The 124,060-nt window shown below is 43.6% G+C and overlaps 2 protein-coding genes across 6 annotated transcripts; one reads left to right on the top strand and one right to left on the bottom strand.

Moving 5' to 3' along the window:
- The first annotated feature begins 27,320 nt into the window (after positions 1–27,320).
- Positions 27,321–51,278, top strand: ATIC (5-aminoimidazole-4-carboxamide ribonucleotide formyltransferase/IMP cyclohydrolase). Its single transcript, XM_062002362.1, has 16 exons — positions 27,321–27,450; positions 28,108–28,234; positions 29,926–30,002; positions 31,099–31,165; positions 33,393–33,481; positions 34,815–34,966; positions 35,070–35,226; positions 36,920–37,045; positions 37,205–37,312; positions 38,485–38,570; positions 39,807–39,896; positions 41,498–41,626; positions 42,584–42,676; positions 49,143–49,325; positions 50,248–50,403; positions 50,893–51,278. Exons 1-16 carry the CDS (start codon positions 27,429–27,431, stop codon positions 51,010–51,012), a joined length of 1,782 nt encoding a protein of 593 aa, XP_061858346.1. The 5' UTR covers positions 27,321–27,428; the 3' UTR covers positions 51,013–51,278.
- A 3,294-nt stretch (positions 51,279–54,572) lies between these two features.
- On the bottom strand, positions 54,573–113,047 carry FN1 (fibronectin 1). Of its 5 annotated transcripts, XM_062003003.1 has the most exons (46): positions 112,790–113,047; positions 112,333–112,461; positions 110,720–110,857; positions 108,789–108,920; positions 108,541–108,678; positions 105,861–106,019; positions 104,316–104,516; positions 103,649–103,828; positions 101,999–102,175; positions 100,918–101,070; positions 98,907–99,035; positions 97,212–97,355; positions 93,990–94,111; positions 92,575–92,752; positions 92,282–92,458; positions 89,728–89,856; positions 89,524–89,613; positions 88,804–88,998; positions 87,305–87,577; positions 83,878–84,144; positions 80,202–80,296; positions 79,708–79,876; positions 79,300–79,386; positions 78,348–78,539; positions 75,760–76,032; positions 74,539–74,721; positions 73,468–73,557; positions 72,668–72,937; positions 72,164–72,280; positions 71,569–71,733; positions 70,734–70,889; positions 69,832–69,945; positions 67,895–68,164; positions 66,022–66,209; positions 65,012–65,099; positions 64,667–64,843; positions 64,339–64,428; positions 63,942–64,121; positions 63,327–63,416; positions 62,063–62,529; positions 61,370–61,508; positions 59,744–59,908; positions 58,418–58,543; positions 57,184–57,290; positions 56,794–56,904; positions 55,558–56,406 (listed from the first exon to the last, which is right to left on the bottom strand). In XM_062003003.1, exons 1-46 carry the CDS (start codon positions 112,944–112,946, stop codon positions 56,332–56,334), a joined length of 7,452 nt encoding a protein of 2,483 aa, XP_061858987.1. In that variant the 5' UTR covers positions 112,947–113,047; the 3' UTR covers positions 55,558–56,331. The 5 variants fall into 5 exon arrangements, with proteins under 5 accessions (XP_061858983.1, XP_061858987.1, XP_061858984.1 ...); XM_062002999.1 differs by lacking the exons at positions 55,558–56,406; positions 75,760–76,032 and adding an exon at positions 54,573–55,516 and having other exon boundaries at positions 112,790–113,046; XM_062003000.1 differs by lacking the exon at positions 75,760–76,032 and having other exon boundaries at positions 62,063–62,397; positions 112,790–113,045.
- Between the last annotated feature and the right edge of the window lie 11,013 nt (positions 113,048–124,060).

The following is a 124,060-nucleotide window of genomic DNA, read 5'->3' as shown; positions in this document are numbered from 1 at the left end:
AGCATAGCTTGAACACTGTTATTATTCAATTGATCATTTAATTTTTCAAGCTAGTGCTAAGATATCCTGAAAAAAACCAAACATCTAGAGAGGAAAGGAAAGAGTAAACTGCAGCTACAGAGGGAAGCGATGTCAGCAAAGGGGTCTACTCCTTCCCATAAGGGCTATAACAAATTTGAGATGTGGCCCTGTGTGATGAACTCTGGTCATGCATCCGAGCTCTGGTCCCCCTCAAGAGAGGTACTTGTACATTGAGATCATCCTCAAAGTACCTAGGCAAGCCATGAAGACTTCACTGCTCTCAGCATATTTCATAAGAGATCCAAAAAGATTCTCCTACATGGCCATTTTTTCCAGCCACAAACTAACATTGTGCCTCAGAAATTAAAAATGTCCTGAATGAATCCATGCCAAACTTCATCCAGGGACACAAGTGGAGGTGGCAGCCTTACCATCCAGAATGATCTTGGATGCTTTGATCTAAGGGTTGGTAGAACCACTGACAGTAAGAAAGAGAGAGGAGGAGAGCTGTGGTACTCAGTGAAGAGAAAGTGCTACTCTGGATTGGTCAGGAAATATTTCAAAGGTGGGAACAGCCACAGACATGTAGCAGTCCTGCCCCATGCACCTTCAGTCTATATACTTTTGACATTCCAATGATGGAAGTGGAACTGGAGCTAAAAGAAACCTAAAAGTCTTCCCTGGTGTAGTTTTGAAAGCGATGGGAAAAAAACTCCTCAAATGTCTAAACTCCTAGCTCTACATTCACATTTTTTTCTACCAAATGTCCTTAGGAGAGAGAGGGCTCTTGTTTGGGTCCGTGAGAGCAAGCACTGCTCCTCAGGACCCTTCCAGTTCACCTACGTGTAAGAGGCACAGCTGGATTCATTGCATTTGGTCCAAATACCATTTGCAAATTTGATTCGTTTATTCTCCAGGGCTGAAATAGAAATCCAAATATAGATAATTCTGCTCAGAGGGGGTAAGGGAGAAGAAATTAATAATTTTGCTATTCACTGCTCTGCCAAGGTCTTTTAAGGCAAGTGTCTGATTGCTTTTTTTTTGGTGTTCAGTCAAACTGTTTCAAAAGAACACTGTGATTTGGATAATAATTTTCCCAAGCAAAGGCACATCCTTACTTCCTTTGTGAAATGAGTCAACAAACATTGGGAAGTACCCAAAGGGTAATTTGTTCGAGTTCACCACTGTAAAACCAGAATAACTCAGTGTCAGTTGGCTCTCAGTGCACCTGCACTCAACTCTCCAAACGACATATTGTTCCAGTTTTGAGAACACATGATAATAACTTTATTAAGTCATTATGCCTTTTTGAGTTTTAATTTCTTTACTTAAAAATTCCTGCAGATGGCATGGGAGGCTGTGCAACTACATGGCCACTCCTGGATGAAGTGACCCGAGCAGACAGATGTTCCAGTGACAATGCAATTGTGCATATAAGGCAGAGGAAGAGAGGAGGAAAAGGCCAAATTCTTCCTTCTTCCCATAAATTCTCGGTTAGTTTAATACTCTGGTTATACAAGTAGGGCTCTTCTGGGCTGAAGGCCAAACTGTTGGTTCAGATCCCAGCAGAGAGAAGCAGAATCTGCTTCTGTGACAGTGAAGCTGAGGAAACTCTTAGGAGAGGTCTGAACTATGATTCAGTGCAAGTCTTTAGAGACGTGACCCATCATATGTACTGCAGTGGTGTTTGTAGCTCACAAAAACACCAAGCAGAGGCTGTAGCTTCCAAGGCAAAATTCTCTCCCCATACCCAAAGAACTCATGAACTGACACCTTTCCTTGTGACATTCTTTCAAATGGAAGAGTTTTCAGTACACATGAATGCACTCATGCTTCCCAGGTGTGCCAAGTTACCTCTATGAGAATTGAAAGCTTAGGGAAGTGCTGAAAGACAGAACTGGTAAGAGAGGAGGATGAAATCCATGAGAATAATCTGCAAGAGTGCTGGAAACGTGCTTCCAGGAGTACACACCCTTATAGGTCCTGCAGTATCAGAGACAGCCACTGTGTGTGCCACAGGCAGCAGCGCTGGGCAATGCCAGAGAGGGATCCATGAGCAGAGACAGCTGAAGCACAGGGCCACACCAGAGGCATGGTGGCTCCCTCAGGATCTGGCACATGGGGAGGAAGAGGGGAAATGACCAGCCTTATAGGTAACATTTCACTAGTTGCTTGGTCAAAACAACAGTTCCATACACCAGAAAGCTAACAGCACCATAAAATGCAAACAGCTGCTAGCTCATTAACACTCTTGGCTTGGCTTTTATCACAGATAGCTGGAGCAAATCTGACAGGGCAGAATATTTACCCCCTCAAAGTCAGTGCCAGATAAGAAAGAAAAAAATCTATTCTGCTGGCTGTCAGAAAAAAACCCAAAACAAAACAGTGACTGTGCATGCTAGAACTAACCCACAGCAAAGCCTTCCAGAGGCACACAGGCCCAGAGTGGTTAGGTGCCCTCAAGGGCCTGGAGGCTGAGAGGTGTCATGGGTGAGTGAAGCAGCAAAACAAGATTAACTCCGTGCCAGAGAAATACACACAAAGCAGAATGAACTGAAGGAGATCTGCAAGGGGAACAATGGGTTAATACAGTGACTCATGAAGAGGCAGGACTCTGAATTTGGTACTTTCCTCTTACAGAGTTTGGCATGTTGTTAGTTACTTAACTCAGCCCTAGAGCAAGCAACAGCTGGGCTTTCCTCATGGCTGGTGCAAGCTAATATTGACCAAATGTTTGACAGACTCTCCTTAGAGATCTCAAAGATGCTATGCACACTTTAGCTGTGATCTCTTATCCACAAATCCAGCCATGCCACGGACTGGTAAGTGAGCAGGCTTCAGCCCCACCACTCCTACCCGCGAGCTGTGGTACACTCAGACCAGTGCTGAGCATACTTGTCTGTTGAAAGCTAAGTGCACACATTCATGTCCTTATATACACACACATGACGTTTTCCTAAAGTCGCAGCCACTAGCAAGATGCTACGAAATACACGTGTCACCATTTCCACTGAAACAGAGATAGGTACACAAAAGAGCAAGAAAAGCCTTCATGCAATGTGTATAAGTAATTTTCAGCTCAAAGCCCTTGGTTGCTCACTTTCACAGTGTAGCCCTCTGTCAAAGGGCAGGTCTTCAAACCAAGTCCAAATTTTAGGGTGCTCTGAAACCAGAATAAGTAGGAATCAAAGAACATCACATGCCCTTGCAGCACCAAGGAAAGTAAAAGTCTACGGCCAACTTAAGACACTGACTTCTTCACAGGTAGAGAAGCAGTTGCCAACAGGAGTTGTCAGCATTTGGTAACAGAGTACACGGTGCTGGATGATGCTGAAATGGTGAAGGCTTGATCTAACTGGAACACTATTTACGAAATCATATGCTTTTGTTGAGCATGGCATTCCCCTGGGAAAGATTGCACAAAACTCTCTGGATTGCTCCAAATTCCTTCTGAAAGCATGGCAGGAGCCTAGAAATGTAAATTCCTGTGTTTCCTGGGTGCCTAATTTCAGGCACCTGAACAAGTTTAGTTTTTAGATGGATGCTTACTCAGCATTTTTGGGGAAAAAAAATCAGAGCTCTTAGAAAAACTAAAATGGACGGCAATACTTTAGCCACTATGAAACTGCAGGTGGTGTGGCATCACCACAGTACCACTCTGCCACTAGCAAAGATATTTCCACAATTTATTGGTGATATTTTGTTCCCTCCATTAAAATGCATTTGTAAAACATCTTCTCCTAGAAGCGGTTTTCCTTCCAGTGGTCCACAATCATCAATTAGCATAGAAATACAAAGATGTTGTCACATAGGACCCACTCCAAAGACTTCAGATAGATCTGTGCTGCTGATTTTTGGCTTAAGGTGAATTAGAGGCATCACAGACTGCAAACATTTCAGAAAGGATTTTCAGAAGAGCTCATCATTGTTTTTTCCCTCTCATGTCAACACAGTTCTGCAGGAGTAGGTTTAGGGAAGGGTAGGGAAATGCAACTTTTGTCTTTAAAGCCTTGGTGTCTCTGTTCAGAACTGCAGTGTTAGCAGCCAGCCCTTTCCTCTATTCATTTGCTCCTAAGGTCATGTTCATCTACATCTAGTCCAAACAAACCTACATGTCCATGAATTATGGCCCACCAAGCCCAGCAGCTGAGGGCTTTATTTGCAAGACTCTCCCATGCACACCTACCTTGCCACAGGCTGCTCACAGGCTTCATGCTTCTTCTTTCCCATCAGTTACAAAATCCTATGATACCATTCACTCACAATGCTAAATCGGGATTAAAAGTTAGTCTAAAATGGTTGTAGGCACCAGTAATGGGCAGTGAAAGGTAGCAATTCGTGATAGATCCTGGCAGTCACCGATAACCCCAGTTTAGTCTCTCCCTGGTACAATAAAATTTCACCAGCTGAGCCACGTACCCCTTCTATTCCACCTTCTTTTTCATCAATGTACAAAGTCCACCAATGTACACCTCTTCAGAATGTGCATTCAAGCTCATTAACTTGGGGCCCATTGTGCTCAATTCTGTGTAGTGTCTACTTAATTAAATCTCTTTCTCCCCTTTCTTATTCTCAGGGCCAGGGTCTAACTTTCAATCTACCCAAACCCCTTGAATCCCAAGACTTCAAGTGGGCATTACCTGAAACATGAGCTGGCATGCCTGTTTCAATGCAAACTTTGCTCAAGAACCTTCTTTTGTAAGAGGAAGCAGGTGATATCATTGCAAGTTTAATTATTATCTCCTATAACTCTTCCTCCAGATTATTAGCAATGTTAAGATCAGATCTAATGCTAAGGCTTGAAAGAAGACATTAGACAGCTACCAGCATCCAAATTTTCTGACATTTCTTATTTATCACTCTTTGTGCTAGTTTCCAATCTGCGTGGCAACACTCATGTCCTGTCCTGTGAATTTGGACAGCTGACAGATGGCACTAATTAGAGATTACACTATTTATGGTAAGACTGATAACAAGGTCAAAGCAAGGTCACTGAAAAATTGATTTGACTTTGCCAAGAACAATGAGTATTTCCAAGGCTGGGGACAACCGTGCTTTCCAAATGAAAGTGTCAGCAAAGCTGCCAAAGAACTCCAACAAACCAGCTTCCACACTAAAAGGCCTAAAGATAGACTGCAAGGATAAGGAAACAGCACAGGCAAGATGTGCTTGTGACAAAAGCTGTATCATGAGTTTGCTGTTCTGTATGCAAATGAAACATAACATTTCCTGAGAGATTCAAAGTTTACTAAGTTAAAAATCAACTACAGTCACCTGCATATGATGGGAAGATAAACCCTTAGTCATGTGGATTTAGAAAATAAATTCTTTCCTTTATTCTATAATAAATGCAAGACTGGCTTCATAGCTGGTCATTTTGGAAAAGTAGAAATAACACCAAGAATGTATATCCTGATAGATACTGCAACACAGAACATGAAGACAGTGTTGACAAAGCAGCAAGCATCAACACTAAAAAAGAATGCTCATATTGCTTCTCCCATATAAAAATGGGACCAGTTGGAAGTACGCTTATTTAGAGACTCTTCAGAGGGATCAAGGCTCTTCAGAGGGACATGGACAGGCTGGATCAATGGGCCGAGGCCAATTGCATGAGGTTCAACAAGGCCAAGTGATGAGTCCTGCACTTGGGCCACAACAACCCCATGCAGTGCTTGGGCCAGAGTGGTTGGAAAGCTGCCAGGGGAAAAAGGACCTGGGGGTGTTAACTAACAGCTCACTGAACATGAGCCAGCAGTGTGCCCAGGTGGCCAAGAAGGTCAATGGCATCCTGGCTTGTATCAGAAACAGTGTGACCAGCAGGACCAGGGCAGTGATTGTCCCTCTGTACTCAGTGCTGGTGAGGCTGTGTTGTTTTGGGCTGCTCATTGCAAGCACATTAAGGTGCTGGAGCATGTCCAGAGATAGTCAGTGAAGCTGGTGTAGGTTCTAGAGAACAAGTCTGATAAGGAGTGGCTGAGGGAACTAGGGATGTTTAGCCTAGAGAAGAGGAGGCTGAGAGGAGATATGATCACTCTCTATAACTACCTGAAGAGGAGTTGTAGTGGGGTGGGGGTCAATCTCTACAATAATGAATGACAGAACACAAGGAAATGGATTTAAGCTGTGCCAAGGAGGTTTAGGTTGGACATTAGGAGGAACTTTTTTCACCAAAATCGTTATTAAGCATTGGAAGGGGCTGCCCAAGGAGGTGATGGAGTCATCACCCCTAGAGATATTCAAAAGATGTGTAGATTAAGTACTAAGGGATATGGTTTAGTTTCGTGACAGGCCTGGCAGTGTGAGGTTAGTGGTTGGGTGACGATCTTAAAGGTCTTTTCCAACTGTAATGATTCTATGATTCTTATGCAGACACCCTGCCACTGAGCCTGAAATAGTGGGCTAAAAGACCCAAAAGTATATGAGTATATGAGTCAAGTATAGATGAGTGTAGATGACCAAACAGCTGTCTAGCTTGAAGAACATGGGGCAAGACATTCTTAGGAAGATATTTAATTGTTTTGACTGCCTAAGATGAAAAAAGAACTTGTTATTTCAGATCTAAGAAAGACACTGAAAAAAAAAGTCCAATGAAACCCCATAAAACAAGCAAAGCAAGAGTTCAACTTGGCTTTATTGACCTATTCAAAAGGCAACCAACTAGACAAAAAACCTACTTGGTGTCATAAAGACAACTAAAACAAAGCTTTGTATAGCTCCAAACAATACAGAGACTTTGGATACACATGGCTGACTGTATCTCATATCAAACACTAACAAGTCCTTAGCCAAACACATATCTTGATAGCAGACCATTTCAAAGCCTCAAGTAGCTTCAGCAAAAGTGAGACTTGGTTGACACATGCTGAAGACCACAGAAGCCTAGCAAAATGGAAGGTATCAGTAAGCTGCTGAGAAAAAGAAAAATTAAAAGCAGTAACAGGAAAAAACATAAAAGTTATTATAGGATAGTAAAACACTGACTTATAGTCTAGACAACATGGAGTTCATAACTAAGATGTAAGCAACATTTTTTCCCCCCATAGTGAGGGCCTTCATAGATGCTCCTTCCCACATAGATTTTCTGTTACCTAAACAAGCACAAGATTCTTAATCCAGGCATGTAATGTGTTCTCTCTCCTCTACATGTTTTCATATTCCTGTGAAATACCTACAGTTTTGATCATTTCTGTAGGATTTATCCACCACCATAACCTGGCATTCAACTGGCTTGGAAGCTATGGGGAAGGAGCGACAAATGATCCTACAGACTCTAATTCTAGAAACAAGCAACAATCTGTGAGAGTACTCCATAGACATGGAGTCACTACACTCCTATAGAATAGGTTTCTATGGTGACTATCCATCACCAAGTCACCTGGGTGTTATTACAAAATCAGCTAATTAAAACCACACCCTGAGATCTAAATGAGTATAGGGAGTGTTGATGAGTAATGACAAGTTACACAAGGCCTGTCAGCTTCCTATAGCTGGGAATTTGCTTGCTGTAGAAGAAAAATATGTGTTGTAATAATTTCATACAAGTGCTACAGTGATGGAGGAGCACAGACAGCAGCAGAGAAGGGCTTTCTCTACCCAAAGACTTTTTGAAAGCTTATGAATTTATAGCAAAGGAAAGATTAAAGAACCCCTTTCCCTCTTCAGGTCATTGAGAGAAGACAGATGTCCTGAAAGAGGTTTGGATTCTCTGACTCATATAATGGAGACAGACAATCTTCATTGAATGTCAGAGGGTGGGTGGCTCAACTGAGGCTCAGTAACCAGCCTGGGAGAGAGTTTTCACCCCTCCTTTCACTAACAACTAGCACCCCAGCAGCGTTCCCGAGAGAAAACAGTCTGGTCCATCAGGAAGGCTTCTGATCTGATTCACTGAGCTGAAGGCGGCATAGCACACGTGAGAAGGGCTTATTATAAGGCCTACTCTGACTTTATGGCTTGTGTTTCACAACCTATATATGCCCCAGCACAAGGCACATAGTGTGTACCTTGGAGACCTGGGGAGCTGATGTGGTACACGTGCTGGGGAAGACAGCAGCTCCCATGGGAGCTGCTGAAAGATATGCTGCTGTGTACCTGGGCCTCAGTTGCAGACTGAAAGTTGCCACCAGTACACCCTCACTAACAGCTGCATGATGTGTGCCTTTCTCTTGGGAGTTGTCCCCGATCCACAGAGATCTCCAGCTATGATATGCCTATTCCTGGCAAGACTTGACTCTACATTTATACCTTGGCCAGAATTCTAGTCACTTCCAGTCTGATGGCTGGAAATCTCAAGCAAATGACCTTGCTTGTTGCTTTTATTTTTTTTCTTGTCCAAACAAAATTTCTGCCTGAAGGAAATTTTAAATTATAAAAAAACCCCACCCAAAACCAACCAAACTCAACATCTATATGTATGCAATTTTGGACGCCATTACAACTAAAATAAGAAATATGTCCTGTAAGAAATTTGTAGCCACAAAATGCAGCTGAGCCAGTGGTTACAGAGGAGCACAGTGCAGACACTGTGCCTGTGCATGAAGATGAATACCTTTCAGCAGGAAGTTACAGTCTGCCTAGAAAAGGCCCTGAAGAGCTTTATTATTTGTGGATAGTATCATTATTTAGAGTCCAAAGGTCTGCCCTTTTTCTTCAGCTTGTTTCAACAGACATCAAAGGAGGATTCACCAGTGTTTTCCTCTCCATTGCCAGAAGGTAGCAGTAATAATAGTAATTGGGGCTCTTTACAGTCAAAATGCTTATAAAAAACATTCTCTAATTACTTAACAATGAGGCATTTGATGATGCACTGGAAGCAACATTCATTGCCTCCAAGAAAACAGAACATCAGATTTCTGCTTGAGGAAAAAATACCAGGAAAGAGTGCACTCTTCGTGAACAGTAATCTATGTCACCCCTTGAACGGAGCTACCAGTTACCTTGTTTTCCAAAACTAGTTTAAAGACATACTACAATATACATACATGTATACAAGTATCTCACTAGAAATGGATAACAAACCTCAGTTTGTGCCATTCTGATAATTCAAAAACAGCAGTCAGGACTTCTGAAGACAGATGGGATTGTGATATTTACTTGGGATATAACTTCTTCCTACAGAGGATAAATGTGGAAATAATATCCAGCGTCAGTCAGATGACATACCAAGGCATTAACCTTCTCACCAGTGTAGGCTGCTTAACTTGTATGAAGAAACCTAGAGTGCGCAAATAACATAACATGTAACAGCAGAAATCATCGACCAACAGATCAACCGTCTCCCATAGGAAAAATACCTCCTCTCAGCACAAGAACAGCAATATTGAGGAGTCTATCATATCTAGACAATGGCTTGCATGACTGCTCCAGCTGTTGTAGAAGAACATTTTGTCTCCTACGTTTACACGGAGTTAGGCATAGATTAATTTGGAAAAGGGTTAGCCTAGAAATGGAATAAAATACTTCAAGCAATTCTGAGCTGTATGACTATTTTCACATTGCTTTGGACACAAAGATTGCCCAAGAATGTATCATTTTGAGAAAGATAAGAGCCTCAGGATCCAATGATATAAAACAATGTGTTCCTATACCACTGGTATTTACAGAGACTTGCTCAGTCCCATATGTTAATGCCACTTCGAAGCAATTTCTTACAGTTGATAACATTGATGGGTTTTTGACACTAAAGTATCTCAAAATTAATGGAACTCTTGATGAAAACCTTAATTTCAAAAAATCCTTATCAAACATTAGTGAAACAATGTTTTTGGGCAGGGAAACAGATTTACAAAACAACTCTCATGAATGTGAGAAGGTGCAATAATACCCCACCCCACCCCCGTCACTGTAGGGTGAGAGCATAGGTAGTTTCAGTAGCACCTTTCCTTGATATTGAAGAGACCCTGTAATTCCCTTGATTTTTAGAAGCATGCATAGCTGTGGCTGCAATGCTTGGGCTCAAGTATGTTCGGTCTCCTGAAAATAAGGTAATTTGGGGGGTTCTGCCTTCACTTGGTAGTAAGGTGGTTTGTTAAAACTACATTCTGGAGCTTTCTCATGGCAGAGGGCTTCATAGATATCTGCATGCTTGCACCCAACCTAGATGCATTGAGTCATTCTCCCATCACCCTCCTCCCTGCTGCTGAAGAGAGACCCTAGCTGGGTCTCCCACCACAGGATGAGTAGTCCAGCCATGATCAATAACAGATATGACCTCTTAGGTGAGCTGCTCTTCAATGAGCAGGAGCAATGCAAATGCAGCCACGGTGAGAGGCATGGTGAATCAGATAACTACAGACACACTTCCACAGTTTAGGTTTTCCTTGGAATATAGGCAGGGCAAACCCACATTTGCCTGCAAAACTCCCAGAAAAAAACATCTTAAAATACATAGTCATTAAATATCCCAAAGCCCCGCTTCTACAAACATTTATACACATGCTTAACCCACAGACAACTTGAATGTGGAACAGCTACCGACATATAGGAAGAAAAGCCTGTGATGGCATCTTTGCAGGACTAGCACTTCAGATTCTGGGAGCCAGAGGCCTCTCCTTGATGGCAGGAAGGCACTTTGCATGCTGTGGATGGAATGCAAAGAATCCCAGAAGTCAAATTTTAATATAAACATTAGTTAGAATATTTCATTACTCAAATCTCTGGAAAGTTGTGAAGTCAGGCATCTTCTTTTTACATGAGAAAACGTGAAAACCCTGCACTGCCATCTGCCTTTGCCCTGGACTTGAAGCTGGGGACTTTCAAACAAAACTCTGCTGCACTCATTGGCTTTGAGCCTTTTTTTTCTCATTTTTGGGATGCACAACAAGTGTCACTTGTAGATATTTTTTTCTACAGGCCACAATCAACAGCTATAAAACTGACTCTAAATGCAGCTCGAATCAAGTTTCAAAAAGCCTTCATGTTCTGTGTGTGTGTTTGCAATTTAATTTACTGTGGCTACAGAACTGCACTGGTAGGACCACATTTAATTTTTCCTTTTTTAATCTCCAAGGCTGTTATCTATGACAGTGAGTGTGTCACAGGACAACATCACTTGCAGCAATTGCACAAGTAAGCCTCCAGCCTCTTGCCTTAACAAGCTATGCAACACAGTGATCTTCAGCATGACACTCCTTGCGTTTTATTGCTGGCTGGAAAGATTTGTTTTGAGTCTCTTTCAGTGCCAGAGGTCTGTATTGCTAAACAGCCCGGCTGTTGAGTAATATGTGAGTTTAATGTACTTGTACTGGAATGCCTGCTTGGAAGGTAATGGAAATTGAACCTAAAACTGCAATCAGGTCTTCTTTTCTTTTCTTTTCTTTTCTTTTCTTTTCTTTTCTTTTCTTTTCTTTTCTTTTCTTTTCTTTTCTTTTCTTTTCTTTTCTTTTCTTTTCTTTTCTTTTCTTTTCTTTTCTTTTCTTTTCTTTTCTTTTCTCTTTTTCATTCTGTCTCCAAGTTTTCTCTTTGCTGTTCATAAACTATTTCCTGAGCTGTTTTCTATGCTGTCACAATTCTTTATTCAGCAGACTATTACTTTGGTCCTGCTCAGGCACATGAAAGAGGTGATCTAGAGGAGGGAGGAGCAGTGGCATGTCTCATAAAAGCAGCATCCTACTTGTGCTGTTTTGACAAGACATGAAATAGTCCCATTCTTCCTGACCATCTTATTAATAATCAAAATCCATCCACAGAACAAAGCATTGCTGGTAACATTTCAGCTGTCTGTTTGGCAAGATGCATGGGGATGGGAATGTGGAAGAATCTTATGAAGAGTACCAAAGCCCATGTGGGACTGTTTCATACCTGGAAGAGGTCAAGGAAGGTTTCCAAGGGGCAGGCTTTGGAGAGGGAATAGAAATCATGCTTTTGAACATTCTATATCAAAGCTCTTTTGAATGTACCACTGTTGCCTCTGGTACTTTTTGCTAGGAAACAAAAAGCTTATGTGACAGCTACCAGCAGTTACAAGAGTGGAGCTATGTTACTACTGGGGAAAAAGTTCTCAGTCTGTAAATGTGTATCTGAATTTTTAAACAAGTCTGCTTGGCGCTTTTCACAGAGCTTTTCAGCAAGCACTTTACACTTCCAGCAGGAGTACTGACAATTTACTGGAAGCAAATCCTGTGTTTTATTCTGAAAGAACATTTGCAGTTTGGTGCTCTCAGGTATTTATTTTTTTTCCCTACTGTTCCTGATGCTGGGATCTGGGGTATAAATGAGCGAATCACCTTTCCTTAAAGCAAAAGAACCATTTTCAGCCTTCAAAACTGAGAAGAAACAATGAAAAATATAAACTCTAAAAAGACAGAGACATCAGAAAGACCCCCTAATGCAAAGATGTCACAATTCCTGAATAGATTAGGGCATAGAAACTCAACTTGTGGTTGTCCATCTGACCATTACACATGAGAAATTAGGTTCTAAGAGTTATGCTCCCATGATCAGTGGAGAGAAACACAGTCAGTAGCTATCCGTCCACTTAATGCTCCAAATCTGACCACCAAATACTGCAATAACTTAGTCTCAAACAAGTTACAGATTCAGTATTATTTGCAGGAATAGTAACAACCAGCAATTGGCATCCTCTGTTATTTTCTAATGGGCTGTTCATGGTGGTCCCAAATAGATAAAATTAACCTAATAAAGTATTCATTATGTGACATTTATCAGCTTGTGCAGTGTCAGTCCAGTATGCAAGACCACACCTGACCTTTTAATAGGCATATTTTTCTAACAGTCAGTTTCTGCAGCTTAGCTTTTATCCTAGTGGATAATCAAAATATCCTTCTCCCCCTCTAGCACTGAGCACACAGCTCTGTTAATGCTCCACAACTTTTATCACACTTCTTAAGTCCTGTTCCTGAGATGAAGAGCAGCGGGAGCATTGTCTTCTGAGGCCTCTCAGAACATCTCTGTTGCAGGTGCAGGCTACCAGAAAAGAGGAAAAAGAAAGAAAGAAGGAAAGAAAGAAGGAAAGAAAGAAAGAAAGAAAGAAAGAAAGAAAGAAAGAAAGAAAGAAGGAAAGAAAGAAAGAAAGAAAGAAAGAAAGAAAGAAAGAAAGAAAGAAAGAAAGAAAGAGAGAAAGAAAGAGAGAAAGAAAGAGAGAAAGAAAGAAAGAGAGAAAGAAAGAAAGAGAGAAAGACAGAAAGAAAGGAAGGAAGGAAGGAAGGAAGGAAGGAAGGAAGGAAGGAAGGAAGGAAGGAAGGAAGGAAGGAAAAGAAAGAAAGAAAGAAAGAAAGAAAGAAAGAAAGAAAGAAAGAAAGAAAGAAAGAGAGAAAGAAAGAAGGAAAGAAAGAAAGAAAGAAGGAAAGAAAGAAGGAAAGAATCAAACATAGACGCAGTCAGCCTACTGTTGCAAGGTGATGAGAGGAGATGGTCATATTTCGCAGGTCAGAGTGTATTGGGATGTCCCATATCCCTTATCAAGATGAGTCTGGTCTACGTCAAAGTCCATAGATCAATGTGAAAGCACAACATCCCCCAGGTCAGTGCCCTGACTCCTGTGCACTGATGCAAACAGCAGTAGTTGTTAAAATGTCATTGCCTGTCCAGTCCCCACACTCCAATTCACTGTCCCTAGCAGGGAACAGCAGAAGAAGCTGTGCCTCTGTGCCAGTGCTGCAGCATACCCATGGTACTCACCTCCACTGGCAGCCCATATACATGAGCTAGCCTGAAAATTAGGAGCTGGGAACACTGGGATATGTTCCCTGCTGCAAAGCAAGGTACCCTTGGTGGCTGTGGTCATGTCAGCAACTGGGACCCCTGTAGTCTGATCTGCCAGGACTTCTGCAGTGCAGTGAGTTAGATGTAGTTCAAGTTCTAGCCATATGCATAAGGACCATTAAAGCTAATATCAACAAGCAAAGGTATTTTACAAATCATAGAATCACAGAATCATTACAGTTGGAAAAGATCTTTAAGATCATCAAGTCCAACCATTAACCTAACACTGCCAGGCCCATCACTAAACTAAACCATATCCCTCAGCATAGATGCATCTTTCAAATATCTCCAGGGTTGGTGACTACAGTACCTCCCTTGGACAGCTTATGCCAGTGTCTAACAACCCTCTTGGTGGAAAAGCTATTCCCAATGTCCAATCTAAACCTCCCCGGCACAATCTGAGGCCATTTTGTCTTGTCCTATCATTCATTAGTGTAGAGAAGAGATTGACCCGCACCTCACAACCTCTTTTCAATTAGTCGTAGAGAGTGATCATGTCTCCTCTCAGCATCCTCTTCTCCAGACTAAACACCCTTAGCTCTCTCAGCCACTCTTCATTAGACTGGTTCTCCAGACCCTTCACCAGCTCTGTTGCCCATCTCTGAACATGCTCCAGCACCTCAATGTCCTCCTTGTAGTGAGAGGCCCAAAAGTGAACACAGTATTCAAGATGCAGTCTCACCAAGCCCTGACTACAGGAAAATGGATAATGGCAAACCTATGAAAGAAATGTTATCAGGCACTGACTCCCAAGTCAGTGCAGCAAAACATGAAGCTATAACCTAAATTTGCAACTATTCAGCAACCTTGAAAATTCAGGGCCCATTCTCAGCTAACTCATGTACTTTGAGAAGATCCTTTTTTATGGCTTTGGTGGAAGACTCAAAGCATCTTCCCTGCTGTGGGAAAAGAGACAACTGTCTTGAACCCAGGGGAAAACTAGTGCCATTCATTCAAAGAGATGCTGTGAGGTGCTTGCTCACATTGCCTGTTTTGAACATTATAGGCTCCTGCCCTCCCCTTTCTGTGGTCTTCCCTTTTCCTGTGTGTCTACCTCAGCTGCTCTGCGAGATGAGGAGGACCCAGTCAACTAACTCCTCAGTCCTGCTACACAATGCAGATCCATACTGCAAAAAGCAGAATTAAGTCACAATCAGCTTTGTCCTGGGACAAACATGTCCCAGTGCCTGCTCCCATTAGCAGCTGTAGAGATGCAGATACAGTATTTGATTTCTATGTCCATGAGAAAACAGGAACTGCATAAGGAGGAAAGACAGAGAAGATGCAGAGATTCTTTTTCAGTTCAATTTTTGAAGTGGCTGAAACAATCTACAGGCTGGTGCCGTTGTGCCTGAGGGAAACCCTTTTGCAGCTGCTGGAGAATTAAAGGAAGAAAAGCACAAACATGAAGCCTGGTTTTATTTTACAATAAACATCAGGCCCAGACAGCTCATCTGTGCCAGGTGTAGTCAAGCGTGGCTCTAAGCTGCCTTTTGGTCTACAGGTACTTAAAAGTCTCAGTCCAAAAGTGTGACTCTCCATAGGAAGGCTGGCTTATAGGTCAGTGTTTCAGATCAATCCATGGCTGTTGAGGCAGAATCCAAGGATGCTCTACAACAGAGTAACAAGTTATGTAGGGAAATGCAGGCAAAGGGTTCCATGTGAATGGTAACTATCTCTATCTGTGGCACATTAAAGACCAACTCACATAGGCTGAGGGATTTTTTTAATATGGAAAATCCTTTTCATTGGGGTACAGTTTCCTGTCACTTGAATCAATGATCATTTGTTACAATAATTCAGAGACAGAAATCAGATACACTGCATTTATGCTCTTTAATTGTCCAGCTGGATAAATCAATGCTTTTATTGAATTAGCCAGTTGCCACAGCAAGTTTTCTTTGATTTCTAAGGCTCTCATGAATCAATAGGAGTCTGTCATTGCCTCCAAGTGGAGCAAAGTCAGACCCCAATTCACGCGGGAGGATGAAAACACAAACCTTTCTGCAGAATTATCTGGATTAGGTGGATATGAGACTACTTGGCAATTTGCCGAAAAACTGCCACAAATCACCTCCTCCCCTGCCTCACCAACTGCCCTCAGCTCATAAAGCCACCCCTCCCTTATCAATTTTCATCTCTCACACTTACTGTTTTCTGTTTTCCTGCTTCCTTATCAGCTTTTCTGTGCCAAAGGCAAGGTCTGCTGTTGCTGTCACCATACCGTCTTAGGTACAGGTGTCTATACTAGAATATCTTCCTCTAAAAAGTCCTTTGCTGTCAAAAAGAAGTCATCTTTAAGCAAAGTGCTGGTCCAAATATTTTGAGGTTTGGTTGTTTGGGTTTTTTTAACGAAGGTAATGTTTTCAGCCTTCCCATAAAACTGGCCATTATTTATCAGCACAGCTGGTTGGAAGCATGACTCATACATAAATTACCACTTTTACTGTATTCCTCCCCTTTGTCAGCTCTTCTGCTGTCAGCTACATGGGACAGGACGATTATTCTTCAGTGTGTAGCAAATACTCTTCACATAATGGGTGATATTGAAAACAAATGAAAACAAGACCTGAAATCAAATGAAAGTTGACTGACAGGACTTTTGTGAAACCATCTGAGCTTTGCAGGTTTTTACTCGCCTATGCTGCACTGTTACATGGCCTTTAAAATGGCTCTACCTTACTTCCTTAGTGTTAGATGGGATTGCAAGGGGATGGCAATGGAAATCAGGTCTTTAGCTCTGTTAGCCCACCGCCCACTTCAGTTGATTAAGAACAATCTGTGCCTTATAGGCTAAAAAGTGCTACGTAACTTGTGACTGGCATCAAATGATAGATACCCAGCATTTATTGCCTAACCAGAATTTCTTCCTGGCTAGGATTGCAAAGACAAGTAAATGCTAGTCTGAGCATAACCGAAAATTAGGGGAAAACAGTAAAACAAGCTCAGAGGGCTGTAGTATTTCAGCTACCAGGTGGAAGTAAAAGAAATGAGTAGTAAGATGAAAACAAAGCTGGTACATTGCATGAGACAGCTTCAACTGAGACATCCAACTAATATGAATAATATTATGTGGCATTATTTGTAGGAGAAACAGCAATGTTTTCATGGCGTCAAACAATGTTTGTGGCTCCATATGTGCTAGAAATGAGTATTGTTTGTGTAGTACTAACTACCCCAAACACTCAAAACTTTCAAGTTAGGCCTTGAAACTTTAAAACAGGCTTGAAAATTAACAAGTTTACAGAAACACTCGATCTATTTGGAATGTCTGCCTTATAGTTTTCAAGCTGCATCTAATTTTTAGTTGTAATTTTGTTTTCTGCAGTAACAGAGAACATTTTTTAAAGAAAAAAAACAACAAAGCCAACAAACCCCAAATCACTAAAAAACTAAACCACCAGAGTCTTACCATCCTCAGAAAGAAAAAAAAAATCAAACCATTAATTATTACAAAACGTGAAATGAAATCATGCAGGGAGCAAAAGCAAGCTACAGACCAAGTAACAACATGTCTTTGGACAGAGGAGAACATAAACTGCTAGCAATGAAAAGGTGGAATCAGAAGAAAGGACTGGAAGGGATTAATCTAGTGGTGGCTGGTTCAGATGAGTAGAGATCAGTGGCTTGAAGGCACTCTGTTAAGCAGAGTCCTTTCTGCCCAACTCAGAATGTGGATTGGCCTCCAGGAAAAAAAAAAAACAAACATATATTCTGTTGAACATCTTTCAGGACGGACTGATTTACAAGGGAAATATATATATAGCTCCTACTGATGGAGAGAATCCACTTAGAAAGAACCTCCTCTGCTTAGAAGAGAATCTCTTTAGCCTGAAGTGTCCCTATATAAAAGAGCTGCCATCTTTTCAACTGGGCTAATGCTGATGAACCAGTAAAATTAAAAACAGTGGATCAATTAAGAAGGATCGTGGCAGAGAAATGTCAAAACTGAATAAAAAGACAGAACGGGAAGACATAACTATCCTTTCTCCAGACCCATTAGATTAGACTTGAGTCTCTAATCCAAAAGTAAAAAAGTTTCATGTGATTCAATCCCATGTCCTCTTAACTCCTAGTCTCACTGTGCTCCTTGCTATGGTTTATGGCAACAGCTGGATTTGATGCTGTCTAACACTGGGATTTCAGCCCCTTGCCAGAGTTAATCTATAAAGGAAGAACTCCCCATGTTCTACTTAAAGCAGTTTTATCTGACCCATCATGATTAAACTGCCTCTTGTCTGGAGAAATTGTTTTTCCCCTGTGGGTTTGTTATAATGCTAATGTGTGCTTGTGAGATGAGTCAAATGGACATGATCATACCCAAGCAACTATTTTTTCAGCTTTTGACAATGTGTGTATTTGTGTATTGTGTGTATTTATTTACTCTCCGTCTCTCCAGAAATAGCTAAATGTTGTATATATTGTCAGCAAAATTTTATGTATGGGGATTTCTATCCCTAGCACGTTTGAATCTTTTCAACTGCATTAGTCAAAAAACTACATCAAAATAAACTGAAGTGTTACCCTGTACTTACTAGTCACTCGAGTCTTATGACAGGAGGCCATAATTACGTGATTAATGATATTATCAGTAATTAAAAACTGGGGTTAGAGAAAATATTAGGTAAACTGAAGAACACAGTTGAAAGTCTGTTTTGCAGGAAGTCCCATTAAGTTCCCTTGAGCCCTGCTGCCTTGGCCGGTGTCCCAGGCTCAGTTTTTACTACTGAACTGATATGGGCACAAAACTGTCACCCACAAGAATCTGTTAATTTAGCCCAGAAAACTGGCTCCACAACATTAAAGTGTGACTGATAGCTCCAGTGACTATAGAACGAGAGCCTCTAGGCAGAGACAGTTTCAATATTTGTAATGCATGGAGACAAGCGAAAACTAGTGGGGAGAAGTGCACAGATGCAGAGCCAGTGCTAATCCTGCCCTTGCCCAAAGAGTCAGACCCAGCCACCTTCTTTGCTGCTGATCTGCAGGAAGCAACAAGCAAGTCAGGCCACAGTTCGCATGCTAGCAGGAACCACAAACATCATGATGGCAGCTCCAGGGTAATTAGTAACTGCCTCAGCTCTGCTTAATGAGCAGTGGTACTTGTCATCTTTGAAGGCTCCTTGCCCCTTACAGGTGGATTTGCCACATGAATGCAGGCAGCCTGTGCCTATGATTAGAGTAACTCAGTCCTGCTTGGGGCTTTTCATCAGTAGATTTCAACTGCAGTACAAATGCTGCCTCGTTGTTGTCCCATCATTTGCATGAAGGGAAACACAAACACCCCTCAATTTACGTAGGATGATTGTGCAGGAAGCAGAACCTGCATTTCCCAAGTCTGGAGCTATGCAAAGCCTGCTCAAGCTTTTCAAGTGTACAGAAAATCCCATGGCCAGATGTCCATGTTCACAAAGGAGACTGAGGACTCCTGTAAACGTTTATTAAAATAAAGGTTATTCCCCCGTGGGGTCTCTCAATCTGCTGGAGGGTGGAGCCTCCTTTTACCCTAACTTCCCCATCAGTTGTGACCCTCCTCCTTTCCCCATTGGCTGAGGCATTCAGAGGGTACAGACTTCCTGATTTGCCTACTACATGTTTGCTCTAATATGTACCCCCCTCACATCATGCACTGTAGGTCTCATTAACTCCAACTTTATGCTGCCCAGGGCAGAGGAGTTAATATGCATGAACCTATTAAGCATGCGTACTAAACTCAACTTCAAGAACACACAGAGGTCAAAAGAATCTACATTGTTGTTTTCTTTCTTCAGTTAGCCCTTGTTGGTGATTGGGCTTTCAAACCACTTTGCTATATTATATTTGTTTTACAAATCTCTGCTTAATTGGTCTTGTTAAGCCACATCACTATCTCTTTGCTTGCAAAGACACCCCTGTCTATTTTCTTGGTTAATGGAACAGTAGCTACATGATTAAATCTTATTTGCCTGAAAAATATTATTTGGAAAATTACTGTGTTTGTATCCTAGAACCCGGAAATGTTCATTTTAAGGCCTCTTGATTAATTTCAAATATTGTTTTGTTTGTTGTGGGTTTTTTTAATGAAAAGCTGAAAAACATGGCTTTGATTGGGGTGAAAAATAAAAGAGTTTGGATTAACGATGTTTTCCACGGAATAAACATCTCCTTTTCTGGTCATTCCTAGCCACAAAGCTAATGTGAGATATTTCGAAAAGGCAGAATTTGTCTTATTGCGACTGGAGACTCTGAGCAAGGAAGGTCAGAATGGAAAACAGCAGTCACTACTGATTATGGACGCAGGCCATACAGGATAACAGCCTTTCAGAAAGCACAATAAATTCCTGGGGAGTCCAAAGACATCAAGTTTTGAACACAGAAAAGAAACAACATTTATTTTCTGGGTTTTTTTCCCCACAACTGTTCATTAAAATGTCATCTGTGTTTCTAAGGCCAAAATGCAGTGACCTAGTGCAATTTCTTGGGGGGAAAAAAAGTGATCTATGAAAAAAGGTTTCACTCTTTTGTTCTATTTTGGGGTTTTTTTTATTTGTTAAAATTAGACCATGTGTAAAATCAGCAAAATCTGAAAATGGATGATTTACTGCAACTAAGAAGACCTTCTATTACAAAAAATACATTTGTCACCTAAAGTCTGCCCAAGCCTTTGTTGGCAGTGGCACTGACTGCTGTATGATGCTGGACATGTCTCTCCATACAAGTGTTTCTTTTTCCATCCACCTACTTAGCCATGATTTCTATTCCAATCACGAGGTCTTGCAGCAAGACCTGTTTTTATCCTATATCCTAGCTCTCGGGGGTCCGGATCACAGTCAGCTCTAATGTAACACACGTAAATAACCACCTATGACTGTCTTTCCAGGAGAGCCTCCTTGGGCTATCTTTGGCAAGCTGCCGTTTTTGTCAGGCATGCTGCAAACTGGCAGCTCCGTCTGCATTTGCTGTCAGGTCTCCTCTGAGCCTGTTAGCAATTGGACCCAGTCCCCCAATGAGCTGGAAATTAATACAGGCTCACAGTATTTGCCCTTCTCTGTAAGCCAGCTCCTGGATATTAAACAGAAAGGTGAGTGGAAAGTTTGATGGAACTGAGTAATGGGGTTTGTGCCTAAACCCTTCAAAGCCAACATGGGCTAATCTTTCACTCAGAGAATTTACTTTTTCCTCCCTGTCTCCAGAGCCTCTCTGTTCCCTAGACAAGTATCTCAGAGACTTCATGAATCAAAGATGACCGAGGCTGGATTGCTGTATAATAATGCCTGTGTTTCTTCTTAATCTGTTGCAGACTCTCTCGCTGGGCTTCACTGATTTCCAGATGCTTCTTGACTTTTTACAATCAGCCTTGACTTTACTTGCATTCTGCATTAAGAATAACTCCTCGAGGACAATTTTTGCTTTGCCTTTTGTTGTAGGTTCCCCATGCTCTACAACACACGTTGCTTGGTAGACAGTAGAACTATGTCACTTACCCCTCCAGGCTCCTGCTGGGAGACAGAACACCCCACCCACGGAGCATTTCATCATCTTCTAGATCCTGTCAGAGCAAATTCCAAATATCTGGGGAACCACAGTTAATTAACATGCAAATTGAATCCTAAGCCAAGATTCATGTCACTGTCATCTTTATGTATTAGACTGTAGATCATGAAAGGAACTACAGTTCAGCTGGATAATTAAGTAAACATGAAGCAAAAGAGGGTAGCAGAGGCTAGGGTCTAGGAGCCTTGGTTGAGATACTGAACAGGCAGAAAAATCTTGTGTGATGATAGGCAACTTTATTAGCAGTGGTTCTGAAATGCACAGAAGACAGTAGAAGGCCATTAATGAGACCTTGAGATTAACTCCTGTCCTTGTTGAAGTACAACACAGGGCTTTGCCCCTGTCATCCAGAGCAATAAGCTAAAACAGGACTATGAAATTAGAATAAGTTAAATAAAAGGCTTAAGAATGAAGCTTCTTCCTGCTGTATACAGGCTGGAGTCTTTCAAAAAGTCTTTCCTAGCACTTAACTCAGCCCAAACCTCAGCATGCTCTGTGTAAAGTATAGCCGAAAGATGAGGAAAGCAGCTGGATTCCTTGTTTTAAAATTAAAGGTGCCATGTCTTACACAGGCATCTTTGACCGTTCCACTCTGACGCCAGATGAAAACCCTCAGTATTTTCACGGTCCTAGCGCACCCTAGTGGAAGCTGCTTCCTGCGGAGCCTCCCCACCCAAGCACACCAAGTTACCCAAGGAGCTGGGGGCAAAGGCAGACAGCGATCAAACCAGCTCCACTAGAAAAGGGACTGAGATTTCAGTGCTCTAATTAGAGAAAAGAGAAACCAGGCTGCTCTTTGAAAATAATGACATTTCCTCACAATTACAGGAAAAAAAATCCCCAAGCCCCAAAATATTTTCTGTGCTTTTCTTTCAATGAGAATTCTTCTTTTCACATGAATGGCTCAAGGAAACACATAAAGAGATCAAGTGGATGACATTTTTATTTTTTACATGGAAGCCTCATAGTTGCAATCACACAGAGATCTGCTTAGTCACACCCTTCAAGCATCTTCTTCCTCTCACATGGACATCCAGTATGTCAGTGACATACCACGACCGCCGCCTTCATCTTGTTTATCTGAGGCTACTGTGAGGGTACATGACCTTTCTGTAAAACACCACTTTGTCCCTTTGTTTACACATCACCAGCTGCTTCCTCACCCACCAATTCCGTGTTTCATCCTCTGCAATTCACTGTCTCACTGCACAGTGGTTTGAGACAGTAGAGTAGGCACCAATTCACCAACAGGAGAAACTATTTCTTGCCTTTTTATTACTATTATTATTCTTTCTATGCTTGGTTAGGAACAAGTCTCTGTGAGGAAAGAAACGGGGACATTCAGGAAATAAATCGTTGTTTGGTTTATGCACCTTTGGGTCTCATTCATAATCCTGAGCATTACAATAATAACTCAGGTTGAAATCTGCACTATTTATTCTATTACAAGCAAATAGTTTCTTTCACAGGAAAAACTATTAGACAGGGATATCAAAGGTTTTTGAAAACTGACCACTTATGTTGGTGCTTGAACAGGGGACGTAACCTTCAAACCCCAGGCCAAATTGTACAGACAAAGCTCTTTGGTGTCTCTGAAATTTAGCTGACAGACTAGTCATCATCTCTGCAGCTACGTGGGTCCCTGATCATGAATTTACGAGGATAGCTGACAGACAGTATGCCAGCTCTATGTATGTGATTTAAGTAGGACCTCCAAGGACCACAGTGAAAACAAAAGCTGCTCCAAGCTGATAAGGGTTGAAAAAGAAACTCAAAATGCATCAGAGCTCTTGAGTCTCGGTTATTGCAGAGTATTCCCGCTCAGCTGCTGAAGCTGCCTCAGAGATTTGGTAACTGGTGGCTTGGCCAGCATATTGCAGTTTTTGAACGAGATTCAACAGAGCAATACTTAGCAGCTCCTCTTCTCCTAGAATACACCAAAAAGGCTTCACTGTGCAGTTTTCAGGAAACTCTAATGCAAAAGGCAGTTAAAGCAAAAGACTGGTTATAGCAGTAAACACTGAGAAGTAGCCCATATTAAATTCTACTTTCAGTAGTGTAGTGGGTCTGGGATGGTAGTGATTTTCCACAGCAGCTCTTGCAGTGCTGTGCTTACTGTTGGTATCAATATTATGACTACTGCTCACACAGCATCAGGGCTGTCCCTCCAGCATTCTTTCCCCCACCTTCACCAATAGCTGTGGGTGGGCACCATCTTGGGAGGGACCACAGCCAGAACAGCTGACCCAGGCTGACCAAGGAGATATTCCATACCATATGACGTCAGCTCAGTAATATAAACTGGCAGAGAGGGGCAGGAAGGGGAGGCGAGATTCATTTCTGGCCTTCCAAAAGCAACTGCTGCGCGTAGTGAAGCCCTGCTTCTCGGGAGGTGGCCGAACATCGCTGCTGATGGGAAGTAGAGAGTAACAGCTTTATCTGCTTTTGCTTTGCTTCCCGCGCGCGCGGCTTTGCTGTTTCTTTATTAAACTGCTTTTATCTCAACCCACGAGACTCCCATCTTATTTCCTCCCCTTCCCTGGCTTGCTGAGGAGGTGGGGGATAAAGCGGTGTGGTGGGCACCTGGCATCCAGCCACGCTCAAACTACCACAAGTAGAGTACTGTTTTGTAACACTGGAGACAAAGCATCTAAAGCCTGCTTGAGCATGCACCTTCATGAGTACTTACCTTTGCAGTAAGTAATCCCATAATACTAAGCATAGGGGTATATGTAAGTGTCTGCAAGACTGTTGTCTCTGTAAGACTGGAGGAACTGAGGCCCAGTGCCCAGCAAACAGAATTCTGATGGAAGACACCAGATACCAGAACAATGCAGAAGATAGCAGTCTCCCTTGTGAATGTAACATCTTTCTCACTTCCTTGCTTCGCATTTAAATTACTGTCAGTAAAGAAAACAGAAGCTTGGATAGGAGAGAGATGTACGTATTTGTCTTACGCCATGCTAAATACCACCATGCTGAGACCATGCAACTTTGGCTTGAAGGCAGCTCAGAAAGAGCATAGAAGAGGCAAAGGGGTTGTTTGCATGTGACTAAGGCATGGGGAAGTATATGAATGAAAACAAGGTCTGGTTAAAGGAAATAAACTCAATACGATGAAAGATTTTTATGTTGAAAATTGTTTGTGTACAGGCAGAGATGCCCACAATATCATGCTTTTCCAAAGCAGCCTCATGGCAATGAGAGGCATGTACTGCGGTAGGGCAGATCCAGATCAGACCACTGCTGGGACACTCACCAGCAACAACACTTAATTTCTGAAGCTGGGGTTGCCCCAAACCAGACCAACCACAGACTTTCCCTTTAGTTTCCTACATTTTCCTGGGTCCAGCCCACTGCTCTGCTAGCCTCCAGGCAGCTGAAATATTAGCTGGAGAAATCTAGCTTGTTGGCTTCCTACCCTAACAAATTAATGCCCAGCCAAATTAAGCTGTTTCCTCTCTCCTCCTCTTTGTGTACTACACAGAATAAAACCAATAGAGAACAGGCTTACAATAGAGACCCAGAGCCAAGCTAAAAAGCATAGCTATTACTCCCTACAGTCTCAAGAGGAGTCTAGGGTATTGTCCTAACAACAGCAAAATCAGAAATGACATCTCTTTTTTATGTTTCTATTTGGATTCATCCTCTTTTTACTTCTTATTAACACAGCAGAGTACATTGCTAATTAAGCCTGATTTGTCTTTCTTGGAAGTAGGCCCTAGTATGATTTAGAAATAACCTTGATCTGGTATTTGTAATTTTAGTATTTAGCTATTCTCATGATTTCCAGTATGATGGTGCTGCAATCCTGGCTCAAGACTGGCTTCTGCAATGCTTTAAAACACCAGGAAAAACCTCCAGTGAGGCCTCATTCCTACTGAATAAATGATGGAACACAGCAGAGCACAGGATATTTGAATATGCTCTACCAAACCCTGTCAATTAGTTAAGCTCTATAAAAACAAAATGAAACCTTTGGAGAGGCAGGCTGTTTGTTTTGCTCACACGGCAATCCCAAAACCAGAACATACTTGTCACATCCAAATCCACACGCCCCTCTAGCATGCAGCCCTAACGCCCCTTCTCGCGCGTCAATCCAAGAGAGCACATAGGGTAAACCCAAACCTCCCTCCTGCCACACAAACCCCTGTGCAAATAGACACTTCATCTCTCTGCCAAGGGACAAAACACTGCTAAAAAAGCAAACGGCACTGTTTACACAGATAACATTGCTCTGTCTCAAAGCAGCAGTAGTCTTGTCCCCTTGTGCATAGGCTGAAATGGCCACCTACTTGCATGAGGCTTCTGCAATATCACAAGACACTCTGATCCACAACCAGCACGCGCACTGCTCCCTGGCTGCTCAGGCGCTGCACAGGAATATGCAATTGCTCTCCAACATTGCATAAATATGCAGAAGTCTGTAGAATTTTTCATTTTCACACACATTAATCATCCCCAAAGCCCACCTCAGCTGAACAAATCTGTACTCTTTGTACACCTTTTATTCTCTCAAAGGTGTGTATTCTCATAATGATAGTGCTCATGTACCACTTAACAGTATATTTTCATTTGGCCCAAGCCACACTTCTGAGCAGTAATTTATTACTGCTTGTCACTAGCTGCTACTAAGAGTAATACATATAGTGGGTTTATTTAGTATGTTTAGTATTTCTTGCTTGACTCTTTCTTACACAGACAATACTGCCCAAGCCCAGAGATTCACAAATCAAACCAGCCCAGTTTCTAGGCCTTCCAGTTGTGCTTGTTTTGCATTTCCGAGCTTTTTGTCAGCAAGACCCAGAAACTTCCATTAAAAGAACAAATAAATGAAAGTGGAGAACCTAATGCAGTCTGCTTGCTCAGAGAGATCCAAGTGCACACCAAGTGAACACCTACGTGGACCATGAACACACGAGGGAAGTATGCAGGGATGTCTCAGGGATCTGCTCACGCTGACTTTGTTGCTTAAGGACCTGATTCAAAACCCACACACCCAGGCCCCCACCACTCCAGAAGTAACACAAGTCAGGATTGTGCACGTTATATGACGATAACTATGTCCCAGCTTGCTGGGCCTGATACCTGCAAAATGTTTGACATTTTGCTGGGCCATGCTACCTGCTGGGAATGGCAGCAGTAACTGCATGCTGCTGCAGTGTCAAGACAGCCATGGAGTGGCCTCATGGAAATGCTGGCAGGGTGATGGACAGGGGCTACACTGCAAACTCACTGCAGAACTCTTCACTTGCAGAGCAGCATGGGTTACTGCTGTCCCACTGCTGCATGTTGTCTCTGATAGGGTGTACCAGGGCACAGTGGAGATTTTAATACGCTATGTTAAAACCAACACGTTCTATCAGTGCTGTCAATCACAAGCTAGAATGAAAACAAAAACTGCTCTTTTGAAAAGAGTTCCAGGAAATCTGGAGGTCTGTAGAGGAGAATAAGCTTCTCCCTCTTAATTTCCCTTACAGAGAAAAATATAAAAATAATCATGGGAAGGAAACCATCATTTTACTACTTACAAGCTTAATTTTTTTACCTCAGACTCGGTAAACAAGTGTTTTGTCTTTGTCCCTGCTCGTCACTAGGCGGTAAGCCCTGAAAGAGGATCTTCCACAGACGAAATTCCAGTGAGAATTTCTGCGAAAGTATTAATTGTCCTTATTGCACTGCCTTTCACTGCAATGAACCACTGCCTCATCCACATCTCATTTTTCACCTGCCTAGCAAGCTGACTTTCCAGTCATTGAAGAAGTACGAGAAAAAACCACAAAACTGTCCTGCCTGAAGTTGCTTGGCTCCCATGTCCTGCACCTGTGGCCACTCATCCCACCCATCCCCATAGGGACCCGGCGAACGCGGGGCTGGTCCCGCCGCCACCCAGACGGGGGTAAGTGAAGTCTGCCCTCCTTCCCGCTCTTTCCTCCCCTTTCTGCCACTGGCACGCAGACACACACACACCCCCGTTACCACCCTACCACCACCCCTCCGTTCCCCGCCCCGTCCGGGCCGGCCCTTCAGGCTCCCGCCTCCCGTGCAGCGGGCACCCAAATCCCGCCGGGCCGCCGGCGCTCGCTCCTTTCCTCCCCGCCCTCCTGCCCTCACGCCGCCAGCGCGCGCTCCCACCCACCGACGGCGCCATGGCCGCCCGGCAGCAGCTCGGTAACGTGGGGGCGGCAAGGCTCGGCCGACGACCGGTGTCGGCCGTTAGGGCCGCCGAGGGGGATGGGAGGGTGCCTGCCCGCCGGGCTCCCAAATGGCGGGTGGGCCGGAGCCGGCGGGCCTAGGCGTATTTCCCGGCTGCCGGGTTCTGCTCAAACAGGGCGGCCCCGGAAGGCGAGGGGCGGCCGGGTGCCTCCCGCCTGAGAGCAGCACCGCCGCTTCCAACCCGGTGCTTCCAGCGCCCTGAGGGTGCGCGTGTTTGTGTGGATGCTTCCTTCTCGTAGGGCTGGTTCTACCTTGGCTTCGATCCGAGCTGGTCCGCCGCTGTGTAAAATAGGGGTTTGAACTCCTAGGGGAGAGGGGAGGAGGAGCGGAAAGACGGTGGGGGCACGTCCCGCCGTCGGAACCCTGAAACAGCAGCGGCAGCGCGGCCTTCTCCCGCCGCTCCCTCTCCTGGGGCTGTCGGGGCGTGGGGGATTTCTCCGATGTGGAAGCCTGAGGCACTCGTTAGCTCCTCCCTCCCTTGCCCGGTCACCTCACATCAGAGAAGATTCTTACGTTACATATATCTTATAAAGGCTTTAGTCTCTTAATCCTGTTGGGTTTTTTGTGTCCTGTTTTAAAACCAAAATGTTTTGTGCTCTTGCCCATTGTTAGCCTTACTCAGTGTCTCTGACAAGACCAGCCTGGTGGAATTTGCAAAGAGTCTTAATGCCCTTGGCCTGGGTTTAATTGCCTCTGGAGGAACAGCCAAATCCCTGAGAGATGCTGGTTTGCCTGTCAGGTACTGATGCTTTCCTCTACATCTCCACCAAAGTGCTTGCTTACTTGGGTCCTGGGGTTGCTTAAAATGTTTTTGCCATGTGTGAGCAGATCTGAAAGCAAGTCTTCCCTTCAAAAAAATCTAAAAACCACCCCAAAAGCCTCAGAGCAAATTTCAGAACCTTCTTGGACCAAAGTCTGTTGACTGGGACTAGAGAGTGTAACTGTGCAGGTCAGCACACAGAAATGTCAGGAGCATTATGATGGTGCCTTGTCTGTCTTGAGCCTTTTTTTTTTTTTTTCTCCCATGGGACAATTGGTTGTGTTGAAATTCATAATCTGACCTTAGTGCTGCTTTTCGTAGCCAGGTGAAAGCTGATCTTTGCCTGCTGCTGAGACAGGACTGATAAGTGGCAGCAGTGTATTGAAGCTCCCTGGAGATCACTTTTCACTGATAATTTTCTGAGCATGATGGCCCACTTTTTCAAACAGTATCCACTATTTGAGATGGGGCACCTATAGGCACCAGCTTGCCCACTATTTTGTGGCATTTGTTTTAGTTTCTTCCATTCTGTGACTACAAAACAACTCTGGCCACGTAATACTTGTTTCAAGTGCAGTAATTGAAAAATTTGGCAATTATGTGGCAGGACAGGTGATGGTGACTCCTTTTTTGCTTCCAGTGCATGCAATGGTAGGCCACTGGGACACATCACTATGAATATACTTGCCTCCAAAACTCTCTCCTCACCATTATCCAGCATGGATGACCAGACTTGGTCATGTCTCTTCAGTTTCTTTGCTTGACTACACAGAAGTCTGAAGCAATGGATGGTCACATTTCCCATTCCTTCTTCAATTTATTTTCACACTTACAGCCATTAGTGAAAATTAATGTTTTGGTTAGGCTGAGAAGAAGAGTACTAAAGTATTGCTTTTTTTGAGGATGGTCTTCTACTCTGTGAATAATACTGTTGTGGGATTTGCTTGTCTTCGTTATTTTGGTATATTTGAGAAACAACCATGCTGGTTAGCTGTGAACTTTGTTTCCATTCACGGGAAAAGCAGCTGTTGCTTCTTTGGCCTGAGGGGTGGGTTGTTGTCAAATTTGTACTTTTTATTTGGTGATCAGTTACTAGAAAGCAGTGTCCTTTCTGTCTTCTGTTGTTTTGCACAAGATGCAGATCAACGTCTTGTGAAGAGTCAAAAAAACATTAAACCAACATTTTGGCTGTTTCTGCTAACCTTACTCTACCTGTCAGTATTTTGCTAGCTTGTTGACAGATGCCAACCATAACAAAAAAAGTCAGATCTGTCTTAATGTAGAATGCCTCAGCTCAGAACCACTTCCCAGCCTTCTGTAAGAAGGATGCATCAAAGTCTGTTGCTCAGCATAGGTTTTCCCTCACAATTCAGTAATATACCTTTGATGTGTTGTGTTCTTACTAGGATACAAGGTTCTGCAGTTTAGAGGAATCGTGCATGTAGTTTTCTTCCCTAATCTCCTCATGTCATTGATGAACCAAAAGAAAGCCAAGTTTAATTCCCCTTCCTTGCTGCCTTCAAAGCTCTTAGGATTTAAATTTCCTTCCAGTAAAACAGGCATTGCCAGTAGATGTGAATTACTGCCCTGATGGGAATAATAAACATTCAACCTATAGATTAAGTCAGTATGGTGTATCTGTAATCATGCTGTGTTTTGTTGTTGAGCAGAGATGTTTCAGACCTGACAGGGTTCCCAGAGATGTTAGGTGGACGTGTGAAAACACTTCATCCTGCTGTCCATGCTGGTATGTTTCTTCTAATATATTTTCCAGTCTGAAAGTGTTATCCCTGGGCAGTGAGGGTGGGAAGAAGGGGTTGACAGATGTCTTTTTCAAGGGTTGTGTGGAAGAGCTGTGTAATGAGAACAAATTGGCTCTAGTAGCATAAAGGGATAGGTGAAAAGCAGAGGGGGGAGAAGTGCATTGTGGCTGAGTTACTTCCTCTGTTGCTAGGCTGGCATCTAGGCATCAGAGCTTTTCCTCCCCAGGGCTACAATTAACAGGGATTCTCTGTGAATGCCCTTGCACATTCTTTGCAGAGCCAATTTCAGACCTATTCAGGCAGAGAGCTCCTCTGAGTTTAGCCCATAGATGAATCTGGTATGCAGCATAAGGAACACAATAGCATAGTCTTTACTGGGAAATTTCTGCATGCTCCAATATTCCCTGGCTCTTCTTCCCTAAGGAAGATGTCTGATAATCAGTCAGTTTGCTCATTAACCCGTCTGCTTTTTCATCTCCTGCTACAGTGCTGGAGATTCCTCAAATTGAATCTCTTGCCCACCATGCTTGAGGGCTGGAGACAATCTCTGACAACCCTGAACCTTCCTCTGTGCCAGCCAGTCACCTGTGTGTTTCTCTGTGTTCTGGGACTCAAACTAGCCACCCATGCTGCTCAGCTAGAGGCACAGCCTCTCTCACTTCTGTTGTTTCATAGGCTTTGTGTGATGTTGACTGATGAGTAACAGATGTCCTTTTCCTTGCCATGAGCTCATTTTCCTTGCCATGAACTCCTTAATGACAGTTTTAGTGTTTTAAGGGTAGCAACAGAGTGCTTCTAAAGAATATTTTTGAGATTGCTGTTCATTGTGTGGAATATGCTAAGAGTTAGCCTTGGGGTACAAAAGTGTTAATATGGAATATGAATGGACAGAGTTAGTAAAAAGGAAGAGGACAGAGTAGCAGCTAAGGACTGTTATCTGAACTAGAATTGGAAGGTTTATAGCAGAAAGTCTTGGAGGAAAGCACAGTCTGAAGGAAGGTGTTGAATTTAAAAAGTTTGTTGATCTCTTTTTTTTTTTTTTTTTTTAATAAAGATGTACTGATTTTTTTTTGTGACTAGGCATCTTAGCTCGCAATATTCCAGAAGATAATGCTGATATGAAGAAGCAGGACTTCAGCCTTGTAAGGTAAATGTTGAGAGACATTATGCAATTCATCAATCATCAAAAGTGAACATTAGGGATCAGTCAACACCAGTGAATAAGAGCAGTAGGGATTATAACATCAGAAGATCTGCAATTCCCATGTTTTTCCCAGTCAGGAGATACTATGGCTTTGAAAATAGTTTTCTATAGATGCATCTTCATCACTTATATGAAAAGAAAACTAAACCAAGAACACAGAGAATAGAGATTTCAATTTCTTCTACTTATCTGGGAATTTTGGCACTTTAGGTAATGTTGGGCCATATCTTGCAAAATTGAATTCAGTGCTTTTGGAGCCAGTGCATCTCCCCTCAACTTGGCTCTGAGTGTCTGACCAGATAACAATTCCTGATTTTGAAATGCTTGTTTAGTAAATATACCTTTTGGTATTTGCATAATACTTACTGAGTTTCAACACAGAAAGAGTAGATGTGACAAGCAGGTCAGGAACATGCACAGAAAACACAGATAATAGAAATCTTAGCAAATATGCTGCAGTCAGAGACTGGAGTAATACAGTTTGTGCACTGACATACCAAAGGTCTTTTTTCTCTTTGTTAGAATGTGTTTACTTGGTACACACACACAGGGCAGTCCGTGACCATGTTTAGTTGGTTTTAACATCTGACTGGTGATTGTGAGTAACCAGTTCTATGTTGGTGGGTAGCTCCTGGTTTAGAAATGAATGGCTGAATTGAACATAGTGAATTGTAGGTATAACCAGGATGGGAGGTATAGTTTGTCTGTGATGATTGGTCCAGAATGCATCTTAGCTTTTAAAATTACTTTAAAAAATGATGTACCTAGGATGGGTGGATTTCCAGGCTGAATTTGAAAACCTGAAATTATAAACATAGGAATCCTCATAGAAGGCTCAGCAATGGTGGCTCTTCAGAGTATGCTGCATATAAAAGCAGGCTCTGCTGAATGGAGTGGGGAGAAACGTGTGTTTATGTAAGTGACTTACAGTGCACTTTCATCTGGAGGAATAGTTGGGATTTGAGTTGTCTTGCATAAAGCAGAAGGAGCTGATCCTCATCAAGAATGTCTTTGTATAATTGCATAAAATTTACATATCCAGCTCAAGATAGGAGGCCTTGATATTGATTATCTTGATCTCTGCAGATAAAAGCATTAGCAGTGTAAAAGTCCACAGATTCCTGATGGTTTGCAACAAGTTAGGAGCATGAATGAATTGGTGGGAAGAGATATTAGAAATAGAACAGATAGTAAAAGTCATTGTAGGAAATTCAGAGACGTAGAGGGTTCTGAAAACCATACTGGAATCCAATCATCACTTCTGCTTGAGTTTATCACGCAGTGTGGAAACAAGGGATATTAAAAGGTGGACACAAGTATATGCATCACAGCAATTTACTGACAGTACTAGGCATGCGTTACAGTTTGGTATCTTTATATATTCTGATCAAGAGAGTAGCTTAATTCTCTTGGATTTAAAACATTGTTTGTGAAGGTCAAAACAGATACTTAATTTCCTTACAGTTCAGGTAGCACCGCTAGGATGGGACAGGGCAGGTTACTACTTTATGCTTTATGGAATACAGACTGCAGCTTCTTTCAGATCATATTAAAAAAACTAATTCCAGTAAGGTCCAACCTTACCTGATAAGGGGAAAGTCACTTCTTCCTCCTGCTTTTGTGTGCTACAGAGGTTTTATGGGCTCCAGGCTGTGCACACAAGTTTGCTGTGCTTTAAAAATCCTGAAGGTGATACATAGGTTATTTTCTGCACTTGGAAAACTTGTGGAAAATGGAGTTGATTGTCATATGTTTCCCATGGACCTTGCCCTGGGTGCTTACTGTCTTACAGTTGGTAACTGCTTGTGTTCACTACTGCTGAGAGCCCACTTTGAAGTCCTTAGATGTGGCTCAAGTGCACCAAAACTGCTAAGCACTTCAATACAGGCCCATGTATTTAAAGAAACTCTATCTTTGGTAAATTGTGGTTCTGTCTGCTGTAGCAGTGTTTAATGCCCACAGTTAAGTTAAATTTCATAATGCATTTTACTGTCACTTGGCCTTTGGCTGAACACCACTGTCTCTTAAGACTTTTGTAGAAAGAAGCCTTGGCTAAAGGATTTTGTTTGTCCCTGATCTGAGAGACTAGACTTGTATCTTGTGCTGGCCAAGCCCAATGTGGCATTTTTATTTCTTACTGAATAACCCTGCTTTTCCTCTCAATTCTTAGAGTTGTCGTGTGTAATCTCTACCCCTTTGTGAAGACTGTATCATCTCCCGATGTAACTGTGCAAGAAGCAGTGGAAAAGATTGATATTGGTAAGTTAAAGGGAGAGCAGATATGTTCTCTGGGCAGACTTGATGGTTCTGGTCTCTAAGGGTTCTCAGTTCTTTTCTTTTTGTTTGGTAAGGGATCTTGGTTATTTTCTTTTTGTTTAGTGGCCTCACCCATAAAGGAAGTCTCCTAAAAAGCTCAGGAGTTGCAAGGAGCAGACTGAAAGTATAGTTGGGTAAAGATCATTACTTTTAAGCAGATCTTCAACTAAAATGGCAAGTGACTGATGTAACAGGCTGGCAGATGATGCTGCATCAGGTAGGCATGTCATGCACCACCCAAAAGCAGGAACCTAATGTACTGTAGAAGGGTGTGCTAGAAAAGGCCAGGTGGAACATACTTTCTACCAAAACACAGGGAGCAGATGATACCTTTTTGCAGCCTCTGTCACTAATAAAAATAAAACCTGTGAGCTTTGGAGAGAAAAAAACAAACCACTGCAAGTGCTCTGGGGATTGCTGAAAACTTCACTGCAGGTAGCCATTACGAGGAAAGGAGTTGGTCTGCATATGTGGGAGGGTAGTTGGAACCTGAGTTCAGAAGCATGGCCACCAGTATTAGTAGCAGTTTTGCTCTTCCTGCTAGTTATTAACGCCAAAAGGCTTGCTGTTCTTTCACTGCAGCATCTCTGCTTGGCAGCTTGTGAACAGTACAGGCACAGTTTTGTGCCATGGGGTTAGATTAGGATTGACTTTTCTTGCAGTAGTTTAGTTGAAATGGTGCCCAGCAGAGTGCTCTATTAAATGTTTTATGGAGTAGTGCTCCGTCTGCATGTAGCAGTGCCAGCCTCTACTTTTCCTTTGCCACAGCCTAGTATTGTGTGTGATTTAAGGTGTTGTAATAGCTGTGCAGAGTTAGATGTGAGGGAGAAGCATGGCATTTTATCTTACACAGAGGACCTGGGCAAGATTCATTAATATTTGCAGAGAGATTTGGGAGCCTGTGTTGCTTGGCAGTGTAGAAGTAAATCTTCCTATAGACCCCTGCCCAGCCTAGTGTTGCAGAGGACGATGCTCAAGCAATATGTGGCCACAACCATTCTCTGCAGGATCTGGCTGTGCTGTCTGAAGACATTCCCTGCAGTTGCTTGTCTGCAAAGGCCAACCAGTATGCACCTTCACCAGCTGATTGAGTCAAACTCACTGGCCTTGTGCATTTTGAAGAGTCCTCTTACAGTCCCATCTTGCTGAAGAAAGAGGGGGCACATTCATCTGGCACAAATTATTTATTGGTGCACATACCTCCTTGGCCTCAGATCTGGCTCTTGGTTATGCTGTGTCTGGAAGGAAGGCGCTTTATGCCTCTGTTCTCCTGCAGGAGGAGTTGCCTTGCTGCGGGCAGCTGCCAAGAACCACTCTCGTGTGACAGTTGTGTGTGACCCTGCAGACTACTCTGCAGTGGCTAAAGAGATGGCAACATCAAGGGACAAAGACACTTCCATGGAAACCAGGCGTCACCTTGCACTGAAGGTCAGTTGTGTGTGGTTGCAGCCAAGACTTATTTGCCATTCATTCATTCCTTCACTTCTTTAAACCTTTGTAAGTTATCTGGTGTCCCTCTTTCTGTCCCCAGGCTTTTACCCACACTGCTCAGTATGATGCAGCCATCTCTGACTACTTTAGGAAGGAGTACAGCAAGGGGGTGTCCCAGCTGCCCCTGAGGTACGGCATGAATCCTCACCAGAGTCCTGCGCAGCTCTACACGATGAGACCCAAACTTCCTCTGACAGGTGAGACCTAGGACATGTTGGCCAAAGGGGAGCTCTGGGAGAGCTAGAAAAGGGAGGTGCTTGGGCCTGTCTCAGAGTTATCTTTTAAAACCAAAGTACCATCTTGTACCATGGTCCAATGGATGGCCATCAGTACCTCAACCATGGCTTTATTACCGAGTTGTGTTAGCTTTGCAATTAAAAGGTGCAGCATCATGAGATAGAAAGGCTTGGCTGCCGACTCCCCACAAGACTTAAACAGTAGCGCCATGTTTTCTATTGATGTAGGATTGTGTGTCCACATTAAAGATACTTCGAGCAGATTTACATAGCACACCTTCTACTTGACATCAGATCTGGATTTTGCAAAGGCAAAAAAATCCTCATCCTTTTAAGATGCTTTACTCCTTCTAATTTTCCAGTTTTATTATCTTCCCAGTCTTTGTGTCACATTTACTGCCTAGAAACCAAGCTGTTCTTCTCTAGGTTTTAATAGATCTTGTTCTGTCTTTTTCTTTCTTCTATCATTTTGAGCAGAGGTTTATTACCTTAGTTTTCTAGAATGCTGCTTGTGCTAATGGTGACAGAGGGAAGGGATACTAGTCTCTCACTTGCATGAGTTTGGGACAGATCTGGTGTCTCTGCCATTTTACAGAGCGTGCCACTAATCACAGCACTGCTGCAGTGAGGGGAAACCCTTGTTTTGAAGAAAAAGTCTGGATACTCTTACTCTTGAGGTTCCTTTTAATGTTGGTGAAAACCAGGCATGCCTTGTATGCAGACATGGTCCTCTAAACAGACAGTGAAGCTTTGTGGTGCAGAATGTCCTTATTTCAGTTCCAGGATCTCATAGAAAGCTTTCCCACATCTGCACTAGAAATAGACTTGCTTGCAAATCTGCCTTCCAGTGTGGCAGCAAAACAGCACTGTGTTCACTTGTCCCGGCCCTGGACTATTGCTAAAATGTTTCTTCCTGTCTCCTGAAATGCTCCCAGTCCTGCCACATCAGTATGGGCAATTCTTCTGGCAGGACAAGAGCAGACTTTTGAATGGCCTTTACTCTTGGCCGTTCTGGATTTCTGATGGGAGGACCAGATTAAGCATTTTAATTAAAACATGCCCTAAATTTTGTGGCTGAGTGGTTTCGTTGACATCAGTTAGATACAACGTATGCTTAAAGTTTGTCTAGTGCAGGAGTACTTTGTTGAATCAGAGCCATAGTCACTATGTGAAATTTATTTACTGGATTTTTTTTTTTTAAATCTACCTGAGTTGTGCCTTTTATTCTTTTGACATCTTTGCCTGTGCACCATTGGCAAACTCATGCTCTGGTAGACTCCCTCAGAAAAGGATACCCCTTGTTCTAAATGGCTGCCAGTTGAAGAACTCCACATGAAAGGGGAATACTATTTTTTGTCCCATTTTCACAGAAGGTGAGGTGCATGGAGACAGTGTATGTCTTGCTCCAAGGTCATATGAGCAGCTTCTGGTAGGGAAGAGAATTGTCTTTGCATCCCCTGAGTCTCAAGCCTGTTCATTCCTCACAAGTCACTGAAGCTTTTCAAGGCACTTAACCAGTTGCTGAGGAGTCAGTGTCATTTAACAAGAACAATTTGTAGTGCTTTGAATTCTTGGTGGGAGAAATCCCAGAGCCTGCAGAAGAAGAGAGGGCTCTGCTCACTGTAACGTGTCTGTTTGTGTGGTGTGTTTGCAGTGGTGAATGGCTCTCCGGGGTTCATCAACCTCTGTGATGCTCTCAATGCCTGGCAGCTGGTGAAGGAACTCAAGCATGCGTTAGGCATCCCTGCTGCAGCCTCCTTCAAACATGTCAGCCCTGCAGGTAGGGTGGCTCCTCCTTGCAGTCCTTTCCATGTCAAACAGACTATGACTGCTATCAGGCCCTGTCTGTGTCCCTTTCCCTGGTAGTTTTGAGAGAGGTTCCAGGGGCAGGGACCAGCAAGTTTGTGGTTTGAGTGCCCTGGCTTGTGTTTCCCACTAGGCGCTGCTGTTGGAACACCGCTCAGTGAAGAGGAGGCACAAGTCTGCATGGTGCATGACCTCCACAAGACCTTAACACCCTTAGCGTCTGCTTATGCACGCAGCAGAGGTGAGAAGCCCAGGAATGAAATGGCACATCCAAAAAACTGAGTTCAGTTCTCAGCCCTCAGGCAGCAGGTTTAGCACTTCGCAAGCTCTTCACCTTGCACTGTACTCTTCCTCCGTAGCGTTTTTCTCCATAAGGATCTGACTGAATAATGAACTGACTGCCTATCAAAAATTGTTCTGAGTGAGCAGACCTTGTATATTGTTTCAAAGAGGCTTGATGTATACAGAAAACCTGTAGAGATTTTGTTAAAAAATTTTTTAAATATGTGCATACAAAAAAAAATGTATGGGATTTTGGCTAAAGGATGGATAAAAAATTGTGCTGATAGCACACTCAGCCCTCTGCTTGCAGATTGGGACGTTCAGGAATACTGAACTTGAGTAGAAATGTTTCTGCCTGCTATTTAGTGGGTTTTTTTTAATGCTTTTGTACTACTGAACTCTCAAAAGCTAGAAATAAGTAAATAAAAATAGCTTCCTCTGCTTATTGCTTTTCTAATTCTCTCGTTTTCCATGGTGTTCCTAGAAGATCCGCTCAGATTACAGAAAACAAAGCAAACTTGCTTGATAAAGGACATATTGACTGAGGTTCATCTTTCACCACCTTAAAGACCACCTTTGAACCTTGCCCTCAGAAAACCATTGTATGACTAACAGAAAAATAAACCTTTAAATCAGCAAGGACAGAACTGACCTTGCTGAGTAGTAGAACATTGGTGATAGGAGCTGAGTTCACCTTAGCTATGCATTAGAGAATATATTTTAAACAAAATTAGCTCCATTTCTGAGCTTGATTTCTTGCAGGAAAAGCCTGATGGGAACATAGGCATCTAAAAAGCTTTGCTCTTTTCCATCCATGTCCCATCTGAAATCTTTTTGTATCATCCTTGCCTCTCTTTATCCTCTTGCCACCATGGGTACAGCAGAACTGCTTGTGGTAATGAAGGCAGACATTAGAGTTAGAGCTTTGAGAAATGCAGTGAAGAAGGAAGAATATCTGAACTATGGGAATATTGAAAAGGTGCATGTCTTGAGGTGGGATTTTTCACCCATGACCTAGTGGGAGTTTTTTGGTGTGGATTTAAATAATTAGCTCTGCTGGACTTGTGAGAGCAAAGGCTTTTCTTTGTATGTTCTTTAGTTTGATAAGTAACTAAAATCACAATTTTGCAGGTGCTGATCGGATGTCTTCTTTTGGTGACTTCATTGCCCTGTCTGATATCTGTGATGTGGCTACTGCCAAGATTATTTCCAGAGAGGTTAGTGAAACAGCAGCAAGTCTTTTCTGGTGTGAAAAGAGAGAATCACATGAGATGGAGTCATTAGTTTGTAACAGCCATTCTGTGTAGATTCGCCCATTTTACTGAAGATTATTTATCGGTCCATTTGTGTAATCTGGTATCTGGAGTACAGAATTTACACCTGTCTTTTGACGCATTTTTCTTCCTATCAGTTAAAACCTGTCTGTGTGGGAGAACCTGTAAAATAGTGCTTTCAAGGCTGCTTTCTGAGATATGATTGCAAACCTCTGCCTCAGAGCAGGCCTCTGGAAATGAACCCTGATGAGACTGTCACAAGTATCTTGTTGAAGGGCAGTAATCAGAACAACAGAGGACAAGAGCTGATGGACAGCCTCTTGCCCAAGGCAGGGATGTGGATGTAGATTGGTACCTGCCAACTGATGCAAGTTACATGTAAGGCTCAGCCACTCTCCAGGCTGCACTTTTCACTTCTCTGGATTTGATGTTAACTCCACAGCTAACTCCATTGCAGAAGCCACTAGTTTAAATACAAAGTTAGACAATTGGGAGTTAATGTTTTACCAATTGTGTTCATCTCATTATGTGTTGCTTGCAATTTTTTTGAGAGGAGGAAGGTGCAAGGCAAAAGGCTGCCTTGTATGCTGGAGACTTCCCTTCAAACAAATGAAAGGACATGTTTGACTGGTTTATGGGGGTAATGTTTGGTACACTGTTATTTAAAATCAAAAGAAAACCCACCTGGATTGTAGAATAAGAATATAGAAGGTATATATCACTTCATGACACAGATGAATGTAAACTCAGTTTCAGTGCTCTTAACAGCTTTTTTTGCCAATATTTTTGCCTCCTCAGGAGTGTCACTGTTGAAATATGGGTATCTTTTTTTTTTGAAGCCATGTTTACTGTTAGGGCTGAGAAGTGAGGATGCCGTGCATGAGCTTTTTCACCTTGGAGAGGGATGTTAGGTATTAGTTCCATTCTGATTAATGTGATGGTGGGGTATTGATTACTAACTCCTGACAAGAGCTTATACTGCTCTGCTGTTTCAGGACTGAAACCAATATTGCAATAGTGCCTTTTGTGTTCTGTGGTACATGTAGACCTTGAGAGATGTGTGTCTTCGATACCCTTCTGGAAATGGCAAGCAGGGTTTTCAGTATTAGCTCCTCTTTTTGTGGTTTTTTTTTTTTTTTGTCTTTTTTTTATCTGGAAGCTGAAATTTTTGTGTTGCAGGTATCTGATGGTGTAGTTGCTCCTGGCTATGAGGAAGAAGCTCTCAAAATCCTTGCCAAAAAGAAGAATGGTGGTTACTGTGTCCTCCAGGTTTGTACTCCTGTTCCACTATGAACCCTCTGCTTGTTTTTCCTGTACCTGCCTTTCACAGATGTCAAATAACTGGGAGGCTGATACAGCCCCCCATACAGTGCATGAAAATGTTTCCTTGGGGTCTTTGGCAATTCTGGGATGACCTGAAATTCCATCAGCAGTATTGTGGTCTCATTCAGCCTATAGTGTTAGAGTGGAGTAGTTTTATAATGCCTTCCTTGGCTTTCAAACTGATGTGGTTTTGAAGTAATTAAATCTGTGAACCAGCAAGGGTACTTGGCAGAGAAATTCTGTTTCTTCGTTCCTGCTCTTTGCCAGTTTTCCTCTTGCTTTTGCTGAATTTGTTTCTTCCTCAATTTTCTTTGTCTAAGATACAGATGTGATGTGAGTCCTGGCAGTGAGAAGCATGTGCACTATGTCACCAGGGGAAGCCTTGTCTGGGCATGTGCTATTTGTAGAGCAGTCTTTAGTGCAGTCATTGATGAAGGCAGCATCACAGGCAGAGTTTGGACCTGGGATGATGCACCTTTATGTGCTACAAGTAGGATGCTTGTCAAGGAATATTGTTAGTGTGGTTAAGTCAGTGTCAGGTTGCCTTCCTTGTTCCCACAGTGATTTTTGGGACTTCAGAATCACTAGTTTTGGTGAACGTGACTACCAGATTACAGAATGCTGCCAGAGCAGCATTCCAAGCAGATCCTATTTCTGCCTGACTTGGAGAAACAAATGAGTAGAGAACTTCACTATAACATTACAAAAAGACAATCTAAGGCTTAGCTGAAGTTGAAGTTGTATTGTTGTTACCAGGGGAGCTATAGAAGATGGCTGAGGAGCTTCAGGCAAGAAGGAATGAAATTGCAGACAATCTTGGCAGCTGATTACCTTCTGAATTCAATTAGCTTTGCAAGGATGAGGTCATATTGGTTAAGCCTGTATCTTCGGGGCCTGTCTGCAGAGACATGCTAAGGATAGTTGATCTGAACAAATTTAAATGGGTTAGGGAAGCCACATAAAGCATGTGCATGCTCCTATTTAGAGCTGGTAGCATTAATCTGGTTTATTTCCTGTCTGTAACCTGAACTGAGTCTGCCAAAATTCTAAATAAACCCACGTATGGGTTGAAGAGGGTTGGGAGCTGTGCCTTAAGGCACATATGAAGCAGCTTGAAATATTTCCACCTTCCTGTGGAAGGCTGTGAAACTCTGTGTGAATGTTTTCCACTTTCCGTGAAAGACTCAAACTGGGTAGATTTTTGTGGCTTTCAACACAGATGTTTCGCCATAAACATCTCCACTGCATTGCCTCTCTTCAACCTGGAAACATCAGTTCCTGCCATTGAGACCTTGCTGCTCCAGTTGATACTAATTACCTCTGATGATCTGACTTTGGTTTCTTTAAACATTTTGCTCCCTTTGGATTCTTTAGGTAATAGAATAGGTGTTAATAGATAACAGAATAGAGAGCATCTATTTATATATATTTATACCTTTAAATAATGGAATAGGTGTTAGTAGGTGTTAATAGCTTAGGTGTTTTAACCTAAGCTGTTCCTGGATATTGGCTTTGAATTGCTCCAAGAGTGTTTCGTTGGCTTTTAGATGGATCCCCTTTATGAGCCGGATGACAATGAGATCCGAACCCTCTACGGATTGCATCTCATGCAGAAGAGGAACAATGCAGTCATTGACCGGTCATTGTTCAAGAACATTGTTACGAAGAATAAAAATGTAAGTGTTGGAAAATAAATGAGCTTAAAGTCTGATGGAATGAACTGGTGTGCTTGGAAGTCACCATGGTTCTATTTTGAGAGTTCTTAGAATATTTGAATGAGTTTTAACTGGCTTAATAGAATGAAGCAGCAAACTTTCTGGACCAAATAATTGGGTAAATTGGAGTCGTTTGCCTTTGTTTTGATTCCTTGCCTAAATAAGAAGAGCTGGTCTTGCCCTTTATCTCCAACTACCAAAGTATTTGTATTTCTTATTTATAAGAAGCTACTGTATGTAATTTCTTAAGGTGAGACAGCTGTGGGCTAAGGATCCATTGTGATCTCATTTTGACTCACTGTTTACTTTTCCTCTTTGTGGACAGTGTATTGTATAAACTCTGGCCTTGCTGATACTGCTCATCATTTAGGGTTCACATCATCAGAAAGTTATCTGATATTTCTTTGTCTCTGATCTTGTTGCAATTAAAAACATGTTAAACGTTAATGAACACATGATTAGTCGTGGTCTCAGAAGCAAGCTCAGGCATTGAGGTAAGAAAAATAATGTTAATAAGTTAGTAATGGAGTAGACTTAAAAATAATGCTTAATGCAGGTTTTGAGAGTTGTTGCAGTTCTGAGCACACTTACACATACACTTAGTTTTTTGCCTACAAGCACGTTTGCTGCCAGTGAGCAAATAAATTAGACATTGCAGACTGAGGGCTTAGTTATAGACCCCTCGTCATCAAGCAAGACTGAGTCTTGTCCCTAGGAGCTGGGAGAGAGTTGCCAAATCAATCATTTACAGTTCCTAATCTAAACAAGATTTGCTGGTAATTGAACAAACCAGGATAGTTACCTTGCCTTATTCTCTCTGATAGAGTACTTGGGACAGCTTTGGGGGTCTGCAGGTCACTAGCCAGCTGGCTAGTTGTGGTTGTTAGGTGGGCTGTTGACAATGGTGTTTTGTTTCAGCTGCCTGAGGCTGCTATCCGAGACCTGATTGTTGCCAGCATCGCTGTGAAGTACACCCAGTCCAATTCGGTTTGCTACGCCAAGGATGGGCAGGTAACAGAACAGCCATCTCTGAGGAACATGCTGTCACGGCCCGGCCGCCGCACACAGTGCCGCTTCTAAAGCCATTTGTTGACAGGAAGCTATTAAACAAGTACAGATGAGCTGTCCTAGACAGTTCTGCCATGCAGAACAGCAGCTACACCTGTGTTTCTCAAAAGGCTCCTTAAATCCTCAGGGTAACATTTTCATGGTAATAACAGGGCTGGCTGTTTCAATGATAGGGTTGGAAATGCTTATGGGCTTCTGCAAGTTTGAACTTGAGTCGTTTCTTCCTGACTACTGTGCGCTTTTGTATCAGTTTTTGAGGGTGTGTATGTAGAGCCTTAGGAAATCATAGTATGATAATGTGATAGTAGGACAGTATGGTATAAATCACAGCTGGATTCTAAATGTCCAAGTGGTTCTTAGCTTTATTTCCATTTTTTATATAAGAAGGATGGAATGTGTTTTCTTTTTTTCCCCTTTGGGGCATTAGTAATCTTCTATGGTGCTTGATTTTTTAAAAACTTATCATGGATGTTGGAATTTACAAGGACATTATCAAATGTGTAGTTGATATAAGAATCTTACATTTAAAAAAAAAAATCCCATATTTCCCAGTTATCACTAGGTGTTCAGCTTCAGCTAGTTATCCAGAAATTGCAGATGTATTTGAAAACTGTCTTTTTGCTCAATGGCTCAATCTCATAATGCTGCTGTTCAGCTGTTTCTCTGCTGTCCATGGTAAGTTTTCATTAGGCTTGGATTATTTAAAAAAAATGCAGAAGGAAAAGACAAAGAAGTTTTTTGATCTTGAGCTTTGATACGTCATAAATGAGAAAAAAGGAGCAACCAGTGTATTGTACAAGTACAGTCTATATGAACTGCCCCACTGGCCTTTTTGCACTTCTACTCACCTGCATTTGTCAGATTGTTGCTACAGCCTGAAAACATCACAGTGTTGTCTCACAGTGCTTCCTGAGGTCATGTGCTGTGTGGCTCTTGGAAACAGGTCTCTGGAGGTCTGGCATTTGTCTTTTATTCAACTTTGGGGTTGTTTTTTTTCTTGCTTTTAAATAGTTCTCTGTACTCAAGAGTGTCAGTTCTTGGAGCCCCAAAACAAAGGTGTCACTGTCTTTGCTCCTTTTCCCTTATTACAGCAGCATTTTTCCCAGTGCTCTTGCAAGTCTGGATTTAACGTGGTGCTGCAGATGTTTCTGAAATGCCTATGATAATGCATGTACCATATGGAAGGGAAGAGTGAAAACCAGTGGAGGCAGGCAGAGATTTAACTAGCTGGGCTTCAGTGGTGCTTTGCATATTTGCAGGCATATAAGTTATGAACGTGTGTTGTCTTGGATTGTCGTAGGTGTGGCAGAGTTTGCCAGGATCACAGGCTTGTGTGCTACACTGAGAAACAAGTGACCTTTTTAACAGTAAGGGTCAGCAGCCATTACAGTCAGTTACTCCCTTCTGGTTTTAAAGTCACAGAGTCACATAGTGGTGGGGATTGGAAGGAGCCTCTAGAGGTCATCCAGTTCAGTCCCTTGATAAAGCAGGTTCACCTTGATCAGGCTGCCCAGGAATGTGTCTAGGCAGATTTGGAAACCTCCAGAGAAGGAGACTCCATAAGCTCCCTGAGCAGCCCCCTCACATGAATAGAAAAGTGAAACTGTTAAAGTGGAACTTCCTGTGTTCCAGCTTGTGCCTGTTACCTTTTTCTCCTGTCAGTAGATACAATAGAGAAAAGTGATGCCCTAACCTCCTGACACCCACCATTTAGATATTTGTAAATATCATGAGATTCCCCCTCATTCTCCTCCTCCAGGCTAAGCAGCCCCAGTTTCCACAGCCTTTCCTCTTATGAAAGATGCTCCAGTCCTCTGATCATGTTGGGTTGGTGGCCCAGTGCTGGACTCTCTCCAGAAGTTCCCTGTCTCTCTTCAGTTGAGGAGCCCAGAACTGGCCACAGGACTCCAGATGAGGCCTCACTGGCTGGTGAATCAGTCAGTCCTCCCAGTTTTGTCTCTAAAAGCTTCTTGAGACTGGGAAGTACCAGTGTTGTTCTTAAGGTGCAGATAGGGAAAGAAGTGAAGCCTGCTGAAAACTAGTCTCACAAAGGTTGTGGTTAGCTTAGATTCTTTGTGGGGATGCTGTGCAGAGCTAACTACAGGGCACATCACTTGCTGAGACCTACTGTCGGATCCATACGGGAACGATTGACTGCAAACAAAAAAATACCACAAATGAAAACCAGGGATGGAAAGTAGCTTCTGGAGTGTTAAACTTAAATGGTGTGGGACATATGAGCCAAGCCTGGCAAGTCCAGCTTGCTTTCAGTTCCACTGCTTTGGGTTTTCCGGGGGTTACTTCAGCCTCCAGAATCCCCATTGTCTGGCAAAACTCTTGTGCATCAGACATCCAGAATGTTTTTGGCATCCCAGCTTTGTTGGCTTCAGATGTGCATTGGACACTCCAGCAAGGCAGTCCTTACTGAACTTAGGTTTGTGTTCATGAGTTAGAGGAAAGCATGGAGTGGGAAGGAGCATTGATGGACTTGAGTGGCACTTAATTTGCAGGAAGCCAGCTGACACTAATTGCAATAAACATTTGCATTTATTATGTCTGACTTTCAGCACTGCAAAGCCAGTCACTAATGATACCATCATGTTTTAAATGAGAAAGTCAAAATTATTTACTTTCTTTATTCTCTGCACAGTGGGATAAACTAAACTGTTAATCTGCCTGCTGGTGCAGACTTTTGTTAACTTTTTTGTCTTCCCAATTGTGAAGTCCTATATTTGATTTTTGGAATTCCAAATGTATTTAGGGTTTCTGTTTTCACTCATTATTTGGGGTAAATCTGAGTAAATCCAGGCCAATCTGGGTCATTTTAGAGAGATCCTTTGGGCATTATCCATCTTGTCCACTCTGTGCTTTTGCACAGTATTGCTGCTGTTAGGCATGTTTGGCTCTCCTGCCAGCCAAAGTGTTGTTGTCAAGTAGTTCTCAATTTTCACCCCAACTTTTTTTATTAAGTGATTTTTCTGCTCAGCCCATATTAGTCTCCTTTCACTCCTCTACTTAAGTACTTTTTGATTCCCAGGAGATTAAACTCTGAAAGAAGCTTGATTCATTTTTACGTAGAAAATACGCAGAAAATGGAGGAAGGATTCCTTTGTGGAGGATTCCTTTGTGGAGGAAGCCAATGTTTGGGAAAGGGAGAGAAGAGGTAGGAAGAAAGAAAACATGAAGCAATGTGAAGGGGGAGAATGGGTACATTCAGAAGAGATTCAGGTACAAGTCTGTACTTTGCATCAAGGAGTAGCTCAGCCTTCTGATTTCTCGTCTTTTGACCAGAAACTACAGACTGGATTGAAAAAGTCTTCCCTAGCAGTGTTGCATCAAAACACTTTTTTTTCTAAATAAATTTTTTTTTAAAAGTATTTTTCATTCCCTGGATCACCATTTTCCAGTGAAGTGCTTCTTACCAGGCCAGAGCTGTGAACTTCCTTCTAAAAAAACGTGGGCTTGCCCAAAGAAGACACAAAGAAGCAGTTTTTCTATTCCCTGGTTCCTTTAAGCCAGCCCAAAAGCTTCCATGTGTTGCAGATAGCATCTCTATAGGTTTGGAGGTGCCTGTGTGGAGTTGACAGGACACATTGCTGTAACTCCAGTACAAAGTTTCTGCCATTCTGGAGTTGTTGAATATGAGCCAAAGCTCGGTTGTGCACCTTCTGACACAAGTTAAGACACAAAAACAGTAAAAATATTTTGAGTAGCTCCTAGAGAAAAGGAAAACTCTCTTTGGGAAGGATGCTTGGGTGCTGATGGGTAGAGCATGATTTCTCGTATGTGCCCACGGAGGAGCTGTGTTGGGGCTGCACTGGCCTGGAAACGGCTCGTGCAGTGCCACTGCCAGGGCTGGCGGCAAGCGAGCGGGTCCACCACAGCAGCACGAGCCCACAGCTCACAAGTAGGTGGCGAAGATGAGGCACCAATCTCGCTGGGAAGTTGTGCATTTTTTAGGAAGTTGGGAATGTTTCATAGTATTTTGGCCCCTGCTAGCAGCAGTCTGACCAGTACTCTCTACCATCTGCATCCTCCACTAAAAATCCCTGCCCTAGCTTAGCCTGGCTTGCCAGGCCCACTCCTGAGTTGACGGTTAATGGTGTGTAGTGTTTGCCAATTTTAAGCCCCCTCCTTTGGCCAGAGAGGATGAGCCTCTGTGGAGGAGATGATACACCTCTGCAGATTGGCAATGAACGCCCTTGAGATGCAGGGCACCCTGCAAGTTTGAAGGCTTAACAGGGTGGACTTGAGAGCCCAGACTGGACATCAGGAGTGTTGGGGGTGAGGTAAGGTGTCACTAAGCCATGAGAAACTTTGCATCTTTTTATGATAATACTAATATCCTTGTGGGTTTATAGAGCACTAATGACTTCAGTTAGAGTTGAGCAGATGATATTAGATAGCAGCCTAAATCTTTCATTTGCTCTTTGTGGGGGACTAGTATCCAGCAGTATGTTTTATGGTTCTGGTAAGAGATGAAGTCACTGCATCTTGATGACTGAGAAGAGAAATGATTCATTGCTATGAGGGCAGCTGTTGACTTACAGCTTTACCATCTGTTTAAGTCTGAGCTGGAAATTCTTGAGGCAGTGGCCAGAACTGTTAGCCTTAACAGTGTCCCTGGAGCAGTCCCCATGCAAGCAGGCTGGTGAACAGTTCAACTGTGGTTTTGTATGAGGACGAAAAGAAGGGAGAGACTTATTTTCCGTCAGACTTATGGTTTGAAGGGGCAGGAGCTCTCTGGAAAGCAGGACCCATAGCTCTGACAGCATAAACAGAAGTTACCAGGCCAAGTCATAGAATCACAGAATGGTAGGGGTTGGAAGGGACCTTAAGAGATCATCCAGTCCAACCCCCTGCCAAAGCAGGTCCACCTAGATCAGGTCACACAGGAACGTGTCCAGGTGGGTTTTGAAAACTTGCAAAGAAGAAGCCTCCCCATCCTCGCTGGGCAGCCTGTGCCAGGGCTCCCTCACATTCACAGCAAAGTTTTTCCTTAAGTTTGAGCAGAACTTTTTGTGTTCCAGCTTTTGTCCCTTACCCCTTGTCCTGTCACTGGACACTACAGAAAAAAGTGTTGCCCCATCCTCTTGACATGAACTTTTCAAATACTAGTATTAATGAGGTCCCCCCTCGGTCTCCTCTTCTCTAGACTAAACAGCCCCAGTTCCCACAGCCTTTCCTCATAAGGAAGATATTCCAGTCCCCTGGAGGAACATCATGGTGGCCCTGCGCAGAACTCTCTCCAGAACTTCCCTGTCCCTCTTGAGCTGGGGAGCCCAGCTAGCCATGGGAAGTCTGCTAGCCATGGTGTTTTAAGTCTGCCAAAGCCGAGTCTCTTATAACCAAGATGTCTCAGGACACATTCCCTTTTCAGTACTGTCAGCACTGAAGAGTTGCCTTTGTCTCCAGCACTAGCCCAGAGGGAATGCAGAGCTTGTTTGCATGGTTCACTGAACTGTGCAGATGGCTTACAGTTACCTGATCACCAGACTCCAAAGGATCTCTACATATTCTAACCTGTAGTGAAGAAATTGGCAGAAATTGAATGTGTTTGGTGAGAACTCCAAAGGAAGTGGCCTGAAAAAAGCAAGCAGGAACTGAGCAAATACTATATTTTCATAGAAAAATGTGGGGAAAAAACCCCCACAACCTTTTATATTTTACCTCTGGAAGCACTAGGTCTGTTTGATATGGAGCACAAGTGCTATTAAATAAGATCATAGCAGCTATTGCAAGAATTCTGGACTCTCTGGCAAATGGCAGAGCAGGAAATGTGTTGGTAGCTCCAGGGCCTTGACAGTTCACGTGGTGTAATGGTCCTACTGACTAGTCTTCTTGATAGAGCTGTGGATTTACTTTCTCATCAGCCTTGATGGACATACTGTCCTGTGATCCACCACATGCTGATCAGGCTGTGTATTCTGGCACCTCCAGGATAGACTTGGTTACCTGGGCACAGATTGGTATTCACTAACTGAAGTGCACTTTCTGAGAACAGGCGGGCAGCCTACCATCTCTTGGCAGTCACTTGAGTTTCTACAACCAACAGGATTTTATTTCACCTTTAACAAAAGCCATAATTGTGTCATTCTCCTGAGGCTGACAGTTTTGCTCTGCTGGCTGGGGCTGTGATGGTCAGAAGGAAGAAGCATAGTATCCTCAGAGTGTTAGCTTTGTAGAGCTGTAGAAGCATTGCAGGGAGCTAACCTTGTAACCAGTGTACAGGGTGGGGGATGCACGTATTTCCAAAGCTTTCCTCATTAATTACCTTCAGTCTTTCTCTGCTTCAGTGAGGTGCAGCTGATTTGTGGGAGGTCTTTCCTAATTGCCTGTCTAGAATGCAGCTCTAATTGCGATCTCTCTGCAGCAAGGAGTGATGGTGCTCTGTATCTGTGTGCTCCAGGTGATAGGCATTGGAGCAGGGCAGCAGTCCCGGATCCACTGCACACGTCTGGCTGGGGACAAGGCAAACAACTGGTGGCTCCGCCACCACCCACGCGTCCTCGCCATGAAGTTCAAAGCGGGTGTGAAGAGAGCAGAGATCTCCAACGCCATTGATCAATATGTCACTGGGACCATTGGTGAGGTAAGGGCTGACTGAGGGGCTTCCCTGCTGGATCCAGCTTCTGCCAGAGTCTTTACATAGTACCCAAGCCTGGATTGAGTTTTGCATGTGAGTATCACTAAGAAATGATCCCAAAGAGCTAGGGGATCGAGCAGCCAGGGCCCAGGATGGTAACTTCCCCAAGGGCATTTAAAGGCCCAGTGGCAAAGTTTTTGCTCCTCCAGTACTGCAGCTGCCACTGTGGGGGATGACACCTGCCCCGTGCTAGGGCATGCACTCACTTTCATCTGGTAGTGCCCCATCAGCACAGAAGGGTTAAAGCAACATGGGATGTCTCAGCCCTGTCTGGGCAGCCGGCCTTCCCTTCCCACACAGTGCTGCTCACTCCTCTGGCCTTGTGGATTCTCAGAATCTCTCTGCCTTCCTTCTTACAAGCAGTTAAGTAAGGCAAGAAAACTATATGTCCTGTTTAAGTATCGAAAGCCAAGAGCTGGATTGGAGGCCTGATGAGTCATCTGTGTGAGCAGTCACTTGTTTAAGGTGGGTAAGAACTGGAGCAGTTGCTGTTTCAGAAGGTGAATCATAAACAGAGCTGCTCTTCATCATGTGTTGTCTACCAGACCCTGTTTGTGTGTGCTGGCACCGACACAGAGCAGTCAGGCCAGGCAGAGCATCTCGGAATCAAAGCTGGGGAGAAGGAGTCCCTCAGGCCTTGGCGTGGGGAGGGGGAAGGAAAGGAGTTAACAGGATGTGAAAAGAGCTGATGGTAGTCATGTCTTCCCACCACCCCTTGGGATTTTAAAATCTCTGGTCTGAAGCTGCCAGCAGCAGAGCTGTAGGAGCAGAAAGCAGAGCTGGGTGTTGAAGGGAGGCCACAGTCACTCACTCATCCTTAGGTGCTGCCCATGCTTCAGGGCTGAGCTGGCATGCTCTGTTCTTGCAGGATGAAGACCTGCTGAAATGGCAGGCGATGTTTGAAGAGGTGCCCGCGCAGTTAACGGAGGCAGAGAAGAAGCAGTGGATTGCCAAGCTGACGTCTGTCTCTCTCAGCTCTGATGCCTTCTTCCCTTTTAGAGACAACGTTGACAGAGCTAAACGGGTAAGGTCATGGTGAGGCCAGGGTGTCAGGCTCCAAGAAAACACCTGACTCCAGGAAACAGCCTGGGCTTCTCATTTGGAAGTGTGTGGACAGCGGAGGAATGTCTCTGTCCTGCACTGCTGGCAAGGAGAGTACAGCCTGGGAGAGATGTTTCTCATGGTTACTGGTCTCACATGAATAGTAATCATCCAGACAGTGCTCAGTTTGTTGATTTGTGATGAATAGAGGTATGCAGTTTATTAAACTGCTTAAGAACATCAAGACAAGGCCTCTTGCTTCCAGCGGAAGCATTTTACACTTATTTGTGAGTTGTGGGGAGAGCTGCCTGCTCACATGAGGAGTCCCTGGTGCGTGGGTTGGCTCAGCAAAAGCCTTTGTTCAATGTTGGGTACAGTGGGATGTGGATGAAGGGCTGGGACTACTGGCCTCTCTTCAGGGGCATTTTGGGTCTGTCCTCTAACCCTGACACATATCTCTGTCTTTGATCAGAGCGGAGTACAGTTCATCGCTGCCCCTTCGGGCTCGGCTGCCGACGAGGTTGTGATCGAAGCTTGCAACGAGCTGGGGATAACTCTCATTCACACCAATCTTCGGCTGTTTCATCACTGAGGTTGCCATGGGCTGTTGTGATCTCTCTCTGGTCACAGCCTCACCAGCAGCAGTGACTGGAATGTCACCAGTTTAATTGGGAGGCACTGCAGTCTGTGCTTATCGAGAGTTTGTGAGAGCTGTAAATTAAAGCTTTCCTTCTGTTAACAGAAAAGGGAGGTGCAAGGAGTTTGCTTCCAATGTAGAAAATTAGTCTCTTTTGCAAATAAACACACGGTTCTTAGCAATATGGGGTCTGTAGTCTTATGTCATCCAAACACTATGTCCTTGGGATAAAGGTTTCTTTCTGAGGTGAATTTTATGGTTGAGGCTTTGCCAATTCCTTAGAAGGCCTGTGGAATGGTGAAAAAGTCAGGCTTCTGCCCAGCTGCCTAATGAACTGGTGAAATCTGTGGTGTAAGCTGGATGGAGCTGCTTGAGTTTGGACTCAAGCAGCTCCCCTCTTGCCCCAGGAGGAGAGCGGAAAAGGTCCTTTGTGGCGCAGTGGGGTTGGGTGTCCTGCCGCAGAGCTGTGCTTTGGGCAGTGGCAGGTTGCTGGGTCCAAGGTGAAAAATTCCTTTCCCTCAGCACAACCTGACCTCATACCATTCCCTGTGGAGCTGGGAGGCAGGGAACTGGGAAGCATCTTGCCCGAAATCACTTCCCTTCTCCCAGTTTGCATTAAGCAGACTTGAACTCTCATTAGGAAAAACAAAGTGAAAGTCTGGCCCCAGAGTAACACATAACAGCCCAGACACATTTCTGCGGGCAATCACTGAACATTTCTAAAGAATCTTTTTTTGGTTCCATTTTATAAAATCTGTACAGTTGGGACAAGGAAGCATCCCCAGTGCTGCAATAAAGACTTGTCAGCTAGTGCAGAGCAGCCCCTCTGCTTGTGTTCCCCTTGCTGAAGCAGCAGCGGGGGGAGCAGGTAGGTGATGGTGCTGGAAGAGGGGTGATGCAGGTTGGGCTACTGTCTGCTGCCAACTTGCACTGACCATGGGCAGGTCTGTTACTTTACCTGACAGTCCATTCCATCCAGACTGGTTCAAACTGAGCAAAGGTACTGCCTGGAGTGCAAAAGTTATTTAAGATCTTGTTATACATGTGCTGGTTTCCCTTCAATGCTGTCATTCCATGTGCTCCCTTTGTTCTTGTGTCCTGGGCACTGCCCAGGAATCGTGTCCAGCATTGTCCTTGCTCTGGCCTGAAAGGGAGCAGTTTCTCTTCTGAACTCTACAGTGGATTATCTCTAATTTGCTGAGCTCTACAGTGCATTATCTCCAAATGGCTGAATGAGGCAGGACAGGGTAGTGAGGGTTCTACTTTTTGGGCCCAGCTGAAGACAGCAGGGCAAATAAAAATGGTCAATGACTGTCCTGTTGGCCCTACTACCCCAAAGCCTGGCCCCAGACTGCTTGTTGTGCCATTGCCTCCTATGGACTGTCAGTGTTTGGAGTCTTCCCTCGGTTTATTAGTTCATGCTTCAGAATTTGGGTTTTGGATTTGTCTTTCTTCCACTGTTCTGTTCCTTCCATGTCTTGTTTGGACCAGAGCTGGTATATACTATGCTGTGATATTCTCTCAAGAATCTCTTAAACTGTTCTTTACTTGCATCATCTGAAGTGTTGGCGGAAGAGGCTGTTCACAAGCACCTGGCACGTCCTATTCTTTTGTATTCCTGCATATTGTTTACCCTCCATTTGCTGTCCTGGGGGCACAGCTTAATCCACTGCTAACCTTCCAGGTGAGATCTCTGCAAGTAAATGTATAACTAAGGTGATGTCTTGTGGTTTGTTGTGATTCTCTTCTATGTCTCGCAGCACTCATAGAGGGATATTGTTGCCTGCTGCTGTGCCTATGGCCAGGCTAAAGGATGTACAGGAGTCATACCAAACTGGGGGAAAGGCACCCAACTGTCCAAAGTCCCAAGCAAGTGTCCTTGGCTACCCTGCCTCATTTCACAGAATCACAGAATGGTAGGGGTTGGAGGGGACCTTTAAAGATCATCTAGTCCAACTTCCCTGCTAAAGCAAGTCCACTTAGATCAGGTCACACAGGCACATACCCAGGTGGATTTGAAAACCTCCAGAGAAGGAGACTCCACACCCTTCCTGGGCAGCCTGTGCCAGGGCTCCCTCATGCTCACAATGAAGTGATTTTCCTTATGTTTAAATGGAACTTTTTGTCCAACTAATGGCTGATAAAAATCTCTGGTCTATTCCAGATGCAAGGTGACGTTACAGGAATGCCCTTTGGGGTGGTTTGTCACCTGGGCTACCATGACAATTTTGACTAGCCTGAAGCCTTCTCTGTGAAGGAAATGGGCACTGTGAGGAGCCCAGTAAAGGGGCCTGGAGCTGTGTCTGCCTGGACTGAGTATAGAGGGTGGCAGCCAAGGCTCCAGCTGCTGCTCTTCTCAGCTGCATAGGGATGCCTGTGAGGCAGACATCCAGTCCTGGCAGCAAGTCTCTGCTGCTAGCTGGGCTGGGGAGTTGTGAGCCTGGCAGAAGGGGAGTAGCTCCTGATGGGGTGGGCCAGGAGAGATCATCCTCAGCCTTTGCTGGAGGCCACAGAAGATTTTATTTTTGGTCCTATTTCTTTCTATCACTGATTCATGCTGATGTAGAGCCCTGCCTCTGCTTGCTGCCATGCTCAAACTGAAATTTGGTGTGAGCTGAGAAGACGAACCATGTGGTGATGGGCTTCCTCTCCTGGAAAACAACAGCCAAGTGCTTGACTGCCACGGGGCTTGGCGCAGCCCTGAGCGCCTGTCCAGCAGCCTGGAAGCCCCCTGCAGCTGGGCAGAGGCCACCTTTGCCCCAGGCAGCTGCCTCTGCCTTGGCAGGAACATGGATGAGCGTAACTTGATCTGGATGCTGAACAGCACCGTGGCCACCGACTACTCCAGTAGTTTATGGTGCAGCCACCGTTCTGTTGGCAGTTCATGCCCTACGGCCAGGGCAAAGCATGGGAACCTGCAAAAACCTCGGTGCCTTTTGTTGCCGCTTGTTTCTAAAATGAAAGGTTTGTGGTGGATACTTTGGCTCTCACCGCTTTCCCTTGCCTCTGTGCTGCGCTCTGGTAGGGGTTTTCAGATGTAACTGAGAACAAAAGCTGTAGTGGAGTGACCAAATCCTCAGCATTGTGCTGGCAGGTATTACACAGGATGTGTTGGCAACGCAAACCTCAGGCTTCACAGCAAATGCCTTCTTTCGATCATTTTATCCCGTCCTGCTGTGCTGTGAGAGGGGGACGGTGCTCTGACATGGGCTGTGACACAGGAGTGAGGAGAGCAGAGGGATGGTGACGCTGGCGCAGGGGAGTGAGGGACTGAGCGGCAAAGTGGAAACCAAGATATAACCTTCTCTTGGGAAGGTCAAAGCATTAGAACTCCACTTTATCAGGGAAGTAGTATTCTGGTTTTAGTTCTCATGTGTTTTAGATGCACATTTGGAGGGATGACCTGATCCCTGCAATCATTTTACTATTTGTAAATGCTTGGTTGCTCTCTAGACAGTGAAAGCAGCAGCCACAGGTGTTTCTCATGTCACAAAGCCAAACTCTTACTCATGCTCTGCTTTATTTAGTCCAGAGACAGACGGTGAGTGGAGGAACGCAGCACTTGTGTAGCCAACAGTGGAACGTGGCCCAAGGAGCTGGGACAGAGCCTTTCATCTTCTGTACAGGCAAATGCTGTGCAGGTTATTGCAGCGGTAGCAGCGCAAGCGGAAGGGCCTTACTGCCAACTTGAGCCATTGAAATGGAGACAGGCTTGGTTGGAAAAAGGCTCCTCAAGCCCAGACGCAGAAGCACAGCAGAGGTGAAGCAGCCTGTATAGAGCCACAGCCCCCAGCGCTGCCCGGGCCCCTCGAGGCTAGTGCACTGCAGTGGGAAGTGAGAGTGTTGCAGCAGTGCCTGAGCAGTGCACTTCAGACCTAAAGCACCTCAGTTCTGGATTTTGAATTTACCACGTTGCAAATGGAGCTGGACTAGCTGAGAAGTGGAAGAAGGGTGTGACAACCCCTCCACCCATCCCTGAGGTGGTCACAGGTAAGCTTCCCTCCTGGGGGGAGGGGGAGGCAAGGTGCAGGGCCTTCAACCCCACATCCCTTTGAAGCTGCAGGAGAGGCATGGGGCTGAGCTATGAACACACCCAGCCCCAGGCATGGGGATTGCCCTGCTCCTTTGGGCAACTCAGACACTGAAAGCAGATTTGAGTCTAGATATCTAAGGGTCTGGTGCCATCAATGACCAGCTCCATCCAAAGCAAGGAATATTTTCCTGTCCCTCCCCCCTTTCTCTCCTCCACCTCTTCCCACAAAGCAAGCCTCTGCCTCCAGCAGCGTGCCATACATACTTTGTCTCTGCGCTCTGCTGGGGCAGGGGTGCAGCTGGAAGGCTTTAATTAACAAACTGCTCTACAAAGATTCTCTTGAGGTTTACTTCACGCTTCATTGAGATGTTTGTTCCATCTTGTTTCAAGGCAATGTTACTCCAGCTCAGAATAATAATCTTCATCCTAGATTCCATGGCAGCAAAGAGAATCACTTAAACTACATGTCTGGTTTGTAAATCTTTTAATAAAAAGAGTTGGGTTTTTTTCTCTTCCACAGTAGTAAAGCTTTGGCACTTACAGTATAAAAATAATCACCGATCATAATTACACCAAATTCCTCTTTGTCAACTGCATACTAAGTGTCTTCAATACATTTTATTCCCATATAAAAACACTTGAAGGTCAAGGGAACAAAACTGATAAATAACAGTATGAGATACAAAGATACAGCTAGAAAAATACTAGGATCGTTGAGAAAGAATTAGAACTGTGCATATTTTAAATATCACAGTGATTGGATTTACTGTTCCTATCTTATTGCTGGCTGCACGCTTATGTGAAAGCAGAAGTGTTTGGTGGACTTTCCTGTCGCTAAACTTCAGTAATGTCATACTCAAATGTTCTTTGCAGAGCATGGGAGCCTTGAATTCCTACACCCACCCCCCCTCCTTGATATTTTGATCCCACTCAATTTTGTGATTCAGCATCTCCCCCCTGCTTTTCTCGTTAAATTTGAAAATACTGACTGGTATTCAACACACTTTGAGCAAAACCAAGACAATCACTATCAATCATGAGAAAAGTCTGAAACACTCCAAGAGTGGCGCTTGGAGAAGCTGTGAGTTGAGCTTAAGCTGGACAATGGCTCCAGAGCAGAGGGCCATTCTCCAAAGCTGCGGTTTTGCTAGCATCACTCCAGTTTGGATGGTAACCGTGGCAGATGGGTATCTATGCTTTGGTTTGTCTGTTGCCATTGCCGCAAGAAGTCTTGCTGGATGTTACTTTCCCCGTGGATGTTGTGTGTCTGCCTGTACATCTAGGGGCATGAAACACTCAATGGGGCAGTTGACGTTCTGTGGGGAGGGAAGGACATGGGTTAGCGCGCTGTCCTGCCAGGACGGGCACGGCTGCAGGGAGTTGGGGCTGAGAATCCTTGCCAGCCTGCTCAGCCCTTCAGCCTTCTCAGCACGAAAGCACGGGCCTGATTTGCAGCGGCAAGTGAAGGCCAGACCACGCCTGCAGAAGCAGCCCCGCAGCTCAGGGCACTGAGGGGAGGGTGAGCTCACACACGTGGTGTGCTGCATGGAGCAGGGGTTGCCAGATCAGGGGCCATCATGCACTTCCAACCCCGCAGAAAGCTGCACCCTGCTCTTGGCCCTCGGGCCCTGAACAGACACCCACATGCTGTGCCACAGACCAGACTCACAGTGAGGGAGGGCAGAGGAGGAAAGGGTACTCACGGTGTTTGTGGCCTGGTGGTATCTCTGTGTGAACTGAGTGTAGGTGTGGCCAGCAGAGCCTTCGGGTGCCACCTCCACGCTGGGCCTGCGGCAGTTGTCACAACGCCAGCCCTAGAGAGCAGAACAGGCCGGAGTGGGTCAGGCCGGGGGGCCAAGGAGCTGCTGCCACTCACCCATGTGGCTGCAGCCCACCCGTGCCAGTGAGTGCTCCCGTTCACACAGGCACTGACACAAGGACTTCAGCTCTCCTACTAATTGTTTTTCTTATGTGGGCTGGCTGGGCATCAGACACCACCCAGCCTGAACCCCAGCAGCCTCAGGACTGTACTCCAGCCCAACCTCTTCCCCTCATCAGCCCCTGGGTTCAGTGTGCCACATCCTATCATTTACCTGCTGTCCTCCATAACATGTGCAGGAGCAGATGGCCCCAAAGTACTCCTTCTGCCATTGCTCTCCAACTTGGTACATCTTCCCATCATCATAGCACGTAGTCTCATCTGTGGAGGAGCAGGCAGAGCTCAGTTGCAGGGCCTGTGCTTGGCTTTAAGTATTCTCAGAGTAGCCTGGCAATCAGAACAGGAGTCCCTGGCCTCCCGTTTGACCAGAAGCTCACTGACTGGCAAGGAAAACATCAGTCATAGCTCTCCAGCTTTAAACTAGAACATAGGGGCATCTGCCTGACAAGAGCAACACGGTTTAATTCACAGTGTGAAGTCTGGAGGATCTTCAGATGACAGGCCCTGCAGAAAAGTCCCCTGTTACTGATTAGGGTCATCTTAGTGCAGTGACATGTCCCTCTCGTGTGGCTCCAGGGCCGGAAGCAGACAGATGCTGAGCGTGCTGCCACCTTAGCTAACAAGAGAGGCTTCTCTTCTTTTCAATTCTGTGTATATGAGTTTTATGCCTTTAGATTTAATCTGATACTGCCTCAGCCTCCAAAGCCTGAATCAGACATACAGATACTCTGCTTGCCTCCACGACAGGACCAAAAGTATCCTGGCTTGTATGAGAAAGTGTGTGACCAGCAGGATCAGGGCAGTGATTGTCATCCTGTACTCAGCACAGGTGAGGCCACACCTCAAATACTCTATTCAGTTTTGGGCCATGCAAGAAAAAAAAAAAACAACATTAAGCTGGGGAAGGGCTCTGGAGCATGTGTCTGATTAGGAGTGGCTGAGGGAACCAGGGGTGTTTAGTCTGGAGGAGGCTGAGAGGAGATATCACTCTCTACCACACCCTGAAAAGAAGTTGTCGTGAAGTGGAAGTCAGTCTCTTTTCCCAAGTAACAAGTGAGAGGACAAGAAGAAACAGCCTCAAGTTGCAGCAGGGGACATTTATGTTGGACATTAGGAAGAAGTTTTTTTCACCGAGAGGATTATTAAGCATTGGAAGGGGCTGCCCAGGGAGGTGGTGGAGTCGCCATCCCTGGAGATATTCAGCAGACACATAGATAAGGTGCTGAGAGACGCAGTTTAGTTTAGCGATGAACTTGGTAGTATTAGGACTTGATGATCCTAAAGGTCTTCTCTAACCAAAATGATTCTATGAAAAGTTAATGGGAACAGCCCTGAGATGTTTAAATTTCCTGAATGGGATCTCAAACTGACATCAGAAGGAGACTTACGAGGTTCACACTTGAATTCACCCTTTCCATTTCCAAGGCAGGTGCAGCTCATCATCTGGCCATTCTCGCCCTGCCGGTCCCACTTCTCCCCAATCTTGTAGTTCACACCATTATCGTGGCACCACTCTAGAGAAGGCAGAGGAAGGAGAAGCAGGCATTAGCCCCCACGCTGCAGTGACACGGTGAGAGGAACCAACAGAGAGGCAGAAGAAAGAATCCTCAGAGCTCATAGAAGTACCAAGGAGGAAATGAGTTCAGCTCTTGCAGCTTTGAACTGCTGTGGACTGAACTGTCACAGCTCTAGGAAAAGGCTCTTAGGAAAACAGTAGGACGTGACAAGAAGTGGAGAGGAGGAGAGGAAGACAAATTAAAGGGCATTTAATAGACACAGGGCAGGGAAGGGAGAGAAAAATATTTTAAACGCTCTTTTTTTTTTTAGCAAATACCCAGTAAAACTTTATCACAGAGACTGCAGAACACAATGGGTAAGCCAAATAATGAAAATGTAAGTATTAATCCTGTAAAAGAAGTGTTTTCCCCGCAGCCACTCCTTTGAGTCTCTGCAAATTGCAGAAATACCCTCTTTGCTCAGCTTACTCCCCAATTTAAAAGCAGAGTTTAAATTAGTTGGATACGTGTGGTGTTAAACCATTCCATCACAGACTTTTGTTCCATTCACTTACATGAAGTTTGATATTTTTCCATTGTAAGCCACAGTCCTGCAAAGAATAAGACTTTCAGGGCCCCAGCAAAGGAGGCTGCCTGCTTGACAGAGCTTCAAAAAGCAGCTGACAGAATTAGAAAACTGGTTCTGCAAGATGCTTTGTCAAGGCTGGCTGAAACAGACAACAGACTTGGTTCTTGCTGTAATACTCCCTGGACTCCACACAAGTTCTGTCTGGCCTGCTGCAACAAGGTGTATAATGAGGAGTTGAAGATTCAATCATCATTTAATACTCAAAGCTTTTGTCCTAAATGGCTACTCGGATACTATCATTTAAGCACCTTGTCTATCTCGCTGTTACAGGTTACCTAGATGTGCCTGGCAGGGGTAGGGAAAAGAGAACAACCATTTAGCTGTGAACAAGTCATCACATATCAATACAACACTGACTGATGCTGATGCAGTGAACAGCCATACTAGATAAGCTGCAGGAAGAAACCAAAGTTTTCCATCACTTCTTATGATGCAAAAAAATTATTTGGTTTAAAAACTTCAGAGCTCGCGTTTGTCTGCGTCACGTTTGGATCAGGTGGGCTCTGTCAGTCATGCTATCAGTGCTCAGGGGGTTTAGAGAGGGAGATGGTCAAAAGCAAGCTACTCACTAGAAGAATCGCATCTGAAGTGACCACTGCCAAAGCCCAAGCACTGGCACCAGAGCTTAAAGCCAGTTTCAGACAATCGCTCCCATTCCTCGCCAATGGAATAGAAGGAGCCAGTGTAAGTGTCAAAGCAGGTGTCATCTGCTGGCTGGTTCAGTCCCTCAGACACTGTAAGGGAAAAAAAAGAAACAGGTGTCACATGCTGCAGTAGCAGCTCCTGGAGGACAGGAGGATTTCCACAGAGTAACTGCTTTTTCAGTTCTTACAATATCCTGTCAGTAACGGAGCGACCCCACGGGCATGTATTTGATGGCTCTGTCAGCAATCCAGACTCCCTGTGACTTGTTTTCCATTTGCATGTGTCAGAGCAGTTGAATGATTAAAAAAAACACCCCAACTTGACATGAAGGCTATTTTCATTGTGATCTGCCAAGTTTCAAGCAAGTGTGAGTTTTTGCATTTGCTGCTCGAGACCAGCAACCTGACTTAGCCTGTTTCTAAAAGAAACATGCTGTGTGGTGCTGGGGAACAGCAGGAGGCTGGTAGCTGCACATGCAGCTTTTTGGGACACTTTAGATTGAAGCTGGATGGCAGGGAAGTGGGGAAAAGGAAACCAGACCATGCTGTTGCACAGATTTGATTTCCACCTTAGGCATGTGCCTTGATTGGAAGGTTTGTGTTTTACAATCCCCTGGTTCAGCATGTGATGATCAGGGCCATGAGTTAATGCTCTTCATTCAGCCTGTGAGAGACAAAAGGCAATTGGGGTGCTGGAAGGGGACAAAGGACCTTGTTTCCTGGGGTGAGGGGGCAGTAGGAGGCTGCCCAGAGAGGCTTAACAGGTGGCTAAAATAAATCCTTTACTCTTAATTTCCTCTTCTCCCACCTTCTCGCCTGCTTTTTGACCTCAAAATACACATAGGAAGAGATGAAGGGAGAGAAAGAATTGTTGACCAGCCCTCTGCACTGGCAAAAGCAGAGCCTGGGCTATACAAGGTGGATGTGGGCTCTGGGCCCTCCAGCAGTAGCAAGTGCTGCCTGACCACCAGTGCTTGTGGCTGCTCACAAGGCTTCCAAGTGCTGCTTGTTTGTGCTTAATCAGCACCTCTGCAGACAGCCTGGCCTGCTGCTGCACCTTCCAGAGGGCCCCAGGGTGCTGCTGTATAAGCCAGCATGGCAGCAGAGGCCAGTGACAGAGCAGTGAAGCTGGCTCCTGGCCCCCGGCTCCCTCCCGTAAGCACGATCTGCTACTGTGACAGCAGATTTTTGCTGCTAGGCAGGAATCTGGGATGCCAGCGTGATCCTCAACTTCTTTCAAGAGCTGCAAATACCTCTTGATCTTTCCCTGGGCACTGACCCTGGAAGAGTGTGTGGAGCCGTGAAGCACGTTCTTCATCATTAGGCAAAACATCAGAACAGCTCTAGTCACACCACCAGCATGCTAGTTATCCAAAGCCAGTGGACTTCACAAAGCATTTGTCCCAGTGCCCTGCTATGAACTCTTCATGGCTGGAGGAGTTTCCTTCCTAAACTGTTCTCGTGCCCAGGTACCAGGTAGGTGGCCTTGCGTATTGGAAACGAGGCAGTGAGAGCACAGGTTCACCCAGACTCTGTAAAGCTGTTTCTTACCAGTATTGCCAACTGTGACCACCTCCTCCAGCACTTTTTGTCTCCGGTGATCTTTCAGGGCTTCCACTATGATGTTGTAGGTTGCCCCTCTCGTAAGGCCAGTGAGCGTAGCACTGGAAGAAGTCCCAGGCACCCTGAACTGCAACAAGAGGCAACGCCAAGTCACGGGAAAGGGGTCAGGTCACCCCACTCTCAGGAAAGACAGGATGTTTCAGTTTACTGCTCTATACCACAATGGAGCTAGCCCATTCCCCTTAGACACCCTGAGAACTTCAAACATTATCAAGTTAAACTGACTGCTCTGGCCTATGGTTCATGAACAACATGCTATTACCACCATTTCAAGGAGACAGAAACCAAGGGAGACAAAAGGGCAAAGGGAGTCTTTGGCTTGGAGAAGAAACACCTCAGCCTTTGAAACTCCCAGTCGCTTCCCGTTACTGCCCTCCTCCCTGGCAAAATGTCAACACCAATAGCATTTTAAGAGCTCTCTCTTTGAGCAGTTCTATCCCATAGCCTTCTACACAAAAGAGACGAGGGAGGCATTTAGCCTGCTCTCAGCTACATGTTAGTAAGGCTCTGAGCCAACTCCAACTGTCAGCCCCTTAACACAGGGAAGGGCTGGGCTCCTGAGAAACATGTGCCCCCACAGGTGAGGCTGATGCCATTCCTGTGCTAAGACCATTCAGTTACCTGCAGAGTATCCTCATCCTGGCTGACTGGCTGGCAGGAGATAATGTATTCAGAGCTCTCCAACAATGGCCTCCAAGAGATGGTTGTCTGAGACAGAGCTTCTTGGCCCATGGTGTCATTGCGCCGGGGCCCACGAGAGTGGGGGTATGAAGGTTCCACAATGATGGGCACCTGGTACCCAGGGATTTCAATCGCTTCATCAACGTTGGGTGGCTGCCGCCTCGACCCTGGCCTCAGGGGAGTTGCTGTAGTGGGTGCAGGCCGTCGGTAGCCGTGCTCCTCAAAGAAGACTTGCTGACCCTGGTGTCCTATTGTCTGCGGGTGCCCAGAGGTGCCTGGAAGTTGGATACCGTTTCCATTGTCATACCTATTGTTGGTGAGGTAAGGGGTCCTCTCGTCAATGGAAGGCACATCAAGAATGTCGGGTTGGTTGGGGTGTGGTCTGGTAATCAGTGTGGGAAGCTCATCTGGCCAAAGAAAGGGCAGAAGCCATAAAGCAAAGCATGGAAAATTAACAATTCTATATTAAACAGTTAGAGTGGATGCTGTACACCGCTTCAAGCACCAAAGATTAGTAATCATCCCAAAATGCAATACAGTTTTTATGACCTCATTGAAGGTAATTTCTATCAATATATTTATACACCAAATAAATATATGTGTATCTTTCATAGACAGGCATAAGAAGTGTGTTGGTGTGAAATTTTCACACAGCTGAGCAACAGTTTTGAACACTGCAACCCAAAGAAGCCACCACTGCTCAAACTGAGAAGCAATGATTACAAGAGATATTCACAGGTAAGGAAAAATCACTGGCATGCAGCAAGAAACTAGGTTCCCGATCACATTTGGGTATGCAGCTGGTATTCTGCTTGCTAGGAGTATCTCAGTCTCACACTGTGGAGGGCGTAAAGCAACAGAAATGCAATGGGCAACGAACAGATTCTGCCTTTGATGCCACCACATGCTGTATAGAAATGTGTTAACCCTGATTTAATTATCAATTAGGTACCCAGGCAAGAATCAAGCACCAAGTATGTTGTTTTGTTCTTGCCTTCAAATGCAGCTAAATGTGAATCTTACCTCCTGTATCCTAGAAAGGAGAACCTCCATACAAAGCCTATTTGACTTATAAAAAAGGTGTGGCTGAACAATGTGAACAGGATATTTTAAGTAACGTTATTATTTCAGGCCCAAGATTGTACTCTCCAAGCAGAAGACATCACCTCCTGCTGGCACAGAACAATTCAGAGCTTTGTTTTACCTGTCCTTTTTCTGCCAATCAGTGGTTCACTCTTTTGATTGTTCTTCACAGCAATGACGTAGATGATGTATTCAGTTCCTGGTTCCAAACCTAGAGAGAGAGGAAAGATAAAAAGTAATATAAAACTTGAGTTGCTTTTCTTTTATGAATATGCATGGGTTCCAAGGCAGAATGGGAGGCAAGTATGGCTATGGCATGGGTATGTGCATTTTGGATCTGAGGTTTTCAGGACAGTGTCAGAGTCCAGCCTCCTGCTCCTCAGAGTGAGTCTGAAATCTGACCATGTGAGCTGGGATGCTGCAGAAATAAAACAAAATGCACCTTCGGAATGGGAGACTGATGGTATTGCCACAGTCACAGGCTTTTTTCCTTGAATGGATGTCAGTGAAAATGGCAGCAGTGAAAACAAACGCCTGCAGATTGTTCAAATCTGGTGGATCAGACCAGAGAAGTGTACTGTGTTTGTAGGACAGGTGTGCTTATGAATCCACTGTCTATCATTAAAGGTTTTCTCTTAGCTAACCATCAACACGTTTTATAATTAGGCCTTTTCCCTCTCTCTCCAAATGTAGGTGTTTTAGGTGAAGATCTCCCCACCAAACCAGAGACAAGTACCAGTAATAGTAGCCTCGGTAGCGCCGGGCCGAGGGCGAGGCAGAACCTCCTTGGCTGGTGAGCCAGGTTTCTCGTATCTGATGATGTAGCCTGTGATCTTGGCTCGTGGAGGCTGCCAGGTAACCAGGAGGGAGTTGCTCGTGGTCGTCAGGAAGCGCAGGTTAGAAGGAGCATCGATAGCTAGGCGAAAACAAAAGGAAACAAGTCAAATGCAGTGAAGGCGAGTATATTCTTCACCTGAAGTGCATCTTCTCACCTCCTTCTCAAACTCACGAGTAAAACCTATTGCTGCATGTCACTGTACGTATTATATGTGATCAGATACAGACCATTTTTGACTGACCATATGTGATTACTGGGCATTAGCATGAGCAGAAAAATCAGGCAAGATCATTACCAGTGGAGGCATCAATCACTACTGGGGAGCTGCGTGCGTTCTCGTTCAGAGTGTAAAGGTAGATCTTGTAGTCATTGCCAGGTTGCAAGCCTAAAATGTAGTTGAAACATACATGTTAGCAAATCTGAGGAAGTCATCTAAAATGGACATCAGAATGTCTTTCAACAACTCCTTCTTGGAGACTAGTCTTTAGGACTCAGGTGTTTTTTCCCACCTTTTGTTCCTGTAGTCTTTTCTCATCAAGGAAATTCAACTACAAAACAAGGACCCAGCACACCTTCTGATATGACCCTGAAAGCTGTGGACCCTCCAGAAGCCCCTCACTTACCAGTGATAGTGAAAGTCCTAACATCGGGACTGATGGTCCTTTGAATGGGGTTCTGGCCACTTGCTGGGACAGCATCAACTTGGAAGCCAGTGATGGTCTCAGTTTTGGTTCTCCAGGTAATGGTGATGGTCGTCTCCGTGGCATCCGTCACACGGGCCCTGCGAGGGGGACTGACATCTGCACCAGAAGGAAAAGGTGTCCTGTCAGTACTGTGGAGACTGAGAATCTTACCAACTGTTTGCAAAGGTATTTGCTGAGCTTTGTGGAGCCTAGCTTTTGACATAGAGAAGGATCTCGACCTCTGCACCCAGCACAGCACTAATTGGTCATTTGTTCACTACTTACTCTCCAGAGTGGTGACCACCCCCTGGGCTGGCCGGCTGGTCAGGGAATCCTTCAGGGCATACACACTCACTTCGTACTTGGTTGCTACCTGGAATTGGCAAAGTTGTACCATGTTATGGGAAGGACTTGGCACAGTGGGAAATACTCATACACCCAGGAGCAGAGGAAATCCTGAAAGCAGCTTATTTGTCTCATCCCTCATTTTGGAATCTGTGCTTTAAAGCTGATTCTACAGAAAAACTTAATTTACATCCTGGTTTTTTTTCCTGGGGTTAATGGATATTATTTGCTATGATAGGGTTCTCCTGCTGTGAAGAACAGAGAATGATGGAAGTTACAGTGTGGTCTTTTGTCCTTGACTGCATCAGACCAGGAGTCCACTTAGGTTAGAATGGTTTTTTGAGGCTCATTTTTGAAAATGATCAATAAAACTCCTTAAACACAGATCAGTAGCTTTTTAAGATAGCAGGAACCATAAAATCAGTGACTTTCAGCCTTTTCCAGTTCAGAAACTCCTGAAATGTTTCCAGTGGAGAAGATGGCTATAAAGCAAATTTAAGCCTGCTCACAAAAGACTTGCATTTTTTACTTACATTTTGCAAATGTCTTAAAAATAGGCAATAGACTGCCAGAGTTCCCATATCACAGCCTGAAAACCTTTCCATTAGGTCACTATCTGACCTCTTTTGTGAAAGATGAGTAAAAGCATTTTACCAGGTTATTGTTGATTTTGAACATGATAATTTACATTTGATTAAGGCATCCAGTCTCTCTGTGCGAAATCAGGAAGGGGAAAGAATGCAGACTCAGTAGGCCAACTCCTTGCCTTTTAACAACTATGGTAACCAGTCGTTATAGCTGAGCTGAGCGCTAGTCAGATTTCAGTCAGGCCCTGAGGGGCTGTAATGATCTGCTCCAGCCGAGGTTCCTGACCCAGGAATTTGAAACTGCTTCACCTTTTCATAACATCTTCCCAAAACACAGGCTGCAGTACACAAAAAGAGATTTACCATTAATCCAGACACAACAGCAGATGTACTATCTGGAGAAAGGTTGATTTCTTTCATTGGACCAGTCTTTTCTTTGGGGTTCACTCTGACTCTGTAGCCAGTGAGGCGAACATTTGGAGCATTCCAGTTGACGGTAAGACTGGTGGGAGTTACCTGAGTAAACTTCAGGTTTGTAGGAGGTGGAATTGCTGCAAAAATCCAGATTGGCAGGTGGTTAGTTTAGAGAAGTTTAAAATTTAAAGGCAGTCTTGGATAAAACAATACTCTCTCCTGAACATGACATAGGTTTAGTCCTGAAATATGTCGGGAGGAAAGTGATGTGCCTTCTGCAAACACAGGCATAAAGCACCATGGAAGGGGTGAGGTATTCAGGAGGAGATTCACCAGTCTACAGTAAGACTTTTCAGCAGAAATGAGGAGATCTCGACACTTCAACTCTGATGTTAGGTGAGTAATAACATAATGTGATACATGGTGAAGGCTTTGGGAGGTACTTAAACCTGTAGAAGGCCAGATTCTTTTAGTTCTGCTGCACACAGCTAATAATTTGATCCTGCTTCGCTTGCCTATCTCATTTCTAAAATATGATGGATGATTTACAGAAGTTAAGTAGGAAGCAGGCTCAGGAATTGCAAACAGGATATAAAAATACTGCAAATGCAGATGTGAAGCATTTTACAGCCACTTACACAAGTGTGAACTAGTACACAGAGAGCAAGGCAATGGAGAAGCAGAGCTGTGGTGGCCATAAGGCTCATCACGCAAGAGACTGTTCATGAGTTAACACATCTGATATCTTTAAAAACAAATATTTGCATAAAAAAGAGCATCCTTTGAAACATTTTCTTGCCTTACTGTTGGTAATGAGAGTCAACAGAAAGCCTTAAAGGACTTCAAATATGCTTTTGAACAGCCCACAAAGGGTAAACCACAGAAAGTGGGTTTTAAAAAAGTACTGCATTTGCATTTCCTGTGGGAGATAGTCAGCCAGCCTTTTCAATCATTACAGCACTTTGCTTTAATTGAGTAGAGCAATCTGTACACTAGGAACCACTGTCTTCATGACACCTCTGGAATTCCAGTGCTAACTCTTAATCCACAAATGAATGTAAGACTTTTATTACAGAGGTGCTGCCTTTGTAATAAAGAGACGTGGTAACACTGGAAGCTTTGCAATTGATTCCATACTGCTGAAAGTCATTTTATCTCAAGCAATTAGCTTCCTTTTTCCTTTTCACTAAAGGAATTTTAAATGTATTCTACATAGAGATGTATCAGACCAGCATTTAAGGAACTCTCTGCTTCTTGTGGAGGTGATGTGAGCACAGGCTGCGAGCATGCACGTGGGCTGCAGTCCTTAGGGCACTGCCAGTGAAGAGCCTAGAGGCTCTATTGAGACCTGAGGGTTAAGCCCAGCCCTTCATGCTGATCTCTGGCTACAGCCAAAAGCAAAGACCCTAAGGGTGAAAGCTGCCCTGATCTCCCCGCTGCTAGTAACTGCCTCTGTTTGCAGCTGCCCCATATCCGAGAGACGAGACGGGTGCATTGCAAGAGGGCAGCCAGGCACCGTGACAAGGGACTGGACATAACTGATCTGCACAAGGACCAGGAGGAGGCTGTAGGGTAACATCCCTCCCTTCTCTAGTCTGCTTCTTCAACCCTGCTGACTGTTCCACCTTCCCTAACGTGCAGGTGAGGCTGTCTCGGCTGGCAGCCAGCTCTCCAGCGCCATCTGAGCCATCTCTGTAGAGCAAGAGATCGCATCCCCTGGGCTGCCCCGGGGCTCCCCGGCACGGCCCCGGCTGCCCACTGTGCCCAGGTGCACAGGAGCCTCCGCTGCCATGGCCTCCCAGGCGGTGAGTTGAAGGTATACCTGTGGACTGGGTCCCAGTGAGGGGCAGGCTCTCCATGTCATCGTATATGGCAACGATATTGATAGTGTACTCAGAACCTGGCCTGAGGCCATGCAGCTCAGCAGTGTCTTCTTCGCCACCTGGGGCCGGCAATAGCTCATGGATTCCATCCTCAGGGCTTGAGTAGGTCACCCTGTACCTGGTGACTTGCCCCTGCGGGCTTTCCCAAGCAATTTTGATGGAATCAACATCCACCTCAGTGAATGTTAGTCCTTTAGGGCGGTCAATGTCTGTTAGGCAAATTAACGGTAAGAGGTTATGTGATAAAAAGCAGGTTGTGGGTGAGGAAAATAAAAAGCATTTCTATTACATGCAAAGCAGTTTTCCATTTTGCGCAGGAGAGGGGGCACTTGATTCTCCTCTGTGCTGCACCTTGCACACATGCTTACATCCATGCAGAGTAAGGCTGAGAGTCTGTGAGTGCCAGACAGCAGGAAGGCAACTTTGGCCTTGTTGAAACCAAAAAGACTTGTGTTATCACCTTTAAAGCAGCCAGGACACCAATCTTTACCCGTATTTGAAGCCCCTTGGCACCGAAACCCCTTTTACACAGCTCTAGCAGCATTAAGCTAACTTGAAGCAATCAAAAGAAAATATAAGATGGGAATTTTAAGGCCCATTTCTGCCATCAAAGGCAGTAACTGGTTCCTAAATGCTAAAGGCAGACAGACAACACACCTGAATCATCAAGTTTGGATTGATGCTGCATTTGCTTTTCACTACTGTAAGCTGCTGTGCAAAGTGCCAGTCCAAGGAGAATCAGTCCCACTATTTTCTCTCATAAATTAATATCCAACTAACACACATATCAAGAAAGCAAATTACTCAGTATATTTTTAAATCAGTTAGAAACAAACTTTTCAGCTTTGCATTGCGTGCACAGGGAATGTCCACAGGTGCAACAGGGCAATATGGATGCTTTCCTCAGACCAATTCATCCAGTTTTCCTAGCAAGGTGGGAGCTCAGCTGTAGGCAGAGAGGTAAGCTCCCTTGCTGCCACAGAGCTATACCCATCTGGTAGACAACATGAGAGGATCTGGCATATAATTTTTATACTGGATCCAAGACATCATTTTCTAGAAGATTTCAACTTTTTTATTCGCCATGTTACATTAGTCCTGAATTTTCTACATTTTCTAGTTGGCAAAGGTGATTTGTTTTGTCAGGGAATTTGTTGTCTTGAAGCTGATATGGATTCTTTCCCCATCTCTGTAAAGCTTCAGAGAAGCTCTTGTCTTTAGGACAATTCTCTGAGTGTTTGGGGCTGAGCTGTGGTTTTGAATACAAGCTTGAGCAAGGCAATAATATGCATGCAAATCCCTACCCAAGAGGTGTCCCTGAAATGCACTTCACATCAGAAATCCTTCTCCTGCCTCCTCTTTGCATTCAGAGCAGTACTGCTGTTTTGCACAGGCAGATGTAGCAATTCAAGGGCCAAACTGTCCCTTCTTTTGCAGTGCTTTGTCTCAAGTTCTTGATATAACTTAACGTAATTTCAGTTACTCCCTGCACAGGGCAAGTGCTCCCAAACCCAGTCGAGTCCCTTAACAGTAATCACCTTTGCCACCTAGCCCCAGAAAGGAAATCTTTGCACATTTTTTCCCACTGATTGGTTGACAGCAAACAAAACTCCAAAAGACTTTGCAGCTTTTGTTAAAGAAAATCAAAAGCACAGCATTTTGAGGGGGTGGGGAATTGCATTTTGCCAGCGTCTGAGGGGGATTGTGTTTTTGCCAGCATCCACAATTTAGGTGCTCAGTATTTAGAGCGCAGACTCCCTTGCATTCTCCTGGAGACTAGGCACCTGCCACTTGCTTTCACCGGGAATGTGATGCTGCATGGTAGAGTCAGACATCAAGAGATGTTTGCTTTGTTACCGTAAAGTGACATACGTACTGGTGACAGCCGTCTCAACCAAAGGGAGGCTCTCTCCGTTCTGATTCTGAGCATAGACACTGACCATATACTCAACAGTGGGCTGCAGACCTTCAATAGTGACTTCTGTTTGATCTGTCAGGAAAAAATAACATTAGTCACCTGCAGCTGCGTAGGTGGATGTAGTAGCCTCTCAGCAGCCTTGAATGAGGGGCCTGTACAAGCCATACTATGAATAAATGTCATTAACACAAGATGGGAATAACATAACAAGTTTGCCTTTGGCTTGCCCCATGCTTCTTTAGCAGTGCACAACAAGGCATCTGCAATTTGTACCTGTTTGAAGGCCCCACACCACAAAGGCAGGTGTGGGAGAAATTAGAAAGCAAGAGAAGATCGGCTTTTACCGTTTTCTGGGACAAGACTGATCATTAACCCAAATGCATCCCAAGCATCCCTGAGTGCTAGTCTCTGCAGATGCCACAAAATGCACTGTGATCCTGTGAGCAAACTGAGAGCTGACTTGGCAGCTCTACAGTACCGAGATCAAGGATGTGACAGAGTCCATGATATGAACGAGGGTCACATAATGACCTTCAGAAGGATTTCAGAGGAAGCTTTGCAGGATGCTAAGAAATCCAATGGCATTTCTTTGAAATCCAGGTGCCTTTAAGAGACATTGAGATTGCCAAGAACAAACCCTTGCAGCACAACAGTGTCCAAGAAATGTGAAGCTTTCAGAGCAAAAATTTGCCCCAGGTTCTCCTGGATGAGACTCAAATGATGTCAGCAGTTTAGCAAAAAAAAGGTACAAGCAGGGGAGTATGGCTTTGAGCCACATGCCTAGTGCGTGACAGTGTTGATTGTAGTGGTCAGCTCTTGCATTCTCCACAGATCTGGAGAAGTATGTCACATCCTCTTACCTGCAGGGACGTTTTTCGTTTTTGTGGGCCCATGTCCATTTTTGGGGACAGCTGTCACCCGGTACCCTGTGACTGGAGATGTTGATGGGAGCCATCTGATGCTGATGCTGTTGTCCTGGACGTCAGTAACTTGCATTTGAGATGGCGTGTCTATTTCTGGGAGATAAAAATAGGTTTTTTCTGAGTATGTTGGTATGTTAGAAATTCTCCCTCCGCTGTTGCTTCCTAGCTGAATTTTATTCTGCTCTTCCTTTTCTAGGCTGTGCTTCTTAGAACAGAAAAAAAATGTTGATATTTAATTGTCTCTCATGCTAGCCTGGAGCAAAAAAACCTGAACCGTAACTGATCTCGTATCAATGTTAGCTGGGGATTTTTGTCAGTTTACAGGCTACTAAATGCAGCTACAGTGGGAGTAGAATTAGGCTACATCCAAATCAGGAGTGAGATGATAGTCTTGGAGTTAGAAAGTGAGGTCTCATCAGGACCACATTAATATGACAGTGCACCAGAAGCACCAGAGTTAAAGCCAACATTGACCCCATAATATGAGAACCCATCAGGATTGTTCATCTGCAACAAGCACTCAAATATTACTTGTATCCCCATCTGGACTCCACAGGGTCTCCCTCATCCAAAAGTCCATATCTACGATCGCCTTCTGTCATGTCATTATCATGCTGGGCAACCACAATATGCAGCTCCACTGAAAATAATGGGCTTACAACATATATATATAAGAAACCAGGGATCGGTGATACAAATTTATGGAGATAAGCCAACAGAAAGATATAGGGGGTTTTCATGGATTTTTTTGTTTTGTTTAACCAGGTCTCACCTGTTTTGTAAGTGACAGTGACTGGCTTGCTACTGGCAGGGCTGTCTCCACGGCCAGTTACAGCATACACGGTGATGGTGTAGTCTACACCAGGTTTAAGGCCAGTGATGGTAGCAGTGGACATGGTGCCTGGCACAGTAAACTCCTGCACAGGGCTGCTTCCACCTAAAGGGGGTGGAGGGGAAAGAGAAATGTATTGGATCTCTGAAGTATACATTTTAAATTGTTACAAAAACCAGAACAATCCTTTATGCATCGTTGAAGAGAGGATCCCGTTGATCTCATTGGATCTTGGGTCAAAGCCTTTTTCAGACCAGCGCAAGGGAAAGAATTAAGTTTGTATACAAAACCACCTCTCAAATGACTGGAGTGCTCCAGATGCTCTTTCTTTTTGGTAGACAAAAAAATGATTTGTTCTCCTTTAAAAAAAAGGCATCTGTACTTGACAATCTTCTCTAAATATGCCACAACAATCTCAGCCATACAAGAGTTTGTCTGCTGGCAGTCAAACTTGCCTTTGCTATTTTCTTTGTCTTTCTAATGGCCTCAGAACAGAGCTTCTGATCTGTAACTGGCCACAGCAGCCTGCCCTCACCTGTTTCACCATAAGTGATTCGGTAGTATCTGACTGTCACTGCAGGAGCATCCCAGGAAATCACAAGGCTGGTTGGGCTGGTAGGGGTGACTTCCAGGTCCCTTGGAACATCAGACACTAGAAAAATAAGATAACTGGAGTTTTAACACTGTTAAGGTACATCAGCTACATATTCCACCTATTATACCATTCTCCTCTGCTACTCGTCTGTTTTAGTTCTAGCTCAGTGTACATACCTCAACAAGTGATGTATTTGGTTAAAAACCATCTGTCATTGGATTAGATTTAATGAAAAAAGTAAAAGGTCTGCAGGCACTAAAGACATCTGACTTGATCCGAAAGTAGCATGGGTACTCCCACCTTTTCTAAATCAGGCCCCACTGACACTTCCTTGTGAGCAGAGTTTCACCAGGTAGGAAAAATAAGGTTTAAGAGCAACTGCTTTGCCAGAGCATGCCCAATATCCTCATGGTAACTTTTAGCCAATGTTCTCTCAAGGCTTACCTGTTGTTTGTTGGCCGACCAAGGGCACACTCTCCTCCCTGCCGCTGACCGCAATGATGCTGACCACATACTCAGTCCCCGGAAGCAGGTTGGTAAGGGTGATGGAGTTCCGTGAGGGGGGCACACGCTCCTCCTTGGGCCTGCCAGCACCGTGCTCTGGCTGATACCGGATTTTGTAGCCCGTAATGGTGGCACGAGGAGCAATCCAGTGGACGGTGAAAGAGTTAGCAGTTATATCCGAGAAGTCGAGGCCAGTGGGGGAGTCAAGACCTGGGTATTTCAGAGACAAGAATCTGAGCAGAGCCAAACTACTGGTCATCATCAGCACTGCCATGTTTCATTAAGCTCAGTACCATGACACTGCCAGACCCTAGTCAGCTGTGGAACTAAACCTGTATATGTTCGGGATCAAAGTCAGATAAACAGTCCCTGGAATGTAACTGCAGGAAAAGAACATATGGCACACAGACACAACAGCATAAATCAATGCGCATGACCAGCAAACCACGTTACACAGGTACAAAACATGACAGACTTGGTGACAGATTTAGGCTTGTTCTCAGGCAGATACCGTTGGTACATTCACACCAGTGTCTGCAATGCTCCATTTAAAACCCACAGACATAACAAAACACAACACTTCCTAGTGTTTCCCAAGATGTGCATCTACTTTACTTTTCTATCTAGCTGGTGACTCATCAACGAGGTGGCAATACACAAGAAAGAGGAACAAAATCCCATCAATGAACGCTTAATGGCTGCCATTAATCACATACATGTCTTGGGGTGCATCTAAGTACCTGTTTTCTGGATTCCAGACAAAGGCGCACTCTCATGTTGTTCAGAAACACTGTAGACTCTCACCAGATATTCAGTACCAGGGAGCAGATCTGTGAAGTTCAAGTACAAGAACTTGACATTGTTCTTTACTAGGAGCTAGAAGTCACTCAACCTATGCAATTTTAACTGTGCTTCTTAAGCACGATAATCAGGCTTTGCTTGATGGAAGATCCCAGCCTCCCAGGCAGTAAAAAATTTAGATCAGTTCTTTCCGTGGCATTATGGTAGCATGCAATGTTTCAGCCTGAAGGAGCATGGTATCCTGTAACCTTGCTTTGGTAGTTTGTGGAGACTGGCTAGAAGCAGTTAGTTTTCTATGAGGTCCTTTCTAATCACCTAGTACTTTATAGATGTTCACTAGGCCAAAGCTTTAGCTGACATAAACTGGAATAGGGCCATGGATTTCCAACACAGCTATTCTCACTCAGATGAGCTCCAGATCTGGTCTCTAACTCTGAAAGTGGGTATTGTCTCTCACTCCACCAACCTGGTTCTAGGATGGAGAAAAAAAACCTTCAAATATAACAAAGCTTTTACACCAGCAATAATTAACGTCAGGTTTTGCAAATGCCCACGTTTTTTTGCCATGCCCTGTAAGGTTCCCAGCAGTATTTATCTTCTCGTCCCAAGCATATAAAGCCAAAGGAGCAATGACCTTTTGCATGTTCTGACCCTCTCCCCGAACCTCTGCACTGTGAGTCCTTGACATTTTTGTCAAATCAGGTGAGTACTGTGTACTCACTCTTAATACCTAACCAGGCTGTAAATCAATGCAATTGCTCCATAGTCTGATTCACCACTGTCCTTGCATCGATGGGAAAAACTTTCCCGTGGTTTGGCTTTAACTTGGGTAAAGCAAGTGGCTAAACCCCATTTAGCACAAGTTTGTAGCAGGCTACTTCGATATCAGCTTAGATCAGATGAGAAATTGGCCAGTTACAATTACAGTAAGCAATTTTTCTTTTGCTCATCTTTTGCAATATATAAGGGGCTCCTTATATTTGTTTGACTTGGGTAGGTAACCCACTTACTTGTTAAGATCACCATGTTGTCTGAGGGTGAAATTGTCAGCTCTGCAATGTCATCCTCCTTCTTCACGGGTGAGTAGCGCACCAAGAAACTGCTCAGCACGATGGAGGTCGGTGCGGTCCAAGTCACTCTCATAGTGTCAGGTCCCACGTTAGTGAAGCGGAGGTCAGTGGGAGGAGGCACGGCTACATGGCAAAGGACAAACACATCTTAGTTCTCTGATTCATAGATGTGAATCAAGAGGTATGTTCAGGGAATCACCAGAGAAAGTATCTCATGCATAACAGACTACTGTGTCAGACCCATGCAAACAGATTTCTAAACTACATTCAGTTCTACTGTAGTTAAGAGAAAAATATGTCTGTACTACTGTCAGGCTCCTTTAACCTCTTTGCAATTCCCAAGGCTTTAAACGTACCCCGTGGGGCTAATTTGAAAACAAGGTAGCAAGTTTTGGCAATGTGCTTTCTTGCAGCTGGATTTCATATTACAGATGTGGAGCCAGAAGAGGTTTAAAGTTGCCACACAGCAGCTTACAGATGGAAAAGTAATCTCATCTAGAATTCATACATGCACACACAGGAGAGAGGGTATACCACTAATTTCCTATGACTCTGCTTCTACTCATGTCGAAGAATTTACAGCCTCGGGATTTTCAAACATAACAGGATTTCATGCAAGAACCAGTTCTCAGCTTGCCTTCTGCTCATGCACTAGAGACCTTTGACGGTATGGCATGGCTGTCAGTGGCATCTGCTCAGGGAGGGGTGGTTCGTCTGCATCCTTTTGGGGCATTGTGGAAAGAGCAGGGCCACCACCGAGACAGGCTGCTAGAAGCTTAAATAGCTACCAAGGCCGGAGAGGGTCTGCTGAACTGCTCCACCCTTTGGCACTCTATTTTGAGGAATCACCGTTTAAAAGCCTGCTGAATACACATCTCATTTCAGGCTCTTGATTCCAACCAGATCCCAGAAATGTCAATAGCAGACAGCGAATGAGCCTGGCAAGTCTGCAGCCATTCACAGCATTAAAATGCCTCAAACTACAAAACTGAGCAGTGCAGACCCATCTCCAACTGCCAGTAGAAGAAGGAGCGAGCCCGGTCTGGCTTCTGCACAGCTTGCAGCTCGCTTCCTCTTTGGCCACAGCCCCACCATCCTGACAGCCAGTGACAGCATGAAACACCGTCCACGTCACGAAACACAGAAGTTTTCAAAATTCACCCGTTTGTTGTGTCAGAGTGGTAGGGGCGCTCTCTCCACCATTAATGAGTGTGATTACACTGATGTCGTAATCAATGCCCGGCTCCAGGCCTGTGACTGTGTAGTATCCTACTGAGGAGTCCACAAAATCTTCAAAAATAGGGACACTTTCTCCTGCCGCAACTACTGTGATGCGGTAACCAATAATGGCAGAGGCATTTAACGGCGTCCACCTCAGGCCGATGCTCGAGTCAGTTATGTCAACAAAGCTTAGGTCAGTGAGTTGGGGCACCTCTAGTGAGTTAAAAAGCAAATGGGAAAGGCAAAGACATACAGAGGCAAAAGAAAGACAGGGGAGAAAAAAGCAGTGTTCATCACTATTAACATTGACAGAACTGTAGAAGCAATTGCGGTGATATGCAGAATTTCTCCTGGGGTTTGGAGGAAAAGGTGGGGTTTTGGTGGTTTGTTTTTGAGGGGTTCTGTTGAGGTCTTTTTATATCTTTTTATATTGTACTCTTCAATGCAGTCTCCAGCTGCCTCCCTGGGCAGACGGAAGCTGAAACCCCAATACCCTGAGACAATGCACTTCCACTTTAGACATAAACTTGTGCCTACACAAAAATGCCTACAAGAGGCACTTAACTTGCAGTAGATTTACTTTGAGCAATGATGAGCCATAAAGACTCATCATTTTCTGACAAAAACAGAAATACAGAAAACATTCTTTTTAATTTTTTTTGCAGGTAGAAAAGAATATCAAAGTCTATTAACATATAAATAAAACAACTCCTCTGAAATAATAGTTGATTGACTCACTAGAATTTTTGGAATAGCAAGTCTAACTTTTATCACCAGGATCATTAAAAATATCGACCCATTTGAAGGGGCTGAGTCAGACTACATTCTCAGCTGATGAGAACCACCACAAAGCTTCAGGGTAGATCATCTACTATTGGAGCTATTTACACTGAAATTGGAAAAAAGTCTCAAATTCCTTTAGCAGCCTGAGGACCTGGTCCGGAATTCCTCAAGTTCTACTTACCACTAACCACTGCAAAGTATGTGCCAAAAACAGATGCTATGGAACAGTAACAAAACACTTTCTTGGAAAGATGGCAAGTGGTTAATAATGACCTTTAGATGACAAGAATTCTCAAAAAGTGACAATGTCTTCATACTCAGAGGCTATGCCCAAGATGAGACTAAGAGGTTGACTAGATTTGTTGCCTATATGGTTCAAAAATCTCAGAACTGAGCCACTGAATAAAGATCCTCTTTCATGATCTTCTAGATATTGCCTACATTTCTGTATAGCAAACAAGCACAGCTGTGACTTTTCTCTGTCAATATTATTCCTATCATTAAAGCTGTTCCTTTCCTGAGGGCTAGGACCAACAGAATTTGGCAGGGAGTGGAGAATGTTAGAGGCATCTTTGATTGGCAATGGCCAAACCCTCTGCTGCTCAAGTCAATAGATTGGTATTGATTTAAGCCACAAGATTTGGCTGCGTTAACTTTAGCAAGTTGATCCTGAAATCAGTGGCAGCTAACAAGCTCTTCCTCACTCAGGATCAGACACTAGTACCAGAGCCAAAGATGCAGTATCCATTGTGTCGGACCATTACAAGTTAGCTTGAAAATGAATTATAGGACAGCAATATTGCAAAAGACTGGTTTTAATAATAGTGGTTATGTTCTATTTTAATATCCGTCTAGGACAAGACTTAATTTACAGCACAGATGCAAGAAACTTCCAGTTTTCTGTCAAATCATTGTTTGTCCTAATGGAATGCATGTACCATATCACCTTTAAAGATGTCTGCTATAAGCCAGAGACATACATTCTTAGCTTTCCCCACCAGGAGATGGTAAAGCTATCACTGCTTTAATTATGCAGTATCGTGGTATTAGTTCACCCCCAGGGCGCACACAGCACTTGAGTGAAGCATGGAAATTTCGAAGCGGTGTTATAAGAGCAAGCAAACAGAGTAGCTGGCATCATTTTAGGGCTGAGCAGAAACAAACAAACAAAGCCCTCACAAAGGCAAACGAAATGAAATCATTTGGGGAGATGCATATTCCTTTTCCTACTGTGGCTACAAAGGTAAGTTTCGGCAGTTACCACAGTATGTCATGTGAGGTGGCACATGCCACTTTATGTCTCAGAAGTGCTACAGTGATGGACCTTTCAGTCTTGGCTTTCCTCTCTTTTGTCCTGAAATTATCTTCTGCCACTATTGCTGCTAAAATTTCTTCTATTGTCGCTTCACACTTGTACCTCTCTTCACCTACTTCCTATTTCAATCAACTGTTTCCAGATGCTGGGGCACTGCACGGCCAAGTTAAATCTCTGTTGCTCTGCAGCTCGGTGCACTGATACAACAGATCTGTCACCCTGTTGACAGACAATGTAGGCTGCACATGCAGAGAAGTACACGGGTATAAAAAGTGCTCTGTCACATGTTGGTATGTGGCTATTCTGCTTCTTGAGACTAAATATGAAGTCTAAGCCCTCTTCCTTCAGACTAAGAGTTCTGTAGTGTAGAGCTCTTGAGCTCAGCCATCTAACTTTGAGCAGCTAAAACTGCTGCTCATCCTTTCATTACCTGGTGTGACGGTTTCAGAGATGGGGATACTCTCCTGGTCGTCCTTGACCGAGTAAACGCTGACATTGTACTCCACGCCAGGGTTCAGGTTTTCAAAGGTGCAAGTGGTCTGATCTGCACCTACTACCTCCTCCAAGGTAGAGCCTTCCTGCCCATTGGTAGGAGCAGTGGTCACTCGGTACCCACTGATGCCTGAAATACACATATACCAGTATGCAATCATCTCAGTCTGTATTCATTTACACCAGGGCTCAGCACAAACAGCTGAAGCAAACACTTCACATTTTACAAGAGATATTGCCACCCTGAGCCCAGCAGGCAAGAGGTTGTTTTGTTTAAGCACCTCAATATGAGTTTCACAGGAGGTAGCCAAACATAATTTCAGTTTCCTTTGAGACCTCACCAAACAGATAATCTCACAAGATGCCAAGAAAAAGATACATCTACTGACTGAGAGTAGGGTTTCCAAAAGCCTTCAATCCTTGTTTTATGGAAGTCAATTGTACAGCTCCCATCAGCTATTGTGAGACTAGAGTTCATCTTGAACACTTTCAGAAATCCCATGCTTTACTCTTCTCTATATCATGAACTCATTCTTCACTACCAGAAATCTTTCTGGTCCGTTTTGCTTTCCTTCTTTTAGACTTTTTTTTTTCTTTAAAACCTGAATAAATCATTCAAATCCCTAAAACAGTTGAAATACTTAAATATACTCACATTCCAAAGTAGTATTTTATATGAAACGTAAATCACAAAGAGTCCTATGGCAACCTATACTTAACTGTGAATTATAGCCTTGAATATATCTAGAAATGTGCACATTTTTCCTTGAATTACTCAATAGCAAGCTGCCCATCAAAGCCTCTTTAATGAACTGCAAGGCACTGTAGAACAAACATTAGCATTCAGGTACAACAGGAGGCTTAAGCACAGTGTGAGCTCGCACAGTTACCTGGAGTTGTGCTTCTGTCCCAAGAAACCACCAGTATCCCAGTATCAGGATTTGGCTCCAGGCGCAGGTTGGTTGGTGGAGATAATGCTGCAAGTGTTCAGACAAATGGGTTATTTATAGCACTGAGAATCACCCTAGCTCCCTCAGCATCCCTCCTCCCCAGATCATCTCCTTACCCTTCAGAATTTGCAAAAAAATATCAGCATTTTTTTTTTTAATGTGATTTTTTTATGGCCTTGTGTTGCATGATGTAGTGCTACTGTCACCTATGCAACAGAAAGAAAAACATCTTCCAGACCACAAGAGCAAAAGACTAGAACTGACTCCCAGAAGACAGCCACTCCGGGGAGGAGTACAGGGGAAGCAAGCAGAAGACAGAATGATTGTGGAAAAGCAAAGGTGCCGTACGTGTCGTCACTCTCCTGATGATGGGAGTCTCTCTCTCCTGGCCGTCCATCAGGACTGTGAGGCTGTAGGTGTATTCCACTCCAGGGGTCAGGCCAGATATCACGATGCTGCCAGAATCAGAGATGACCTCCCGGGGAGCCTCTCCACCTTGGCTCGGGCGCACACCCAGCTGCAGAGAAGTAGCAAAGTTTGTTTTTCAGCCTCAAATGCTCCTATTCCAACTATCAGCATCCAGACTTACCACCCAACATGACTATCATGGGTCTATATGCTTCATGCCAACTGTTAATCATGTAACATGTTTTAGATGTCTCCCTGATGGAACTTGACCTGAAGCCCAAAGGACATGCTACGACCCAGTAAGCAGCACATGTTGTGCATCTCTCCTTTGTGCTACTATCTTCACTGTAGTCCACAATAAACACCTTTAAGCTGTCCTTCCTATCACAACAAAACAGAAGGAAAAAGAAACATGGGACTTCAGTTTCTCCTACCTTGAAACCAATCCTTGGGGCTGGTGTCCAGGTGATGACAATAGAAGTCTCAGTCACTTCTGTGTTAAAAGCAGGAATGGATCCAGCAGGCTGATCTGTGAAGTGAATTGAGAGAGTTAGAGTTTAGCTGCTGCTGATGGACCCAACAGTCAGAAAATCTGACCTGCTGCAGACTGAATATCAAGAGGTATGCAGTAACTGCTGAACCACATTATTTCTGAAAATCCAGTTGTCATGGTTTGACATGACAGCCTTTTCTGGTAAGGGGGAAGGGGCTGTAAAGATGGCTCCTGTAAGAAGCTGCTCAAAACACTCCCCAGCTCTGAGCCAGATCCGCTTCGGGGGCTGAGCCAATTAAACCTCCACAATCACTTTTTAAGAAGAAGCCAGAAGAGGAGGCTTCTTCCTGTTTCTTACTTCTTTGGTCCCTTCTTTTTTTCCAGCTGATGGTGGTGCAAGGAGTTGGAAAAGTGAGAGAAACAACCATGTGGACTCCAAGGTCAGTAAAGAAAGAGAGGAGGAGTTGTGCTGGAGCAGAGATTTGTTTGCATTTCTTTAAAGACCTTGCATCAGCGGTAGATACTTATTTTGATAATGACCCTGTATCAGGGGCAGAGACTCATTTTGCTAAAAACCCCAAGCCAGGGGCAGTGATTTTCTTCATTAAAACTATGGCCGGAGGAGGCCGTGTCCTGTAGGAGGGACCCTGTATCACTTCACTACAGACCCCAAGCCAGGGGCAGTGACTTTCTTTAAAACTATGGCCAGAAGAGGCTGTGTCCCAAGGGAGAGACCCTTTATCACTATGGCCAGAGAAGGCCGTGTCCTGTGGAAGAGACCCAATAGTCACAGAAGCTGTAACTGTGGGGAGGAACCCATGACAAAGAAGCTCATTAAAATTATGCCCAGAAGAGGCCATGTCCCAAATCAGGGACCCTGTATCTGCAGAAGCTGCAACCGTAGGGAAGAACCCACACCAGAGCTATTCACCAAGGACTGCGTCCCGTGTGAGGGACCCTGTAACGGCAGAAGCCGCAGCTGCTGGGAACAACCCACACCAGAGAAGTTCATTAAGGACTGTGTCCCATGGGAGGGACCCCGTGTTGGAGCAGGGGAAGAATACCAGGAGTCATCCTCATCTGAGCAGAGAGAGGCGGCAGAGCCCATCTGTGAGAGACTGACCACATCCCCCATTCCCTGCCCCCCTGAGCTGTTGAGGGAAGAGGAGGTCGAGATATCAGAAGTAGTGAGCTGGGTCCAGGAAGAAAGGAGGGATGGGGGAGAGAGATCTTAAAGTGCTGGTTGTAATTTTCACATCATCCTACTCCCTTTTTGCTTTTGTTCTGTTCTGTTTCCTGTAGGTAGTAGAATAAACTTTCCTACTTTCCTCTCTGAGTAATGGAGTCTGTTCTGCCCGGAACAGCGAGCCCTCCCTGCCCTTGTCTTAATCCACAACAACCTTGCTTATCTTTTTCCTCCCATTTCGCTGGGGCCTCTGCCATCCTAACGAGGGTGGGAGTGAATGGAGGGCACCGAGTGAGAGACTGTCATGGTGCTTCTTTGCTTGCTGGGCCAAACCACGACATTTTTGGCACCCACCGTGGGGCATAGTATGTGGGGATTGGAGCATTGGAGATTAAATTTGAGATAAGGATACTAATTTGGAGTGGTAACAAGCAAAACACAAACTGTGCTACTGACTTATGAGCTCTTCTGTGGTTCTACCTCTGGTGAAGGGATGAGGGGTGGATTTTTAACACCTCCTTAAAAATTTATTTGGGAGGGATCTGACGGATTACTTCTATCTGCCGCTGGACTTGACAGACACAGTACACAAGTGGTCTGATCATAGCCAGTGCCTTTGCTGTTCCAGAGGAAAACAAAAATATTGAACTGGGCTTCATGAATTCTCTGTGCATCCAAACCCCAAGAATTAGGGGAATATTGGTTTTGGCATGGTATCTGAATAATTCCTCAAAACCCAGCTTTCTTTCCATCACCCACTGTATGCCACTCAATCTAGCAGAGCACTATACCCTTGTCTGTTATCCCAGATAGGACCATCTCATCCCTCACCAATATCTTCAACTCTTTTAAAGTCAGTAGAGTGAAGGAGAACTCAAAGTCAATCTGAGGAACCTGTGGTCTCATTGATATCTATCTGGAGCATCACACAGAAGCCAAAGCCTTTGTGTATCCCAGAATCTGAATTGAACTTGTTATTAATGAAAAGACTTGGTTTATTAATCTATAGTCTTAAACTGGACTGCTTTCATCCAGATAAGCTAGAATTCGAAGGCCATATTCATCCAAGACACTCTATCATATCATAATTGAGAAATATTTATATATCATAGAATCATAGAATGGTAGGGTTGGAAGAGACCTTTAGAGATCATCTAGTCCAACCTCCCTGCAGAAGCAGGTTCACCTAGATCAGATTGCACAGGAATATGTCCAGATGGGTCTTGAAGACCTCTAAGGAAGGAGACTCCACAACCCCTCTGGGCAGCCTGTGCCAGGGCTCCCTCACCTGAACAGTGAAATAGCTTTTTCTTATATTCAAATGGAACTTTTTGTGTTCCAGCTTCATCCCATTACCCCTTGTCCTGTTGCTAGCTACAATAGGAAAAAGGAATGTCCCAACCTCCTGACACCCACCATTTAGATATTTGTAAATATTAATAAGATCTCCCCTTAGTCTCCTCTTCTCCAGACTAAACAGCCCCAGTTCCTGCAGCCTTGCCTCGTATGAAAGACTTTCCAGTCATCTTGGCGGCCCTGCGCTGGACTGTCTCCAGAAGTTCTCTGTCCCTCTTGAGCTGAGGACCCCAGAACTGGACACAGTACTCCAGATGATAAGGCTGTCTATCAGCAGAAAGTACTTTGCCAATGTCAACAGCATTATTCTGATTAGAAGTTTGAACCTTTATTTTAACTTCACACTGTTCTAAAAGAAACCGCATTCTCTTTCAAAAATAGGATGTGGTTCTGGGCTTGGATGGCTTTGAATTTTGTTAGTTTATATGACTGCTTCATCATTATTTAAACAGTGAATCTATTTGATCTTTTTAAAAGCTTGTGTGGGTTCTCACAGAACTCCTTTTCCTCCCAAAATTTGCTTAGTATTTCTTCCAAGCCAACAGCACAAGTACAGATGACTGAAATGTGGAATTAAAAAAAGAGAGATAGAATGCACTGTCTGTGTCGGTTACTGTGACTGCAGTTGAGCTGCCTTAGATAGTACGGTTGGGCTTGAGAAATGACTGCCTTCAGCTTTATACTAATGACAGACTAATTATTCCTTGCCCATTTTAAGGGAGCTGTTTGCTTTCCTAGATGTGTCTTGCCAAGATCAAACAACTGGAAAGATTAAAAGAAAAATTAAAAGTAAAATTAAATTTATCATTCAGCTAACAAAACCTGAGGTACCAGTACTAAGTTCTCCCTTTTGTTTTTAATCAACAAAAAGCTGAAATACTGAAAGGTTTTTGATGCAAATAACTCTTTTTTCCTGTCAAATAGTTTAGAAAGAAGAACAAGACATATTTCCCAAGCCATTCTGATACTTCAAAAGGCTTCTTCTGTAAACCAATTTACAACAGCCACTTTCAGGACAAGTTCAGAAGAAGGACCAGGGTGTTGGGGAAGAGGAATATGTGCCTACTGTACTTACGAGTTGTGAAGACTCCAGTCTCTCTGGCACTTTGCAAGTTGTCTTTAACTGCTACAAGGTATACAGTGTACTCGGTGCCAGGCTGCAAGTTCCTGAGAAGGTACTTGGTGGCAGAAGGTCCCACATTGTAGGTCCTTGGTTGACTTCCTCTTGTGGGACCTGCAGTCAGCCGGTATCCTGTGATCACAGCACGGGGCCGCGTCCACAACACTAACACTGAATTCTCCGTGGTGTTGAGAAACCTCAGGTTGGTAGGGGCATCGAGCTCTGAGGAACAAAAGCATAACATACATCAAGCTTCCAGGCGAACCTCTCCTTCACACCTATTCCCAAAGCATGTTCCCTACTATGCAAGAAACATGAGTGTACAATGAGGTTGTTGATCCTGTTTTTCTCACTTAGGGTGCAACAGTTGGAAAGACAGAATTGGGGAACAACGAGACAGATGAAAACAGAAGTGAGATAATTATATCCATGCCTCAGTGCTACCCAGGAATACACCCCGGCCAGGCAGGCCTGTGCCACACGTGCTGTCCCACAGAGGTCAGGCTAACAGCTGAGGCGAGACAGATGAACCCAACTGCATTCAGGAATTTCCACAGTTTCTCATGAATGCTGAGCATTTTTTTAAAATCAGCTCAGTTTACCCTTGTCAGCATAAGAACGGAAACCTAACTTTAGCCTTTTCTCGTTAGAAAGATTTCTTCTTGTAAATCTTTGCCCAGTCCTACTCCCTGCCCTCTCGAAATCCCTTCCCAAAACAAAACTCCCCCACTTTCGTCATTTTTTAAGGTAAAAATAAATACCAGTCAGCAACTTTCTGCAGAAAACCAGTTCCTAGATCTACTTAAAAATAATCCCACTGTTGAACTGACTACACAACAATTCTAAGCATGCTTGTATCTCCCATGGGGCTCACACGACAGCTCTTTTTATCACTGGCCCTGGGAAGCTGCTGTGACTGATAACCCAGAAAACTACATAAACAAGAGGCTGAAGCAACACAGCTTCTTCAGCACTATGTTGGAGTCCAGAGAATGGCAGAGATATCACTGCCTTTGGCTGAGACAAGATGAGGCTCAGAGGGGGAAAGATACTTAGGCAATTTGCCCCCACAGCAGGCGGGGTAGCATTGGCTGCAGCAAAGAGTTTATAGTGCCTACATGGCAAGACTCCCCTATTCTAGATTCCACTTATACCTTGAAATTAAGAGCAGTGAGGAGAGCTTCCATCAATGCTCATTTTGGATGGCAAATGCTTTTATCTCCCCCCAAGGAAATAACATTTTTATTATAAAAATTGTTTTAATCACTCTCCCAGTTATTCAGTGGGAAGTAGATTTTGTCCCTTTTGCTTTCTCCCTTTTTGAGGAGAGAGGGAAAAGGAAGCGAGCATTTCCTTCTTCCATGACTTGCAAAGATGAGGGAGATAGTTCTAAAAGACAAAGGATTAATATGATCCTCCATAGGCCCATTTCCAACCCACAGGCTGAGAGACAGTTTTATCTCTTTTTGATACTAAGATCTATGCTAAGTCTGAGCTGACAACAATTGTATTGCCCTCTGCTTTGTTGCCTAGAGTCAGTTCCTTTCTGCACAGTTTAATTTGCCAGCTCTATTAGGTTTTTATCACTTCCTCTCCCCACACTAAAGGAAAAAGGGGAAGATTAAAAAGCCACACACACACTCAGTTTGTAGATTGCTTTTTAACGGAAGGCCAAAAAGAGAATCACATGTACACCGTGGGAAGAGACTTTTGCTGCAGAATTTTCCTTGGGAACTCTGAATTATTTCTGTTTCCCAGGACTTTCGATTACAGGATGCAATTTATGTGAAAACTTTCTGAAATGCGGTTTAGGCAAAGCAGTTAAGCAGATGATCAAAGCCTATGGAAAATTATTCCAGACATTTTTAACTAGCCCCATACTGCCTGAATCAAAAGTCTATACTCAGATGTACACCTCTGTGTGTGGACTTCCAGAGGAGCTCTACACCTAGCCAAGGCTCCTGAAAACAACCACAAAAAACTATGGATCCAACTGGGAAGTGAACCCTCCCTGTTCTAAATGTTTCCAAGACAGATTAGACTCCTAAGTTGCATTCTTGCTTTTGAAAACTTTGGTTGAAAAAGGAGGGGGAGTGTTCACACAATCTATGTTATGCTCAAATCAGATACCTATGTCAAAGGACAAACATAAGGATCTCATTCACTCTGCACAGACAAGAGAGAATGGTAAGAAGCAGAGGCACTAGTCATGTCTCCTAGGCTTTATGGATATAAGGAAAGTCTATTTTCTCAAACAGCATGGCTATATTCACAGATTATCCCATTTCCTTTCCTTCCCTCTCATCTTTATAAGAGTAGGGCTGGATTCTCAAAACTTGCTCTAATTTACTAAAAAGTATCATAACAGGAACAGACCCACACAGCTGAATTTTGGTCCTTTGAATAATCCGATCCAGTCAAAGAACACCGCAAACACCAGGTCACCCTTCTATTGCCCAATAAACAGGATCTGTTCAAATGAATGACATCCCAGGTTCTGTCTGATCTGCTTCTCTTGGATCAAAAATGGAGACAATAAACCTGAAGCCATGATAACTCCTCTTCCACCTGATGGTATCTTGTGCAGCCACTGCTCCTCTCTTCTCTGCTTTTTACTTTGCAGAAATGCAATGCTTGACAGACTGTGTACTTTGCTTGTCATCTTGCCTTGCACTGGTGATGTGCTGCACTGCCAACAGATCACTAGCAATCCTGTGAGACCTTTCCTAAAAACTATATGCTCCTCACGGCTCTTGTCAACAGTCCATTGAGGTCTCTGCAATCCAGTTCCCTAGGTCTCACTGAGATGACAGGGAAATTTCTGGAGGAGTGAGACAGCCTGTGGAGAGCCGGGCTTGACCTGACAAAGCTCAAATGCAGTCCTTTTAAAGGCAAAGCCTGTCCTTACATGTGCATGCAGAACTACTGCTGACACTAGAGCCAAATAGGTATGCAGCTGTCAGAAAGGAGACAGAGATTTCCTGAGCAATCTCAGCAAGGTTCCCAAGTCATGCTGAAAGCTGCCCTAAGGTATCCTCCAAAAAAAAAAAAAATGGAAATTGCAGGCTGCCATCTGAGCTGTAAAAGAACTGCAGGGCCCATCAATTCTCAGTCAGTAATAAAAAAGTTGAATTTGAGCCATACGAAATTGTTTTAAAGTGCCATGAGAGTTAAATTCCCACTGGAAAGCCCTGGAGGAGGATAAATCTGCTGAAGAGATCATTATTTGATTGAATGAATTCCCAGCCCTCTCATCCTAGTTATGGGATACCTCCTGGGCTATAACTGTTGCACTTTAAGTGCTCTGTTTATATATTTCTCTAAGCGACAGAGAAATATGCACTTCAAAAGGTTGAAAAAAGCATAAAGGAAAGACACTTACTGGTGGTTTGCTCTCCAGTCAAAGGTTTGCTCTCCCTTCCCTGGCTCACAGCAAAAATTTTAAAGAGGTATGTTGTTCCTGGGAGCAGGTCAACAACTTCAGCAAAAGAGCTCCTTGTGACAGGCAGCCTCTGGCCATGTTGGCCAGGGCGATTGACAGGGATCACTTCCACTCGATAGCCAGACACTTGGCTCTGTGGTGGAGTCCACATGATGGTGATCTTGATATCAGAAACCTCTACGAACTGCAGATCTTTGGGTGAAGGAATTTCATCTGTAAGCAGAGCAACAGAACAGTGTTAGAGAGCATCCTTAACAAGTGTCAGGAGAAGCTATATGTTTACTTGGAAGGAAAAAAAAAAGTTAATTTTGGGTGAACAATGGCTAGCCCAAGAATATTTACTGAATATTTACTGGGTGAAAAAAATATCCTCCAGGGGTTGGAAACAGGAACCTTCTTTAAAATTGAAAGAGAGTATTTTCAAAACACATGGCATGTTCTGAATGTCTGTAACTTAAAATCCATGTATTGTAATTAAACAAGGACAGGAGCTCATCTGCCCTTACTGTAGTCAAAGACAAAATCCAGTTCCCTCTGTGTTGGTCCAGTACTGAACCCTTAAATTCTTACATTCAAATGAAATGTCTTCAGATTAGGAGTGATAATGCCTCAAGGTTAACTCACGTACATTTTTGGAAGAAACAGATGCCAAACCATAAAATCACTGAGTTGAGTTCATTCCTGGTATATTCCCATTTGCAAACACATGCTTGCAGAACATCAAATTCCACTGCTACCACATCAGATCCTAATTCTTTCACTGTCCTTTCTTTTGGTTTGGCTGTTCAGCTCAATTGGATAATTAAAGAACCCTGAAACTAGCAGTTTTTTTAAATTGTGGGTTCCTCAAGTTTAGATCACATGGTGTTATTTTGGCACATCCATGGTGTTATTTTGGCACATCAATGAATGCTGAGCAATCTCCCATCCCCACTGACTGCAATGGAAAATAATGGTTAGGGTTGGAAGAGAGAGGGAGAGAGTCAAGTGAATTATTTGGATTTCTGTTGCGGCATCTGAGTACATAACCTGAAACATCTGCAGGTCAAATACCAAGGCAAAATGTTTTACCAGACTCTGAAGAGGGTGTCTTAGCAGAATCCTCTTAAGACAACTTAGGAAACTCTGATCGCTCTTTTCCATAGACACATGCAAACCCAACCTTTTGACCTGCCTGCACTCTGATCCTTAGGAAGGGCAGCCCTATTAATGCAGAGTGGTGGCTTGACCATGTCAATTCATAAGGGAGCATGACTTTACTGGAGAACTTCAATACCAGTGACATTTACAATTAAAAAAACATAAGAATGATGACAAAACCCAAGATCGTGTCCATTTAATCATTCATTTAGCTATAGCAATGCAAGCTTGCATTGTCATTTGACTGCACAATAAAAAAACAACCCAGTGACTGACACTCAGAGCATGCTGACCATTACCTGTGTGGGGCACGCCTGTGGTTTCCTGTTGGATGAAGACAGGAGTACTCTCCTGATTTTCTTCCACTGCGTAGATGCTGATGTTGTACTGAACACCTGGCATTAAGTCACTGAGTGTTACAGAGGTTGCAGTGTCAGGCAGGTTGAGCTCTGTGCTACTGCCTTCCACAGAGGGTGTGTAGATAATTCTGTAGCCTAAAGCAAGAGAAGTATATAAAGTCCTCAGTCACAATCAGTAAACCAGCACAAGGAACGTCAAAAAGGACAGCTAAATTATCTCTCTACTGAGGTTTCACAAAAGCAGTCCTAAAGTTCAGCAGGACATGTAGCTTGCCTGTGTTTGCATCCCAACTAGACACTGCACACTCATAATGCCTTACAAAGCGTAATCTGACCTGGATTAGAATATATCTGAGTTTTGATATGTGGATTTTGGTCTGTAGAGTTCTCATGCTTGTTATTCAATGGTCTGCATGACAGATTCAAAGAGAAGGTCATGGGGCTTATTTTTATTTAACAAAAATCCAGAGGGACTTGTTTGGTATCCAGCCTCATGAATTGCTTGGTTCAGTGAAACCAAGGAAATACTAAACTCCATCTCTCTCAGACTGGGCCAAATGGTGCACTACTCCTCGGTCTGACTTACACTTAATTTTCTTTTTTACCTAGATTTCAGATTCTTCCAATAGTGCAAAACAGATGCACTCCAATTGGACAAACCTGTGATTGGAGCCTGTGGTCTGCTCCAGCTAATGACAATTGATGTGTCATCTACACTTTCCACGGTGTGATCAGGAGGTGCATCAGGAGCTGTTTAAGGGAATAAACAGAGGACAGCAAGTGTGACGACAAGATGTAACAAAAATTTATTAGGCAAACAATAAAATCAGCTTTCAGAATGCAGCAACACCCACCCACACATACCTGTAGTCTGAGAAGTAGACAGGATCAGATTCTGCTCTCCTTCTTCAGAGATCTGATAGACATTAACAATATACTTGCGACCAGGAAGTAAGTCAGGGATGTTGACAGAAGTGGCTGTGCTTGGAAGATCTAAGGAAGACAGGAAAAAAATTGCCTTAGCAATTCCATCTTCTCACTCTCTCTCCAAATGAAATAACTGAGGCCTATGTTCTAGTCTGGTCTGAATCAAAGTCTTCCTGCAATAAAACAGCAATTGCTCTGAACTGTGTCTTTAGTCTACATCAGAAAAGCTGTGTGGAGAGTTGGAACAGATCTCCATACTAAGCAACAGACACCTAGGACAACAAGGCTTGATGTGTGATACGGCAGGGCCGCTTGAGCTGCAGCCCCCTGCACCCTGCTGGCATTTAGCAATCTCAGCTGAGCACTCACTTCATACCCTGACTGTTGCATTTTCAACATGGGAATACATGGAAAAAGCTTTCATATGAATAGATTAAGTGGAAAGACTGACTCATGAGTGGAGAAGAATGACATTATGAGGGCTGGTGAGCTTCTCTCCCTGCTTCCTTCCCTCAGATGTCTACCTACATGACAGATGTAGCAAATTTCCCATGATGCAGATCCTTACTGGCCAGACTGAAGCCAAGCATCTTAAGGGAAACTGGAAATTGGTTTCCAATTGGCCTCTGTCCATAGATACATGAGCTCAGAAGCTGCTTCACAACACAGCTCAGCTGGCTGGGCTGTGTGCAGATTAGAAATGTGGTGAAGTGCTGGCACTTCCAGTGTAAGCTACATCTGCTCATGAGTCCAATCCTGTGAGTTCAGGGGATCAACTGTCCAGGGAGAATTTTTAAGTCAGATGACTAGTGCTTTTTTTCTCATGTTGTTCTTCTATCATATTCATGTCTGAAGAGCCTCAAATCATAGAATCATAGACCCATAGACACATTACAGTGGGAGAAGACTTTCAAGACCATTGAGTCCAATCACTAACCTCACACTGCCGGGCCCATCACTAAACTAAACCATATCTCTCAGTACTTCACCTACATTTCCTCTGAATATCTCCAGGGATGGTGACTCCACCATCTCCCTGGGCAGCCCGTTCCAATGCTTAATAACCCTCTCAGTGAAAAAGTTCTTCCTGATATCCAACCTAAACCTCCCCTGGCACAACTTTAGCTCATTTCCTTGTGTCCTGTCATTCATTCCTTCGCAGAGAGTGATCATGTCTCCCCTCAGTCTCCTTTTCTCTAGGCTAAACATCCCCAGTTCCCTCAGCTTCTCCTCATCAGACTTGTTCTCTAGACCCTACACGAGCTTCGTTGCTTATCTCTAGACACACTTCAGCACCTCAGTGTCCTTCTTGTAGTGAGGGGCCCAGAACTGGACACAGTGTTCAAGGTGTCATCTCACCAGTGCTGAATACAGAGGGACATAATCACTTCCTTGTCCCTGCTGGCCATGCTATTTCTGATAGAAGCCAGAATGCCATTGACCTTCTGGTCCACCTGGGCACACTGCCGGATCATTCGTGTTCAAGTAGCTGTCAATTAACACCCCCAGGTCCTTTTACCCCTGGCAGCTTTCCAACCATTCTACCCCAGGCCTGTAGCATTGCCTGGGGTTGTCGTGGCCCAAGTGCAGGACCCAGTACTTGGCCTTGTTGAATCTCATACAATTGGCCTCGGCCCATTTATCCAGCCTGTCCAGGTCTCTCTGAAGAGCCTTCCTGCCCTCAAGCAGATCTACGCACCCACACAGTTTCATATCACCTGCAAACTTACTGTGAGTGCACTTGATCCCTTCATCCAGATCACTGATGAGGATGTTAAACAGAACAGGCCCCATGGGCAGATGCACAAATCCTTGCAAGATACTGCTATGACCAGCTTCCCAGCTTAGCTGAAGCTGACACATTATGAAAGATGAGTAAGATCTGATCCAAACAAAACAACTGACAGAGCAGAGTGGAACAGACACCCTTGAGATGACAAGTGGCCAAGAAGGGTATTTGGGAAAGATTTCTCTGTGTTCATTCTGATAGAAGGACAAAAGTAGAGCAAGGGAAATTAGCCACGCAGCAGGTTTGAAAAACAGATTTGGTTCTTTTTTCACCTGCACTGTAGCTTATTTCAGGATGCTGTGGAAGGCAGTAAATTTACACGATTTCAAAAGGAAAAGACTGGACACATTCATGGAGCTGAAAATAATAAATGTACCTACCCACAGTTATTATAAATCCACCACCCTTGGCTAAGAGAGTTTCTCTCTGCAAGATCCTGAGAAACTCTTCTGAGAGGGTATTGCTATATACTTGCCTTGTTCACATACTCTTTCTTGAACATGAATTTACAGCCATTGATGGAGAAAGGACAATGAACTAAGCAAGCTTTTAATCTGAACTAGTCATGCCACTCATATCCTAATTGAATCATACTGAAAGACAGAAAGATCCTCTACTTACACTAGCTATAGTGACTACCACAGAAAACAGCGATGTACAGTTAGCAATGCTTTGGTCTAGTAGACTCAAATATTGTCTCACCAAGATACTGTGGCTCATCACCCTCCTCGCTCAGCTCATACTCAACACGGAATCCAGAAACTGTGTCAGAAGCAGAAACCCAGGAGACAACAAAGCTGTTGGCTGTGATTTCAGTGACCGACTCTGAAGTAGCAACCTCGGGAGGAAGAAGAGTTGTCTCTCCTGAAACAGTGTTACCTACAAGAGAGAAGAAAGTGCAATTTACCATTGCTCCTTGTGTGGTAACAATACATGAAACAAAAAGTTAGGTGAAGGAGATCAGGTTTTTCTGGATGTCCCACTGTTCATCTTACTTGTCACTGCAGTGGTGCTGGTTGTGGTAAAATCAAAGCGGGTGACTTCTTTGTGGCCGTATCGCTGAACACTGATGAGCTGTCCTTCATATATCACACCGGGCTTCAGGCCTGAGATGGTGTAGGAGTTCTGGTAGCCAGGGATGGTGGCTTCCTTCCACTGCCTTCCAGAATTTTTCTGCACAAACAAGGGCACTCAAACAGTGAGAGATTCCTATCCTGCAAGTGGAGGTATCTAGTGATCTAACCCACTACACAACCCACACTACCAAGCACTGTGGTATTCAAACACAAGTATGACTTGGATGGCTAAAGTACAGATGGAATCAAGTAAAAGGAGATGAGTAAATGATGCCAGGAAGCAGAACGAGTGACATTTTGGGCAATTAAGATTTACTGCAGTAAACTGAAAACCAATCTAGCTTTGGACTGTTTCCTTTGAAAGGAGCGTTATTTGTAATACAGAAACTAAACTCATTCCGTTATAAAAAGTGTAGTAAGGCATGAAGGAATGTCTGGAAATGCACATTTGAAGGCTGTTCATGATAGCACCATGATCTGAAAACAATATCCAGAAGAGTTCTTCCCTTCTACTCTCCATTTGAACTGTATGGGAAGCTCTAAAATAATGCTCCATCCTCTGAGGTTTGTAGTCCAGTGTATTAAAGTCCATTTCACTCAGGCCTTGATCCAAGATATACTGAAGTCAGTAAAAAAACTGAGTGCCTTTAATGGCTTTGGATCAGGGCCTTTATTATTCTCTTAATAACAGGCATCATCAAGGTACTAATGTTCTATCATTAAGTGGTCTTTTGTGAAGCTGCACTGAGGGGAACTGTGCAAGTTCAACAAGTTGTGTTGAGTAGCACAACTCATCTGTATCGGTTAAACCAAATCATTCCTCAAATATGAATGAGCCAAGAGGTAGCGGTTAACCTGGTTTGGTTTACATTTTAGAGAAGACGAGAGACACTGTTGATTTAATCCTATACTAGCTGTTTATGTCTTCATATTCTACTCCTTTTTACCTCCTCATTAATAGTACATAATCTATCCCAATTGTCTCTGGATACACACAGGGGACTCAAACAATGCCTCATAGGATGAAGAAGCTTCCACAAGGATTTATGTTACGTTAAAATGAGGAAGGATATAAACTTGTCTGCTCCCTGTGCCAGTGCTTTAGTTAATAAGATACTTCATGAACACAGTGACCAGTAATGTTTGGGCAGAAAAATATCAAGTACTTATACAGCATGGGTTGTATTTGATCCTCAGAGTAATGACTCAACAGGACAAAGACACTGAATTAGCAACTAAAGTTTGCTGAAAGTCTGTCAGCCACTTCTTTCAGACACCAGAAAAAAAAAGGCCAGGTCAAGTAGTTTTGATGAATGAATGATGATAGCACTCACCGGTCTCCAGCGCAAGATGTACTTGGTGATGTGAGAACGTTCAGGAGCATTCCACTGGATGGGGTGAGAGTTTGGCTGATTTGCACTCTCTGTGATGATCACCTGAACAGGCCCAGATGATCCTGAAAAAAAAAGAATTGCCACTTTTAACATACTGGAGATGTTTTTCCTCTATCTTCTTTGTGGGGTCACCAAAAAGCCAAAAAGTAGAGTGGTTGAGTAGTCTTTCTATCCTTAATGCCTCATCACTACTTAGAAAACTAGTGAATTAAAATATATTCTGTGGGGGAGTTAACATGCACTGTTTTGGTTAATTTCTCCTGACTTATCAATGAAACAGAAAACCAGAGTAGCCTACTATAGAAAAAGTCTGCAAAGTCGAGTTGTATTATTCAAAGACAGTGAGCTTCTCAGCCACTAACTGCTTTCATCAATTATTATCTTCTGCAATAGGAGCAGGAAAATAGGTGAGAAACGTCTGCCAAATCCAGGTCTAATCTTGTGGCATGGTGAGGGCAGATCCCTGATCTGATCTTGAATACGTTCTGCAGAGACACATTAGTGTTTTATCATTTTAATAAATTTCTTAGTTGATTTAAAACACAAAATTTTCACGAGACTGTAGAGCACTTCATAGGTAGGGAGGCATGTCTTCTGCACACAAACCACACCAGAAGGGATGGTGGAAGTCTTGAGATAAATTAGGCCAATAAACTCATGAAAATACAAGTTGAGCAGTGCTCTAACACTTGCAACTACCAATTGCATTTACTTAGACCAGGCTCAGGTGTATTTTCCCTATAAAGCTCTCCAGTAGAGAAGGAAAGGTTTTATGATCCCATGGCTCTCCCTTCAGTGTCTCTCAGTCCTACTGGGGAGATTTCATGAAACACTCAGCCGCACTGTCCTCATGCTAGATCTCAAAAAATCCTAGCAAAGAACATTATGGAATCTGTGGGGAAGTGTCTTGTTTCAGCCATTAAATACCTTCACCCTCCCTGCAGTGCCAGTATTTCTAATTATAATTTATTTGGATAAGGTGTAACATATATACATGCTCCATATTTAGCAAACCTGTGACCACAGACAGAAAATTTCAAAGCTCATCTAATCCCAAATCTACATTCAAAAACATTAGATTTGGTTTATTTACACATTTTTAGTCACTCTTGTGTCTAAACAAGCCCAAAGCCTGATCTACATCCAGTCTGGAGGCATGCATATTTCAAATAATTCAGGGACATGTTTGTTTAAGCAGTCTGACAGGACTCAAACTCAAGAAAAAAAGTCCACAGAAGGACTGCCTCCTATTACTGCCCTCCTTAGTTTGCTGCCCCAAACAGAGGTAAGTCCACACTTCTGTCTGACAAGTGTCCTTTTCCCTGTCTCTGGCTCACTAGCTGTATAGCCATGGGTAGAGGTGCAGTCAGTTCATTGACAGCACTGCTGGGTATAGGTCAGGTTCAACAGGGATACAATGTGCATGAAGCTGTTATTCAAGGAGACTTGGACAGGCTGGAGGGTTCAGTGGGGAGAAATCTAATGAAATTCAAGAAGGGCAAGTGTAGAGTCTTGCATCTATGAAAGAATAACCCCAGGTACCAGTACAGGTTGGGGAATGAACTGTTAGAGAGCAGGGTAGGGGAAAGGGACCTGGGAGTCCTGGAGGACAGCAGGATGAGCATGAGCCAGTAATGTGTCCTCGTGGCCAAGAAGGCCAACGGCATCCTGGGGTGTATTAGAAGGGCTGTGGGCAGTAGATGGAGAGAGGTTCTCCTCCCCCTCTACTCTGCCCTCATGAGACCACATCTGGAATATTGTGTCCAGTTTTGGGCCTCTCTGTTCAAGGACAGGGAGCTGCTGGAGAGAGTTCAGCACAGGGCCACAAAGATGATTAAGAGGGTGGAGCACTCTTCTGGAGGAGACTGAGGGGTGATCTAATTAATGTTTACAAATATGTAAAGGATGGGTGTCAGGAGGATGGAGCCAGGCTCCTCTCAGTGACATCCAATGATGGGACAAGGGGCAATGGGTATAAGCTGGAATATAAGAGGTTCCAAAGAAATACAAGAAAGAATTTCTTCACTGTGAGGGTGACAGAGCACTGAAACAGGCTGCCCAGATGGGTTGTGGAGTCTCCTTCTCTGGAGACAATCAAAACCCACCTGGATGAGTTCCTGTGTGACCTACTCTAGGTGGCCCTGGTAGGGCGGTTAGACTAGACAATCTTTTCAGATCCCTTCCAACCCTTGAAATTCTGTGATTCTGTGAAGCAAGTCACAGTGAAGAGGTACTTACCTTACTTGTGTGAAGTATATAGTTGCAACAGATTTGAAAGGGGCTACTGCCCTTCTACAGCAGTGGCACCAATATTAAAACTCTCCCTCTGAATGAGCCTCACATTTGCTTTCTTACTTGCAGGGCACTTAGGGTATAAATGCATTGCAGCTAGTGAGTGGACAGATTCTTTTTAACCTATCTTGATCTAAAAGCAGAGAATCGCCTCAACATTGAAACTGCTACATCTAATCCTTATGCAGTTCCTCTACATTTACACTCAGAGATGGCCTGGGGAACCAATGACATGAACAGTCTTCTCCCACCAAGGAAGCAACAACAAACTTTAATATTTCATCTCATATTAAGACAGTAGTGGTTGCAACCTTAAAGGGGAAAGTAGAGAGTTTCCCCTTATCATGTTCTGTTCTGGGAATTGAAACAGAACAAGTCAACAAACAGGCATTGCCTGACCCTATAAAGGTTTCCTGGAAAGGACTGTGCAACAAAAGTTCAAATATTTAATTTCTTCAGGGCACTATCAGGAAAATTGTTTCATTCCACAGTGGATTTTGCTTCTCTAGTGAGTCAAAAAGGAAAGACTAGATGTGTAAGAGTCTTGAGCAACAGGAACTGAAGGTTGCAGGTGTGATATCACTAAGCATCAAGAGGCAATGTAAACCCAAGTTGTTGTGTGAACTAATAGTCATTCTCTAAACTAACTCTGGCCACAGGAAAAGCTGTTAACAGCCTGGTCCCCTCTTTGTAATCATGACACCTGTCTGAGTCTGCCAAGGGCAGAGGGAAAATGGTTCTGTTTAAAAAGGAAAACAAAAGGAATAATTTACCGAAATCTGAACAGGTAAGGTGTGTAAAGATCACTTTCCTCAGCCTTACTCAGCCTCTTACTCAGCAGATGAGTTAGTTGTCTGTTTAGTTTCTTACCAGGATAGGTCTGCAGAGGCTGGCAATGCCATTCTCCAATACCACGACCGTAGCAATAGCACTGGTATCTGACACCATGGACATATTTCTCCCAAGAGTCTCCAATTTGGTAAAAGGTACGAGTTTCTGAATCTTGGCATTGATCTAAAGGCACAAATGAGACAGTTAATCACTGTGTGTTACTGAGATTATAGTGAAGAATCTATTCTGAACACAGAAGAGCAAGTCACAAGAAACTTTTAAAGACGGAAATGTAACACCAATGTTGGTTTGCGGACATCAAGGTCCTTGATATATCACTGCACATGTTAAGTTAGATACTTGGGGGCTAACTCAGCTGTGATGCATTTCTTAGGATACTGTTAAGTACAGGCTGTCCACCTGGTAAGCTTTCCAGGGAAGTCAATGGGGTCTTCCTTCCAGAAAGGATTTATTTTTAACTACCTATTGTAGACCCCAATTCTGCTCCAGTCAACTAAGTTCATCTCTCATCCAAAAAACTATGCCGCTCAAAGAAATCGATGGCAAAAGTCCTGTTGGCTTCATCAAAATTCGATTACACTTTCTAAGTCTGAAGTCACCCATTAATTTTCAGCAGTCTTTCCAGATTTATGATTATATAAACCAAAGGAGGATTGATCAAATCCTGAAATCAGCTTTGCTAGTGTAAATACAACACAGTACCAACACTTCAGTACACCTTCTAGTCTGACCTATGCCTGCATTTCTGTCTCAACGGAAATTTTCAGTGGGAACTAGAATTATACTTGCTCAGATAAACAGGAACCTCCTTTAGAGAGAGACAACAAAAATAAATTGATTGCACCTTTACAAATAACTGAAATGACATCCCCTCCCCTTCTTTCAAAGCAGTTATTTTCAGGAACTTTACAATCCAACTTCTTCCAGTAAACATGTAGAGATATTATTGTAAATAAAGCAGAACTTTAACACTAGTACTTTTTAATAGGTTTTGTTGGCAATAGTTTGAAGCTCTCTTTGATTTAGTAATTGCAAAGCAAACAGTCAGGTCTTATCTTCCAATCTAGGTTCACTAGGAAAGAGGGAGGAGGCAGAAGAGATGAAATCTCCTCATTCCTGCAGAAAGCCACGATGGTTTTAGCTGACCTCCAGAGTGCTATTAACACATGTTCTCATCCTGAGCTTTCTCTCTTTGCCAGAAAAATGGTCAGCCAAAAAAATCAATTTAGTCCAAGGTAAGTTAATATACCCTGGTTCTCCTTTCTCAGTCCAATGAGGAGATTTTAGGATATAGAAAGGTAAGAAAACTGATTCTAGCATGACTGCCTAGCTGCATACTTTTTTATCAGCATTCAGGCTGAGAGCCCTGCCTCCTTCTAGGCCAAGAGCTCAGGTACCAGAATTGGGCCAAATCAGCCTGTCACTACAACCTGTTACATTTTAAGAGGTACATTGCCACAGTCTGTTGCTACTGCACCATCATTGCCTTCTGCAGCATGTCTCACAACCCAAGCTTAAGTTCTTAAAACTAAGAATGCCCTTTCACTTACTCTCCAGCAAATCCAGTGTTAGCTCTGCTTTTGCAGTTGTGCAATTCAGGGCAGAAAGTAGGCAAAGACTGGGCCCAAACTCCCATACCGGTTTCACCACGCCGTAACCAGTTTCCACAGAGCCACAGAGTGTGACAGCAAGTGGGAGAAGCTGGTGACTTACCAACAGGATCACATTTCCATCTCCCCCGGCCCTGGCCAAAGCATGTACAGTTCAGCATGTGCCCCTCATCGTGACGCTTGTGGAAGGTCTGGTTCACATCATAGGTGATACCATCCACAATGCACTGGTCTGTTTGAGAAAGAGCAGACAGCTTGTCAGCAATAGGTCTAAGCCTTAAGACAAAATACTTCTGCTTGGCACATTGTTCCTTCCTCTCCATCAGCTCACAGAGACTGATCACAAGCAGCTTCATTCAAGCAAAAGGGAGTTTTCCTGGTATCTGTGTTCATAACAGATTAATGCTGCAAATGCATCACTGCTCCCAAGTTCACTTATCAGCAGCATGTAAATAAGCAATAATTGCAAAAAAGAGGTCTGTAGGATGCAGTACTGTACATTACCCAAACTACTGAACTGCCTCGTTGTTCCTTTTGACAGATTCCACCTGTGAAAGAAAACCTAAAACAGCACACTAAGCCTCTCACTGCCTAGTCTGAGAATGGTCTAGACTGAAAGACCTCAGAAAGCACTGTCTGAAATCAGTAGAGCTACACAAGGAGAAAAGGGCTACTCCAAATCTCGAGAGAGAACCACAAAGCTGTACAAGCATCCTCATGATGTTATTCTGCTGAGTATTTCTAAAGACAGGACCAGATCTATCACACATTCAAGATGCTACTGGTGCCTACTAATCTACTATTCCCTCAAAACACAGTAACCAGATCCAAATTCCATGCTTAAGTAAAATGGTAACAGTCCATTAGGTTCAATGGTGATGTGTCAATCTGTGATCCGGCCCAGAATTCCTGACGCCAGCCTAATGACAGCAAGGAGCAGAAAGACAAAACAAACACAGTAACCACCCCAAAAGCATGCTGTTTTGTTAACTGGAACCCAAGAGACCCAAGTTCATTTCTGGAGCCAATCACAAGTCATCTGTCCTTGGGTAGTGACTCATTTAATCCCAGGCTTTCATTCCCCATCATACTTTCCCACACCACAGGCATGGCAACAGGATAAACCAGGCAGTGCTCAGACCCTCTATGGATCTATTCTATGGTCACTAAGGACCTTCTCTGACTGCTCTGTTTAAACAGCTCTACTTAGATAACCTTTGCCTTTTGAAAATCGAAAGTATCTCTATGCCCCCATCATCAAGAAAGGCCACTTTAATTCCAAAATGAAACTGCAGAGAACTAGCTGTATATGTGGAAAAAGGAGTTTCCGAGACCAAAACTTTTAGCAGTGTATTTCTCACTGTTCTGCAGGAAACACATGAAAAAAAAACACTCCCAAAACTCTTGAGTGAGCCTTTCCCTATAAATTATATCCTGTTTCAACAGTGGCGTTAAGAGTCCTTTCTTGGCTGCATGACAGCAACCCCCCTGCCTTTTCCAGACATGAAGCCAGTGCTGTGAGCTAGCTGTAGGATGATCAAATGTCTGTGCTTTTTAGTCTTCTTTTTTTGGTATTGCTTAAGCACTTCTCCACTTGGACCACTCATATAAATAAGTAAATAAATAAAGAGTAATCTCAGTGCTGTCCTGCCAACTTTTCATATAGGTTAGCCAGCAAAGGGCTAATCCAGCACAGTGAAATTGAAAACTTAATTGCAGAACAATAAAATAGGACAGCTCTGCATTCAAACTTCAGACTAGCCTGGGATTTTGTCTGCTCGTCAGAGACAGAGGTGCCCTGCTGAGCTCTCTCTAAAGTCTCAGCAGTGCTGATCCCTAACCTTAGAGAAAAGGAGGTAGGGATACCTACTGATCAAGTTAATCAAGGCTTGCCTCAGCTTGCAAGTCTGCAAAGGCTGAAATGGTACTTTTGCACTATGTAAACAAGAATGGAACTTCACGAAGCTCCTCTGATTCCCTTGCTACTCCAAAGAAAAGCTTGACAATATACATGTCTTGAGCCTGAGATTGAACTCACAGTGATGGGAAAGAAAACCAATTTCTCCCACTCCTCAAACAGACTAAAGTGGTGATAGTGACATGAAAATCAGTACCTCTGAGCTGGGAATATGCAATGCAAGTCCATTCTCCACGGCCATTTCCTACACAAGTACATCTCATCATGTGGCCCATGTCGTGTTGTTTATCCCACTGGTCTCCAACACGGTACATGACACCCTCATTGGTTGTACAGATTTCTTCATGGGCTGGTTGAGAAGAAAGCAAAATCAGATTTTATGTGGCTACAATTAACAAGATCTTGAGGGATTTTAGTATTTGCAATGCCCCTTTATACAGTTTAATGGTTTCTGCATCTTAACAAGGAAGCTTTAGGCATCTACTCAATTTTGAACAGCATTTTTTCTGAGTGATGACAATTTCTAAGTGCAGATCCCTTGTAGGGCTCACTTATTTTCATTTGAAAGCTACTAGAAATAGCTTCCATAAAATCTGCAAAGGATGCTGTTCTTCTTACATACATGATTCTATGCCTCTATGTGAACATAGCCACTTGAAGACCTGTGTGTTCCGAAAGCTCTTTAAGGACTCAGATGCTGTATTGCCATTAGTTACCAAAAGCCTTTCATTTAAGAATTAGTAGTTACATTCCCTCCAGCATGTCTCGTCTTGGCATTACAGAGAAAAGCATGGACTGTAGGAATGGACCGCAATATTGATGTTGACATTATTGCTGTTTGCAGGGTACATGCTGATATTACAACTACAGGCTTACTCCTAACTAGAGATCAGGCGAGGGGAAGTGATAAGTCATCAGGGAGAAGTTTTCGCAGTTGTTAAGATAAAAATCCCACTTGCTACAGAGCACTATAGTCCAGTGTTCTCTAATGGATCTACTTCACTTTGCACCAGCTGAGTGGTGTGCCTAGCACTGGCACGTAGCAAAGCAGTAAAGAAAATTGCCTTCTCCTGCTGTTGCCTGAGTCTCTGATAGAGGTGATCAATGGGGAAAAAGAGGACAAAAGAAAACTTCAGAAATGCCTTCAAGGATTTTGGGCTGGAATGCAGCTCACTGGAAGTCATCAGTAACTGAGTAATAATAGACAGTTCCTTACTATCCAGCTCAAAGAACCACTTACAGCTATTCCATAATCCCTTTATGGTTCTCAGCCTTACCAGCCATAGGGCAGAAACCAAATTTCTGGTCAGCATCATAGTTCTCAGTGGTTCCACACCATTTCATGTTGTCTCTCCGTCCCTCAGAAGTACAGTCAGTGTAGTTACGGTTGTTGTACAGGAAGGGGAAGTGGCACAGGGCACCATTGGAATTGCCACCACGTGTCTGGACCAAAACTGTACAAAAGTGAAATGAAAACAGATGCAAATGAAGCTTGTGCTTTCCCTTAGCATGCATGGAAGAGCTTGGAAAACAAACCACTAGCACTATTTTTTCTCACATGTAGCCTGTACGTTATCCACAGCCCCCTTTTCTTGGCTTTAATGAATTCAGATCTGGAAACATAAGCATTGCACAAGGTCAATTCAGTTCAAAATTTGCTTTGGAAGGAGCTGCAGACCCAGCCATGAGAATTCCTGGCGAACAGGGAAAACTAAGGCTTACCTTGTTCGGGAAGTAGCTTTGCAGACCCTTTATGCCCAAGCTCAGGGAATCAAAGAAACTCACAGTTTCCAGCATACCTGTATTTTCTCGCTAAAGCTATTATGCAGTTGTGCCTTTTGGATTCAAAAATAAAGCTTTAACCCTCAGAACTGAATTGTTACCCAAAATATTTCTGAAGGTTGGAAGCTTTATGTTTTGCAAGCAGCAGTGGAAAGAAGGTGTAATCTACCCAAACTACTTATCTCTTAAGCAACTCTGCTTTACAAACAATGGAGAACAAAGAGGCATTTACTGAAGATTTTCCTATATTGATATTTCTCATTCCCTGGTGTATTACAAGAAATCTCACTAAAACAAGAATGTGTGTGTGGACAGGAAGACTCCATGGTGGGTTTTTTTTGGGGGGGTTGTTTTTTTGTTTATTTTAAAAGAAAGAATATCATATGTGCTACAGAGAAAGGCTTGACTTTTATCAGAAAAAACAACTGAAGTAGAACAGAGTAGAAAAAGATAAATAATCTATGCAAAGCAAGAAGCAGTTCTTTCATGTGGGAACATGAAAAATTCTCTCTAAGATCAGATCCCAGAGAAGCTGCCTGGATACTGTTCCCTGGATATCTGATGTGGTTTCCAGGAAGTGCAACCAGACAGGTAGACCTCTGCTGCAAAGAGAACACTGACCATCCACATACAAGAAGAGTGCTGCTACATTAGTCATGCACCAGCTCTTGATCAGCAATCACAAATCACACCAAAATTACTGCTATATATGGCAACCTGGCTAGATAGTCATATGCAAGGAGGGACAGAGCACTGCACAAACTGTACTTCATGGATATCTCTTCTTCACAGCCTAATATGGGCATTGATCTAGCAACCGAGCCAAGCAAAGTCTAAGTATCCTTTGGGCCGAAGACTTATCCTGACACAGTATTTGGGTTCTACGGTCAGCTCAGAGGAGAGAGAACAGGACTTAAAGACTACACCTATATCATCCTGAGCACCCTCTGAAGATGCCAAGGGGATATAAGTGCCCTGACACCAGGCAACCCTCTATTCCACTGCCTTGCTGCTGAGGAATGGCTAGAGATCCTCCAGACTACTAGAACTGTTCAGGCAGTCTGTGGCTGTGTTCTCTGCTCCTTCTTCCATCTGTGCATGCATGAGAGTCACATGCATGCAAAATTCTCCTGAGAAGAACTTACCATTCTGCTCAGTACAGAAGGAGTATCTCCTGTCTTGCTCAAAGTTGGAAGTGGTGCTGCACCAGAGATGCCCATCTGTGCGACCTTCAGTAGTGCAGGAATAGAAAGTCCTTCCATCATAGGTGAAAGGCAGAACACAGGCTTCTCCATCAGAATTGCCACCATATGTTTGGGTCACAGCTTTTAAACAAGCAAATCACAGTATTAGACTCTGGCTCAAAGCAATCTCCAAATCTTAGGGCTCTAAAACAACAACAGCCCCTGTGCACCAAGTCACTGGCTGCTGCAAACCCACACAGACTGTCCTGGACCTGAGCCAACACACACCAACAGACAACTTAGCTCGACAGCTGTGTCAGTTTTTTTACATTCTTTCCAAACATACATTATCGCAGTTCAATTTGAATAAAGTTATTAATGCTGCTCCCCAAGGGCTCTGTTTTCCCTCAGCAGGTTATATATAACTCCCTGGGAAATGTTTCAGCCCTACAGAACCAGGCTTCAAATAACAAAAACAACTATTTCTTCAACCCTTGCACCTTTCTGCAGTGTCTTGTTCAAAAGACATTTCTGATACACACACAAAAGGACTCTATTTTGAAATTAAACCCCAAAGTGGTCCCAAAGATCTTGCTGGACTGAACAGGCACTAAATACAAACTCATACCTATTTCCTGGCAGCTGACTCCATTGCCCAGGCAGGTACAAAGCATTTGTTGGCTGCCCTGTGTCTTGAGCCACTGCATACCCACAGAGTACACCACTCCATTATCAGTTATGCACTGGCCATATGGTTGAGGCTGGGGCTGTTGAGGCTGGGGCTGGTACAATGCAGTCTGCACGTTTGTGATGCTAGGAGAGCCAGATCCTGCAGCAGAACATGAGAGAGAGGTGAGACGCTGCATCCAAGGCTAAAGAACAGAATGCTTCAATCAAATGCTGAAATAATAAAACCTTAAGGCACTCCATCATATCGAAGGCACAACTCTTACCTTCCCTAGACACATTTTAATTATTCCACTTAGCAAGCTTCAAAATTAAAAGAACTTCCACTTCTGCTAATGATAGCCTCTGGTTTCCACCACTGTAGTGTGGCTTTAGAAAGGATTAAGAGAGTCAACTGCTTTTCACGGGAATTGTTTAGAAACAATTTTTTGGGGGGAAAAAAATTAGTTGAAGGAATTCTAGAATAGAAAAATCAAGATTAGTGACAAGACAAAAAAATTACCAAAGAAGAAGGGAGATAAACCAGAAAGGATTAATTTTGAACTGTTCACTGAAGGAGCAAAATAAATCACAAACATATTCATCTACTCAGTATTTTTAAACTTTGAATCAAAATTTTTCATCATTATCATCTGGAATAATACTGAGAGACAAAGAGGCTTCTTGTCTACATTGTGGAATTTTTTCCTAACTGTCCCCACAGGAATCCACAAATCCAGCTCTGCTGAAATAGGGGAAATAATAATGGAAACAAAATACTGGCACTCTTGAAGCTTTGTGCATCTTGAAATTTGGACCTTCTCAGAGTTTGCAGTTAACCTGCTGGTATGGAACAATTAAAGGTCATTTACCAAGAAAAATGTAATGTAGGCACTGGACGAAAAAAATAGAAGTTTTACATTGCACTTCCCAATAAGAAACCTAGATCCTTAAATGGGGAAAAAATAATTTAGAAGCTGAAAAGTTTAACAAACCTTGGGGAAAAACTATATGCTACCTATAAAGTAGGTAATATTTCACACTAAAATTACAAACTATCTAATGTACTTGTATTAAATAGCATTGTATACATTCCTCGACATTTCTGGGTTTAAAGCTCAACCATTAGTAGGTGCATTTATTTTGTCAAAGAAACCAGATGCTCTCAGTGGAGCTTAAATTAGGGACATTTCAGTTACCCTGAGGTTAACACATAAAGTTCATGCTTCTTAAACAAAGCTGGTAGCTAGTTTATGTGGATACACAGCCCTACATGGGATTTACTGCACTGTGACTGTGCTGTACATGCACGACTCATCTGTGCACAGGAACAAGGTATAAATTAATCTTACATGCACAAACAAAGTGCACCTCCTGAACTCTGACTCTCTTTGTTACTGATCTTTCCCTGACAACACCTAAATTAGGATGGCACAATTTGACTTCAACCCCTAGTCATTCAAAGTGTGCCACTACTTGTCCCTTACCCACTAAATGCCCCACTTACCAGTGCTAGTCGTATGCAGGGATGTATGCCTTTCACATTTCCATTCACCTCTGCCGTTACCGGTACAGATGCACTGAAGCAAGTTTCCACGGTTATCCTTCTTGCTCCAGGTGTCTCCAATTCTGTAGGAAGTCTTGGTGTCATGGTCATTGCACCTATCTGTATAACAAACATGATTGTTAGCTATTTCTGCACTGGATGGCTTCACTGTGCAGTTTATAGTACTGAACCACCAATGCTATCAAATGAGATTATAGTTTAAAGCCTTTACTGAAAGCGCACATCATTTTCTGGAGTGCACTGATTATAGTTTAAAGCCTTTATTGAAAGCACACATCGTTTTCTGGAGTGCACTATTACAAGTCCCCTATGCCTGTCTTAAAGAGTATAGGCTGAGGCACTCTAAAAATCCTGATGCTTTAATCTAAGAGAAAATTCCCATTTATTTCCAGAACTGCAATTTCACCTTGTAGCCATTGTCAAAGTTAGCGTCATAATATACCCAGTGTGAACATGATAAGCTATGTTCAAAATCAATCTGAAAAAGCATGTTTGGGATTGCAAATATTCCTGATACTAAAACCCATTCAGTCGAGAATACACCTTTAAAGCTTAAACTTCTTTAATGTCTTTTCTTTTTCTTCTTTTTTTTTTAAAAAAAGCAGAAGTCTTTGTAGCTGTGTCATTTCATCATACTATACACAGGGCACAGTTCAAATTTGGGGCTCTACTTTAGCTGGAAGAAACTAAAACCTGTTTAAGGGCAATATGTTAAATTTCATGTCTTCCAAAAGAAGTGAGCATGAAGCTCTAGTAAAGCTAATGTAAGCTACTCATGTCATACCAGCTATATTAGACTTTCTAAATCCCCCTGTTGTCTTTAATAACCCACAGCCCCTGATGAATTGACTAAATGGGTTCAAAGGACAGCATACCAAACCACATTTGCCTGGATGGCAGATCCACATGGATTAACTAGTTCTTCTTCCATTACAATGTTTACCTTCTCATTCAAGGGTAACTTGATACAGTAGCTCAAATATAATCATGGCTCAATGAACATGGATTTATGAAGAACTGTGGAAGGACATATACATTGTGCCAAATTACCACTGAAAGGGCACATGAGATAGAACACAAACGTGGAAAACATGTTTCTAACTTGTAGCAGCTAAAATGACCAAAGCCTGAGTATTTGCCGAAGAGCAGTAAATTGGCAAAGCATTCATAATGTAATTTCACAAATGTGAAAAAACTCTGTCTTATGGACACTCAGATTTTTAAGTTAAGACAATGAAAAGCTGAAATGTCTCCCAAGAAATCAGCTGTGATTCTGGAAAACATTGGCCATAAAGGATATATAACAGCAGCACATACTTCAGTGTAATGCCCCTTTGTGGGCTACAGCTATCATTTTACACACACAAATTTCAATTTCTCTATTTAATTATACTTGGAAAACAGAATGAAAATTGAACAGGTCATTATATCACAATTTCCCCTACAGTTCAACAGTGCAGACCTGAGTTATGGGAGGAAGGATACTGCCAAATCATTTTTATTAGTAATAATAACTCCTCCAAAATTCACAAACACATTCTGGTTTATTCATTTGCATTTGAAAGTTAGTAATTTTTCCCCATGCATTTTTAACATACTTAATAATGCCAAGGCTGGTTTGATTTTTACAGCTTATTTCTTGACAAAGTCTCTCCAGATCTTCAGTTTTAATCTCAACCCTCCTTAGTGTTTCAGCTCTTTACATGTCTGCTGTTTATATCAGCAGAAAGGTATTATCTCTGTGCCCTGAGGCAACTGAATATGAGGCAATCTAAAGGCTAAAGAAGAGTTTCTCAAACCTTGTGTAACAAAGGTGTAAGGTACAAAGTCAATTTTTTTGAGGCAAGTGGTGTAAACTATGATAGCTCCACAACAGAGTCTTCCCCTAACAAAACTGGAACAGAAGGTAGATAAACAAGCAAGATTTGGGATTTTAAAAGCCCTGTTTACTTTGCAAATACAAATAAAAAGGATTTTTTATGGTAATTTTTTTCAATGAAGTAAAAATTTAAAAAAACACCTGCACTGATGAAGAATGTTTACACTGAAGACAATATTGAGGGAAAATTTAACAAGTTAGATTGCAGAGTGAACAAAACAAACTGTTTTAACTAACATATATTAAATAGCAATAAAAATGTCATCTTTTTTCTCTATCTGGCAGATTCTGCTGTTGGAGCAGGTAACTATTTCGCTTTAAAAGCCCCTAACTCTCCCTCAGGAGGCTTCTTAAAGAAAACAGAAACTGAGATATTAGGCCCAACCTTCCACTACTTTGCAGACCAGGCTATTCTCCCTGATTTTGTGGGAGATACACAGCTGTCACTCAGCTGTCCTGTAGAATGCTTAAACCTTTCTCTCTAAATCAGGTTAAAACCCCAAACAATCCAAATATTCTGTCATAAGCACAGACCGGCGTGTCCCCAGATCACAAACGGCAACCAGGACATGCAAACGCTTCCCCTCTCACCTCAGAGTGATGTTTCCCACTCCTCAAGAGATGGCTATCCCTCTACAACTACTGTCACTTGCAATGGGGCAGAAAAACAAACATCTTTTCTTTTGACACAGAACAGATAGATAAAATGGAGCAGCCAGCAGATGCCAGGAGAGCACTTACTCCGAGAGGTGCAGGTGATACGGCCGCTGCCTTCACCCAGACAGGTGCAGTCCACCATCATCCAGCCCTGGTAGGGTTTCTCCCAGGTCTCACCAACCACATAGGATGTCCCAGCCGTGTTGTCATAGCATCGCTCAGCTATGAGAGGGAAGAGGATAAGATTCCACCCAGGGCTATCCCACATGGGGATACCTCAGAGAAGAGGTCAGGCTGCCCATACACTGAAGGAGAAGGGAGCAAACACCTACCTACAGGCTTGCAGGTCCATTCACCCTTCCCGTTGCCCAGGCACACACACTCCAGCATGTAGCCACCAGTCTCATGGGGCCGGCGCCAGGTATCACCGATCTTGTAGGACTGGCCACCCTCATGGCAGCGATCTGCAGCAGGACAGAGGAGAGCTGAGGTGAGGGACCCCACCAGGAACAGCACCATGGGGACAAGGTAAGGGCTACTTGACTGGGGATCAGTTAGGATGGAGTTGGGGGGTGGTGAGGAATGGGCCAGGCCATAGCTGCCTCTTCTTCCACCAGTCTAAAAAATGGTGCCCATCATTTGCCATTGGTACTCAACATTTTCTGAGCCTCCCAGGCTCTGTCCTCTCAGCTAACTCCCTCCAAGTTCAAACTACAGCTGAGACTTGGCTGGTGAAAGGCAAATGCCAGGGCCTGAGGAGCCAGTATTTCTCTCTCAGGCCTTGCTGACAGCCAGAGGGCTGGTGAGGGAGAGGTTGCCTCCATCTTGTTCTGAGCTGGTACCACCTGGGCCTCTCTGTGACTGTCCCCATATAGCATGAGGGACACGGCAGCCAGGTCAGCATGTGGAGAATAAGCTGCTTGGTGTGATACTCCCATGAGACATCAGTTTTGTTGAGTTTGGAAACCCTGTCCTTGAAAGGCAGATTCCCAGCCTGCCAGCACCTCACAGCCCTGAGGCAGCACACACCCACCATTTGGCCCAGGCTCAGGGAGTGAAACATGGTGAAGGGCAGTTTGCAAACACAGTCTTCCAAGAAAGAAAAAAAGGAGAAACATGCATCCAGTCATTTATTAGGAGACATTAAAATGTTTTGTTGGGTCATTTATGAAAGCAGGGAATCTAAGAGTTATGAAGACTGATTGAAAGCAAAGTTGCAGTCAGCGAGACTCTCCAGTGAGCTCTAAACCAGACCGATGAGGAAATGAGACTGCTCTTATGTTTGCAATTTCCTTACCGAGTCTTTTCTTACAGCACTTATCATCCCTGCCCAATAACATACCATTAAATTCAGAAAGGCTTAGGTTCTATTTGTTAGATTTAATGCGCTTTTTTCCATGCTCTAATGATAGCTGGCTTCTGAGTCTTCTGTGGCAATGCTGCTAGGATCAGCATGTGTGTCTTAAAAGAGAAACTGGATACTTTTTAAGAATGGGACTTCTCAAAAGGTGCCTCAGGGGCTTTGAAATCTCAGACTAAAAGTCCTGACACACAGTCATCTTCATCTGTGCTCACAGAAAGTCTAATTACAAACTGAAAGGAAATTCTGAACAATTCAGTGACTCATTAAGGAAAGGATTTCCAGACAGAGATGTGAAAGGGAGAGCTGAGGAGAAGGGACCAAGAGAAGAGAGGGAGAAACAAGAGGAAAGTATAGCTCAGGCGAGTGAAAAAGGTTGTTGCAGAAACACATTGAGCTGGTGTCTGGATATCAAAACCCAGCTCCCTCAGAGACAAGTGTTGGCATGAAACTTTTGGAGGACAGAGGGATTGGCTCTCAGGTGGTATTTTTGCATTACTATTTATTCAGAGTAGCCTCATTAATGCTGACGGTGTTATTCTGACTCATCAGCTGCAGAGCAGACCCTCACTTTTTTTCCAATCAAAAAACTACTTTCATAATTGTGCCTGTGAAGATGTAACACATTCTAAAATATACTAACCTGCACTAATCTGTGTGGCTGGACACTAACAGTAATTTTTGGCCTATGTTTTTACACATAGCACTTTCTCTCTTAAATAAAAGAGGAGTTGTTGAAATGCATGTACATGGAGCAAGGACTTCAGTTCCAAGATTTTAATGGGCTTTGGATTGAACCCCCCCCAATTCTGGCTAATGGGTATTGGGAATATTGTGTAAGTTGCTCTGGAAAATATGACGCTAAGGAAGAATAACTCTAGTAATAGCCTCTTAGTTACATACTGGCAATAGTGCAGCTGATTCTTCCACGTCCAGCTCCAATGCAAGTACAGTCCCAGATCATGGAGTCCTTGGGGCGCTCGTAAGTCTCCCCTACTCGGTAAGTGGATCCAGTGTATTTGTCAAAGCAAGTCTCTTCAGCTATGAGGGGAGAAAAATCAACTTCATTTAACATGCCATTAATATGTACAGTCAACAGAAACACACATTCCTTGCCTCCTTATATGCTCTTTTTTTTTTTTTCTGGGGAAAAATGCATACCAGTCTCTTGTTTCCTCCTGGGATGGAACAGCAGAGAGGAAGTTGAGTGAAATTTGCCCCCTCAAGCTCCCTATGATGCTGAATAACCTTAGCTTCCCTCTCCCAGTGAGGCAAAAGTTGAACATGCCACAAAGGCAAGGCATGCCCTGAAAGGATCAATCCCAGCTGTCAGAAGTGCAACAGTACAGAGAGGCCAGGAGGGAGCAAACATGCTCTAGAAGCTGTGTGCTTCATCATGCCAATCCTGCTCACTCTGACTTCACAAAAATGGAGTATATTAATCCCAAATTCTGCAACAGTCCCACCAAAGTCAAAAGCACTACTTGTTCACAGTCATGCATGAGTAAGTGATTACAGAATGGTTATCTCAGTGTTGCCAACAGACTTGAGATCTGCAACAGAACAACTTTCTTCACTACCAGACAGATAACTGTGCCATAAGGGAAAATTGCTATTTGACTTGGAGACTGTAAAAACTGGGAATCCCTGCAGGGAAAATTAGTTAAAACCTCTTTTTATGGAAGAGTATGGGGACTAAGTACTCCTGAAAATACTCTAGCCGCGAGGCAGACAGCAGCCAAGCCTTGCAACAGGGATTGCTGGGACACTCCCACCTGTCTTACATGAAGACTATCAGCCAGGAACCAGTTTTTCTCTCTTTATGCTCCAGAACAGCATAAAGGAGCCATGGCAAACCAGTGGCTTCGGACCAGTAAACACAGATAGATTGCATCTGATAACCTAAACTACACTGTATTCCAGAGAGATGCATCTTCCAGAAGACATTACATTTAAAGTTCTTTCTGTTACTTAAACTTTTTCTGGAGAAGACTAAACAGTCTCATTTTACACTCAATTATAGAAAGCTCGCAGCAGGCTGGGGGCCTGTGGAAAGCTGTAGGTTGAAATATTTTTAAACAAGCTGACGACACTGCACAACTATGAAAAGTTGGGGTGAAGAAATCAAACAGCACAGAGTCAGAGCTGCAAAGTGACTCCAGATTTGAACTTCCCCTGTGCGAGTCCAGGAGTCAGTTCAGTTCATTAAAAAAAAAAAAAAAGAGAGAGGTTGGCTCCAAAATCAATGTTTAGATCCAATCCCCCAGAGAGATGAGTGATGTTTGGCCCAGGGTCCTGGTGGCAGGCCCATCACTAATGAAAAGCATTTCTTAAAATCCCAAGCCAGATCTTCAGTGTAATTGAGTGTATATCCGTTACTGACTCTAAATAGCAAACTTCAGCTGAAAACCAGCTCTGCCAGGTACAACTTGGTACAAGGTTCAGCTTACTCGGCATAAAAAGCCACGGTGGAGTCTCGATGCAGACCAAAAAAAACAAAAAGACCACCAACTTACGCTCAGGCTTGCTTTCGCAGTTAAACCCTCGGCTTCCACCGTAGCACGTACACACCAGTGTGTTTCCCAGGTATATGCGCTCCCATTGCTGGTTTATCTGGTAGTACCTTCCATTGTCATAACAAGTCTCTGGGGGTGAGAGAAGAAGGGATGCAGAGGGGAAAGAGAAAAGTTTGGAGTTACCGGCGGCAGAGGTCGGAAGGGAAGGGGCACAGCACTGGCAACCAGCGCCTACCGCGGGCACCGGCTGCCGCGCCGCAGACCCACGTGTGCAGGTCCTGCCGAGCCCGACGGACAGAAAGAAACACCCGAAGGTTATCCAGCACGGCCGGGGCTCCAGGGCCTCAGGGCAACGCTGGCATCGCGTCCGCGCTGCGGAGGGGCCGGGCCCAGCCCTCCGCCATGCCCTGTCCTGCCCTGTCCTGCCCGCGGGATCCCATCCCGGCGCGGTACTCACGCTTGCCCTGCGCGGGGGTGCCTTGAGGTACCGAGGTGGTCTGCGCCTGCCGCCGGCTCTTGCCGCCTCCGCGGCGCTGCCCGCCGCCACCTCCCGCTGCTGCAGCCCCTAGGCAGAGAGCTAGCAGCGCCAGCCGCCACACGGTGCGGCCCGGCATCCTGGCACGGCACGGCACGGCACGGCACGGCACGGCACGGCACGGCACGGCACGGCACGGCACCGCCTCTCGCAGGCAGCCCGACGGACGGGACAGCGGCGGCGCCCGGGCACTATATAGGGCAGGAGGCGCGGGGAGGGGGCGGCCGCCGCCGCCCCGGCGCCCATTGGCCTCGACGCCGCCGGGGGCTGGGCGGGGGCCGCCGCCGCCCCGCTGAGAGCAGCCGGCCCGTCCCCGTCCCCGTCCCCGTCCCCGTCCCCGTCCCCGTCCCCGGTCCGGCCGCTACAAAAGGCCGGGGCGGGGGCTGCGAACGACGGGCTGTGCGCGGAGCCCGGCCGGGGTGGAAGGCCCGTCCCCGCAGGGAGGGCGGGCTGCGAGGCGCTCGTGCCATTTTGTGGAGGATTTGGCTTAACAAAATGGCTTTTTGGGGAGAACGACAAACTTTACTTTTTCCTTTGAGCAATGCTGCCTGTAAGCTGATACTGCTCCATTCAGGAGAAATAACGTCCTGCGCGTGTCAGGGAAGTTGAGGGTAACATACGTGTACAGGTTGGAAATAGGAAACCCGAAGTGATGTTTTATCTACTGCTAGTGACTCAAGGTTAAAATCTTTCACACCTCACTTGGAAAAAAACGGCGTGATTATATTCCGTTCAAAATAAATTTAATTTTCTCAGACTTTCTTTCTTGCTGCCCAAAATCAATTCTGAGAATAAAAGTGGAAGAAGAAATGCTAGGCTTTGAACCCTTTTAATGTGTATGGGATCTTCAGTATGGTGATATAACTTAACCCTGCTGTATACAAATTTTGTCATCCTCTTTCTGCTGTCTTCTTCCCATAGTCATCTCTGTTGCTTTGAGGGGTCTCTTTTTCCTAGTTTGAAGGAACACTGCAAAGTTGATAGCACATGCTCTCATGGTGATAGGCAGGAAGCAAGTAGTGAGTAAAGCACCACGTGCCAGATCATACCAAAAGCTCAAGTTTCTAACCATTTTTGAGCTTCTCGAACATACTCTGTCTTGGCAAAGAGGTTATCAGTCTAAAAGTCTGCTGTGGTTCCTGACCTATTAAAACAACTCCAGACAAATGTGAGTATGAAGTAGCTTATGGTGTTTCCAGACATCTTAAGCTGAACGTCCACAGGCTTCCAGAAGAGTTCTTCAGCAAGCTGAGCACCAAGCTTTAGTTTCACTTGCTGCAAAACAGTCTAGTGACCTTTACTGAAATGCAAGAAGTAATATCTCACTTAGGATGAAGATTCTTACAGTAGGCAGCGTACAGATCCAACACATGCTTTGTTCCAGGAAAACACGTAGTTGTGATGTCATATATCGGTTTTCAAAGAAATTTCTATTCATCTGTATGCGGAATGCCCACAGATACATTAACAGAAGCTTCCCTGCTGAAAACTTACTGGAAGTTGAAACCTGACCTAGCAATTGAGGTGAGCTGTGGTGAGCTAATTCCCATCTTTCCTAATTTTTATTTTTAGATCTACTGCGCTGCATTTTTTTTAGTTACTGGACACACTTTAGTGCTCAAAATAATCACAGAATTAAGTTGGCCATAATGAGGGAGAGTGTTAGCTTTTGCAGCAGGACACATATCATAAACTACCAAATATCCAGTTTCTTAAAATAAAAACCTACTTTCAGGAAGTATTGCTGCTTTTCTGACATCTAAGCTAGGAAGCATCATCCTCAAATTCCATCTGGTACTCTGCACAAAAGCAAGGTGAAAAGCACACTGTCACAAAATGATGCTATATGACCATTTATAACTATGATATACTTGATGCAGCCTGCTTCAAAAAATGAATGGAAATCAACAAAGAGTTTTCCTCCTAGGAAACATATATGTGCAATGAGTAGTCGATTTTAGGCCGTTTTTTCCCATCACCGTGTAATGATCTTGGCCAAGTTTTCAATTTCTTTTGTGCAGAATGCAGTGTAGTGTTCTGCACAGTCCTTGCTTCTGCATACCCTTCCAGTGAGTGTGTGAACAGGTCCTCTATCTGCTACAAGGTACTCATTAAGCTCAATCGACATGGAAAAGAGGAGGGTAATGGGGAGTTTTCAAGTACAGGAGGATTATGAGAAAGAAAAATTGCTAGGGGAAACCTGCTTACAACATGAGAGCTAAATACAGATAAAGCATAAGGAACAAGCTACTGTGGAATAAGCAAATGTGAGGAAGCAACCAGCAGTCCTCACTCTGGACCAACAGCCCATGGGAGCTAGATGCTGTGCAAATATAGCTGAAAATGCTCTGGGGAGTTTATAACCTCTGTAGGTCTAGGGACATAGTACCTCCCAACTCTCTGCAGGCAGTAAATAGGTGAGTTCCTGCTCCCAGTAAATAAGTCTTTTAGGTGTATTTCCAGGGCACTGCTTCTAGTGATCCCCGTTTCCAGCACGCTACTTCTAGCGACTATTTTTACATAGCATTTAAATGCTTCATAGACTGGATAGACTCACCATGAAAGCTAAATGGTCAACATTCACCTCATTTATGTCTGCTTTAAGTACGGTTCATGTAATTTTACATTGCACTTCAAGAACAGTAGAAGTATTTAAACAAAACTCAAAATCAGTCTGAAAATTGAATGAGAATATACAGCATTAGCAAGCTTGTGACTGTATCTAGTGCTTTCCACAGCATTACTTACACAAATGCAGGGACAAATGTAAGATTCTTGTTTAAGAAAACATCACTGGAAATATACAAAACAAAGTGATAATTTTCAGTCATGCTCGATTTGATTTCTTGCATAGCCATTATTTATTAGCAACCAGAAATAGTAACACAAGTCATATTTCAACACAATTTGAAACAGCCTGGTTTCACTTCTAAAGGAATCTCTGTCAGTAATTACAACATAAGTATGTAATAATTATTATATTTCAAGCTGTTATAATTTCTGAGATGTCTCTAACTTATTTCAGGAAATGGATGTAACTCCTTTGTCTGTCCTGCTGTCGGTTCATCCCTTGACCTAACAGGAAATGAAAGGAAGATTCACCTGAAGTGTTTCTTAGGATGAGATCAGTTTGAATTTATAAACACTGTTCTGTGATTTGTCCGTCCAAATAAAGATTAAGAATGTCCCAAACCTCTGCTTTAGCCACAGGGTTTCTAATTCATCTTCTTCATGTTTAATTTTTTTTTTTTTCTACTGAAATCCTAACTTTTCAACTTTTGGTTGGAAAAGGCACACACCTTATAAGGTTCTTCTGAATTTTGTTGCTCCATTGCTCTGCAGATAAACCTGTCCATTGGGTCAACTTAACTGCACACTATCTTACACGTATGGCTGGAGGCAAAGTCTGTCCGTGTAACTATTCTCCTGCAAATTCCAATAGCAAAGAGGGAAGATTATTCAGTATAGAAAGAAACAAGCCAGATACTTGTTCTTCTTTTAGCAGCCTTAGAAGAATGACTATACGGGCTTAATCATCTACTTCTAAAATTGTCACTCCTAGGAACAAGAACCATAAAGACAAGAGGTCAGGAGTCCTCTCCTTGACATGGGGATATCATTAAATACTTCCTGCAGTTCCCAAATGTTTTGCAAGAACTCCTGTTGTGAGCTGAAAATTTCTGAATCATCATAACTTCAAGTCCGTGGTTTTTGTTAGGTCACACCAAAATTCATTTCAAAGCTGCTGAGACTTTATTTCACAGTGTTTCATTCACTCCTGTATCTCTCATCCAGGAATCTGGAACATCACTCTTTAAATGAAACTCATTCCTTCTGCTGGTTAAGAATGACTTCAGTGGTATGTAACTTTATGCCGGCTCTCAGTGTAGGAATGGATTTCATCGTGTATAAATGGTCCATAACAAGGCATTAATTAGGTCTTTGGCATTCTCTATGGAAATTCCCTTCTTTTCTCCCTCCTCCTCAGTCTTTCCTAATGAAATATTCAGTGTCATCAACACAGAAAAACGCACTTCCTTTCTCTGTCTGCCTGTGGCTATATTATTTAGTTTGGTCTACTCAAACTGTCACAGTTTGCCAATGATAAGTTCATAGCCACAGCTCCTGTTTTGCAGGTGAGCCTGCAGTACTGTCAGCCCTAGAAATTTGACACTTGTAAATCACACCATGCAAAATCAGGGGAACAGCTTAGGAGGGCAGGGGTGAGAGACTTTTTTGCTTTTCCAGGTAGAGAGGTTCTTTTGGATTGTTCCTGATGCCAGAACTTCAAGAAAAATGAGAACTCTCCTGAGACCCGTGACAATGTGAACTGGCAGACAAGTAGCATAGGACGGACTCTCATTCATAGGAGAAGCTTTGAAAGAGCTGAAAACATGTTCTTCATCACACTGTGAAATGTTTGGCAGAGATTTCCAGAGATACTCAGAATCCTGTTCATGTTGTCCTAAATATTTTGGAAATCCCAGCCTGATGCCCTGTTGGGGAAATTCAGCAGCGGTTCCAGGAATTTGTCAGGGAAGTCTGAAATGGCATTTTGGGTTGTGTCATGCGCACCATTGAACAGGGCTGTGGGACCACTCTTGGGACCTGTGTCACCAGCTCTTGAAAGATGTTATTTTAGGTAGAGTTGGAACTAATTTGTCATAATAAGATATGTTCCATTTCCCTAGTTGATATCTACCCTGCTCAACAGAAATCTCCCTACAACTGGCTGCTTCTGCCATTTCTTTTCCTCATGTCAGGGATTAAGCACCTGCCAAGGACCACTGCAGGAAATGCACAAGCCTTCTCATCTCTCCCAGTGCTCCTTGCATGGAAGGAGATGAGATCCTACAGCTTCTCTCCAAAGCAAAGATGAGAGACCTCCAAAAGACCCTGAAACAGGACCTACTGAGACAAAATGTGCTGGAGTGGACTGCTGTAAGGAGACTAGGCAGCATGGGGGAGGCTGCATTACTGAGTGCAGAGCTGACAGATCACCCACCAGGAGCCAAAAAAACCACTCCACAATGAACAGGGAGAATTAGAAATGCTGCAATGATGAGCAAACTTGCACATATGAAGCACAAAGGAAGGAAAAAGGTTGTGACAGCTGGGAAAGCACAGTTTCTTATGAGTGTTATTTTTTTTTAATTTTTGTGTTTTGTCCAAAATCCTGCCAGTGATGGCGATGGGAGAAGGCTCCTAATTCTAGTGATTTTTGTAAAAAAATATTCATTATGAGATTCTCACAGTAATTTAACTTTTGAGTAAAAGAGGGGCTTTTTGTTGTAATAGAAGGAAACAACAGTTAGTTCTGTCTATCTTTGTTAGTATAACTTGCCTCTCCCTCAAAGTGCAGAAACAGATTTGGAAGTCTCCATTTCTCCACAATAATCTTAAAAATACTAAAGCAAAGTTAAATAACAGTGATATCACCACTAGCAGCATGAGCTGAACTTGACCACAAACTCTGGTGTTTGAATGCAGTTTCTTGTATTCTTTCCCATTGAATATGGCAAATCACACCAAGTTTTGTTTGGTTTTAGGTAGGCCTGGTCAAAATCCAGAAATAAATGCTAGTGCTGAGTTGAGTTTGGTTTGCTGTGAGGAAGTTGAGCACATAGAGCAAGCAAACAGCTATTTATTATGATGATTAAGAGGCAGTGTGTAACGGGTTGAAATTGAGAGTCACAAAGGGCTAAACTGAGCCAGGACCATCTAAAAGGAGAATATTTTGTCTCCAAACTGCAGTTTGTCCCATTTCCTTCTTGCCCTTTCTACCTAGTCTTCTATGGAGCCAAGGAGCACGGATAGTTGTTTGCTGCCAATTTTGAAGGGTTTGTTGTTTGTTTTTTTTCTCCTTCTTTTACTGTTGGTAACCTGATTTTTGGCTGCACACCCAGAGATGAGAGAGATGAGAGAAGCTCTCACTTTCACTTGTTTTTCATCCTTGCTGGGAAGTTCTCTTAGTCTATCTTTTATACTTTCCAGCTTCTAGGGTCTTCTTCCTGTGTTCCCTGTCACTTTCTTTTCCCTGCTTTTCCACCCTCTCATTTCTGGTAGTCCAGGTCTACTGGTCAACAAGATATTCCTTGGTTTCTGATGTATTTATTTTAACTTGACTGTTTCTGTAGACCAACAATAGTGTCACTTCTCCTGCAGGACTTTTCACACTTTCTCTTCTGTGGGTGGGAATCCAGCCCAGAGAGAGGCCCGAAAAAAGGTATAAGGGCTAGTTCTGACTCATTCAAACCCTTTTACGGAAGATGAGCTTCTAGCAAGAAATTTTGGTAAAGCAGACTGGAGTTTCACTCTATGTCAATCAGGTAACTCGTGATTAGTTTGAAGTCAGGGCCTCTTATAAGTATGTTTCTTACCTAGGGAGCTTTGCTAGCGGAGAGTTTTGGAAAACTCTAACTGAAGAGTAAGGCTGAGAAATGGAGTTACATTAGTCTTATGTCTCATTGCTTAACTGTTTCTGGTGTGGCTTTGTGTTAAAATCTAGATGTACTTTGATTAACATTTGGTTGAAAACTGGACCTCACGGCAAAGGACTTTCTATGCCAACTCAGAGCACTTCTACTCGGTCATTAATCCTTTGAATTAATTCCTTTATTTCAAAATGTTGATTGGAGTGGGTTAGACTTTTTTTTTTTTTTTTTTTTTTCTGGCACTCAGAACTGGTAATAATCTACTTTTTTTTTTTTTTTTTAATTATAGTCCTTGACTTGGTTTTAGGGTTGCTTTGCATCTTGGAGTGGCTTGGAGTTCTACTTTCAGTCTATACTGAACTACCTATCCATGAAATCATACAGATTGGATGCTTTCCATACACTCATCACTTCTTTAACCTTTATGGAGTTTTCAGTATTCCTCACTCTTGAAATGATTGTTGTAGCAACAATAAAGACATGTTTTTCATGGGTCACTGTACATAATTTTTTCTGCTATCTGTACTGACACAGTCATACCAAAGGAGTTTCTGTGTAAATGAAAGTTTTATCACTGATAGTGTTTAACCATTGCCCAATGTATGATTGGATTAGCTAGATAAGATGCAAGAGGTTTTCCACTGGGATACTGCAAGTGAAAATAAGTTAGTTTGGCCAGAATAAGGAGCTGTGCCCATGTTCCAGGCACCCATTTCACTGTCTCCAAGCATTTACACATCGATTTATAGCTTCAAAGTGTTTTGCAAGAAAACTGGTGATTCAGACATGTCTCTTCTCTTGCTGAATTCTCCTCTCAAGACCAGCAAGCTCTGGTGAGTGGAGAAGGGATGGCATTGTCATTTAATCTGCACTTTGTCTGTATGTCTCCTGTAGAGACATAGGAGCAGTGACCAGTCAGGCACTTAGACATGTAGTGGGTAGAAAACTAAACCCCTTACCTAATTGCAATAAAGTGATTACAGTCCAACCTGTTGAACTGAACAATAAAACTCAAATTTTTCTAAAAAGGAGTGGGATTTGGGCCTGTTAGCAGTTCGATCTAGGGACTTTCCAAACTGGGTAACTATTAACATTTCTCTTTCATAGGTACAAAAACAGAGAGAGAAAAAAGGGGGTTTCAAAGGAAGGAAAAAGCCTAAATAGTTTGACACAATCTACAGAGGAAAGCTTCTTATAATGTTGTTGAGAACAGCTTCTGGCAACACCAAAAGAGCTAAACGTAATTCTTAAGTGAAGTAGGAAGTTTTGCAAAGATTCATCATATCTTGTGGTCATGTGCTAAAAACAAACATCCCAAAGCTCTTGATGATGCATCTGCTGTTTGCACTGATTGAATATGTCCCAAGTCAGCCATATTTATTAGAGGCACATTTTTGCTTAGCCAAGTCACGCAGAAATTAAAGCAAACATTACTTAAACATGTATCATCAAATCATAGTATAATCATTAGTATAAACCCACTTGCTGTCCATTCCATAGCTGAAAGATTTATAGGGGCATGTAGAAGCTTCAGAATCTGGAGATATACGTTGCCTCTCCAGATTACATACAATGTGGAAAGAGATCATAGCTAACTTTTCAGGAACAACATTAATATTTTTCATAGAGTGCATTATTATAAAATACAGGTTACATGCACATTGAATGAAGGGAAAGCTTTTGACAGTATGTGTCTTGAATTAATTTATAATTAGAAATGTCATATGTAATATTGAAAATAAATGCTACACATGGCATTTATGTACTGACTGACACTTTCTTCTCTCTGTTTTCAAGTTCTGTTTCAGTGGTGTAAGGGGACATAGAAACGGGAGGCTGTGAAATCTCCTGTCACTAGAGAATATTTTGATGAAACATAGCTTCTAAAAATTACTCTTTTTTTCCCTTCTGGCAAAAGAAACAGGTTGAGACTTTTCTTATATAGCAAGCATTGAAGGAGAAAACAAAAAGAGGAAGAGAGAAACACCTTTCTTAGGAATTTTCTATAAAAGATGAAGCAACTGTCCATGGGAAAGAAACATTTTAGACAACAAAATTCTAAGGATCACAGGAAAATCAGAGATATTTTACCAGTGTTGCTGTAAAATGACTTTATGGTAGGGATTTGGTCTTTGTATCACTAGTGTTTAAGCACCTCTGAAATGTCTAGGGCATTTCCCATGTGTTTGAGACGTAAGATTATTTGACAGGCCAGGTCCAAGAGATTTGTGAACCTAAGTATCATTGAAAAAGAGTACAAAATAGGTTTCTTAGTACATGAGTCTGTATAACTGTGCTATTTAGGCCCCTGGCTCCCATAGGCACAGAGTGTCTGATAGAAACATTGCGAAGGGGAAGGTAGGTCAGCTGGTGAAGCAGCATTAGGCTAGAGGCAACCCAGTGCACTGAATTCCTAGCCATTGTTGGCTCACAGTTTAGACATCTGAGAGGGACTTTTTGTAGCTGAAAGGTCAGATCCTGACCCTGCAAAGATTAATTAAACTGTCTAGCTTTACCTATTGCAGTAATCCGACTATTTGATTTACCTTGTCTGTCACCTGAATAAATCTAGGCATGTATTTTGTCTCTCCAGAGCCCACTCCCCACATTTCAGTGAAAAGCATTTACATCAGTAAATACATCAGTATCCTCAGTCTTGCCACTGAGAAAGTGTGTATGAATAAGCTGCATGACAGGGTCATAAATTACACAGAGAGTAGAGTAAATCTTGGCAGCAGATCATAGCTGCTAGAGAGATGAGAGCTATGGCAGACACATGAGGAGAAAAGGAAAGGAAGACTAATATTTAAGAGGAAGGCAAAAGTTTTACTACTAGACTTTGTGCAATTGAAATGAGACTGTTAGGAGACCAAAAGCAGACTTGGTCTCCTAATTTCTGTTTAATGTTTTTCTTTTTATCTAACCTCTCAGGGAGGGATTGATGCCTTAAGACATCAAGAAAAGAAAATTTGCCTTTTTTATAGACAAGTCAAAAGCATAAAGTGCAACTGATTTTGAGACAGGCTATGTTAATCCCACAAAAGCATATATACTATGCATGTCTATGTCTAAATCCATGGACTGCGATGATAAATTTGTGTGTCAGCCTTCATGGCCTTCGTGGCATACGGGCTATAAGATTCTTTCCATGTCTAGTGTCCATCACAAAGTCTAAACACCATTACTGTGTAAAGTTAATTTTTTCTTTGAAGTTTCATAACCTTATAACATTCTTATAAATGTGTTTGAAAATTGTAGTGTGACTTTCATGCTTGGAAAACCTTCAAACAATTACAAACATGCACACAAAAAAATCTGTGCTTAGATGAGGTAATCCACAAGAAGGTTTCCAGTTGACCTTTTGAAAACCAACTATTTTATAGATGAATGTCAATGTTAATTAAAAATCAACAGAAAACAGGAAGTAAAAAACCAAAGTGCTGTACTGATTATGTTCTGAGTATACTCTGTAAGTCCTACACCATTACTAAGAGATTATTCTTGTTCTTTGAGGCAGTCAAGTGTTTTTAAAAGAAAGAAACGGATACGCACCCACTGGAGGATGCAGCCCATCAGATGATTTCATCTCGAAATGAACACGTGGAGGACAGTTTTCAAAGACATTGTGGGTGCCTTCATGATGCCTGATTAATAATGGAGTGTCTTAATCCTTTTGGCATCTGTAAAAATTCCTCCCATGATTTAAGCATATTGGCCAAAGTCCCCTCCCTGGAGAGCTGCAGTTTTCTGCCTAGGCTTATATCATGAATCAGTGAGACTTCGTGAGTTAATATTTGTATGCTTATGCTTTTAGACGGCTTTTATGAGTGATACTAAATGGCTTTTTAGATCTGGACCTCAGATACACGAACTGTGCCTTCCAACACTGCTGCTTATATCCAAGCTGCTAGAGGGGATAGGAAATGGCCTGAGCTTAATCCATCCTCAAGATAATCTTAAAATTATTAATTTTCAGTCATCCTTGAGTACCACACAGAAGGTTTCACTGCTGCTGCATTTTTTCAGAAATCTGCTTATTTATTACTGCTACATACATTACTACATTATTTTAGGGACATAAGAATATGTTAGGGTACTACCTTGCTAGTGGAGCACATACTTGAAAAAGTTACCAAATCGTAACACTTTAAATCAGAAATCATGCACAGATAAAATTAATTTTAAAAACGTGGCCCATAGTGTGCCCGTTTCTTTTTACGAATGCAGAGGGACACTGCTCAGGGTGTCTGCTCATATCTTTAAGTCCTGTTAGCTCAAATTCTCTTCTAAATGGTAGATGGAACATAAATCAAATGGTAAGCTATGCTCATCTCCTTCCTCAGATAAATGATCCGTTCTGGGGACAGGATGGGGTCAAAATGGTGTGTTCACACATGGAAGTGGTGGAGGTAAGCCCCAGAGTAGAAAGCCAGCTGGCAGAATGAAGTCCCTGAGGAAAAAAGGATGTGTTTATGGTTTCTCACAATAAATGCAATAAATGTTACTGAAGTTTGTGTTGTTGCCTGCTGTGTGAGGTTTAGAAAGTGGGAAAGAGGCTGGTACCTGTCAACCAAGCTAGTCTGCATGATACTCATAACCGATTAGTGACTTTTTATCCTTTCTGCTACCACGGAGTTAACGCTTTGTAAGCTGTCAGTCCACATGCTTCCTTGATGACAGAAGTTTCCAGGTATGAGGAGGAGAGATTTAGACCTGCTATAGGCTGTTGTAATGAATGTCACTTTCCCCGTGTTGCTTT

Source organism: Colius striatus, chromosome 9 (genome assembly GCF_028858725.1).
Source record: "Colius striatus isolate bColStr4 chromosome 9, bColStr4.1.hap1, whole genome shotgun sequence".
NCBI classification, from domain to species: domain Eukaryota; kingdom Metazoa; phylum Chordata; class Aves; order Coliiformes; family Coliidae; genus Colius; species Colius striatus.
This window is presented reverse-complemented; position numbering and strand designations above follow the sequence as displayed.

Bases quoted from the DNA above. Each gene is read 5' to 3' on its own strand.
- ATIC (XM_062002362.1), top strand. From the start codon at position 27,429: ATGGCCGCCCGGCAGCAGCTCG. The intron at 27,451-28,107 runs GTAACGTGGGGG...GCCCATTGTTAG, and splicing joins GGCCGCCCGGCAGCAGCTCG to CCTTACTCAGTGTCTCTGAC. The intron at 31,166-33,392 runs GTAAATGTTGAG...CTCAATTCTTAG, and splicing joins CAGGACTTCAGCCTTGTAAG to AGTTGTCGTGTGTAATCTCT.
- FN1 (XM_062003003.1), bottom strand. From the start codon at position 112,946: ATGCCGGGCCGCACCGTGTGGCGGCTGGCGCTGCTAGCTCTCTGCCTA. The intron at 72,281-72,667 runs GTAAGCCTTGAG...TTATTTTTCTAG, and splicing joins GGTCGGCCAACAAACAACAG to TGTCTGATGTTCCAAGGGAC. The intron at 62,530-63,326 runs GTAAAACAAAGC...TTCTTTGGCCAG, and splicing joins GATTGGCAGAAAAAGGACAG to ATGAGCTTCCCACACTGATT.